The sequence below is a fragment of the Tyto alba genome, unplaced genomic scaffold (assembly GCF_018691265.1).
Source record: "Tyto alba isolate M040663 unplaced genomic scaffold, T.alba_DEE_v4.0 Super-Scaffold_22, whole genome shotgun sequence".
NCBI classification, from domain to species: domain Eukaryota; kingdom Metazoa; phylum Chordata; class Aves; order Strigiformes; family Tytonidae; genus Tyto; species Tyto alba.
This window is the reverse complement of record NW_024881296.1, coordinates 4560096-4689582: the sequence shown is the minus strand read 5'-3', so window position 1 is coordinate 4689582 and position 129487 is coordinate 4560096. Positions and strand designations below refer to the sequence as shown.

The 129487-nt window shown below is 41.3% G+C and overlaps 2 protein-coding genes and 1 long non-coding RNA gene across 3 annotated transcripts; 1 reads left to right on the top strand and 2 right to left on the bottom strand.

The window, feature by feature from the left end:
- Positions 1–56989: 56989 nt before the first annotated feature.
- Positions 56990–110521, bottom strand: FAM120B (family with sequence similarity 120B). The gene is given in 13 exon segments (XM_032985190.2): positions 56990–58949; positions 61113–61191; positions 65273–65386; positions 66644–66752; positions 70696–70902; positions 86818–86910; positions 90741–90913; positions 97220–97297; positions 97300–97314; positions 103545–103725; positions 106209–107254; positions 107728–107903; positions 109008–110521. Coding segments are annotated over 10 exon segments (2052 nt in total). The 5' UTR covers positions 107229–107254; positions 107728–107903; positions 109008–110521; the 3' UTR covers positions 56990–58949; positions 61113–61129.
- A 7306-nt stretch (positions 110522–117827) lies between these two features.
- LOC122153707 lies at positions 117828–119603 on the bottom strand. Its single transcript, XR_006165575.1, has 2 exons — positions 119513–119603; positions 117828–118019 (listed from the first exon to the last, which is right to left on the bottom strand). It is a non-coding gene; the product is annotated as an uncharacterized LOC122153707 (long non-coding RNA).
- DLL1 (delta like canonical Notch ligand 1) lies at positions 118012–126357 on the top strand. The gene is made up of 11 exons (XM_042795811.1): positions 118012–118285; positions 118492–118803; positions 119082–119142; positions 119415–119672; positions 122139–122199; positions 122748–122878; positions 123022–123191; positions 123329–123545; positions 124261–125053; positions 125171–125288; positions 125677–126357. Exons 1-11 carry the CDS (start codon positions 118226–118228, stop codon positions 125680–125682), a joined length of 2187 nt encoding a protein of 728 aa, XP_042651745.1. The 5' UTR covers positions 118012–118225; the 3' UTR covers positions 125683–126357.
- The last annotated feature ends 3130 nt before the right edge of the window (positions 126358–129487 follow it).

Here is a 129487-nt window from a genome sequence, read left to right as displayed (position 1 = left end):
GCTGTCCTGTTGGAGCACTTGTGCAGATGAGATGGCTGTTTTGTGTCCTTTTCAGTTTTCCATTTCCCTGAAGAGTACATCTGGCTGAAGAACCAGCAGGGGATGGAAGCTTTTTCACAGGCCCATGGGACTGAAAATACCAAATTTCTTCTTTTACAAAAGAAGGTGGTACTGCATTCACTCCCTCAGTGGATGGAATTGGAACCCGTGATGTGGGAAGGTTTGTCTCCTGATTTGGTTTTAACTTCCTTGTTGTGCCTTGTCCTGATGTCATCACCACTTGTGCTCGGAGTTGGGAGTTGCAGAAGTGACAGAAGCGAGTACAAAAACGTTCACGGGCCACTCAGCTAGAATTTACTTGCTAGCTCATTAGTATTAAAACACATTCAAAAAATTACAGATGTCAGATGTATTTTACAGATAACAGGCACTAAGAGGGTTCTTGTCTTTAATCCACTAAATCAGTTAGCTTTGTTTGCAAAGATTGTCATCACTTAGGCCTGGAAGGTAGGAGTGCCCTGACTGTCTGCAGCTCTCTGTACTTCTCTGCCCATACTTCTTATGTATAAATCAGGTCAGTTGTCATCTTGTGCCACGTCTACAATGTAAATTAACAGTTTATGAAGCACTTTGAGCACTATTCGGTTACAGAATTGTCGAGGCAGGTAGGTTATAGAGGTACAGCTAGGCAAAACAAATGCAACACCACCACTTAGGGTTGCTGGAAGCAGAGGTCTGGGTTTGGCAGATCTACTTGGCCAGGGATTAGATGCCTTTAATTCAATTTTATGTAAGAGAAAGGAGGAAGAGGGAGAATGTTTATCTTCCAGTGCCTTTTCTTAATATTAAACACATTACGTGTGTCTTTCAAAAGCTGTGCTGCAGGGTTTGGCTGATCTTGGAGTGAGCACTTCTAACCCCCTTGTCCGAGAGCTCGCAGGTGACAGGCTGTGTAACCAGAGCAGTGCACAGTACCATCAACAGCTAGCTCAGCTCCATCTGCAGCAGTACTAAGGACCACCTTAAGATGGCAATAGTTAGTTGCTATCGCAGGCTTCAACACAGTCACACACGGTGTGGGTAAAAATAGTCATACATACTTTACCAGTTTCCCACTACAATGTGCTTTGTGGTGCTGTTTATTGAGGAGATGGGAGGCCTTATTTTGATCTCAGCCAAATGGCAGCATACTGTTGCTTATATAAGGGACTGTACAAGGTCAGAATCAGTCTTAAAAACTAGGTTTGTAATAAAGTAGACCTTGCTTTATTTTTGGACGTGTTTTCAGCAACATTGTTTATACATCAAACCCATCTTGTGTACAGGGGAAGGGGCTTGTTACTATGCAAAATCAAAGTGCTTGACAGGACTTAAATATTGCATATATACTTCTAAAAATTTGGTTCACTATATCAGTCAAGGATAAGTTTAATTTTCCTTTAACTAAAACCAAGTCTTCCCTAAGGCTTAATAACAAAATGTTGTTTCATAAATCAAATACTGAGCTTTCTCACTCTAGGACGACATTTTTCCTTTTACAGTGAGATATGCCTCTAACACTACATATGCCTCAGTGTGATGGGAACCAGGAGCAGGCTGCTTCTGTTTTATTGCCGTTTCTTAGAGAAAAAAACATATAAATGGGAATTTTAAAACACTATTTGAGGTATAACAGTTTAACGTGGCCTCCTTTATGCTGTTTATTTACTTACAGGACAAAGCTGTAATTTCCTGCACTTGAAAAACTTCATTTTGGTATCCCAGAACCCTCCATCCTGGAAAGCAAGAGAAAGCTGCCTTAGTGAGTGATCTTAATTTAGTGATTCAGGATTTTACAAACCTAAGCTTGGGGAGAAGTGGCAGGAGCAAGTGGGGAATGTTTAAAGCAGCATTTGTGTGAATCTGAGCAAAATAAAGTAGCCCTGTTTCTCTCCAGTCTAGTAAAAAATAGTTTTAGGACCATAAAGTAATTGCTGCCTTGTTCATGGTTCCTGAGCTGGAGTCAGGAATCAACTTTTGAGTAGAAGGGATTTGGAAATGACAGCTTTCAAATTATTCTTTCTCTTTCTTTCAGCGATTGCTTTTGTTTAGTATGAATGTCCTTTGCTTTTACACCATTTGGGGCAGTCATAAACCAGACAATATGGCACATAGGCCTGAGGTTAACTAAGATTTGTTTCCAGATCTGTCTTCTCAAGCCAAATTCCTTTTGAGAAGGGGTTTTGTCTGTGTGAGTGCAACAGAGTGAGACGAGCCTTATATTCTTTCAACTCTAATATGTAGTTAGTTTGATTGTATGGACTGTTTTATGTGGACTTCCTTTTCTAAGCAATTTCAACAAAGTATTCATAATTACAAAAACATGGTTTAGTAGAAAAACAAACAAAAAATATTCAGTATCTTTCCTGTTAGGCTGTTCTTGGCCCCTTTCCTAACAGTTGCTGGCAAAGTTCAACTTCACTGTTCCTTTCAGAGGCTCAAGTGGGGGAAGGGATGGACTTCACTGTAGCCTACAATAATTAATATTTTTAATTAATTAATTACACATTAAAGGGCTACTGGAAAGAGAGTAGTCATGGCACCAAAAATTCAACCAGTCCTTTGTACTTTAGATCAAAAAACAGTAAAAGGAAAGTTAAAAAACAGGATTTCCATTTTTGCTGAGGAAGAGGAACAAGATGTACTGCAGTATTATAGATACTTCACAGTTGGGATAAAGTGCTTTTGGCTTACCTGAGACCGGACTTCTCTAAAATTTAGATATTGCTCCTGCTCAGCTTTCTCCAACCACGCAAGACTGGTGATCTCCTTTTGGTGGTTCTACACGAAGTCACTGATGTGCTGATTCCCCTAGGTGCCCACCCAGGTGTGGGTATGTGACACCTGCAGTGCCTGGCCCACCAAGGTCACTCAGCTGAACAGGGTTACAACCCCTCCAGCCCAATGCTCTGTTTAACCAGGCTTTGTGAAAACCATCTGTAATCAGCTTGGCAGCCAGGCCTGGTGGATGATCAAGCTGTTTATTGGTCTTTCAACACTATGTTCTCATAGGGGAGACCCTGGGTGGCTCAGCTGAGTGCCTGTTCTTTTCTTCTCCACAACCAACCTGGGCTGCTGAGGGGTCTGTACCCAGCTGGGGGTAGCTGGGGGGTGAGAGGTGTTGTAGAGTACCTGTCCCCTACCAGGAGCCCATCCTCAAACGTCCCAGGAGAAAACATCTGTTTGTAGCTTGCTTATGCAGCCTTTGCAAAGAACCTTATGCACTGAGATACCAGAAAGTTAAGAGGCCGGTGGGCGGGGGGGAAGGGGAGGAAAAAGATAAGTGGGAGGTTTTTCTCAGGTTTTATATAAGCAACCATTTTGGAGAAAGCTGCATTCCAGTGTCATTGCCTTGTGCTTGATCTGAACTTTTCTTGACATGTACCCTTGAATACAAAACAGTTAACACAATCTCCATTAAGTCCCATGGCAAACAAACATTTTGGTGCGGCTGGTATTTGTTTGCTAGTTGCAGACAAGTCAATCTCATTAGAACTGCATTTACAACTTTTGCCAAGCATTTTGAAACTGGTTGACGCGCGCAACAGCTGCCTGAGCTGGAATGGCATTCCATTCCCCGCCTTCATCTTATTAGTGCAGAGGATGGCTTGATTAATGACAATTAGATGGGATTTTTAAAAACGAAAGATAATTTGTCTTTAGAAGAGCAGTGCAGTGTGTTTTCATTTTCTGATTTAAAATAAGCCACAAAGTCTGGGGTTTTATGGCTTTTCACAAAAGCCAAGAGAAGTGCTCACCCTGAGCTAACCCACAAAATTTGAAGTAAAAACATTTTAAAGGGTGATGCAAAGTGTTTTCAGCTGGTACTTAGCAGGGCTTTTACATTAAACTGCTCTTTAAAAAATGCAACCAAACAAGAAGATTTCAATGGCGATACTTAGATTTTTCTTATACAACTCCAACATGGAGATTGCTGTGCAAGGTAGGGGAAGGAAGACATTGCTGTCCACACCCTATGGCATGTTAAGTGACGCTGAACAGAATTCATACAAGCTCACGTGAAGACCGGTGTGATCTGTGGCTCAGCTTGGGCTACACTTTTGTTAGACAGTTGTATAACAGAGTTTATCTGCTCTCCTTAACTCTCTGAAAACGTCATCTGGGCAGGCAGTGTCTCCTGGCCAGCTGTCCTCTTTCAGCCAGAGCATGTACTTGGTCACAGCTGAAAGCATTTCTGCAGGAACACAAGGGCCTGGTTTCCCCCTCATTTCTCCAGGCCCTCAGTGCAGAGCTGTTGAGTTTACAGCCTTGAATAGACAGGCTCTTGATTCAGTGTAGGCTGGTGCATCTAAACCACCCAATGTATTTTGTTTGGCTCTACAGTCTTTGAAGTCAGGGGCTGTGGTGCCCTTCATCTCTGTTATGATGCTTCTATCAAAGGGACATTCTCCATCAAACTCAGTGAAGCACCCAACAGCCAAGAGGCTCTTCTCTGAGCAGCTGGGGAATCACAGTGGCCAAAGCAGCATCTATATGGAGGCATTAACATGCTTAATTTAACCCATAAATATCCTGCACAAACATTTAAGAGAAGTTACTGGCAGTTTAGTTGAAACCCTGTGTTAATTTAAGTCCTGTGCTGGCAGAAAAACTGCACTCGTTTTTCACCCTCTGCAGAAACCTGGAGCTTTGAGCTCCAAGTCATGCTCCCAGATAAATTTAACTGTGGTGCTAGAAGTCATCAATACAGTTAAATAAAAAAAAAAAGACAATGAACCAGACTCCCGAACTACTTGTCTCTGATTAAAACAAAATTAAAACTAGAGTTCTCGTAAGAGAATGCACTTGCAGTGGTTTAACTAATCTTTTGATCTGTACAGGTAGAGGGTTTTTTTTTCATAAACCGTTTCCATTCAAAGCCAAAATTTGGGAGCTACTCCAAGAGTTTAGTTTCTGTTAGAGACTACACAAATCTGACCTTTTCTTGCACCATTTCCTTCTCACATTCATGCTAACAGAAAGAACATCAAGGCCACGCTATCCAACAGAGACTAGTGGATGGTCCTTGAATGTCCAAGTTTGAGATCCCAGAAGTGGTCTTGATGCTGAACTGGAGACTAAAAGCCACCTATTTTTTGATTTTAATAGAATTGCTCCAGTTAGTTTCACTACGGAGAAGGTAAAGTCGGAGGTGGTCTGATACATTTAAGCTTCATCTTAGCAGCTGTGGAATGAGTTCACAAGAGACGCAGTTTCCCATCGACCGCTTCATCCACGTCCCAACCCACGTGCAGGCGCTTGGTCAGCCAGTGTGGCTCTAGCTACAGTGTTGGACTACAGGATTGCTGCCTTGTAAGCGCTGATTGTAAGTTTTAATGAGACAACCCAATTAGATGGCTTGACAGACCATCACAACAGTGACGCAACCGTGCTCAAACCCCATTACAGAAGCAGCAGAATTTCAAAGAACTGCTTTAAAAGAAAAGTCACAGAATAGCTCGCACACAGCCTTGCAAACAACAACATCACCCACGGGCTGTGTGGAGCAAGGGGAAGGGCTGTGAGAGTAAAGGCAGAAACAAGACAAGTCAAAGGAATTAATCTAAATACTGATTTTTCCCTTTCTAACACTCAGCATGGGCACAGCTTGGGTTTCAGGTACCATCTATGGAATATAACTGCTTTACAGAACTCCCACCATATTGGTCTAACAGTGCCTTGAGAGTTATAACATGGCCTTTGCAAAAACACTTGTGTACAAAATCACTTGTGCCAGGCAGTGCATTATGTCGTCCTACTGATACTGACTGATGCACAGGGCTGTATTCACTGATCCTCTCACACCCACAAGACATTTCCTACCTGAAAGCCAGAGGAAGTTTTTATCATCCCAGCCCCTGACTTCAGAGCATCAATGGATCTGAATTCTGGAGTCTTGTCTCCCCCTTCATCCTTCAGTTTGGAATCATTTATATATCACCTGCTGTCCCTCCTGGTTTGAACTAGGGGGCTGGCTATCCCAACAGCTTGATACAGGCTGTGTGCTTGTGAATGCTTATCCCCAAACCACTTGTTTTTAGCAGGTTAAGCCCAACACCTTAAATGTCACCAAGCCACAAGCCAGCTAATGGAGTGTTTGGGTGACACTCCCAGGACAAAATTCCCTTTGCAGAGTGTGCCCTGAGGGATTCTCAGCAGTTATAGTCTTTCCCTGTTGCCTAAAAGAGAGGCCAAATACAAGGCCCAGTAGGCCTGGCAAGGCCCCACTTGTCAACCCCGAGAGCATTTTACAAAGCTCTTCTCCTTTCCAAATGAGACCCTTTTCCTCGCTTTTACATATGTGTCAAGGAGGATCCAAGACTAACAGAGTAATGAAAGTTGCTGTCTACTGATACTATTGTGGCTTGTCAATGTTATTTTCCCTAAATTAGAAACCCATACACACACACCCTGCTTGCATTGTGTGACACGCATCAGAGGAGGAAATCTCAAGACCTGAGCTGGTGCTGAGAAGAGCATTTGATCATCTCACCCACGAGAGTGGAGGAGACCCCTACGGTGCTGCCGCTGTGCACTGAGAGGTGCAGGCAGCGGGGGCTCACGCGGCTGTGTGGAACATCTGCTCTGCCCTGCAGATGCTGTCCAAGTCTCTCTTCCCAGCTTACTGCTAGTCATTATTTAAAGAAATATTACACAGATGCACCTCCTTTGCCATCAGCTCTGACTGAGCCCTGTCCCAGTAAGCTGCTGGTAGGAAGCCTCCACTGAGGACTGGGAGGCATCTTACTGTGGTTTTGGTCTCAGATCCAGTAACCGTAACACAGCTGGAGCTGCAATGCAGGCCACCACAGGCTGCAAACTCCCTGCCTGTTTTTCATGTTAGTATAAATCACTTGACACCATGTGAATTATCACTGCCAGCTCTGACAGCCTCTCAGGAAGATCCAACAGACTATGACATGTCAGTGGGAGTTTTGCCTTAAGAAGTTCAAACCGACCTACACCAACCCTTGCAAGCAAAGAGCAACACTTCAGGAGGAGACCAGATGAACTCTGTAGCACTACAAACCTGTCTGTATTTGTTTCTGCGTGGTAAAATACCCTGGCAAGCAGCAGGTCATTAACACATAGCTAGCTAGTTTTCAATAAACTGCTGCCCAACTACTGCAGTATTAAATGACAACCTAGTGCCTAGTAGCATCAGTGAAATCAAAGGACGTCCCACTCCTAGCCACTGCACAGTCATAGCTCTAGAGGCTCTGACATGCACAGCAATACGTGATATGCTTTAGGGAGAGGAGAGATAAGGCAGGGCAATGTGGTACAGAGCAGAAAAGCTGGTCTGCAGGCAGCACGCTCGCTGTAGGTGCCAGGCTTGTAATGGGCTGGCAGGGTGGGAGATACGCACCCTGGGGCTGCCCTTATAGCCTTTATCCCGGCCCCAGAGAAAGGGAAGCACCTCGAGAGTGTGTCTGTTCCACACGTGCATTACACATCGCAGGGACATGGTGGGCAGCGCACGCAATGGCTGCTTCCCAGGGCACGGGCTGATGGCGGGGACATAGCTGAGCACGGCGAAACAACCACTGTGTTTTCCACACTCCATGCAGAGCACTCGAGCCAGAGGCGGGTCAGACCTCTGCAGACATATGTCAGGGGTTAAACAAAAGCCAAACAGCTGCTGTCAGCAGCAAAGTGAGCCTACAACTGTATGCCAAAATGTGGATGCAGGTCTGCAGTGTGCCTCCCTTGCAGGGCACCGACACCTTTCTGTTGACAGAGTCTTTGAGCCACTACTCAGGAGGCAGAAAATCAAGCCAAATTAAAAAAAAAAAAAAAAAAAAAAAGGCAAGAGGGAAGAAAAAACATTACAAATGGCTTACAAGTCTGTTAACTGCAAGATGAAAGTCTTGGATGCAGTGGCTGCATGGTTAGGCCAGTCAGTGAAACTCAGAGCAGCTGAGAGCACTGCCATAGAGGAGGAGCAGGGCAAAAGCAAGTACTGTGGTTTACAAGGCCTTCCCTGGTGACAGCTTTGATCCCTACGTCCATCAGTCAAGTGACTGAAATATGAACTTGAGATAACACACAGGCACAATGCAGGGCTCCCAGGCCTTTTTTGCCCGTAGCCTCTTCCTTCCCATTTACTCAGGCACCTGTGTGACAGCGTGTCACGACACGTCAAAACGCAGCATCATGGCTCGGTGCTTGATGCTCCCCTCCCCTCTGCCCCCCAAAACCTGCCTGAATTGGTCACAACAGCTCAAGAGGGAGCGAGGCCGTCTCTCCTCCGCCAGCCCCCTCACAATAGAGGATCACCCTATTTGTGTGCAAAGGAGAGGGGCTGCCGCCCGGGCCGCAGCCCTCGCATCTGTAAGGGCTGGAGACAAGCCGCACAGATAGGCAGAAATCAATAAGCTGGCGGATCAGAGGGCCTGGCTGAGGAGCCGCTCCGTGCACACGCACAGGGGCCGAACATCTGTCAGGCAAACAAAAAGCAACCCAAGCGGAACAAAAGAGAGGATTATTTTCACTCAAGTTCTTCTTCAGTCTCAGCAGGCAACGTTCAAGCCGTCCTCGTATTCAGACTCTGAGGCCTTATGGAGTACGAGCTGTCCGGGAAATGCCAAACACTGTTACCAGAAGACAAAAGATGGGGGGAAAAGAAAAAAAAAAAAAAAAAAAAAAAAAAAAGTAGATATGGAAAATTCAGACTGTCTTGTTGAGTGTGATCAAGCAGGGGGAAGGTGGAGGGGGCACCAATAAGGGGGTGGAGGGCAGCCTGACGACGCGACGAAGAAGTTGATGACAAATCTCCACAGCAGTACTTGGAAACAAAGCTGATCGTACCAGGCGTGCCACAAGCATGAAATACTGGCGCAGAGCTGTGGACTCACAAGCACTGAGGCTGTGCCCCCCAGCTCCCCCCTCACGTGGAAGGGCAGAGTTGCTACAGACCTTTCGCTCGCGCAGGCGAATGCTGGGGAGTCGGCGGAGCTGGCCCTGCACCCCGACACACTCCTCACCTGGAGGAAGCCCAGCTTTGCCCACCAGCCCCCGACACTTCTGGGGGAGCAAAGGATTTAGAATAAGCTCAGAAACAAGCTGCCATGCCTCTCCCTTCTGCTCAGTGTTAGACAGCGGACACGGTTACTTTACAGCTTGGTTTCTCCATCACAGCTGTCTCTTCTAATTCGCATGTCATATGTACGCTAGAAATAGGTGCAAAAAAGTGAATTCACGATGAAACAAACTAAGTAAAATCACATTTGGGCTTAAAATGTCAGAAACCCTCATCCTTTCTGAAAAAGAAGATTTTTGTCCTCTGAATCATTTCACAGTTGAGAACTCTTTCTATTGCATTCATGTGCTGCTGCGCTACGTCCTTATGCTGCTGTTGGCTTCATGCATTTTCAAACTTAAGTTTTATTAGGGAAAAAAACCCTCTAGGTTTGGGGTTTTCTTCCACAGTATGTAAGCTGCTTTCACTGCTGAAAGCAGGAGCTGTTCTAGGTAAAAGTGAACGTGTTTAGTTGAAGATTTGCACTCTGACTTTGCAGCTCTGTGCCTATGGATGTACCCACCCATCAAATACTAGCCCATAGCATCCCACAAAATCGGTATATGTCTCAGCCTTGAAAGTGGCTTGCCATAGAAGACATGGGGTCTTAATGGCATTTTAGGGAGTATCACACAAGTATTCTGAGACAGCTTCATTTTATTACATTGTGTTTGGGAGGGGGCATTGTGACCTGGAAGAGGTTTTGACTTGGGGAAAACGGGCACCTGTGTTAAAAAATTCCCAAAGTATCGACTGGAAAAGAACCCCAAAACACATACTTAGCTGCTGTCTTATCTTAGGAGCAACTAAATTTCCTTTGTCTAATTTACAGTGCCAGATACAACTGGGATGGCATTCTGTTGAGTTCAGCGAGAGCTCTGGAATGGCCCTTAAAAAGAGTAAGCCCTGTTTTTTTTTTTTTTTGCTTGAGAGAGTGAAGGAGAGGGAAGGACTGCCTTCCCCACCCCTGGGAAGGTTCTGGACTGTCAGTCTCAGCTGGCCATAGGCGGCTTCCTAGATCTCTTGAACTCAACCTCTACACATCAGGTAGGAGTGAGTAAGGCTTTGAGAGACTTATGCCCCCTGTGTATGTTGCTCATATCTACCACCCACCTGGGAGGAACCAGAGGCAGCAGATGGGGGACTCTCTGGTGCCAGCAGTGTGTTCCTCTGTCAATGGCAAACGAGGGCATCTGCCATAGACACAGCACCTCTTTTTTTTTCCCAGGAGCTTTGTTCAGGTGGGCCATGAGCATTTCATAGCTCATAGGCAGGACAGTAACCTCCTCCAGCCACTGCAGATGCTGCAGACCCAGGTTCCTTCACCACACATACCCCTGGAGACTCCCCAGCATTTGTGGAGAAGACAAACAGAGGTTTAAGCAGCAACAGACACAGCTTGCACACTACACCCCAGGTCTGTACATGGAGAGCATATCCAGCCCCCTGCACACGTCCTACACAGATCACGCACATGTGCCCAGACTGTCTCTCTGAATACTGAAAGGGCTTACGAAATCAGAAAGATTAATCTCTCTTCCTAAAACAAAGTAACTCATATGCCAGACTTTGGTGTCTCCTTATCCAAGCCTCACCAGCCCTGAGTTGTCACCCCTTCTGCAGGCCTACGGGGAGTCTAGCCCAGCTTCCCCTTGGGAAGAGACCCACACCCAGGAGCAAACTCTGCTTCCCACTGCTGCTCTTGGCCTACCTGGGTTGTTGTTGACTTTCCTTGGTCAGCAGATACTCAACTTACCTGCAGCCTTTTCCTGATGCCTCCACTCTGCCTGGGCTGTAGTATTTTGTAAGAAGTATTTCTAACCAACTGCTTGGTCATGTCTCAGGTATTTCACAGATTCTCTATTTATCTTTGGTGAGCAGTTCTCATATGGACCATCAATAGCAAATCAATACCTTCTTATCTCACAGTTAGGATATTACTAATATTTGTCCATAGTAAATGTTTTCCCTTAAAGCCAAAGCACTCTAGTTTCTTTTGCTCTTTTTGGTTATTTTTTACAAGCCTTGATCCACATGCAAGTACTATCCTAAGCCATACAAGCAAATAACTCTATAAAGCTGGGCTTTAGGGAGGGGGTATGCAAACAAGGGGTTTGATGTTATGTTGGTAAATAATAAAAAAAAAAAAATACAAAGCTGATCCTTTACACGAGAGAAAACTGTTGCATGTGAGGAACAGTATACTCATAAAAAGTTTTATAGTAAGGGAACAGTATAGTGCACTGTGAAATAAAACAGGGAAGATTTTGTCCTTTAATTCCTACCACAGAAATCTGTTCTTGATTCTCCCTGCACAATGGCTCCTCCAAAAGCTGGATAAGGACCAAGGGAAAAGACAAGAAAGGAAGGTAGTAAAAGTAATGGATATATGTATATCTTTTGTGCGACATTTTGCAACTTTGTCTTTGGAACACAAAGCATATTTGATGTGTTTAATGTTGTCCTTGTCTACTAGCAGTGAAACAGAAGCCATCTCATCAGTGGGATCTTTTTTGAAGGTGATTGGTTTTGAGTCAAACTGGCTGTGAGAGGCTCTTGGATTAGGAGTCTTTGGAGGGGTCTTTTTTGTACATAAACTCTGACATGGTTGGTTCCTTAGAAAAACAGGTTTGGAGGTTGTTTTGATACCTGTGAGGTTGCTCCACAGGCAAAGCATGGGTCTGAAAGATGCAGAGCAGGGACAGGGAGCCTGGCCAGCAAAAGGCACTGATCACAAACCTAACCTGTCAGTCTGATGGTCCTCATTTCCTCTGGAGCCACTGAGCACCCTGGTGTTTTCTGCAGCCTATCTCACTCCTCAAAGTGCTTTTAACTGAAACATTAGAGAAACAGTGCCTATGTGCGATGTTAGTAGGCTTTGCGGACTACTTGATATGGTCCATTAGACTGTGGCTTGGGAACTCCTGCTCCAGGTGCCTAAATTGCCAGGACCAACCAGCAATTCTCAGACAAGGAGCTGTGATGTGTGCAATCACAGTGAATTAATGGTGGCCAAAGTTTTGACAGCTTAAGTCAAAACAGAACTGAACAATCAGAGCAAGTTTTTGTCTTGTGGTTGCAATGAATTCCCTCGTGGCTGCATGCGGCCACTATTATTGTCTTTAAGAGTCACTGCCCTAAAAGATGAGTTCTTTAACAAGTGAACAAATAACTCAATTAGAAATTAAAACAGTACGTTCCTGAGAGGAGCTCAGCAGCCTCTTCTCCCATTAGCAAGACTGGGAGCTGCCATGCTCTGCACCTCACCAAGCAACAGCTATTCACCCCAGCCAATGACTCTGCTGTAACCGATTGCTTCCCAATGTCATTCCAGTTTGCCTCTTTTGGGTACCATTTGCTGATATGTGGGAATGTGCTGATTTTTGGTCAAGTTTCAGCCTAGAACAAAAAAAAAATCCATTTACAAAACAAAATAGAAAGGGCAGGGGAGAGGAAGATCAAATTTATGAGCTGATGAGTGAACGTTTTGTTGAAAAGTAATTGTTGAGTACTCATTTTGTGGATGAGCTTGCTCTGTCAAGGAGAGAGGAAGATCAGTCATCCTAGGACCTAAAAATGGTCAAGAAATCAAACTCAGGCAATTTGAGGATGACAGATTGGTCATTCTGAATTATGTGAGGAGTACAGATATAATAACTTTCCTCCAAGGTAGGAAAGAGAGAGAAAAGTATTTTTATTAAATGTATTAAATGGACATGGGAAGCCTCCTGCAAGGAAGAAAATGTCCTTTGAATCTATGTGGTGGTAGGGTGGTACTGAAAAACAGGGGTGAAGGAATTGTGAACAGCTGGTGAGTGGTAGCCCTATGCCAAAAGGATGAAGTGTGAAGGAGGGGAGAAAGCAATACAAAAAACCCCAACAACAAAAAGCTAAAATCCTAACTTCAACAGTAAAATAAAAACGGAAACAGAAAAACAAAACAGCAGTGTTGGGAGTACACTGTCAAACACCAGCTTCCAATGGACTGTAAGAGCAACGGAAACCATTGTCCTCTGTTGGGGATGGGAACCATAAAAAATAATAAGCTGGGCTGGGAACATAACTGCTCTGTGCTCTCACTCGCATCTCTCAACTAAGCTCAGCACAACTCTCTCTCTCTCACATGAAGGATGCTCCACAGAGGATGAGTGCACCCCTGCCTAGCTGGGAATATGACCTGTGAGCATTCACCTGCCTTAAAAGAAATCCCAACAGTTAGAACGTAATCAGTTCATTAAAGCTCTTGGGCGAGGGATAAATCACGGCTCCACAGCAGGGTGGTGGGCATGTGGGACAGGGACCTGCAGCCAAACGCAGAGTGCGGCCTCCTGGCTGCGGGCGGCTCCAGGGGAGAGGTTTGGGCTGGGGCGGCAGCACGCCCTGCTCCCAGGCACACGGGGGGCACAGAGCTCTGCCCGGGGGCGCCTCTCCCCTCACGCCTGTGCTCTGGCCGGGAGGAAGAGGGAGGTTTATAGTCAGCATCTGGCGAGGCACGCTGACTTTCCTGGCAAGCTGGTCCCACGGCACACCACTACGGAAAGTTTGCCCCTGCCCGCCTTCACCCGGCATGGCAGTACATCAGAGGTTTGGGCTCTTCTGCCGGAGGGGCTGGGGGGAGCTGTCTGTGCCCCCCCAGGTGCTAGGGACCTGCTGGCGGCTGAGGCGAGCTCAGCACGTGCTGGGGGATGACGGCGCAGCACAGCGCTTGCTCTGTGCTTGCTCCCCTGGCTGCGCTGGAAGTTGGGTGAAATACTGGGCAAAGATGTTTAAAAGCAGGAGATGATTTCTGGGGAAGGAGAGATTAAGCAGATGAAGACTCTAATTGAGCAACAACAGTGATATGTAACATTGTAAAGGATATGGAAAGGCAACAAGGGAACAGTTATTCATCATCTCTCACAATAGAGATCTTAACGGGCTTCACCTGAAATGATGTGATGGCAAGGTCAAAACAAACTGAGGAAGTACCTCTTCCTATAAAGTGTCAGTTATGAAACTTTTGGTTGATTAACAACAGCAAAAAAAAAAAAAAAAAAAAGATCAATTTAGATAAGAATAGTCCATAAATACAATTCAACAAAAAGACATGGGTACAACCTCAACTCAAAAGTCCTTAAATCACAGACTGACAGATAGCAGGAGGATACACAAAAAGAATTGTCTCTCTTTGCTAGTCCTATTCTTACACAGCGCTATAGATATATAGCACTGTTGGAGGCTGGAAAAAACTTTACTGAACCCAAGAATATAGTCTTATTTTCTTCTATTTTTCACTTGTCCTTTGAAACTTGGCATACTCAGTGATTAAAAATGAGCCTGTTTTTGAAACAAATACACCCAAATCACAGGTATCTACAGTGCTATGTTAACCTGACCACCGCATGTTTCGACATTCAGAATATTTAAACTTTTTAACAGGATTCTGCTGATGGATGGGCTCACCTTTTTCACAGCATGATTGACAGGGGTCTATTTCAAAATACCTCCCATTAAGAAAAAAAAGAAAAAGTAAACTACCTTAATAGCGAAGCAGGGAATGACAGCAGCAGACAAAAGGTCGTTGCTTCTTTGTTCTTCAAATCTGAAGAAAATACACAGAACTCCATTGTATGGCTTTTTCATGCACAGCATTGTCTCCCTTGACCCCATGCACATCTGCAGCCTGAAGTCCTCTGTTATCTCTGGATAACAGCTGTTCCATCACTGATTATTCATCAGCTCCACTTTAGTCTGCCTAAGGTGCTGTGAAAAGCCCCCAGGTTGCTGAGTTTGCTAACATGAGTTCAAGATAAAGCCTGAACTTGCTGAAAAAAAACAGATAAATAATGGATAACTCTTACTAGACATTTTGTTTGGTTATCAGTAGCACATAGGCCTATACTTTAACATATTAGAATTGCAAGATCTTTTAAAAATCTTATAGAATCCCCTAGTTCTCTCATTTAACTCCTTTATAATTTTTATTTGTCTTTGGACAGCAAAATGCAAGGGCAAGGAACACATGCAGTCAACACTGGAGAAACAAGCAAGCCCTTCAGATGCATGATGTGCCAGAGCAGAATTTGCAGAACAATTAGTTAGTGAGGATTTCCAGTTAAAAGAAAGTGACTGAAGAGATGAGATATGTGCAAAACCCAACTCCTTTGAATGCAAATACTCCTTGATCTTTATTTGGGGCAGAGGAAGTAATTTCTCTTCCATCTTCTCACACTTGCTATGGAGACCACAATTCAGTATGCACCTCCTCCCCAGGTAATTCATCTCCTTGGCTCTTCTATCCCTCCCCCACCCCACCCAATCATTTTCCACCCCTACCACTCCCCAATTACCAATGCTCATATTCCCACATGGGTGCTAAATCCCATCAGTCTCTCTGTCTGAAGGATAAGGATGGAAGAGGATTTCTTTGATCTCCAAGGTTCTTTCATGGGTCATTTGAGAGGTGAGGATGGAAGAAGGTGAAGATTTCCAGTTTATCAGTAAGGTGTTGATGGCCACCAGGTTTCTGGGAACATAATAGAGGACATTCCTGAAAAAAAAAAAAAAAAAAAAAAGTTGCTTTGCAGCCCAGCACTAAGCTGTTAATGAGCTCCTGGTGTAAATTCATAGGGTGCAGGGGCTGTACCTAAGCAGGTGGCTCTGTAGTGACAATCAGCCCCCCAAGCAAGGAAGTTGTACAACTCCTGCATGCTCAGTATGTGACTTTAATTAGTGGTACAGAGTCCATAATGTGCTAGGTATATCTCCAGAAATATGAACCCACCTTACAGACTGTAAACCAGAGAAAACAGTTTCTGCAGGAGCCCCAGGGGAGACAGGCTATTTTGTGGAGTAGCCCTGAGTCCTGGTACCGGTGGCTCATCTGCCTTGTGGCTATCTGTAAAATGGGCTGCTCAGAAGTCACCACTCTTTGATCTCTCCAAATGTGAAGGTGCTACACATGCACAAATGTTGCACGTAGCTGCAGTTTGCCTGTTGTAGTTATGACTGCTATAGCTCAGGTACAGGATGCCAACGTGTAAATCTACTGAAAGGATACAAAGGGTCACAGTTAAAGTTACATATTCAACTTGTGTTCTAAATTTCCCAATTTGATTACAAAACTGACCATTTTTCATGGTCCCAACTTACTTATTGTCTCTTCTAGTCCATCTACATCACATCCCCTGCACTTATATCACACCCCCTTTGTACATATGCCAAGAATTTGCTGAGGACTTGCAAAATCCTCATTCCCAATTGTTTACCTGTTTTGTATAGCATTTCTGCGTTTCTTCAGAAAGCAATTCTGCTACAGCTTCCTTCTGTTAGACAAAATTATGCAAATTGCATAGATTAAATTGCTGTATAATGGTTGATCAGCTTTTCCTTATTGTTTGCCATTTGTTACACAGGATTTGTGTGCATTTAAGAGTTTTATGTGTTTAATAGTTATTTAAGAGGCTTAGCATAGCTAATACCTTCAAGCAGTTCCGTCCCTGCAGACTACAGAGAAGTAAAGGCTTCCTCTGTCATCAGTGGTTTTGACTCCAGGAGTTTTTAAAATTGCTTTAAAAGCCTGAGTGGCAAAGGAACTGGGGAGAAGATGCAGTGACTGCTGATGTTGTTTGGAGAGTGTGCTGCTGTTTACCAAGATGATCCCTGTTCCGCTTCTGATAAAAGGAGTTACAAAGCAGACCCAGCAGCCACTGTTAGGGCCCAGTAGGATGCGGGTCTCCAAATTCCATGTTGTTCTATCACAGCCTGTTTCCGCTCACGTACATGCAAAAGCTTGGATTCATTTTGGTGCGAGCGTAGGCTCCTATTCCAGCTTGAGGCTGGTTGCAAGAGAATACATAGGCATTTCCTCTCAATTGCCAGATCCTGTTCTCATTAACATGTTGCCAAAGCATTAATCATATCTCAAATCCCACGTGCCTCTGAGCAGACTTTCCCTCTCAGCTGCCTCATCCCCATTCCTTGATAGACAGACTTTCATCTCTCTCCCACTCCTTACACATCCTTGATCTTTCCCAAGAGCTGCAGCCCCACCAGCGCAAGCAGGCCGGGAACAATGAGCGGTTTGCTGCCATCGAGCTGGCTTTTCTGCTTCCTCACTGGTCACGTAGCAGAGGCCACTCCAGTGCACTCAGCAAAGCACACAGAATCCATGCAATACCTACAGCTTTTCTGTAAGCAATTAACTGAAGAAGTCAGGTTTGGTTTTCTTAAACAAATTAGCCTTTTAGTATTGAGTTATACACACCGTTGAGAAAACAGAGAGTAAAGTAAATACGTTCTTGAAAAGCAACCCTTCTCCCATGCAGCCCCAGAGAGTAGTACTCACACATTCGCCCACTGCAAACAGATGGGCCATTTTCTTGTGTCTCTATTAGGTAATAGGCTCAAGCTGTGAACAAATAAAGCAGAAAACACCCAATATGCCAATGTGTTAATTTTGTCTTCCTGTAGGTGTCCCTGTCGATTGCAAAAACGAGTCAGGCTCAACTTCTTCATTTCTTATTTTTTGCTAACAGAGGAAAAGACAAGTTATATCTTTTTTCCTGGGCAAAATAAACTCTGACCATTTTTCACAGTAACAGATATATAAAAGGTGTAAGCAGCATGTGAGAAAAAACCAAAACTAGCCCTAACAGCCTGATAGTCTGTATATATATCATCTTTTTAGATAGCTGGATTCTCCTTTAAAGTGTACATCTCTATACATGTTCCTTACCAACCCTAAATTGTAATGATAGGCCCAAACCCACTCTCCCTAATGTGTATATGAATACACATAGTATATATAATTATTTGTCATTTGCATGGCCTTTGTTGGTACTTCACTGGGGTATATCTCAGGACAGAATCTGGCTCAGGCTGCAACAATATAAACTAGCAACATGTGTGAATGGCTCATCACTGCTTTTATACACAAAACTCTTTCCATGATTGCTTTGGAACTGCCAGGAGGCTTCCACTGGGAACAAAATGGAAGATAACAACCTCTAAAGAGGCCTAGATATTGACTAAAATCAACAAAGATTCAATATTATTTTTCCAAGGTGCTTGGTCCAAATCCGCAGTTTTACTTACTTTGCCTAGAATGTCTTCGTCCTTGCAGGGCTGAATTCATCAACCCAAGGAGGAGCAAGTGCTGAGTGCCACAGGGATTTGTGCACTTCCCAGCACAAATCCAACAGTTGTTAATGCACTCAGGCCTATACCCATGAGATATAAAGGTGCTTCTCTTTCTTTAAAGTCTAACTTGATTAGAGTCACTCCTATGACTCTTAATTTACCACTATCAAACTACCTCTCCTATTGTTATAACCTTTCTTTCTTTCATGAAGGCTCTTTGGAAGCTTTTCACATACTTGTTAAATGCTCTTGGTCACAAAGCCTGCTCAAAATTCCCTTGATCATGTCATTGCTATGGTGTAAAATTGAATTACTTTTACAATGCGTGCTGTACCCTGGCAAAGTGAAGCTTTTTCCCACAGTTCACACAAGTGGAAGGCCTCAAAAATAAATGAATAAAGAAGGACAAAAAAAAGTGAATTTTTGTTAAAAGGAGGAAAAAACCTTTTTCTTGAAATGCGGGGAAAGCAAACTCAAACAGCTCTCTAGTAAGTGTCAGCCAGGCACTCTATCTCACCATTTCAAAAGAGAAATGGATTGACTTGCTGGGGCGGGGGGTTAATAATAGTGAAAAATAAAGCATTTGCAGTCTGCTTGATTTTTTTTTGTTGGTGCTTATAGACAATGTCTTGTCTCCCACAAAGAATCAAGAACATGAACAGATTTTTTATTGCTGAAAATGGCTGTGGGATATTGTAGTGTTGCAGATCACAAAGTCCTCATCCTTATTTGTGTCTTTTTTATTGGATTTGACATCAAATGAACAAGGTTATCCAAACCAGAAATAAATATTAAAAATAGACAAGCATATATCAGAGCATGCTTCCCTCACCCCCTAAAGGAACCCTCTCGCACATCCCTTCCTGGAAAATAAGCCAGGCTTTGTTACTCCTACCATATTATCTAAATAACAGACTTCGATTAGCCCTGCTTATTGCAGAATCTTGTTACCTGTTTGTAAGATAGTATAATAACAAGGCTGCACTGGCAAGCCATTGCTTCATGTTGGAGATAGCAGAGTGCCCCTTGGAAGCCCAAGCCTCTCCTCTGGAGACCTTGGCGGTACTACACTGTCTATAAGATATGACACGTGTGCAACAAAGCACATGGACATGCCTAACATCTTTCTTGAGCTCAGCACAGTTCTCCAGTGACCCTGTTGATCAACTACTTTACCTGGTGTCAAAAACTCTGGCTATTTTTCTTTTTCCCTCAGTTTCTGGTGCATGACCTGTTCATTGCTATTACACTTGTCTGTGAAGCTCCCGTGCTCTCCTGTCACAGCTACAGTGGCTTTCTTCATCTTCATGTCTCTATGTACTTGCCAGCACATTCAGTCCTCAAGCCAGTGGGCTGGGACCAGCAGGAGCTCATGGCCAGGGTTGCAGCAGTCATCCCCAAGGTCCTAGGTGAAGAGGGTCTAGATGCACCCGTTCTTGTCTTCCGTAACTCAGACCCAGTCTCAGGTGCCCATAAAGTCCTAGTTTGGTTCAAGACATTCCCAAGCGGTTTCAGTCCTGCCTATTCTGTAAAAGGGGCTGTGCTGCCATGTCACCGGGTAATCATCTTCCACTGGCAGTTGTGCTTTCAGGTATATATTCTGCTAAAACCACTCTTTCATGGTGAGACCTTGTGTCCTGCCTATCAGGGTGATTTCATTGTACTGTTTCCATGAAAGGTGTTTTTTTGGGGAGCTGCTTCCACATGGGCAGCACTGCTGTGCCCTAGGATGAGGGCAGAGCGCATCTGGGGAGATGTGACCTCTCTTGCTCAAAGGAATTCCCAGTTAACCAAGCAGCAAGAAGAACAATGGAAGCAGCACCCTTTTGACTTGCATGGTTTTCATCTTTCTTTTGCTTCCCTTGGATTTTCTAAGGCAGGCTGTGAATACTGAAGTGTCACCACTTGCACTGAAAGACTTTGCAGGTGATAGTGCAATGCTTGTTCACACCAATATGAGAGGAACCCCACAGCAGGAAGTCAGGTCTTTCAGACCTCTTTAGAAATGTGTGATAATCTTATAGTGCATCAACACTTTCTCTCTCCCCTCTCTTCCAGCCTCTAATTTCTCTTAAACAAGACTATGTTAGTCTCTACGTTTTGATGCTGCTGCTGACATAGCTCTCTTTTCTCTAAATTTGCCCTGTTTCACACCTCGCTATCCCATACCATTGCACTATTCGGTGCTTTGGGAACAGGTTTATGTATTCAGTCTGCACCTAGCCTGCTGTGTTGTACTCTTAGTGATGCTTTTTTCCACATGCTTTGGAAAAGATGCATTTGGTGATAGATATGCAGGCCTTTTTATATTCTCTCTTTCCTTCTCCACTCCACCCTCGTGCCTTGCCTTCTCTATAAAGATTAGTCCATATTTAAATTTTGCACTTATGCATCACATTCCTCCTGTTCTTACTATGTTCAGAGTCAGTTAGATTCCTTTTTTTTTTTTTTTTTTTTTTTTTTTTAATGCAAACAGCTTTTTTTAACCAAGTACCCCAATTCTGAACAGTTTTCCAGGAAAGGAAAGACCCAGGTTCAAGTGCCTCTTATGAAATGAGTTAATGGCAATTTGAATGTGAATCCACATCCAATAGGAGCATGCTTACCACCAAAATTATGTTTGTTCTATATATGTATTTGTTTCAATTACTGATCCACTAAGCAACCTTTGAAAGATTGTTTTATCTTGATGTACAATAAAGTTGAAGGATTTGAGAAGAGTTTCCTGTCCAGCTCTATTTATATCACTGTAGTATCTGAGTATCTCTCAGAGGTTGATTAATTTGGTCATACAGTCCTGCAAACAAGACAGTAACGTATCAACTTGGGTTTACAGTTGGGCAATAAAGACACAGAGGACAGGTTAAGCAATTTTCCCAAGATCAGATGTGAAATAGGAATGTGCTCTCCCACAAAACTCCCTCTCATGCCAAACTAATACTTTCTCTCAGAACTCATCATTTTTAGTTAAGTACCTTGCAATATTTATGCCATCACCTGATATCAGAGCACTGAGACTTGCTGAACCTTTCATTAAAGCTGTGTACAAACACCAGATTGTGCAACTCACAGCACTTGTCTGGAGTAGCGATCACGATTCTGTCTCCTTTGAAGTTTGTGACAGTGGAGGACGTATGGAAAAGATGACATAACAAAAACTGTGCTGAGAATCAGCAGGGAAAGTCTTGTCAATGTTCCCATCCCCCCACATGCACATCCTGGGTTCTCTGTGGAACACATCAGGTTCCCAGTCTGCTTTTCACTTGGTTTAAACATTGGATGCCAATAGTTTTGTGTACCTTATTAATGCCGGTGAAGATCAGCATTTCCCTCTTTAGTGCAACTGAGGTGTGTTAAAACCCACTGGGATTTACACGCCACATGTGGGCCTTTCTTAAGAAGCTCAGCTGTAAAAATAATTCTCATCACACATTACAAAGTTGACTGTGGTGTTAAACACAGCAGACATTTGGCAAAGTGTACTCCTGGACAGGACCAAGTAGTTGTTAAGCATGCTAAGAAATGGTTCTCATTCAAACAGAGGCCACCAAAATGGTTTTTGAATAAGAACTCACTGGGTTTTCTTCACACTTTCATCTTGTCAGGAAATCTCTGTGAACTTCCCTCCTCTCCATTTGCTTTCCTTCCCCTTTCTCTGCTGTCATTTACCAGCCGGGCTATTTTCTTCAAAGTACCCTCTAAATGTCACAACCCCCAAACAACCACAGCAAATAATGGAAATGCCCTAGTAACCCTTCCCAGAGCACTTATATACCAACGCTGAATAATGTGACCTGCTCTCATTCTTGGGAGCATACTTCATGGTAGTGGCAGAGGAAAGAGAACAGTTTTAAGATTTTGTTCCCTTTTCTCTTAGTTCTCTTTTGATGTAAGGCAACTCTACAAACATGAACTAGAAAAACCCTACAGCCCAAACCAGATGCCCCTCTGAAGGAGTGTGCCAGCTGATACAGAATGAAGAACATGCCCATTTTGAGTGCTGTTGCACATGCTTCATCGTGTCCCCCTGATTATAAGAAAATTACTTAAAAGTCCTCAGGGACCTCTAAAACAAATAAACTGAAACAATGAAGGACTTGGGTATAGTGAAGACATGCACATATTTGAACACAGTGTTTCACCTGGGAAAGACAGTCTGTAATACAGGTTTCCAGACAAAAATCCAACTCCTACTTCAGTTTTTAAAAAACAGGACCTTTTCAAAGAGCCGTGAGAACCGTTCTCTTGCTGTTTCTTTCTTATGTATTGAAAGACACTTTCTCAAAAGGTCCATGCTAATAGGCATTTAACCGTGTTAAAATACATTAAGATACCCTACTTGATTTATCTCAGGATTCCTGTATAATTTCATTCAGTGATGGTTAAAGTTCTCATCTCCCAAATCACTTATTTCTATGTTTCTTTGATCACTGATAAATATGAATTTCATGGCATTTTCTATTCAAGATGTGCCTGAAGCAATATACTCAAACCAGCTCCTACCAAAGATCAGAAAACAAATATTTAAGACAGCATTTAAGCTTTGAAGATGATCTTATTGCTGTCACAACAAGACCTCTGGATCTAATCTCAATCAGGGCTTTGGTTGCTGCCCCCTTTCTCTTTTACAGGGACAGAACAATACTGAATGTATTGTCTTTCTCACAATAGTTTTCCCTCCTTCCCTTCAGGCCTTTCACTGTACCTAATTTGCCTTACCCTAAACAAGCAACACTGACCTTATCTTCTGTCACTAGAGACGCTTCAAACCTAACCTTAGTTACTCACTCTGGCTTACAGGTTGGGGAGTGAACACAGGTGTTCATGAAGTTCAGCTCTCAGAGGTATGGGTTTAGTGACACACTTCTCTGTTCACACATAAGCTCCTTCTGAACTGCTTTGCATCTGCAGAGAAGGAAACAGAAGCACTGACAGTACAACCAAACTAAAGTCTAGGTGCTTCCCTGAACATGGTTGGAGTACACAAGTGAAGGAAATTCAAAAGAAAAATCCCTTCCCCAAATTAAACTACCTATGCAATTAGGTAATGAAGTGAAAAATTATTTCTGGATCCCAGCTGTGAAACTTGAGGACTAACATAAACCTCCTGCCTGCAGACCCATTTCTAGGCGTGCACTGGCAACTCCTCTCAGATCAACAACGACAACCAGGAGTTGGAGGATGTTCCTTCTCTTACCACTGTGATTTTGCCAGGAAAAGTGCCTGTTTAGGTACAACTAAATGAGCAGAAGAATTAATCACTCATTCTGCTCAGAAAACAAGTAGGATCGATACTGGACGGAGGATGTGATGGTCAGTAGCTGGAGGACTTGCCAACTTGGTTTAGGCAATAATTACACCAAGATCCCCTCTGAAGCACAGACAGAGCCCTGTTTTCCTTCCTGTGCAGTCACAGGAGCTATCTGCCTCTCTGACGCCATGTGACAGTATATTCCTCTGGTTAATCAGAAGCAGCATAAGCAGGAGATGTTTGTACACCCAGTCAGCACCCTCTGTGTCTTACACAACTACGAAGGAGACAAATTGGTCTTGTGGTTGATGGCACTGTCCTGTCTTGGCAGAAGCGTGGTGCTGCAATACCCATGCTACTCACGTGCTGTAGCCCTTCGTCTCTTGTCTGTCAAGTTTGTGGCAAGGATGACCTGGGCATGTGTGGTGGCCAGTATGGCATGGATCCCCTATCAGCTGTTGTTTCTGAATCCTTACACAAACAGTTGCTAATGATAAGAGATCCTTTGTCCTCAGTGTATAAAAAAAAGCAAACAGTTAAAAGTTTTAAATGCTCAGCTCCAGCTTTTGCTGAAACAATGGCAAAACAGTCAGTGGAGTTTGAAGGAAGGAGGCCCAAGCCCTTCAGTAGTGGCCTCACTGACCTACCAGCCTTGACTTCTCCATTTTCATTATAGCCTCTTTGGCTGCACGGAGCTCTTCACTCAAGCATTAATATACTGAAGGTCATAATTTCCTAGCCGTGCCTGTTGGCTTGCCCGTGGGATTTACAGGCTCACTGCTTCTGGTGATCTGATTTCCATGTGTATGAGATGAGGTGAGAGCATGGCCATTTCAAAGCCTCGGAAATGGAGCTCCAGCACTGGGATGTTGAAGGAGGGCAGGGGAATCAGCATGAGAATGTTATCCTAACACTTTGGCAAGATTGGGAGCCCTCACACAAATGTTTATTCAGAGGCAGAGGGATGGCCTAGCTGGGCAGCATTTTATTTTTCACTCCTAGGAGTGTGAAAGGAGGACACATAAAGAAATTTACAACTTGTAATTCCACTCCTGAGACCTAAAAGATGCTACAAAGTTGTGGAAAAAACAAAAGGCTTTTAAGGTGAGGGAGGGAATTTGCTGCCCACAGTGAGCTTAAATGTGAAGCTTGTTCTTCTGACTGTCTTTGGACAAAATTCAGACAAAAAGTTGATGTCAGTATAAGATGGATCAGAAAAGAGCACTGGGATTTTACCCAGGCTGCGACTTTCAAAATCAAACAGAATCCTTCTTATTTGTGGCTGGGAATGCTCAGTAGCTTGATATGATACGGCCACAGAGCTGTGCAAGGGGTGGGATATCTAACAGGAGATCAGCGAATCTGGTCAAGTAATGAAAGTTACCATCTGCCTAGCAAAAACTGTGAGTACTTTTCTGGTGCTCTTGAAAGAGCACATGGCATATTAATTAGTGTCAGACACTAATGAAAGTCTAGCCCAGTGATTACTGCTGAACCAAAGCAGTGGCTGTTCCTGCTGCTGCTCAGTGCCCGGTGCTGGAGAATGCAGAGAAGCGTCTTGTGTTTGGGTCCAGCCTGAGCTGGTGTCAGGGGTTCCCCGGGAGCTGCCTTCAGCTTTCAACGGCCCCTCTCTCTCATGTCTTACCCTCCACAACAAGAGCAGGGCACATGACTTTTCACATTAACATACCACAACTTTCTCTTAGATGAGTACACACGTGGGAGATTTCTAAACATTTTGTCCAACTTTAGGAGAATTTTGCAAAAAAACAAGGCTGTTCTGCCCCTACAACATTCCTTAGGAGACCGTCCTGTAAGTATATTTGACATATGTAAAACAATAACCAGACATAATTGGAACAAACCGTATCTAGACAGGCATATTTCAAACCCAGAAAGCCCATTAGATTTTTCTGACCTGAACACTTGTGTGTCCTATGTGACCTCAGCTATGGAACCCCAGCCCATTCCTCTGTGCTGAGCAGGGCTTTCACTTTGGAAAGATGATAAATTGCTGTGCCCTGGTGGAGATTAAAAGTGGGTAAACAGACAGCATAGCCTTGACCCATTTCTCATACATTTCACACAGGTGAGTTCACCCACTTTCTAAAGTTTGCCTACCTGTCAATGATAAGCAGTTTACATTAGTTTCCTGTTTTAACCACCAGCCTCTGGCTACCTTGTGTTATGGGGTTGTACTTCTACTCCAGATCAGTGAGTCCATCCCATGAGCGTGCTTCTGACCAAAGCCAGACCAGCCGAGGAGGAACTGAAGTAACAGGCCTAGCACAGCAGCTTCATCTTACTGGCCAACCTTTTAGGACAGCTGAATGAGATAAACGCATTCATCTGTACATCAGAGGACAGTGGCACATATGTCTAATTTGTGTTAACGTGACTAGGACTAACATGAACAAGGCCACTTTTATGGAGCAATGTGATGGCAAGTGACAATTTATTATTATTCTATTTAATTTTCAAAATAAAAGCAGCCCACTTTGTTAAGTCTACAGGCATGAGTGTCCACATTCAGATGTCACAGCAGAGACTTTTCTAATTGATATAGTGTATATTTTCATTTCATGAAGAAAACCAGCTTGGTAAGTCAAAAGCTTTGAGTAAGGCATTTGTCTCCTATAGATGGTAACACTTACAGACTTCCTTATTCGGAAGAGCAACAGGTCCCAGAGAGAGATTTCCAGTGAAATGGCAGAGCTCTGGGGACCTGCAATAAGTCCTCTCTCCTTCTCCTCCAGAATAAGACTGCAGGAAGACAATCTGGTTTCATCCTAACACTATCTCTCTGAGCTGCCTATTTCTAATAGTCAAAGGAAAAACATCACTTCCCAAGGGTAGATTCAGGTCTCAAGTGAACTGAATAATCCTCTGGAAGAGACTGTCCTCTCTCTTGAGCAGAAGTGAAGGGAACGAGGATAATGGGTAACACTCACCTCTGGTAAGCAAGCCACCAAAAATCAGGCTTTTAGCTTGTGTCAGCACTTTAGGCTCCCTTTACAGTTGGAGGAAAAACAGGCACCTGTGGGAGACAATTTTCCCACTTATTTTAGGAGGGGTTGAACTGCCTGCTGAAAATACCTTTTGTGTGCTGACTGGCAAGCAAAGGAAGACAGACCATCAGTTTGGATCTGCAGCAGCCCAGCTTTCAGACAGCTAATCCTGGGTGAGCACCCTTAGGCATCACAGGTTAGATGCCTCCAGTTACATGACAGGAATCTGGGCCAAATACTTCTGTCAGCTTCAGAGAGGAATTTCACATTTTCAGTATTGAAATAATGCTAAAAAGAATCAGAAAAAAAGTAGCAGAAGAGATTAAATCATATTGCAGGCTATTCATTGGACATTTATATTTTAGAATTGAATCATCTACAGCTACGTGACAGCAAAATAAGAGCAATCAGTAACAGCTGCAATGATTTTAGTCAAAGGACTAAACCTTCCAGCCTGGGCTAAGATCTTACATACATGCTGGTCACGCTGGCTAGCGCTATACTCACCAGCATCTTGGAAGATCAGATGATAAGCTTGCACATCCACATGGAATTTTCCGCAACGGCCACAGGCAAAACTTATTTCAGTGATCCAACCTCAAACTTCCTATCAAGACATTTCAATTCCCATATTACTGAAGACAGAGTACAGCTGTCTACTGCTTTTGTGAGCAGTAAAACTGCATGGAAAATTCAGGTTGTAGACTTAAAATGCTCAAATAAATACAATTAGAAGCCCCAAGACCCTCTGAGTTCCATGCCTGACTGGCAAGAATCACATGCAAACAACTGATTGTGAACTTAAACAGCATTATACATTATTTGCAATGTTATAAAGAAGCACTCCTGATTTCTTTATGAATTATCAAGCTCAGCCCATATCTGAAGATAGTGTCAGGCAACCTGAACTGATAGTCTGATCTGGTGCAACAAATCCCACTTTGTTTTGATTTCAGCCTCTTTTTTTACACCACCAATAGCTAATGTTTGATATGCAGGGCACTGGGATAATTATCACTGCATCTGTTTCCCTATTACAGACTGCGTCTTTAGCCATATAATCACTTACAGTTGGATGGAGGATTCTCAGAGTGTGTTTACCAAAGAAGTGTATTGAGAGGCATCTGTTTCATTTAGTCTGGAATGAAAAAAAAAAAAAAAATCAAAATTGAATTTTTACCCTGGAGCAGTGCTGAAATTATCCTACATACTGAAATCCAGGCTACTGCTCTATTAAATCAGTTTTTAATGCCACCTTGTTAAATCTACTAACCTTTCCTGCATCAGACATGACCAGATTTCATAAGCATCCTTGACAATACTAGGAAGCAACTGATGCTAACCAAGAATAGAATGGAGCAAAATTTAATTCCCAGAGTAAAACCAGCTTGTATTTTGCACTGTTACAATAAGCAAACTTTAATTAAGTGTACTAAGCAAAGTCCTGGCTTGCAGAAGTTCTGCACAGACTGAAAAGACTCTGAGGGGCAGGAGATGCTTTATTTGACAGCTTCTGCTAAAGAAAATAAAAATAAATACTTATACGGAACATTCACATAACCCCTTGCTCATTTCAGAGTCTGTGGTTTGCAGATCACTGCAGACGAACTAAAATTGCAATACTTGGCTAAGTGAATTCCCACATATCTGTCTCAAAGTCTTGTTGTTCTTTGAAGACAGAGGAAGTTTCAAGTATTAAAACCATCTTTTAAATCTTTATGAGGCGGTGTGACAAGGTATTTGTGCTTGTAGGAAGATGGAAAACCAAAGATCTGTAATTTTTTCCAGCTTTTCTTATGCTACTAGTAAAACACCCTTGTGTATGGCGATACTGTCCTCTTTCCAATCTGTTCTCCTCTCACCTCTCATCTCCCTCCCAGTTCCTGGCAGAGTAGCTAGTAGAGAAGGATCTTGAGCTGCAGAGCAGAGACAGCCATTATCTGAGAGGTGACACTTCACAGGTCTTGGGCATGTCTCACCTGTGCCCCATGCCCTGTTTAGCCTGCTTGTAGAGGTCCCCAGATCCAAAAAACTGAGGGATCAGGTGGACTAAGTTAAAAACCTCTCTTCCACCAGGGATACACAGCCCTTAAATACCTGTATATGTCTTACTGCACTTTTGTGCAGATAATGTGATAAACTACTTCTTTCCATAGCTGCCTTCCAGAAGCAAACTACCAAACAAGTTTCTGAATGCCAGCATTTAATTATCCAATCCAGAGGTTACTTCGCTTGGGTTTGCATTAAAACTATGGGATGTACGGTGACTTCCAACAGGATCTGGATGGATCTATCTATCTATCTATCTATCTATCTATCTATCTATCTATCTATCTATCTATCTATCTATCTATCTATCTATCTATCTATCTATCTATCCATCCACCCATCCAGAGCTACCAGTGTTCACTGGTGTTAATAAAACACTGATTAATATTTCATTATTTAGAAAACCCAACCACATGATGTCAGATTTAAATAAAAGTACACGTTTCAAAGTCATAAAAATGACCAGCAAAGATTGACTTCTCGTTACTCTCTCAGCTGGCTGCTGTCAGTGCAAAGAACTAGGCAACTCCATTTTTTAATGCCATGTAAATTATACTGCTGTGTTGTGATACATCAATTAAGTTCTTTGAATAAATTAATCAGAAAATCCTGTAAGGATGCTTCTTTGCTTTCTAAAGAGAAAATACAATAAACGCAAACGCAGGCTTTGTGTTTATCTGGTTGTTTGTTTTTCCTCTGGAGTTAATTCATGGGTTGAAATCTCCACGCATATATATTCACACATGTAAATAAGGAATGAAAAGATTCAACATTCTGTGTGAAAGGCCTCAGAACATGTCTCATAATTTAACTTAATAGATGTTAGCAACATGCCAACTAAATAAAGTGCCTTACACACATTTAGATGAAGCATCAGTTTTGCAGCTGACTGACTACTGATCCATTATTTCTACTAATTACATATTTATCTGCCTTAAGGAGAATTTTTACTATTGATTCAACTAGAAACAGCTTGCACAAAGACAAAAATAAAGCAGCGTTATGAAGTCAGACTTTACATGCAAATACAGGAATCAGTATATGTATACAGGATATAAAACATCAGAGTCATGCAACTTCACTGAGAGCTGCACCACCTTATCACACAACCCAACTTATTTAATCTCAGGTTTTAACATGAAAGCAGACAAGTTAGTTAAAATCAGATGAACTTATGAATCACATGGTACATGTGAATGTCCTCTGGTTAGTGCAAACACATCAGTGCTACAGAAAAGAATGATAGTCAGATTCACAAATGATGAGTATTATCAAAGCTCTCATCATAGCACGAAGAGCTTTGGTCCTTTGTAATGGAGTGATTCTGTGTTCTGAATAGAACTTAATTTCTCCAAAACTGATAGACTCTTCTCTCTGCTTTAATACACACAGAATGAGCTGAGATAAAATCCTAGTTATGCTTGAGTTTTGCTGTAGCATGACCTATATTAAAACATTGTGAGCATCAACATCCTTCCTTCATAATCCTTGCTTGCTGCATCAAATTTAATACCTCATTTTTACTTTAAATCCTGAATTTCAATTATTTAAATCAAATCATGATTTTTCACGCTTACAGCTTCTCAGGAGTGGCTCTGGCTATCTGGCACAATGAGTGCAATATTTATCTGTTTCACAGAACTCTCAGATGCTGGTTTTGCTCAGCCATCTCCAGGTATAATGTGCTTTCATTAACTAGTAAAGGGTGCATCCTATCCCTTCTCTCCCCCAAACAACCTTACAAAACAACAAAAAAAAAATCAAAAGAAGGAAGCATCATCAAATGTCATGGATCCAAATCTTACCTGGCACGGGCCAAAACACTGATGCTGAGAGTCTATAGAGTTGCACTGATTTATGCAAACAAAGAGCCTAGATGCTGAACGGCTGCAGTGGCATGCCCATACTCAGAATTGGTCCCTGTAATGTTCTCCAAAACTCAAAGCCCACAAGGGAACATCACAGCCAGGTCAAGCAGCAAAAGTCGAGGTCTTGCTGGTGACAAGACAGTGGGAAGCTATCTTACACTGTGTGTTTGTTTGTTTCTTTTCTTTCTTTTCTTTATTTTTTTTTCTCTCTCTCTTTCTTTCTTTCTTTTATAATTTATGTGTTAGGGATTTTGACATCTAGCATATGAAAGGTATGTATGTTATTACTGTATGCAAAAGGACAAAAGGTATGTATCTTGTATATAAGTGATGAAAGTGTATGCATGCATTTGTGAGTAAGTGTCCAAACATGCTATATATTTTCAAGGGAACACAGGAGTGTTTCTTTCAGAAAAATGAACAGAGCACTAATTGATGGGGGAGCGGAAAAGTCTCCCAAACCCCTTGCAAAACCAAGCATCGTCTGTACTGCATTCTGGCAAATAATAAGCATTAATGCCCTTAAACAATGGGTGCTTGAAGAAAAAGGATGGATGGATTGAGGGAGGGGAGGTTTGTAAATATTGCCCACAAATCATTCAGTACTTCTTTCACAGTGCAGTATTAAAGCCAGACTAAATTAGCAGTCCACTTCCCCCGCTCTCCTTCCCACTCAAGTCATGTCTGTTTACCCTCAGTAATGACAAAACGTAGACAACTGTCTGCTAGGACTGTGGTGACATTGGCACACACATACCAGACAAGCAGAATGTTGTGGGAAACAGAGATTGAAGCATCTTGATATACGAGAAACAATTATCATGGGAATTGTTGTTTCTCAATGCAACAGCTATAATAAATAGTTGCCATATGCTAAGCACAGATGCCTCCTTGAAAAGCAGCCCTGTGATGGCACAGCCCATGTTCTCCGGAGTCTGGGGCTTTGATGAAATGGTTGGCTTTTTGGAAGCAGAACTGTTACCCCAAGGAAAGGTATCTCAGGCCACTGAAGAGCTCAGGGGAAAAAAAAAGGGCTCAGTAACAGCTTTGTATTTTGCTGGTGGGTTTTGCAGGAGAATCTGGAGCTGATCCTCTCAAACAGGTGAGAGAAACTGGGATGCCTCTTGGTAACATGCATTTCACCTTTGCTTGCTTCTCAGAAAACAGATAAATGGAGAAGCACAGAAAACCTTTTTGGGGAAGAAGTACTAGTTGCCTGCTTTACGTACATATCAGAACTGCAAGAGGATTTGGTGCACTGCAGGGGTCTCAGGCTTTGTTTGATTTCAGGACTCATGGGTGGAATGCTCCATATACATATATGCACACACAGACACACATATGCACATATGCATGTATCTTCACCCATATATCACAAGACTGTTCTGTCAATCTAGACAGGAAAAAGTTATTTTTGTAGCAGAGGAAGATAAAGAAGCAAACAGAAGACCATGAGTTTCTCCCACCTATTTCACTAACACATCACAAGAGGCTTGTGCTGTTCAACACAGAAAGCAAAACAAAACAAAAAGCTAACAGGTCAAAATAAATCAGGCAGACTGACATATACAGTATCCTGCTGAGGCTGGTAGGACTGATGCTATTTTATCACCACTCCTGGTTTAGCATCTGTCTAGATCCCAAGTTCTTTAAAACCTTATCTTCCTTCCTTACATTCACAAAACCCTACAGGCACATTTCCAGCTTTTCCCCCTGCACAATGCAAAGGTTAGATTGTCAAAGTTTAGTGCTTAAAAAGGCAGAGAGAGCCCAGGCCTCAGGCCATTAAATGTCTGAAGCTACCTAACTACCAGATTTCAGTGAGAGCTAGAAGGGTAGATTCTTCTTGGCTAAAAAAGAAGTAAAAAAAAAATAATCTTATCTGTATCAGTAGGCATCAAAAACTTTAACACCCTTCCAATACCCCCCTTCCCCCCCCCGGTATTCTTCAAGGTTCTACAACACTCAGCAGTCTCAACCCTTGCACTATGCTACAAGTAACTATTAATAATCTCTACTTCTTCACTTGTACTAAAAAGGGATTACAGTCTCAGTGTGGGCATCTAGGTGTTTTTGTAACAGAAACATCTGTTTGACACGCCTTCACTGCCAGCACACATGAGAACTGACACTCCAGCAGGCCCCGCTAAGTGAACAAATTGAATGAAAATCTAAACCTGCCAGTGACTTCTGTGTGTGTGTGTGTGACTTTAAGAACATGGCAGGGCATATATTTGGAAAGTCAGCTGTAAACCCCTTAGATAGGCTTTGGAAAAAGCCAATCCATCATGCACAGCAGATGCTGGCTTCATAAATGTCACAGAAGGCAATGATGTAACCTGCTGTACTGTTTGGCTGACATAATTTATGCGGGCTATCATACAGAATGCTAATAGTTTTTAAAATACATTTTTTTTAAGTGTTAACCAAATGAACAAAACATGTTACAAAAATCTTGGCTAGTTTTAATTTCCCGTATGATTTACATATGACAGTGATTAAGAACTATGAGAAATTTCCAATAACTGTTCAAATTTTTCATTCATACAGTCTCTTTTAATCAGAAACTTTCTTTTATCTGAATTCAGTTGTATGCTTTGTTAAGAACTGTAACATCAACAATACCAGGAACTTCCTTATTATTATCCTATTTATGCCAAGGATTCTGATTGCTACCCCCCGCTCCCATCCCAAATTTAAAGGAAAATGGAAAACTGTTAAGGAAAATTAAACCCTGCCGAGTGGTTGCTATGCATTTTGAATAGGCCTTTTGTGCATGTATTATACATACATACATACTACATGAACATTTTATTGGCTAAATTTGTATCTAGTGTATGTTTATTAAACGGCCAAAAAAAAAGCCACTGTTAAAAGGCTGACTGTTTTCAGCTCTTACTGAATTTGCAGCAACACTTACGAGATAGCTGAATAGCGGACAAATGCTCAAGTGTTAAAGATTCTTTTTTTAGCATATGAAGACTTTACGGCTTCACACTTGGAGTTCTCAGAAGTTCTCCTATTTCCAGGATCTTTTGGGGCTCTTACTGAAACCTTTGAAATTATTTTTTTTTAAAGCTGACCTACTGGTCAAAAAAAAAAAAAAAAAAAGAGGATTTTTCTCACCAGCCTTGCTATTAGCCTATTAAAGATAGTGTACAATGATGACAATATCAATATACAAGCTATTTTAACTCTGAAAATTCCACAACACCATTTTATCTAAGGAACGTATAGACTCAAACCCCACTGCTGCACCTGGCTGCTGACAGTGAAGCCTTTTCAGTCTCTCAGAGCTGACGAGAAGGAATGAAATTCAATACTGGCACCAGAGTCTACTTTAATTTAGACCTAGGATTGGAGGCATTTTTCAGTTCTTACTTAAACCTTCTCCTCACAACATTTGTACTGAAACCAAGGGAAGCACCAGCTGGAGTAAGGACCCTTCTGGATTCAGGCTGTAGGTAACACCGTGCAAAACAAGCTTGTTGCTAAAATAAGGCTGCCCTTGGTGAGTGTGGCACAAGGAAGCAGTTTAGCCTAACAAGTGCTACCCAACAGTTTAGGTCAATACAGGGAGGAGAGAACTGAAACCATGTGAGGAAGACAGAGAAGTGAAGTCCAGTTACTCCAAACTGGAATTTAACTGCAATGAGCTAGGTGGCACTTGACAGCTGTGAAAAGTACCAGGAGACATTCAATAAGAAGAAAGAGTCAGGACCCTGGCTTTACAATTTATTTGAAGGAGAAGTTCAGGCACATCAAACAGTATCTATGATGGACCTGAACTGTGTTTGCAGAGGGCAGGAAGCTTTTCTTTTCTTTTAGTCCATGCTCATTAAGGAGGGCAATTTCCTCCTGCTTCCTCTGGATGAGAAGGCTTGTCCTGGAGATATTTGCAAGTGAAAAATCTGACACTTGGATGAAGGGAAGGGTTAGAAAACCAGTAGCTGATGGAGTTAATGACAAGAGGTATATGCTCCTGAATGTTAAATCATGGTGTGTCTAAGAGGAGTGACACAAAGCACTCTACAGAATAGATCAAATTGAACAGCATTGATCTCTCGAGTTACGCATTTTGCCAAACCCTTCTACCAGAAGCCCTGCCCTAGTCTCCCCGTATAGGTCCTCTCAGCTGAACACGCTGCTGAACTACCAATACATCAGAGTACACCTCAGGAGGTGAGCTAAGAGTTAAAGCTTTTAGAAAATATGCAGCTCCAAATGATTTCCTCACTACTTCTTACAAGCTAATGCTGAAGCGCTTTTACAAGCCCTGTTACGACACACTGCCTGCAAGAAGCTCTCCAGGAATCCCCTGAGCTTGGACTCGAAACGTAAGACAGTGTCTCCACCATTCCTCAACACCAGCAGTGACAGACTTGTTTGGAGCGCACTCTTCTTCACGTGTCCTCCGAGCTGCAGCAGCAGTGAGGCGAGAGCCATCACACTCATTTCTCACTGGCCTTTGGCTGCTGTGAAAGGGACAAGTACTTGTGGCACCAGCATGTCCCACTACAGTCTGAATGCCACCACAGTGGAAATATTGAGGGACCGAAGGGCTAAAAAAAAGACAAGTGCAAAGTTGTTAGGGATGTTACTCTTCGCTGTCGCCATAGTGCTTCTCTACAGCCAAACACTTTTGACATTTATTCCATCATCTGTAAACACCTCAGATGATTTATTTCAGGTGTAACATCTATATTTTCTTGTGGCAGATAAGATCTTAAATATTGTTGCACACCTTATTGGCAGCAGTTATCTTACAGCACTTCTCTGAACAGGGGATATCACAGCTGTCCACAAGTAACACCTCTCGCTCACGTTGCTCACTTGGCTTGCAGGGCCTGAGAGGAGGATGGTGCTTGTTCCTGAGTCTCCCTTTCTTTCTCCTCTTCTGCCTCAGTGACTAATTTCTGATGGACAGTGCAGCCTCTGGGGAGCATGGCTCAGCCTGCTGGGCCAGCAGCTATTGTTAGCTCTGCTTTCTGACACATCTAATTCAGGACAGTCTCTTAAGCTTGCATCTGGAGTGTCAAGAGTTCCTGTAGAGGGATCTTCATCTAATCTCCTCTGGGATAGTCTTAAGTGTCTTGTTTTCCCTTTTTCCCTTGCTCAGGCTTTGTCCCTTCTGGCTTGCATGCCAGCTAAATTCTCAAGTTGACAGCAGTTACTGAGAATCTGGAGGTAACTTTAAGTATCTCTTTCACAAGGAGAAATTCCTCTTATTTTCCTCAGCTCTATTTTGCATAGACTGAGTAGTTGCCTTGGATAATTATCTTAATTGTTCTGCTCAAAGACAGATATGGTATCTGTGTTTGACTCTCAAGTTTTCCAAGGCATTAAAAACAAACAAACAAACAAACAAAAAAACCAGGCAAGAATAATCAATGGTTTCAAGCATGCAGTGCATGTTCTAAATAGGACAAAACCTCACATTTGAAGAGATATGCTCATGTTCTTTGTCCCTCACTACATTTTCAAAAGATATAAGCCACTAGAAAAAGTGACCTTCACACTATATTCCTAGATGCACACATCAGCAGATAAGAAAGTGTCCAAAGCATCAAGGATTCACAACTGCACTGAAGTCACTAGGAGCTGATGGAATATTGCTGCACAGAGATAGGAGCCTGATGTTCAACAACCATTCTCAGCCAAGTTTACTGAAAAGGGCTTGTTCAACAATTTTCTACATGTTTGACTGTCTGTATGTATGCTCAAGTTTCTTAATGTCCTTTGAGTTAACTAGCCAGTTTCCACCAGGTTTGATGGAGGTTAAAATTACACTCCAAGACATTAAATTCCTGCAAGTGTCATGAAAATGGACACCTGGGTTGAGGAAGGTGGTTTGTTTGTGCCCTTATTAGAGACAAGTCTTTAGCAGAAGCTAAACCTTACCAGGTGCAAGGAATCTGTATGGGAGACATTATGAATGTCTCAGTCATGGGGAAAACCCTCAACTAGAGCCAGCACTTTATTAAACACCAGAGTATACAAACACAAAGCAGAAATCCCATGGCAACCATGATCCTCCAGTTCCTCTACTCTTGCCATGGAACTTCTTATCTTAAATTTTTAACAAATTTTCTTAGGTGGATGATTCTCAGGTTTCTCTGTTGTGGTTATTATGGGCCATTTACAACACCCAAATCGAAGAAATACAAAGTATTGTGCAGGCAGTCAATCTACCGTATTAATCAGATTATTCAGTCTGTTATCATTTGTATGTTTGCTTGCTCTTTCCATTTACCATCTAAATGCAGGTAATCAAAGAAAGGTGAGTGGAAGAACTGTGTTAACAGTGTTCTGCACAGGCAAATGTTTTCTGAGGGGAATATTTATTTCATTTATGGCACTACCAAATACTGCTGGCTAGGGCTGATGGGGGCATTTGCAAGAACATGAAATTTAGTGAAATATGTTGTTTTACTAAGGATGAAATGCTTCCAAGGGACATAGACATTTCATAAATTTTCTGGTCCAGATTCATCTAGTCACTTATTATAGAGAGTGGAGAATGAACTGAAAGGTTCGAGTTTTCAAGGCTATATATGTGAAAATCCAGTAACAAGGGAGTTATCCATCTGGTTCTGAAGGGGAGCCAAAAAAAAATAGTAACAGAAATTTATGTGAGCTGAATAACACAAAGGTTGAATGAAAGTAATTTGTTCTGATAGGAACCCATCTTTGCATTATTTTGCTGCTGTATCTAACTGAGTTGTTGAATTTTTGTTAAAATTTCACACCCTCTGTTTGGTTAAGGAAAGTCACGAATAGTGTAAAGAATATCCATATTCCTCCTCCTATTACTGGTTGAATGCTCACTGAGGTGAAAATACAGCACTTTTCCTCTTAATCAATGGCTCTGGGTAGTTAAGTGGTATCATTTGAAGGGCCAAATTTTCAGTTAGGCTGGATTTATCTGTATGAATCAACAGACTATTCATTAGCTCTGTGATTTGCCTGTTACAGAACTTATCTATGTGGTTTAGCAGTTTGATGACAAATTACTCCTGTCAATCTGGTTAGTTTTTCCAAGATGGTCACCAAATAAATGAAAACTGAATGCCACAATATCCTTTTTCATTGCACATACGCTCATTCTGTTTATGTTTACATGATGATGAACTTTGAAGCTGCCTCCAGTACATTCATCTCTTATTGCAGATTTGAAATATTAGTATCACATCAATGAAAGTAAGCAGTGAAAAGAGGAGCAAACATACTTGAAACAACACAGAAAATGCACACACTTCATACAATTTCACAAGACCAAGCTCTAACCTAAAGCTACATCTGAGCATGCATTTGCAAATACTCTTTTGAAAGCTGCCTAAATCTGCAACCAGATTCTGTTTCAGGGTATTGCCAAAGGCTTGAACAAAAATGAAGCATCACAGACTCATGATTATAAGAAGTATGAATAACCATGGCCAAACATAGTTTTTTTGGGATGTCATTGAGTCAAAGGAATAAGGCGACGATGGCTGAGAAAGGAGAAACTTCTAGGAAAACAAAGAAACAGTATCCAAGGAGGATGAATGTGCCTTCCACCAGAAGAAAGTGGACACCCCCAACCCCCCCCCCCAGATACCTGAAAGGACAAAGGACTAGTAATCACCTGTAAAATGTAATACACCATGTGCTGATGTGCAAGTAAGAAATATTTCAATGAACCAGGATTCTTGCCATTTTCAATAGAGAAACTGTGGCTGCATGAGTTCATTAATTACTGGCAGTGTTGCTATCTGTACTTGAAAGCAAAGGCAGCCAAAATAACAGTGCTGAAGAATACCAGACAGATAATCCAAATTCTGATTATTCTGCAGGAAGAATCCCTTTGTATGCCAAGTGATCTTTGCGTTTATCATAAAATATCTGTTAATCCAGATATGATAGCAACTTTTATCTCAAAGCAAAAGTGGTTCTATCAAAAAAGGAAAATTATAAACCAATAAGTAATATTTCAACTAAGAAACAAAACCTTTGGAGCCTGAAAGACCAGGTTTGAAGGAAACACTAGGTACATATCAGCCAGAGTGACAAAGGGAAAACAGATCATGTATCCAGACAACTTGTTGATGGATATGCTTGCCAAAGATAATTTAGTGCTGAACACAGAGCTGAAAGCAACCAAGTAAAAAATCAATAGGCATCCAAGTGGTGCTGTGTAGAGCAGTTTTACAGAGGACAGCAGACATCAAAGTACACAGTGAGAGTGAGCTGTGGCCTTTTCAGTCCTCAGAACTGAATTAAGTCAAACGCACATGGCTTCTTCATACAATGCTAACAGGATAGAAGGAAGACTTAAGCCCATCAGCAAGAACAGAGCAACGGATAAACCTCTTTGACTAAGACTTAGTTTATTTAGTCAGATGGGGAAAAAAAAATGATCCACCAAAGCCCCCCTGAAACCATCACTATCCCATCTGTCTGTGTTATTAACAAAGGCTTGTCCACAGGCTGAGTGGTGTTAACAAGACATCTCTGCTCATTTGAACTATACGAAAGTGCAGAAAGTCATAAAGTTAATACATTGTTAAACATTTACCAGACAATAACAACAAAAGATGGTGAGAAATCCAAGAGAATCCACTACCAACATTTATTTCAAGGACACAACTGAAGGCCATGAAATACAAATAAGAGACAAATTTTTCTCTTATCCCATCTGCAAGTGAAACCTCATCAAATTCTTGCTTAAAAGATGATGTGTGTGTGTTTGTAAATCACAAAGGTAAAGTACATCACATCCCTATTCAACTGTGATCCTCTTCTTCCTAACCAGAAACCGCTACAAGAAAATGGGACTTCTCAAAGTACCATTAAAGAAGGAAGATGTGTGTTATACTGCACGCTCAAACAATGGGTAAAATCCAGCAGTAATATAGATCTTGGCTAATGCGTGAGAAAGCCAGAAAACAGACACAAAACATCACTCACTGACAGCAATATAATAGCATGCTCCCCTGGGACTAACACATGCAGAGTACCGATTGGCCTGCATGTCTTTTGGGGATGCAGTGCTGTTAGTGTTTTTTCAGACAAAGGAAAACTGGGAGCCCTAGAACTCATGCAAAGAAAATGCCATTATCAATATAACTTTTCACTGTTTGGACAACCCTGGGAGCTTTCATCAGGCTTCTTTCAGAAATTACAAGAATTCACATGCCATCTGTTTGTCCCTAAATGTGCAACAACTGATGCCATTATCAACCTTTCTCTGCCAAAAGGGATGAAATCGACTCCAGCCAGCTTCCCCCATGCAAAGATTGCTTATTCCAGCATGAACTGCATGTAAACTATTAAGAAGGAATTTGGAGATGATTCCTGCAATGTGAACCCACTCTGCTGGATCCAACAAGTTATGGCTGGACAACTGATGCCAAAGGGAATTTGGACATTCAGTGGATGCCTGAATCATCATCACCCAAATCTGTCTTGAAGCTTATGAATTACAGATGTGTAATGTCCATTCCTGCCAAATTGATGAACGCTTATGCATTAGTAATGGATTCAAACGCACAAAGATATGCAAGTTCCAAGCCATACTAAAGGACTGATGGTGGAAAGGAACAGCTTGCAAGATCACTTCAGTAAAGATTCAGCAGAGAAAGATGAAAAAGAGAATAACCATGTTATACAAGACCTATGAAGTAAACATCTGGCATGCTTCCACAAGGGGAAAATATGTTCTTTATTGATGGCATATTTAAACTTACCAGTTCTCTACTTGTGTTCAGTCTTTTTTACCCACAAACTATGTACTCAGATAAAGTGAAGAACATGCTTAGCAGCACTGAGCTACTCCACTGAGAAAGTTAACACATTCAGACAAAGTCTAGAGGTAGCAACACCTGCAACGCACTTCATAAGAATTTTGACCATGGGAAGCATCGGCAAGAGGAATGCCTGACTCACCGGCTGTTGGCTGGACAAGACATTCACTTGTACTTTGCAAGATCTCCTCAAGTGGCTTCTTTTGGCATGCGATCCAGTTGCTAACAGTGGGCAAACTGTCTTTATTAAATGGGAAAATAGATGTCAGTGGAGACAATAAGCTAGTGGTAACAGAAAAAAGTGGTCCTGCTCTCTCCCTGCCCTGGATGCTCAATTCTATCCTTGGTGGTACTGTGTCCTGCCTACTAACACAAGGGTTTGCACAGTCATGCAATGAACTAGACTGGGGAAAATGGATCCAGCTGCACCCCACCTACAACTACACCCTCCTCCCAACTCCAGCTGAACCTGCTCCAGTTCACCATTAAGCTAGGAGAATAAAAGTGTGGTGAAAGGAAGAGAATAGTACAAGGGTGACAACAAGCAGACAGAAGCAGAGAAGTATGGAACTACTGCTTTTATCAACACTGAAAACTGATGCCTGCTTAAACTAGTTGTCTGACTACAACCCTTGGATCTTTCAAATATCATCTCATTTCAGTTTATATGTTACCACTCCATAATCCTGTCATCACTGCCTGAAGCTGGTCAAAACACTGCAAGGGAAGGGGTTTTAGGAAAAGAGAGTTTCTTTTTCAAAAACTGAAGTCAAGCCTTTCTTCAGGTGTGAAAAGGACTGAATACCTGAAGACTACTCCTGCACATTCAGATCCAGTGTGATCCTCACCCCAAAATATGTCTTGCCTCATTGCCCTTGACAAACACTACTTCCTGATTACCAAGCATCAAAAGTCTAAATCAGAGAACATCCTACTGGGAAGATGACTGAAGAAACTGAGGAGGAAAACTCAGAATAAACTTGGGAAAGCCAAAAACTAATAAATTGATCACACTTACTCAGAAAGTAACCTAGCTGACTTAACCTAGTTTCAGCACTCCTCTCCCAAGTTATGAAAGCGCCAGCCATTTCCCATTCCCCTCTTTTCTTGCGTGCCACACACAGTTTGCTGTCCAGGTCTGATAGTGTGCAAAACCTGTGCAGGTCTCTCACCTCTGGTGGGAGAAACAGTCTTCATACAGCTCTGGATCACTCATTTCTGCTCACCAGCGGCGTCAGCAACAAATGCCAGCTTGAAAGCTTTAAGCCAGAATTCTAAAATAAACATTTTTCTGTCCATCTGCTCCCATCCCCAGGATGCTTTGACTTTTGCACTGATATGAAAAACCCCTTCATTTATCTTATCCTTTTAATTTTGCTCATTTTGGCTCAACTTCTTAGCTTCAATTCACTTGTTGTTAAAGTGAATTGACTTTCCTAATTAGAACATTTTGAACACATTATACTAAATATTTTATTTGTAAAACTTACCATAATCTGCTCTATTTATGATTTTATATGCCTTTTAATATAGCATTTTTGTGTATTTTAACATAAAAGTCATAAAGAAACTGACATGACTGAACTAAGAATCTCAAACTTACTGAAATAAAAATACTCAATCAATCAGAAGGAATATGAGAGGCATATCTCGTCTATGACCAGTAGAAACACTTTTACCTTCTACATTGATGCTGAAAATAAGCATCCATAACATTAATTTCTCATGTACCTCCCACCCCTAAAGACACTGACTGTGGAGTGGCCATGGCAGGTACCCCAGACGGGTGTTTGCTGACTCAGGGGTACAGCTGCTGCTCCTTTGGACAAAGCACGCAGCTTGCAGTGCTTTCCCTGGGTGGTAGCTCACCAGTAGCAATTTCACTTGTACTTTTTTGTGAAACTGATTGTTGGGCCAAAACTTTTACATTTGGCCCTGGCACCTGCATAGTCATTTACTTCACCTGAATCCAAAGTTTCGTTGAGATCAGGGTTTTTTTACATGTGAAACAAACTCATGCCAATTCAGATGATGATGATGATGATGTTAACTTGCTCTGTGTTCAGGTCGCATTGCAATTTAATGACTCAAGCCCTACTTTGCTGTAAAAGCCTCCTATCCCAGGCAGCCTATAAGATTGTCTGAAAAACTCGTGGAGTTTTGAGAGTCATTCTCTTTCCCTCATACCCCTCTCCAGGCACTTGCATCAGTGCTGAAAATACCAGAAACAACAAGAAATTCCTATGTGAGGGAGGGACTGCACATCCGGGAGGGAGGCAGGTAATGCAGCTCCCTCCTTCTCCCCAGCAGATCCTCCCCTCGACGGGAGCACACACGAAAGGTTTTATGGAAGTGACATATGTCTAATTGGCTGAAAGGTAATATTCAAAGGCCCGCCGCTCCTCTCTGAGCTCAGGGACTGCAGCTGGCAGAGTGTTAAATCAGTTAACAGTTGGGCCCATTACTGCGCTGCACCACTGCTGCTGCTGCTGCTGTTACCGGGGCTGCTGCCCAGTTTGGCTCATTGAGCTCCACAGTCAATGGAGAAGGCATCTCTATTGTGCACCTCAAAGCATGCTCACAGCCCCTGAAAGAGAAACAGGCCCCAAACTACTGGGGCAGATCGTATGACAGGATTACTTGCTTGTTGTTCCTCTTTCTTTCTTTTTTTCTTCTTTAAAGGACTTCTATTGGACTACAGGAAGGAATTACGTGAGGGGGAGACCGTATTACATAGTGACAGCTGGAAAACTGGGGATTGCAGACTAGTAACAGAGCTGGGTTCCTTCTGTGCCGGCTGGACACCTACCTAAGGCATCTTTTAATTAATTTGTGCGAAGAGTGATCTCCAGAACCCGGGCAGCACAGAGCAAATCCTCGCGCAACTGATGTTAGTGGCAGCCTGCCCCCTGCACTGCGGGGAGGACAGGATTTTTTCACAAAAGCACACACAGCAGCCCCACTTTGCAAACCTTAGAGCACACCAGTGCAAGCAAGTATTTATTGTTCTTACAGGATCCTACCATCCAGATTCAGGAAATGTGTTAAATCTGTGATTAAGCAGAGCTCTGAACACCTGACACTCCAGCCACATCAGAGCTCAAGTTTTTGCCTGGTAAAAGTCAGTATCTCTCTAATGATGTCAGTAGACATTGACCAGCCGAGGAACTTCCCTAGCAGCCCAACAGTGCTTCTGTAACTAGTTCCGATACTCCTGTCTAAGCAACATCAATCATGCAATCTATATTCACCCCTCTGATTTTTGCAAGCCAAGGCCATGTGTACACATCTCAGAAGCCTGTATGCAACAGAACATCTACAGTTTGCCTTCCTGTGCTGTAGACAGGCACAGCACCAGGGACCTCCACCACCACTTAAGATGAGGACAGTAACTATTACATACCTACCCATGAAGGCAGCAAGGGCATCGCTATCTGGGATATCAACATGACCCTTAGTTGCTACACTCTCCTAGAAATGCACAGACATTACAAGTTTCTGGTAAAGTACGTGCATATCCCTCATCTCACCTTGTTAGCAGCATCTCAAAGCTCTGAAACTTTAATTTACCACTCTCACTGTTCAAATACCAGTCAGTAAAGCCACACTGTAATCTATTTTCTCAGCCACATGGAGAAATCAGTGCAACCATTTAATCTGAGTCTAAAAACTGCACAAAACATGAGCTCCTGTCCTGCGTAAAAATAGCACTTTCAATTGGGAACTGCAAATCCTGCTGGAGGCTGGGCAGATGGTCGCTCACGCTACCAGTTTCCCTTCACATTTTTTGATTGAGGGAAAATCAAGTTGTCAAATCTGAAAGCAAAGTGTTACATTCTGCATTGTTTTGATTCAAAATGTATAGCAGTCCGGGCTTGTAGAGCCAGCAAAACCCCCAAGCTCTATGACATTCTTGGAGGGGAGAAAAGATTGGCCCGATTTTCATCTACATACTGGCACATTTGCACCGTTCTGGCAACAAACAAGGACACCAAAGTGGATTTAAAAGCAGACTGGCACCAAACGAGTTGCCACAAGAGAAGGTATAAATTTAGAGTGCTCAGGCTCCATTGTGGTAATTGTGATAAACTGCAGATAAATTCTTTTATCATAACCACAATAAAGGCAAGGTAAGAGATCTGGCTTGCCACTCGGCAGGAGCACAGTGCACTACCTCACACGTGCCATGGAATAAGACCCAACACTCAGGCACTCACCACAAAGCAGATGAGGCAATGTAAATCCCCACCCTTGCTGGCCTTGCTGTAATTTGTTCATATACTCGTCCCCAGGGTGAATAAAACCAGCCTGTTGTGCCAGAACATCCTGAAATAGCAACATATGCTGAAGTTGTACATTATTATTAACACCTAGGATTATGTCAGTATGTATCATATCTTATCCAGCTCTTCCACAGACGTCATGTAGTCTGTGAGCTCACAGCATTATTGTACTATTCAGTCATTTAATTAAAACAATAAACGATGTATAGGGTGAAAAATAAATAGTCTTTTTTCTGAAGAATTTACAACTTAGCCTTATGAAAAGATGGTATAGATATCTTACAGGATGCATTAAAAAATGGGAAGAGGATTTTTTTGTGCTAGGAATGGAAGAAAAGAGAATTTTAGAAAGATGAGAAGCAAGGGGAGCTGGCAGAAAGGCCAGCAGAAAGGCCAGAAGAATATGACTGACTGGGCAGGCTGCAGGTACGATTGACAGAGGACTGTGGTAGGAGGCAGAAAGTATAGGCTGGAGGAGAGAAAGGCTAAAAAGTTCACTTTTGCTACATAGAGACTGCAAAGGGACAACATATCTGAGAAAAGATTTTGATAAAACCAGAAAGAGGCAAGGCTGGACAGAAGGGAAGGGAGAGAAATGGAAGGACGATGGGAGAGTCTTTGGCCCTGAGGGTGGGGCTGACAGAGCATGTAAGTGACTGCTGTCATCCAGAGACCAAAACCCCAGGGTCAGAAGAGAAATCACCAAGGAATACCAACACAGAAAACGAGAGACTGAGACGTTTCACAGCTTCAGAGCATTTAACACTACCGAGCATCTCAACTTTCCGCATCCTAAGGGCTGTTGCTTTTTACCCTAGCTGTCGTGGTCATCTTCATGAACAAAGTTCATTTATCAGACGCTGTTTTATTCCCTTCACATAGAAGATGGAAAGAGCTACAGGACACAGTCTACTTGGCCTTCACGTCTGGTACGCAGCTCCTGTTGGCACCAGGGCTGAGACGGGGCTCTCGGTGGGTAACGAAGGGCAATATGGTCTAGTGATCTCAGCAGGAGAGGGCTGGGAGGTGGGCATGCCATGCTTCTCATGCCAGCTCTCACACTTTGCTTCTCCCCTTTAAAATGGGAATACCACCTGCCAGCCCCACAGGCTTGTCATGAGGATTGATTAACGTTTGTAGACATTTTTAAGAGAGAGGGAAAGCTCACCAGACAGAGCTGCAAAAAGGCTGCGGGTGGGCAAATGGTTTTATTATCACTGCTACAGCTTAACAACGCTTTTGCTCCGCCAACTGAGGCCTACCCCCGTAAAGGAATGGTTACTTTTGGATTCAGTTATGTCTGAAAGGTTTGTGGCTGTCAGGCACTGTAACACACAGCGATTACAGAACAAGTGACTCTTAACCAAGAGAAAAGTTGCCCATCTCTTGCCTTTTGCTTGGCTCCAAAAGGCAGGGATGGGGTAACCCGTGCCACAGCGGGGCTGCCATTCCAGAGCACAGATAAAAGTGAAACCTGAGCGGAAAATGTTTGCGGTGCCACTGGCAATCAAGGGCTGGGTTGTCCCAGCAACGGGAACACTTCATCAGCTCAGCTAACAGATGGTCAGTGAGCAACAGGCAGCATATGTTCCAATAAGCACTGACATCAGCACAGATGGAGGGTGGGCAGGAGGCTGGCCCTGAAACATAACCTGACATTTCCTTCTCATTTGGTGCTGCATTGTTATAACTCACACAGGAAGATTAGCAGGGAAAAGTGAATAGCATTAGGGAATCTGCTCAGGAACCGATTACTAACACTTCACTGCAGTTTTAGATTTTTACTTAACCAGAGTGCAACATTGTTAACAACATTCAGGGGCAGAAAAGGAAAATGCAGTGGGTTTTAACGATCGGGATTTATTTTCATTACAGGAAGGTTTTCCCAAGAACACTAATTAACAGATTGCCACCTTCTAGGACTCTAGATCTCAAGTTCCACTGATCTCTACAGCTTTTTCTTTTACTTCTTCCATCCCTCCCCCAACAGAATGCACCCAAATACCCCACAGGATTAAAGCAAGCCTCACAACACATTGTCACAAAGGGTATAACTTTCCTCAGCCCACAAATAAACTTTAATGTTTGCTACAAAAGACAGAAAAACAGCCACAGAAAGAAAAAAAAAAAAATCAGGCATATATCCCTGCTGATGAGCATTCAGTAACAACTAGGAATTGAAGGAGACTATAGCCCTTGAAAATCAACAACAGATTGATCTGGGACACAGGGAATCAGTATGCAAACAGGTTACACACAAATTGTATATTTATAGACTTGTATTGAGGATAATGGGAAAGCATGCCGGACAGCTCCAAAATGCCTCTTTGTGACAGACAGCAAGATGTCCAAATGATGTAAGCATACAGCTGTATCACAGGCAAATATTAAAGAAATGCAACATGTGCAGCAACAACCTTCTGTTACCTTGTGAGATACCTTTAGAAGACTTTTCCTTCGCTAATGCATGGGAAAGTTTAGCAGGCACCTCCCTTCAATGCTAATGGGACTTGTATGTACATCCATCTCTTGTGTCAGCAGCAGAACAGACCCTCCAGTGAAGCCAGTCTACAGTTCTGGGGGACTGCCAAGCTGTTTTGGGGATGGCAAATCCTTCCATCTCTGTTCCTTTTGCCTTTCTTTGGAGAGCATGAATTTGATCAGAGATTTGCAGTCTGGATAACCCCCTCTATTTATTCACACAGTTTCTTCTCTGAAACTTTACCCAGATACTATGCAGTCCTATAGCCCATTCACATATGGATCCCCCTTCCAGCTGTATCTCTCTGAGAGATGAGTATCATCAACCCTCTTTTAGCAAAGAGCAGCACAGGGAGTCAATTGTTGATATTTTCAAGTGGCTTCTAGTTTTGCACACTTCAGTATCTGGCCTTAGCATTAGAGTTATTAGGGGTAATATTCCACATGTGTAGTGGCTACCCACTACAGCAATCAGTGCCCAATGGATCTAAGCTTCATAGAGACTTCTAAAGATGGCAGGCTGTGCTCCAGCAGATAACAATGAGTGTCACAATATATTGGTATGTCTTGACCAAGGTCACAGAGCTAGTAAATCATAGGTCTAGGAAGATGCAGGGGAATTCATCAGGTTTCCTAACTCTGTCCCATATCCTACTGATTAGACAGAATTCTCTTACAGCAGACCAAATTAGATACTTATCAACTCTGAAAATGTTTGTTCCATGAAAACTGCCTAAAGAATGATGTATGTCAATGGGGGGATAGACAACCACATACAAATTGCAGATTTCTGCATAAATAGCAAAGCATCCCAAGGATGTGCTCTTGTTGCTAACTTCCAGAGGCAAGCGCTGTTACTCTAGTAAAGTCATTTAAGAACACTTCTAACCTGAAAAGATCAAGTAGCTGAACCATTTTTGAACCATTTCAAGTACAAGGATGCCAGATTTCTGAGATATGCCCATTTTATGCTCTGGGCTGCTTTATACTATCAATGACTTTTAGTGTATCAGAAAGGCAATCTGCAAGTCTGGGATTGTGCTGTTGGAAGCCCACCTCTTTCAGTTCTGTTTGAGGGATGTTCTTCCAGTCATAGGGGATGTTTCGTTTCTTTCCTCCACCACATGCAAGTAAAGCTTGTACATACTTACTGGTTTGGTGCAGCCTCACTGTCCTGATTACACCAAAGATTTTGTATTTCAAACATCACCATTTAGTTCTTCGGCAAATCTTCACCGAGGTTAAAGCAGCACAGATCCTTTATGATGAACGGTCTTCTTACATGGAAGCTGAAGGTGGTTGAATATACACAAAGTCAAAATGAAAAATTCAAAGCATGTATTTTAATTGTGGCAGTAACGCTGACTATTTAGAAAACAACTGCAGGGTGAGCACATACATCCAGTATCTGCCAGTTAAGGACATTTGGAATGACATTTAACAAATGAAGCCTTTCAGGATCCAGGAGGATTGGTATGGTTTTGTATAATGTTCTCTTTATCAGGAAAAGTATCTTCTGTATCTCTATTTGCACTACATATGTTCCAAAACATGAGTCAAGTAGGGCATTGGGATTAGTTACCCAGCAAGACAGGCACTGAGCATGCCATTTCTCCCCTTATATCTATCTGTACAAGACAGAGTCTGGACAGAGGTAATTTCTCCAGTAAGCCCAGCAGCCCAAGGCTGTTAACATTGCTTAGATCTTCAGAAGATTCCTGCCTCCATGTACATCCAGTAAAGAATCAGCCTGGCAAAGGTACTATAGCACTCCCTGCCAGTGATTCCCTCAGTTCTCTGGAGCAGTACGATAAGGGCTTGGACAGTGGCTAATCTGAGCAAGGAACAGAAAGAGAGGAGATTGGTTCACCTCTCCCTTACTCTCCAGCTTCTTAATCCTCAGAAAGATCAGGATGTTCATGTTTATTGAAATAAAGGTCATCTCTCTCTCCTGTTCACTGCCTTCGTTCTGGCTCACTGCAGCCATTATGCATAAAGTAAGGCACCCACTTGTCAAAGGTTAATCTATATTGCTGATGACACTAAACTGGGTGGTGAGATGCACATGTCAGAAAGGAGAGACATTTTACAGAAAGACCTAGACAGGCTGGAAGAGTGGGCTAGCAAGAACAGTATGAAGTTAAACAAAGATAAGAGCCGAGTGCTGCAGCTGGGACAACATACCCAAAGTGCCCAGTACAGGCCAGGATCCGTGTGGCTGGGGAGCAGCGTTGCTGAAAGGGACCTGGGGGTCGTGGTGGACAATCAGCTGAGTGGGAGTCAGTAGTACGCTGCTGCAGCGACACATGCAAATTGGATCCTGGGCTGCATTCGCAGATGCATTAGCTGGCAGAGATAGAGACATGATCATCCTACTCAGCACTTGTCAGGCCACACCTGGAGTACTGTGTTCAGTTCTGGTCCCCATAATTCAGGAAAGACACTGATGGACTGGAGAGGGTCCAAAGGAGTCCATAAAGAAAGCAATTCCTTACAGTGAGAACAATCGTTTGCTGGAACCAGCTCCCCAAGGACATGGTAGGGTCCCCAGAATTTTTCAAGATGTGGTGGGTCAGGATGCTAGACAATGTCATCCAGGCTTCCTTTCCCATGTAAGGTTGGACCATATGATCTTTTGAGGCCCCTTCCAACCTGGTTTGTTCTATGATTCTGTATTTCCCACTGCCTAAAAAAAAAAATAAAGTTTTCCAAAATGCTTTGGTGAAGAGAGGCTGGGTTCACCTTAATGTGAAGCAAGTCCTTTCAATAAAAGGGAGGTCCTGTGTTCCCTCACCTCCTCCCAGCTACCAGTTTCTGCCCCTCCTTTGTGCTGGCACTAGTCTTTGTGTTGCCATGGCAGATGGATCAAGTAACTGATCAAAACCTAGTATTTATTTGTAGTTTCTTGAGCAGGTTAACTTTCAGTCAAGCCAACTCCCTGACTTTGTAAACAAGCCATAAGCAAAGCAAGTCTGCAGACACTAGTTTTCAATTTGCTATAAAGTAGCCCACCAGGGATTTTCAGGACAGACAACAGTATCAGTTGACTTCAACTTCTGTGGACATGTAGCCACAAAGATGTCCAAGGATTAAGTGGCAGACACTGGGCAACATGGGTCTGAATTTTAACTATTGAAGCTGCAAAGTACTAGCACAGGCAGGATTTACAGCAGATGCATTATATGTACAAGCAAAATCTCTGACAGGGCAGAGAAAGTAAACCAGGGCATTAAAAGTCAGTTCACTGAACATTTGGCTTTGGGACACAGAGAGCAGGGGCCATAAAATACAGAAGAATCCGTACTGAGAGCAGATCCTGGAGGCTGTGAAAGAGCACGGCAAATGGTGTTGTTGCTTTACCTAATGTCCCCATCAATATGAGGGCTTCAGTGATATGTTAAAGTTTTGCAAATAGAGAGACCCCAGCAAAATTTGCTCTGAGGAAGCATAAACAGAGCAGTTCTATCAAGGCTTATGCAATGCTAGGAGCATATCTGTGCAGGGACGGGCAGTGTTTTACAAGCAATTGCAGGTGCCTGATCTTAATGCTAGCAACCGCTTCTTTTTGTCTGTACTGTAGCCAGGACTTGTGAGCATGAGAGAGATTGAATGCTTTGTAATGAAGGTATATTGTAACATTTCTCTCCAGGTGGCACTTTGTTAACAACAATTAGATCCTGATTGATCTTTGAAGGGCTAATTCTTATGTGGTTTGCAAGGGTCCTACAAGGAGCAAGTGTTGAGTGGGGGCACTTTAAAAGTATTAGTGAGAAAAAAAAGAAGAATAGTGCCATAAGAAATTTGCAATACAATGCCCAAGCCTCCTTTGCACCCCATAGTAATTTGTTCTTATTCCTGTTATTATCCCCTCGGGCACTAATGGTCACTTTATTAATTAGTTGAAAATTGCATTCTAGGTCAAATGGCAGCTTTTTTCCCTCCCATTGTTGCAAATTGCTAATGGTATGGCCCAGTAAATGGCAGTGTTACTGCAAAATGGGAAAGATCCTTTGCTTTTCAAGATAAAGCCCATGGACCAGCTGCACTTTCCATGACATTTCTAAGCAGAGCATTTCCTCAGGCCTGCTTTTAAGCAGTTAGAAATTAAACAGAACTCTGTCATTGTTAAGATTTCTAATCATAGGCTGTTACTGTATTTGCTCTCACTCTCCTCACCCTCCCCCCCCATTTTAATTCTAGCCGAGACTCTTTTCTAAGGTGCATCTCTGCAGTGCTTAGCCTCATTTTTCAGGAAAGCAGGCAGTGTGTTTAGGTGCCTTCGTTTCTGGTGCTCTAATGGAAATACTTTAGAGACATCTGCTTTATCAGAAGAGGACAGACACTTAGCAATTTCTGAGAAATAAGGTCCTGTCTGTGGCATCTGAAGTTAGAGACTCGAAAATTACAAATCGCTCTTGAAAATATTTGCTGGCTACTGAATGTAAAAATAGAGCAAACCACAGTCTCAGAAAACAAAATGGGAAATTACAGATTTTGTGAAAGTTTTTTGTAAAGAAAGCTCCTGCTGAGGACAATAGATGTTTAGTCTTTAAACCAGACGATCTGCCCACCAGAAGTGAACATCAAAGCAGTCTATTTTTCATTAACTACTTTCTGCAGCTTCTGTGCTGGATGCAATCTGTCATTTGAGTTTGTAGTCCAGCCGTCAGGAAAGCTACCAGAAGTCAGAAGGCCTGAGCTAATTTCCCAGCACTGTCAGCCTAACACATCTAAAAGGGTGCAGTTAATCTGTAATCAGTTGCACAAGCCATCTAAAACAAAACATAGCCCTTAATTTCTATTTTTCAAGCAATTCTGGCCTCATATCCTCTAGACCTTTTTCTGTAAAGTTACCTTTAAACTGATTTACATCCTTTTCTGGTGGGCCCAATTTAAAACCAAAAGAAATCGGGGTGGGGGGAGGGGGGGAACCTCCCTCTGGCCCTTCAGAGATTTAACTGAAGTCATAAAAAGAATGAAGAAACTTTTTGTATGAAAGAAAAATGCTAGTCTCCACAGAAATTTCACACATGCTACTCTCACATATCTAGGAGTACAACTGGTTTGGGGTTCAAACTATTCCCTCTCAAAGGATAGATCATATCCAGCACATGGAAAGGCAAATGCATCTTATCCTCCAGCAGGCTGGACGCTCATCCTCTCAAAATCTAAATACTGTGGCTGGCACCAGCTGTAGCCCCTAGTGAGCATTACATGGGGCAGTTAACACTCCCTCTAAATCACTGCACTCCTGGAGCACAAGCAACAGAAGCTTTCCCCCCACCCCCATCCCAATTTCTAAAACCAGCAGCTATCAGCTTTGCTAGGTTGGGCTCTCTCTACAGACAGATGGGGGTGTTTATTAGGGAGAGGGATGGTGAATTGATTATGCAATAACACGTTAGTGTAAACAAATGCACAATGACAAATTTGGGATTTCTTTTCTACTCCCAACAAGTAAGTGTTAGGACACACAACACTGGCTTCTATTAGCACTTAATGTTTTTTTCTTTGATGCTGTTTTTTAACTTGCTTGGAGCAAAAATTTCTTACAGCACAATTTGTTGCCAAGAATTAATATAGTAATCAGTAATGAAAAGAAGTAAAAGAATTTCCTCCTCAAAATAAAAGGAGGATGAATTTGCAGGTTATTAATTACTTCTTTTGTTTGACCACCTCAGGAAATCACTCAAAATGTAACTTTTATGTAAAGCATAAACCACAATCTGTCTAGACTTGCCAATGCATCACACAGTTGTAAAATGAGCCTGCGTATGCAGACAGTCAATTAAAAAATATAACTGCATTAAGTGTATTGCAACTATGATAGAAGTACAGTGTGCCCTAGGTTTCTGAATTGTTTTTAAAACCTAGAACTTTTGGTCTAGACGCACTAGCCACCTTCTTAATGCTCTGTGCTGCTGTGCATCAACTGTGTAGCTGCCCTCCCTCTTTTGTTTGGAAATACAATTGTTGGTAGTGGATTTTTTTTAACCTCTCCTATCTGTTCCTTTGTGGAGTCTCCCCTCTTCATAGGGAAGGTAGAGTAGAAATTAAATCACACCTACAAAATGAAGGCTTTGTTAAAGAGAGAAGTATTGCAATTTGCCCAAAGATGGTTAAGATTCTAAGTCAGCCTTATCACCATATTTAAATGTGGTGATCTTTCATATGCGTATTACATAACAAGAGGTCTAGCTTTATCACCAGCATGCCTCAAACCTTTACTTTACTCAAACTGAAAACCCTCCAGCAGAATGCAGATCAGAAGGACTAAAGGATCTGATGGATAATTAAACCAGAGGGTGAAGATGATTATCAAAAGGCAGCACATTATACAATTACATCCTTTTAGATGAGCTGCATCATCATCACAAATGAAAATTAAAGTATTCTCAGAAAGTAAATACAGACCTTGCTGGGTCTCTGCTATTAAAAGACAAGCAAAACCTTGACTAAAATAAAGCTGGATCTGATAAAGTTAACTCCTGAATGCTTACCTTGACTTAAATTTTCCAAATACCACAAGCAACATACAAGTTTCTCATGTAAGTTTTCTAAAAATTATGATGGCTTTCACTGAACAATGACTTTTTGAGCTACCTACAGCATATTTAGAAATCACATCTGAGATCAGAACAGATCTTACAGTACAGTTTTGCTCTTTTATTAATGGGTCCAAAGGCTAGCTGCATACTTGGCTACCTAATTTTTTGAGATGGGGGCACCATTGTCTATTAAAAACCCTTCAGTTATCAAGCATCTTCAGAGGGTTTATATGCAGGACTGGTTTCTGTGCCTAGTATTTCTTCTGTCTTCTAGCATGAGAGATTAACACACTTGAAATATCAACGTATTTAATATCAAAATTCATGCCTAGATTATTAACACTGAATGTATCCCTTTTTATCTATGTGACCATTACTAATAGGTCATTCAACAAGTGATCTAATGACTAACTGTGGGAGAATAAAAAGGATCAACACAAAGATAAAAGCCTAAAAATATCAAATGTTGTATGCGTCCCTCATATTCTATGTCACTTCCTTGCTTCCCTACACTGTAATTTTCAGGTTTGTGACTGTATCAGATTAGCAAATCAAATCCTTCATCTCTGAAGGTCTGGTGAGCAGCAGTTGCAAATATAATCAATGAGGAGAGTCTTTGGGTGATGTTTATTGATGAAACACAATTTTGATATAAAATATGAACACCCAATGCAGAATGCAACACTCTGTGGCTGAAATTCTGCAGTCAGAGCAGTTCTCTGGTCCCAATTAAGTGTCTACCTCCCTATTTGTAGTATATAGAGACATGGGAGACAGAACTTGAAATTATTACAGCTGAAGTCCTGCCTGCACTGTGATTTCAAGCTTGTTAGAGAGTTTCCAGTTGTGCATTACCATAACTCCTACTCGTGCAATGAGCAGCACTTAACACAAGATCAGTGTCAGTAGCAGGTTTTGATTCCTTACCTGAACTAACAAATATTCAAGACTGTAAGGCTGGGGGTTTTTAATACAATAAAAATACATTTTCCCAGTTGGCACAAGCAAAACCAAATATTACTCTTTAATTTTGTAGTAAGAATAAATAACACATTTAATTTGTTGAGTATTCAGCCTAATATCCTGCCAGCTGCCTCTTTGTCTTTTACAGAAAACTCTTCAACTCATCATGTGTTGTCTGAACTACAGAGCCCTAAGAGAACTACATACTTCCAGGTAAAAAATCCTAGCCAAGACACTACAGGTGAAACTTAACACCTAATGTCCTACCTGGGACTTCAAAAGCAGTACAAGCCAGCAGAGGTCTAGCAGTATCAGTTGCAAGAAGATAATCTTTAACAAACGTGCTTCATGCTCTGAACCAGCTTCACATTTGTAGTGTGTAACATTGAAACACGGTGTACTCAGTAGCTTGATTACGGGTGAGAAAGGTCTGGATGTCAGCTGCAAGATCTAGGAAAGCAGTGAAAGCAAGGTCCTAATTCTCTAGATGCACAAAGACACTGCTGGTTGTAGCCATTTTCAGTTTTTCAAGCTGTTTTCAGCAGCAAGTAACCTCACTGGCTGTATCTATTGTTTTGACACCATCCAATTACTAGGGTAGTTACAGCCAAATTTTCTGACCCCCTGTGCTGTCAGGGCCTTAAAGCCCACTGCCAAGGAGCAGCAAGGGTGGGCTGCTCCACCAGGGAAGGCAAACCAGCCCCTGAGCGGCAATGCAGGCAGGGCAGTGGCCTCACTGGCGAGGGTGCAAACTCACAATACCTGAACAAGAGCAGAGCAGGCATGATGATGGTAACCAGGTTTGCACAAGAGCTCTGTCACCACCGGACAGGTCTGTGGTGATGAGGGATGTCCCAGCTCAAACCAGGAAGTCAAATCCACAGGCAAGGGCAGAACCAGCAAGGTGCCAGGCTGGACACAGGCATACCTGCAAAGTAGGTTAGGCAAGGACTAAGGGCAAGGACATGGGCTTAAATTCAGCTCTTGAGCCAAGGGGCAGAGCCGTCCAACGAGTCCTTTCACAGCTCTCTCACACAGGTCTTTCTTACACACCAGATGGATCTAAGGTAGTAGGCAGCCAAACCCCTGGGGTCCAGGAGAGCCTGGTAGAGCATCCAGGGTGCCGCCAGCCATGCAGCCATCAGGCATCTGCACCTGGGACACTGCGAAACACTGGAGCTTGTGTACTCACCATCACTGAGCCCTGTTCTCAGCAACCTCAGCAAGTCTGAATGACCTACAGTCAGGAGCAACCTTACTAGGTCATCAACGTGTATCTAAGAGGACAGACTTACAAAACGTCATGGCATCCCTACACTCTCAAGCATGATATGCCTGTGTGGCATAAACAAGCCAAGGCTTCTGCTTATTTACTGGACTGGCCATGCTTCTATATCGCCAAAAGATATTCTTGCAGAAGGAGGCTCTGCATCACAGAAGAATCTCCCATCAACCTTCCGAGGGAAGGAGCTTATACACACCTCCCTCCCAGCTTAGCTGACAAGAGGGAGTCAATGTTTAAACACGAACACGTAAACTTTTATCTCCTTCCCCAACATTTAATTAAAGACCACCTTTGTAAAATAGTACCATGTGTTTGATTATCCTTGTAACAGCTCAGACAGCATGGCACAAAAAGATTTGTAGAGCTCTAGTACTGCTGTTCCCCTTTGCCTCAGTGCAGTGCTTGCTAAGGTAGCAAAGCAATTAAATCTGTAGTTTCCCATTTTAGAAAACAGGCATAATCTATATGTTTTGATACTTACAGTGCCACAGCATCATAAGATTAATTCAGTGTTTCAGTGTTTTCTGCAGTCCAGATTCAGATTCCCAGTGTGATGGTGTCACAAATGAGCAAAATAATGTAGAATGAAGGATACATAGTAAATAAACAGAGGAAAGTTGACAAATATCTTCCTGTTGGTCACTCTTTCTCTCACAATGACCATGTCACAATTTCTGTTGACTCACAGTTGACTAAGTTATTGATGTTAATAAACATTCTCTGAATCCCCCTCCAGAAGGGGAATAAAGCTAATAAATAAATGTACAATTTCAGTGAACATTTGATGAAAAGCAGTTATCCTGTGCACAGGCTAGAGGAGACAGTAAGCAATATAACTAAACAAGAAATAAGAATGCTTTTCTTCACAAACATAGGTTTCTTCATTTCAAATCCACGTGTCTGTTTCTCCTCTGTCCTGTACCCATTCAAAGTAACTCCATAGTCCACATATTAAAGAAACCATTTTAGACTACAATCCTTAAGGTCATGTTCTTGTATATCATTTCCTTCTACAGTCCATAAGCTTTATGGTACTCTGACCAACTTAAAGTTCAGTGAGACAGGGAAGTAGCACCTCTGTTTCAACTTCATGCTTCTGCTTTCACTCTATGATTCCTGGTGGGAAAAAAAATCTTTCAGCTTGGAAATAATAATAAGCAGCTTCTGTTTATGGTCTAGCATTAGGAGGAAAAAAAACCTCACAGAGAAGCTAACAATTCTTCAGTAGTCAGGGTAATTATTACCAACAATTCATAACATACCACAACTAGCACAGCAAAACTCCCACTCTAACTGTATTTAACTTTGTTTATTGAGGCCAACAGAAATCTTTTCTCATATCAAAGCCTGAAGGGGGAATTACCAACAAATTCTGGCAAAGAGTTACATTCTTTTCAAATACACTATTATACATCATGAGATTCCTGAAACTAGAGAACTTTCCATAAAACTCAGACCACATTATTCTAAAAGGTTTTTTGGGAATAAAAAAAAAAAAAAAAAAAAAAGTAAGAAGTGGTAGTACAATTATAATCAGTGAAAAATCAATAGAAAAAGAAAGCAGGAATGCTCCTATCATGACAGGATCCCTGGAAAGCAAATGTGTTGTGTAAAAATTGTGTCTGTTCAAACTTTTAACAGAACTAGAAATCCTGTATTGCTGCCAATTTATTTGTTTAGCTGGACTGTTGATATATGCAGAGTATGAATGAATATATTTATTGGGTTACAAACAGAAAAATACATGCAAGGAAATTATAATATTGTTATGTAAGTCTGACAATATTATTCACTTTGACATAACATATATACTAAATAGGAACTAAGTTCCACTGACAATTGACTCAAAGGAGTTAACTGCACAAGGCCTAAGAAACAATACTAACTGAACAATAATGGCTAAAACCAGCAGAGTTTTAATCGGTAATCATTGTACCATAAAGATAGGTGCAAGTTGTACAATAGCTATAGTACTTCTGAAAATAGATTTCAAAACTAGAGCTAAATTTTCTCTTTGGAATATAAAAATAATGCTTTTTCCTCATGTTAAACACTTCTAAATAAATTTAATTTCAAGTGTGCTTATGTACTATTCTAAAAATACACATATCTCCAAAGTAGCAATAAAGTCTGTGTGATGAAAAACAGACAAGTGAAAATTAACACAGGAGATACCAAATTGCCCTACCTGTACTCTGCCCATTTACATGGATCTATTGGGACTACCTTATCGGTATGAATTGAATTCATGGTGCCACTAATATCTGCAAAAGATGCATCAATGATGTCAACAGGGCAAAAATTTTACCCTGTGTGCTTCAAACAACTGCCGTTTAGGAAAAAAAAAAAAAAAAAAAAAAAGAAGAATGCATTCAAAATGTCTGTTAGTTTCCCCTTGACTTAGAATTTCCTCCAAAATTATACTGGCCAAAAGCTCACACTGACACTTTCACTTTAAGGCTAAAGACAGATGTAAGGTCTGGCATAAATCTTAAACATTTCATAAATGACTCACTACATACAGAAGAGAATTCTATGTATTCCAGAAGAGGACCATGCATTTGATTCAGCTTTGAAAGGCCCCAAAACAGTAAGACATTAAAGTTGTAGTAGTTTTGTACACATACACTAATTTTATAACTTTCTGGAATGTTTTAGATACCCTTTTCTCATTCCTTAAGACTGAGGAACTATGAAAGTGAGCTGCATGACACCAAAGTAACATTTTTAAACTGTGATATGATTGTAAACACTTTAGAAGTACCCTTTTTTTTCCAAGACTGGGCACTTTCAGCCTCATATAGGATAAAGGTTTAACAGAAAAGACATAATAGTTTTCACAACAGAATCAGATGTATTCATTAATTTTTTGTAGCCTTCTTCAACACCTAGGACTGTCCTCTACTCTTTACACAAAATTTTTTAATGATCATTTTTTATAACTGTGTCAACAAGGTTTTTGTAAAGTGCTCCAAACAATATTATCTGGAACCTAAGATATATAATTATTGTTTCACAACATTCCATAATTTACTTCACTAAGCTACAGGCTAGAAAAAAAATGTATACAAAATAAAATGGTACTGAAAATGAGGCATGATATATTTCTGATTAGAGACTTCCCACCACCATTTTTTAAATACTGATGAAGTTTTTATGATCTTCAGCATACAGCATTTCATAAAAATATATCTTGTTCTCTCATCCATTCTCATCTACTTCCAGTAATGAGTAGGGTCACCTGGGTGATCTAAAAGACAAACAGTTGTGAGGAGCCAAATAAGACATATGAACATCAACACTGAAGCAATTTTAGAAGCTATGGCCTATTTCAGGGTAGGATTTTGTGATCTATGTTATGGATGTGATTAAACTACTATAATATGCATTCTGGGTTTAGTGATCTGTGCATTAATTAACCAGACCAGCATTTATGTTTTGAACCTTAAATTCTGCATGTCTCAATGCAAGCATTAAGTTTTATAGTGCCTGCTACTTTCTGTTAGTATGGGTCATGAGACAATTTTCAGATATAAATTTAATTTTCAAATGCTTATAAAAGCAAATAATCTTGGCAGTAATACAATAAAAAGCCTAATATCGGTAAAATCTAGAATGATGATTATGAGAACTATACTAACAAGATATTAATCAATATTATTCAAAAGAAAAAAGAAAAATAATTCAAAAGAGTGGATTTTCCAACATGATAAACATTAAGGGCACAGTTCTCTGTATAAATACAAAGTTTTGTCCATGTGCAACACCACTGACTTCACTGTTCGAACAGTCATCATCCTCAATAACTAAACATGCTCTTACAAAAATCTGCAAACTCTAGTGGATTTCAAAACTAGCTTTTAACAATTTGCCTCTATCTTTGCCCATTCTCTTTTTCTGCTGCTCAGTCTTTTTCGAGAGCAGGAACAGGACATCAGGCCTTCATTTTTCTTTCATTATATACCTCCCGTATGAGAAGGAGAGAGGCTATTATATAACTTCATATACTGAAAATGCTGAATTACAAAACTAAATATACTGTGATTCCAAAGCACATAAATAGACAAAACCCTATCAGTCCCACAAACATCCACTTGAGCCAACTCCATTCAAGGACTGTTAGAAACCTAAGAAAAGCATGAAATTGTTGAAGATTACACAGATGGAGGCAATTTTCAATTAGGTTTAGATGCAGATCAGTAGAGAGATAATCACAGTTCTAAGTGTGTCATCCACTTTCTATGGGACATAAGCGTTGTTGACACAAATGCTGTTGTACAATTTTTACACTTCATGATTTAAAATGGGATTTCTACATAACTGCCTGATTTTTTTTTGCCTGAAGACAGTAATTAAGTAAAGTATCTCTGATTATTTTTAACTGAATGGGTGTGCAAATGGAAGACATAAGAAAGTTACTTTAATATCTGAAACAATTTCTTAAAAAACAGAATTAATGACTTGGAAAGGGGATTTTGTGGTACCAGTTTACCAACATACGATCCTGTGGTGCTGTTAAAAATTGCAAGTGCTCCGTTATTTTACATTTCTTTAGTATTATTCATATTAACTCTATTTAAAATGAATTAATTTTACAATTAAATACATACATCACTGAAATGGAATCATAAAGTGAAATATATAAATTTTTAAGAAATAATTCTGAAGATACGTGTTTAAATTAGAATTCTGGACAGGAAAATATACTTAGTTCTCATAAGTATCATTTATTACAGAAGTAAAGCATGACAGATTCTTTTTCTCCTCAGCAGTGATGTGGTTCACTCCACACAGTCAATGGAGATAGAGAAAAAAAGTTGCTTAAGTAGGAGTGCCAAAAGTAACAGCAAATTTTGGCTGTTGTAAGAAAGTGGTGCATTTTACAGGGCGGTAATTTTGTTTCACTGACAGATGATGTTTGCATCAGTGATGACATGTTTCAATCTTTTCAACAGGTTTCAGTAACAATGGTATAACCCTTAACATAAAGATACAATCCACAATTCAGCATGGATATGCCACATCATACATAGTGAGCAAATTATTGTAATACATACAACTATAACAAAAATACGCAAAACTTACAGTTTAAGTCTTAAAACTTATAGTCAGGAATATCTAGTGATGTTGTAAAAACACTTCAGACTTTCCAGTGTTAAACAGACAAAAGAATGCAGCTATACTGGGATGCTCCTGTGCTTCAGCTGGTACCCTCACCCTAAGTTTTAGTGATTCCAGTCTTATAGCAAGCTTAGACCTAACATGACAAGTGATTAACCAGCTAAATAGCCTCAGCTTTGAGTGATTTCCTCTGCAGTCACATGGTTCAGTTACTCTGTGAAGTTCATACAAAGAGGTTCTCATAGATAAAAATTATCTCAATGATAACTATCCCATGATCTCAGTTTGCTACCTGTAGACATGTATTCTTTACTGACGAGGAAAGTGGAATCTTCTCCTCTGATCTGGGTGTCCCAATCCATATTGTCTACCTGGAAGGAGTAGGAAATGAATGAAATATTTTTAATTAACATTAAAACAGGAAAACAAGAGCTCATTCAGGTAGTCTGCAAGAAGAATTGCATTTATATATATTTTGAAAAAAGAACACGTCCCTCTCCAGTGGGTGTATAATTATGGCTAGTATTTTGAGGTCTTGGATGATAAAGTCTATGGTGGCACTGCCCTTCTTAAAGCACTTGGGCTATTTTAACTTTTAAATCTAGTCCAAATAATGGGTTGGGATAGTGAATCATACAGGTCATACACTGTGGCTGGTATATCTGACTGTGTGAATTCAGGAAAGGAAAATACACTGTTTAGAACCAGACATAAGCTGTATTAACAAACATTTTCAAACTGGTTTAAGTGTGCCTGTGTACGATACTGCTTTAGTTATAGATTCCTATAAGCAAAGTAGTACTCAAACTGTAAATGAAATCTTTTTCAGCACCAAAGTTCTACTAAGTCCCACCTACATCACAGTTCTATGAAAATCTTATTAATCAGAAACATGACTGAATACAGAGTATGCGATACGAGTGTGGAAGCCTTGATTAAATACCTAGCAAATAAAAATTTGCTACAAACTCAGATCCTTCAGTATAGTTGTATTATGTTCAGCTACAAAGTTTACAGTGTGCCAAAACTGAAGTGAATGTGCCCTTCTGATGCAATTACATTCCATGAAGAAATGGGACTCTGGATAACTCCCTTTTGTCTTGGACAAAAGAGTTTCTCTTCAGTGAGACAAACCTCCAACAATTCTATTTTTTCTGTATCTTTCCTGGATACTCAAGTTTCCTTTCCCCTGAAAAACTGCTTCAATTTTCCATAAAAGCTTTTCCCCAAGACCTTGCTTTTAAAGGAAAAAAAATCACTTTTTCAAAAGTGGTAATATTTAAGTTGAATTCTTTAAAAAACAAAAGCTGCCCATTTCCCTTCTTCTTTTTTTTTTTTTTTTTTTTTTTTTTCCCCAATAGAGAGATGGAAGAAAAACAAGTCAAAGATGGATGGATACAAAGAAAGAAAAACTATTTTTTTGGAGAGAACATAGTTTTCTTAGGCAGAATATAGTTGACCCCTGAATCCAACAACTTCTAAATGCAAGTATGAAACTGTCAAAATGCTTCACTGTTTCCCCATCTTACTGTTTTTGATTCTGGTGGTAGATGACTGGTAGCTGAAATTATCATCCATCACTTCTAGGTCTCTGACAGCTCTTACTCATGTCCTCATCCCTTCTATGGGTCCATCACACAGAGAATTCTGATATTTATCTTATCACTGTGAGAAATTCTATATCCCTGCCAACACCTTTCACTATTTCTAATGTATTAGAGTATCCTTGATTTCAACCATTCATGTAGCTGTTACAACCAGTCCCACAGACACTCTCTCCCCTATCTCCTTTACTTATCTTCAGCTCACTTTTCAGACAGGTTTTCAAATACTAGTATGAGAATCATTGTCCAAATCACTGAAATTTAAAAATACAGCTATAAAGGTATATAAAAGATAACACATAGATAAGGTTAGACTTACTGTTTTATTTTTTTCTATCTTTTATATGTTGATTTAGATCTAGGTGGTAATTTGTACGCTGACAAACAATCTCAGTGTTTATCAGTTGTACTGCTGGAGAGAGTGACAAAGACACATGATACTCAAGTGATTTTCATAGTTCTAGTGCCCAGTTTATTTTTATCTATTTGTAGAATGATGTAACAATGTGATTCAAAACAACATATTAGTGTTCTTAACTGCTAATAATGCAGTTTTGTCTACCAATAGACTATATGGCATGTGGTGTTTCAGCCACAAACTCAGAATCTGCAAAGTCATGCTTTATTACAGACATCTATGCTATGTCAGGCAAGATTTTAACTCAGAGCACACAGACTACAAAGCGTGGCAATGCAAAGTTTTGTATCTCAGTGTCAAAGCCTAACCCTAGATTTAAATTAGATACCTATGATCTGTCTAACAAGCATCAGAGTGCTAAATGGGAAGTCTAAGCTAACAAACAAGAAACACTAAGGGAAAATCTGCCTCCCTGTGATGCTTAGATGTCCTGCTCTGATTTACATGGATGTACCCTCCATTTGTGACACAGCCAAGAAATTTATGAAGAGAACTTTAAATAAATTAAAAAAAATCAAAATAACACAAAAAAATCCCAAACCCTGCAAAACCCCCCAAATCCCACAGCTAAATTAATTTCTCTCAAAATACAGCTAGAGGATCAGATGTTAATTACAACAGATCAGTGGTTAGTATTCACCATAAAATGAGGGATGTCTAAGCTCAATTCTTGTTCTGTCTGAGGGGATTCAAACCATCATCTCAGAGAAATACCAGTGCTTCTTAGGTTTATGCTTTCTGGGTGGAGGCACTCTTTACTCCACTGTTGAAGTTGAGACACTGTCATGGAATTCTTAAACATTAACTGGTAAAAAAGAGCAAAGGCTGCCTAATCATTAGGTACACTCTTGACTGAAGATATGGGTTCCATGGCATGGCTACCATTCCATTACTTTTTAATGCATTTAATCCAATGATTTTTATATAATATGCAACAGCAGGAACCACAATAGTATACTACAGGAAGGTATATAAAGGATGGGATGGACAGGTATCAGTAATATTACTAGGAAGTTTTATCACATAAGATATCATGGAAAACAAAATCTCTACTTTTTTATCTTTTTTCCCTCTCTTTGGTGAGACACACACATATGGCAGAGACAACAGCTACATAATGAAGCAACACAAATACCTGTCTTAATATTATCAAACTTAGGAAAAAGAAACTTTGCCAAAAAGAACCATCTTGGCAGATCAGTTGAAAAGCAGCTCTAAAACATTGCAAGGCTCTTTTGTAAGGACGGATATATTTTTCCAATAAATCTATTTTATTTATAACAGGCTACTTAACTATACTTATGGGATCATGTTTTAAGAGCATCCTGAGGGTATTAAATAGGGCTGGTGTGGAAGAAACCAAGATGTTTTAATAATGCTACTGAAACACATTTATAACACCGTTCAGCATAGTTACTTTAAGAACATACTTTGTGTAATAAGTTGCAAGCCCTCTGGTGCTGGTCAGAGATGACCTTATCCCTGAACAGCAGGCTTCTTCAGATGGTCACAGTAACAATGAGCAGTTTTGGTTCTGCTCATGGTCAGCACACACATTCTATATTTTACCTTTACATTTTACATACGTGATCAAACAATCTTATCTGTGAATCAAATGATAGTATCTCACTCTCAAGCATACAACAGTGGCAGCTGAAACATACTGAAGACTTTACTGTATTTAGTTATTATCCTTCCTAATCACATCTTCAGTATTGTTTGAGAACCTTGTCTGGAAACACAGAAGAAATTTAGGCTCTGCAGACTTAATAAAACAATTGCTCTTTCTTAGACACTTCTCTTCCTTTTGCTTATTTTCTTTAATTTATGTGTATATGCTTTAACTCATAATAATGGGGAAGTAAAAATGAATTATGTAATGTCAACAGTTTTATCCACAGTGATGCTTCACTGAAATATCTGTTCTGTTCAAGAAGTGAGATTGGTAAATGTTTTAAGATTAATGCCATGATAAGATAGAACTTGCATTTGTATTACCTTAGGTAATGATCTGGAAGCTGAAACCCTGATCTAGAAAACCACTTAAGAATGTGTTTAACTTTATTCATATGCTTAAGTGTTTTGTTGAAGTATGAACTAAGATCTGCAGCTAAAGACTGCTGACAGACATTTCTGTGCAGCTGTGCCAATTTGTTTTAGAACTAATACAATTTTAAACACAGTTCAGCTGAGACCAAACAGGAGAATGCTTAACTACCACATGAAAGCTTTTTTCCCCAGAACACTGTGAATAAAAAATGACTCCAGATTATAATGCTACACTTTACCTCACCTTGTGTATAAACACAACTGTAACTGATACAAGTTTTGTTACTGACTGCTGTGGCCACTGAGTAACTGCATATAGACACAGAGCTGTTATATTGTGATAGACAATTCCAAATAAACACTCTCACACAGATTTTTTACCTTGTGGTTGAGAATTTCTCCATAGGAAGCCCCTCATCTGGTTATGATATGGAGGAACAAAAGAACTTCTGTGTGTTTGTCGGAACCTGGGATTAAATTCTCTTTGCTGTGTTCCTGAAAAACAGTATTTACTAAGCAACTCTGACTGTATATAAGATTAAAAGAAGAAAAAGAGAGACAGTATATTCTTTTTCGAGAAACAACATTTCTTAGTTTTATGCCAAAATACTTATGCATAATTACAAATTTTCCAAACTAAAGTCAGCCTAATAAGCATGGTTCTTGTCCTCATTTCCATCTATGCACATCATGATTACAAGCTGTTAACAAGTGTATTTAGAAACCAGATCAAAATTTTATGACACAGATTTGGAGACTGCAGTCATTAAAACAAAACAGAAATCTCTGTCCAAATTGGAATCACAAATCATAATTAAAATGGTTAAGTACAGCTCTCAAGCAATAGCAGATGCTAACAAGGTCTGGTATCATAAATCACCAACAGATACTCTAAGTTTTGAATGTCCAGCCCCAGTATGGTGTAGTACCACCTCAGAAATATTGCCGTCACATAACACAAAGTACTGAACAAGCAGAAAGTCATTCTGTCAGTTTTAATTTGCTCAAGGAATTTTGAAGGAGTAATTTTTATCCTCACAGACATTATAACCAATCAGGTCTTAAGCAGGTAATAAACATAATACCAGCATAAACACTGAAATTCAGTGTGAATTATTTTCAAGCCTCACAAGCCTCAACATTCAGGCTGATCTGTGAATGATGCTAAAAACCTTTTAGATGTTTTTTTCCCTGAAAGTCAGGCAAGTCAGGTGGGGAAAACAAATGCCTTTAGTAAACTGAGTCATAAAGTTGAGGAAAAAAAAAAGCACAAGGTCTTAGGCAAAAAACCCCTAATTTCTCCAGGTTGCCCAAAAGCTTTCTTGTATTTTGAACTATATCGGTCATCCAATAAGGAGTATTCTCTCTTCAGTGCCTCACTCAGACCTTCAACTATCAATGCTAAAATGGCTTCTCTGAGGGAAAGTAAGAAAATCTTATTCCTTCTATAGAAATAAGTTTAGTCACTGAGTAAATAGCAGTGATGTTTCTGTCAGTGAATATTTTTTTTTCTGCATATATCTCACTATGTAGTTAGATGGAAATATTATTTTATCCCAACTTGAGTAATCAAATTCACCTGAATTCCTAAAAGCAAGAAGTATTTTCTTAGATCTCTCCTGTGGTTTCTTGGAGAAATACCTTACAATTTACCTAGCTTGATGGGCTGCCTATGCAAATGCAGCTGCTGTTGAAGGATAGTTGAGCTCATCAATATATTTACTTTATTGATGAAATTAACAAAATGCCAACCTGTGATAAATCCATTTCCTCTTGGTCTGCTCTGTATTGTTCTTTTCTTCGCCATGCAAACCTTGCAAATTAAAGACTTCAGATTCTGGAAGGGTGTATACAAAGACTCCTGCAGACAACAGGGTTAAAAATCAATGACTGTTCTGCTTTTCTCTCTTCAGGTGTAGCACTAATCAATTATATGTACAGCAAGTAAAAGAATTTTCTTGGCCCACACTCATACATATATAAAGGTTGTAGATCTGGTCCACATTTTTTTCAGGAAACAAAGTTCAAACATTTCATATTAAAAGTGGATCGTTGGAGGGATGAGTAGGGGTGCGGAAGGAATGTTTTCCCCTTTTTCGGTTAAGTTGTTTTTTCTTCTCTGCTTACATCTGTAAATCACTTGCTTTCCTATTCTATTACCTTGCACCTGTAGATATACTTAACTAGACTTCTAATAGCAATACCTCAGGTAGAGATGGTTAAAGCCTCCAGATGATGACTGATGAACACACAGAAAAAACACCAGTGAAACTCAAAGTATCTTTAACGTATACATTAGAAACAAAACTTAACACAGTAGTAATACATCAGCCCCGATTCTTGACTGATAAAACATAGCCAAGCCTAAAGAGAAATGTGGGAATTAAATGAAAATGTTTACTTTGTGGTGTGATGAAAAGTTCTACTGTCAAAAGGACAAGTTGAGGCTATTTAAAGACACAATACTAAGAGATGTGAAATATCATTAACTTTCACTGTTTTCAGTGAGATTTGAAGTGTCTTCTTTTTTATTGATTTGTACTGGGCATGTGGGCAGTAGTACACATTGAAAATAATTATAAAAATACATATTTTAGAGCAATAGTAGAATTTGTGATTTTTGTAAAACTGAACTGATTTTTACAGGATGACAATTCTTTTGTGTAACCACCAGGGAGGAGGGTGAGCAGGAAGGAAGGGAAAGGATCACAGGAGAAGGTAAAAATCCAATAGGTGACAAGACTGCAGCAACTAGAGAGGTTTCTTAAATTAGAGGTAGAGCCTGAATCCTTGAACCCCCCTGAAGATTTTCTTAGCACATTTTTTGACTCAACAAATCTCTTTATAGAGCCCTAAGCAAAACTCACAGATCTTTCTTTTTCCACACAAACTGAGTACAGTCTGTGAAGAACACTCACCAACAGGAAAAACCTTTCATTGTATTCTTGGGAGTATAAATTCAGAATGTGTTTATGAAAGCTGGATGGAAGGCATGATCAGAAAAGGACAAAACATATCACTTATGCTGACCCCATTAGGTAATTTGGTTTTAATTTAAAAAATTGATCATGAACATACTCATTAGTGAGAAGCATAATAAAAAGGCTAATAAAGTGATAATGTCATTGCCTCACTGCTTTATGAGACTATTATATTCAATTTTCTGTACGGAAAACCAAACTAGTATGCTTACTGTTATGAAAAACAGAGAACTAGCATAATATGAACTAAGTGTATCTTTTTAAAAAAGTAAGATGGCTCTACTTTTGATTCTTATCAGACGGTTTCCATTTTTTATCTTTAACAGCTGCTAGGCTACATATTGCTGAGCTACACAAAAACCTGCCCACAAATTATCAACTGCATTCAATTTATATATTTTTTTCTTTTGGTACAAGAATCTGTGGGAAGCAAACCCTAAAATGTTCAAAATTTCTGTTATACATGTAAATATTTAACCAAGACTGTACTTCTACTGTAATTTTCATAAAGCTATTAACTGTATTTAAGTCCATCATGATCAAAACAACACTGATTCTGATATCTGAACTTCCTGAAGTAATGTAACTGTCCATATCATAGAGAAGGGACCTTAAGATTCAGGAGACAAGCACTAAACACCAAAAGGAGTAACTTTTTCCTATTACTTATCTTTTCTATAACAAAACATCCCATGTAGAATAACTTTTTTTTCTGAATATAATGCTGTTGCTATCATCAGATTAGATTTATGGTGCTCAGGGGTAGATTGTTAACAAACAAGTGCTGAAAGATCTTGGCTTTCAGTGGTACATTAAGCTCTGCCAGGAACTAAGTATCAGTTTTATTTACTAAAGCTGAACTTACGATAATAGAAAAAAACAATCACACATGCTTGTTGCCTTGCCAGTGTCCCTAGCTAAACTGGTATCTCTTGGCAATTCTCCCAAAAACAGATTCGGGCCTCAAACTGATAAGCTGGAAAGCTATTTTATTAGTCTGGGAGTTATCTCTGCCATATATGTACCATAAAATTGTACCTAAAAAAGAAAAAGATATTTAAACTACTCTAAAAATTCACAGAGCTAGACTATTTTTCCTCACAACAGAACAGTTGACAGTTTTTTTGGGTTTTTTTTTGCTTTTTTTAAAAAAAAAACCTAGAGTATCAGGCTTTTAAAAACCCTAACCTAGATATTTTAGTTGATCAAGCAAATTTCCAACTCTGTTCTAGAAATCTAAGCATCTTCCTTCATCTCCCTTCTAAGACAGGTTAAATATAACTTTAACCTGACCACATCAAGATTTTCAAATGTTAGCTAAAACATACTACCTAACACATTTAAAAATACTGCTCAGCCAATATAAATTTTGTACAGATTTAGATACATATTGCAAAAATTATACACTGACCTGAATTCTACCCCAATGGAAAAGTATTAATTTCACATAGATCTGTATAGTTTTACATTTTCACATTTATTCTTTAGACCTTCTATTGTTCTGCAAAAGTCCTACATCAAAAACAGGATGCACCACTGGCCCAATCCAAAATCTATTGAAATCAACAGACTAATTAATGGGAACCACAGGATTTGGATAGAGGCTATAGTCCTAATCATATGATTGATTCCATATGGAAAGGATTATCTTCCTCCTCCATGCTGGAAACACATACATTCCACCCACCCACACACGTTCCACTCAGTACTCCAGATCAGGATGGTATGTAATTGGACACAAAATCAGAAAAGAAAACTAATTATACAACAACTAATTATACAACTGCTACTAAATGCATGAGATTAAAATCATTTAAAACTGAAAACATTTCTCTCTGTAATCACTTTTATTTATTTTAACCTCAAGTGATATACATAACAGCAGGCAAAAACATTTCAAAGGTAAAATTTTCAAAAGCAATTAAACAATACAGGATTTTTAGTTCCACACTGAAAAGAGACACATTAATTGAAGGTCTTAAGAGCTACCTACCCAGATGAGTACAGATCTACCCAAGCATCTCTTCACATATACTGTGCTGGTGGGGCATGAGCCAGGTCTGGTCCGAGGCTTCACTAGTGATTTAACACAGCCTTGCACCCAGCCTAGCAAACCCCACCTCTGAGCCTGGACATGATGCCACCCCAACGCACCAGATATGGCCCATACCCAGCAAGACTCTGCTGATATCTCCCTGCTCTTGCCTGGGCAGATGTGTTTTAAGTCATATTGTTTTTCTAGTAACATATCATTCAAATTGTACAAAACCCCAGCTTCTGACTAAATAACTACTTAGAGGTACTTGGTGACATTCTGAAAAAATACCTAGACACACACCCTCCTCTGATTTCCAGTTCCTCTTTAAATTCACCAGACCTTCATCTCAGACTTTAGGTTCCTTAATACCCTTAAAAATATCACACTAAAACACTTTAAAAATTATACCCCAGTATACTTATTTGAAGACATTCTTACTATGCTGCCTAAAATCTTACAGGAAAAAAATCTCATCATTAATATCTTAGTACTAGAAAACCATTACAGGCATTTTCATTTTTTGAAATTGACAACCATCTTGACACTTTCTTATATTATCTTCTGAGTAATGAAAACAAAAATAAAGGTAAAATTATAGCTTCCTTCATAGTCTCAGTATTTCTATCTTAGTTTTTTTTTGGAAGAGAGGATGAGAAAGGAATAAGGAAGAGAGGAAAAATACAAAGCAAGGGGACCAGTGTAAACATGGATATTAAAATAACAAAAAAACACGGACAGGTACATTCTTCAAATATAGAACTGTCTAAGAGGATGTGATTACTCACATTGCCTTCCAAAAGCTCTTCCAAAGAGCAACCTCTGTGCGACTGCTGGTATTTTTCTTGAAAAAGTTTTCCATCAAACACTTCCCAAGGCATCAAATCATCCATTCGGAATGGAAAGCCACAGGCACTATTGGCCATGAGCAAAGTTGTAAGGCCACGAACAAAGACAGCACCAAGATGTACAGCTCTGGAGTCCACTTGCAGAAGCTGTTAACACACATGCACACACACACACAAAAAAAAAAAAAAAAAAAAAAAAAGTAGGCCTCACAAATCAGGAAATATGAGCAATCTTAACATCACTTATAACCATGCAAACAGCAAAGTAAATGACAAACAGTCCCAAAGCTGTGGCAATAATGGTCCTTTATTGCACAGTAGAACTCATCAAAGGATTCTGTATCTAGTTTTATTCAATAAAGTGAAAGAAGTGAAGTTTATTTTAACAAAGAGAGCATCTCACTCAAGTTTTTAATAGATACATTCAAAATGAAAACGGAAAGACAAAATAAATGGCTTTTCTCCATAGTATTTCTCAAGCATTAGCAGCTCCCCAGCAAGAATTCTGTTACTGGAATGCAAAACATGAACTGGGAGTATAAAATGATGTGTACAGTGATCCATTGACCTTCCACAGTTTGATCATCCAGGAAATATTACAGTACTTAGAGATCATTTGAGTTATAACATTTGACAGAACAAAGTTTATTGTGCCCAGGCTTTTATTTGAAACACTAAAATTTCCTCTGACTGTAGTCTGAAAGTCAAATTATCTCACTTCAGCATGAATGTCTCCAGAAGAAATACCGGAATGGTATGACAATATCCAGAAAATGCAAAATGAGAAACTCAACAAGACAATTAAAACTCACGGCCAAAATAAACTTGATGGGTGAATTTAGCATCCTGCTGTGGCAGAGCACAACAAACTATAAAAGCCTTGAATCCAATATGGGGAAAACTGTGATTTTAAGTATTGTGTAAGCAGTACAAAGCTCCTCAGTGGGGAATGACTCTTCCACAGCCTGTACCAAAGCAGTCTGTCAAGACCAAGACAGTGTAGTCATCAATACTGTAATCTGTGGCAGCTGTTGTACCCTTACAGTACAGCTTTCCTTACAGTATGTTATATCAGGAATGGAACAGCATCTAAAATAGCCCAGAATAGAAAGGACAAAATTGTGGCTCAAATTTGCCTTAGCCCCAGCTCCTAAAGAGCTGTGAATGGTTTGTTTGAAATGCAATGGAAAGGGTTGGACCATTATTACTAACGATATCTTACATCTTGAAAGATCCTCAGAAGACTTAAAGGTATGCACATACACCATCAGTGCCCTATTTAAAAAAATGACAAGTAATAGCAGACAACGTGAGATTTTGCAGTAATGGATCAGTACTTCTTCTTCCCTAAGGTCCACATAACAAACTCAGGAAACCTATTCTAGCTACAAAGCTTCTTCCAAAAGAGACAAACACAATAAATCATTTGGAGAATATAGCTAGAACCTGGTCAAGGACTTAGGTTTCCTGTGTTATTATGCAGTGAGCTGAAGTCTGTTGCATAATTTGACTATGTGAAACTGGCCTCTGTGATAGGGTTCCCCCTAACCCCAGACAAGGGGCAGCAGGGCTCTGTTAAACCAACTTGAAGATAAGAGGTGTAACTCCACTAGCTGTTTTCCCTACAGTGCAAAAGCAAAAGGTACTAGGCAGGGTGGTCTGGAGCCCTTTGGGAAGAACTTCTGCCTCTAGTGATTCCTGGAAAGGAATCAGGCTGGCCACCCGAGCACTGACCCAGCATGACACTCAGTACTTGAAATTCACCCAATGCAGACAACACAAGCTGATTTGAGCAGTCATTTATAAAATGAAAGGCCCAGCCTTTTCTGACTGTGACACTTCATACTTGAGCAAGGGAGACCTTCCTCTCCACTGCCTTTAGAATAAAAGTATTTTCAGTATGGGATCAAACTACTGAGTTTCAGGAAGTTATTGCCTCCAGATGGAAGCTATCATTTTGCCAGCTGAGACTAGTAACTACATGCACACTCATAACTCTCTTGCTCTGGCAAGCAAAACAGGTTTTTGCGAACCATTTAACAATGCTGAAAGATACTTGAAAGAGGAATGTGGTTTAAGTCAACCAGTATATTTGTGCAAGAGTGCACACAGCCAGTTATCATGTCACAGCGGAGAGATTCTTACACTGCACTAACCAGATTGGTTTTGATCACCTAATCAGATCTTAAGACCTGCTAAGGAAATGAGTCCACATCATTACAAGCTTTAAAATGGAATCTGCTTGGTTTGTGATCACAAAGTAAGACTTTATGAGCAAAAAGTACAAAGAGTAAGACCTGCTGGGAATCCTCAGAACTCCTTTTTTTCGTAAACTAATCCAACTAGGGAATTCTTTCAGAATTTATGCACCCTGGTCTTGTTTTCAATGAAATAATAAACTGAACTTTAAATAATTTTGATAAAATACTTTAGAGCACTTTGACAAGGGGTAAAGTTTTGCTCTTAAGCTATAAGAAAAACGGACATATCAGGCTACAATTAGCAGTAGAGACCAAGAGTGATAATGGCACACCAACCAGCTGAATCAAATTTGGCCAAATTTATATCAGTATGATTTATACCACCAATACTGTCTTTATTATAGATCAGTACAAAACCAGACTGAAATTCCATCATACAAATCAGCATCTTGTGTCACTGAAATATCAGTAAGTACTGACAACATCAAAAGATTTAATTGTTGGAAACAAACTTCCATGAATAATAATGAAAACAAGTATTTAAGCTGCTGGAAAGAAAAATAGTAAAAGCTGTAATCTTCAGCAAGCAATTTCCCATCTTCTAATTTAATGGCTGTGTATTATATGACTATTAATTCATATCTTTTTGTCATTTATTGACAAACATGCTTTTACTGTGCCTTTTAATCCCACTGGTACCAAGGATGTAAAACAGTTATATAATACTACACGTGAATGCTGGATGCCGTCTGGGCCATAAAGCTTAAAATAAAGCTTTTATATCTTTATTTTATTCTGAAAACTCTAAGCATAGACCCAACACAAATATGTGATTAACTCAACTTTCTTCAGTGACATTTTTCAGGTTAGTGCAAAACAAATGCATACATATTTGCAGAACAAGTGTATAAATGCGAATCTGAAAAATTTTGCTTTTGATGGTGATGCACAAAATAATAAAATATAGAAGAGAACGTTGAGTACTGTCTCTAGCAGGAGATCTTTTTTGCCATTGATGCTAATTGTTACTTCTGTCTAAGAGAGTATGAAGTCTAAGCCACCAATACAATCCTAGATGTGCCCTTTTCAACTGCACTTGAGACATACTGGTTAAAAAGATAAAATAATGTTGCTAGTGACAGGTTTTACAGGTAGAAGACTTCACTGTCTAGGGATATCAATCCAGAATTTTCCTAAAGCACTAAAGTATTGGGGGTAGGGGTGGTGAATCTCAGGTAAGGTTTGGTTTTTTAATGGAAATCAATATTGGCAAGACCAAGGCAAGAACCATCAACAGTGATTTCTTTAATAAAGTAAGACAGGAAACACATTCACTAAAGGGTAGTTTCTATTTTCCATGTCTGGAAATGAAAAACAAAGGAAATGAAAGCACAGTGAGTCTATAACAATGAGCCTGTGCACATGGCAAACCACAGAATTGCTTTGCCATGGGAATGCTCACAACTGCTTGGTGTCTGCAATGCAAAGACGTCATGATGAGGAGAAGTGGAAAATTCCAAAAGAAAAGAAGGCTTGCCTTCCAGGGCATTACACCCTAGAGATTACTTCTTATTGGAAATTGTGTCTGTTCTTTTTACTATTTTTATAAACTCAGGACCCCAGTGAACCATGTGCGATACACCCCTGTGATCCCGCTGCTGCTACTCCTACCACCAGCTGATGACATCTGTGTGAGAGAGCCAGGGAGTGCGTGAGAACTGCTCCTCCTGCATCAGCTGCCTCCGCCCTAACCCTGCTGCTGCTCCTACCAACAGCAGCTCCCCACCTTCTCAACTTTTTGGGAAAAAAGATTACTTTCCCTATTTGACAACATTAACTAAAGACTGAGAAGAGAACTCAAAGTTCACAGCCCTTTAGTATCATTGAAGCAGAGGTTACTGATACCGTGCTTAGAAGGCCTGAGCTGAACTGGGTAAACCTACTTGAAAAGAGCAAGAGAAGTGCTACCACACCTACATCACTAATGTATAATGTTGTTTTTTTTTTTTTTTCTAATAATTTGAGAAATGCCTTTGCTAGAAGAGCCATCATCATAGACCCATGTCATATCTTGCCTTTTTCTGCACTAAAACCACAGGGCTTTAGCCTGTGGACCACAAGTTCAGGCTGATTTCTGTGCTCATGTGCATCCTCACTGATGACCACAAAAAGAGGCTTTGCAAGAAGGAAAGCGTTTGCTCACAGGAGCAGTTTTACAAATGTAGATCCAGAGACTGTATATCCTGCTGAAGAAATTTTACTTACAGGAAGAAAAATACATGAATCTTGTATATGAAATGCAAATTTCCAGTTCAAATTACATCTAATTAAATAATAATTTAAAAATGTATGTAAAATACCTTTAAGTTTTAAGGAAATACTACTAGTCCTCTGAGTCTCCTTTGTGGATTCAGAAATGATTTTTTGATAAAGTTGTAAACTTTATCCTGTACACTTTGAAAGCTGCACAACCTAGTTTCAGGAACATACTAAAAAACCCCACAACTCCTTCACCACTTTACTCTATGGAGTTCACATTCTGTAAAAGGATGAATAGGTTCTACCGCACTAGAAATGTGAGGGCAAATATCTGAACATGCCAGATGTCAGCAGACACAAATGAAGGCCGTAACTGTACCCGCCGGCAAAACCACCTCACTATCTTCATTTCCAGAAAGGTAAAAATATGATAATAATTTTACAATTCTTTACTTGCGCTAATATACATATCATCTGTGCGCAGCATCTCAATACAGTAGATACTAAATTTCTTTTAAGAAAACTTCCTTTAGTAGGATTTTCAACAACAATCTGGGGACACATTTTTTCAATTAAAAAAATTTTTATTAACAATCGTTACTTAGATTAAAGATATTCTTATGCATTTAATTTTTTTCCTAATCTGTTGTCTTCTTCCTGTGGTTGAGCAGAATACAGAAGATATGTCTATGGCTAACATTTTGAAATATACATTTATAAAGAAATAACTTAAAAATTACATAAGGCATTTTTCCCTCCTTCCCCACCCCATCCACCTTCAAAAGAACATACCTGTTTCTGTGCTAAAAAGGAAAACACAACACTCAAGGATAGGTTGATACTTGCTAATTTATAGTTAAAATTAATCAATCGAAGAACAATAATTAAAAATCAATTAAATTTGGACCAAGCAATTAAGTACTGGAATTCAAATGATGGTGATCAAAATCTGAGTACTTTCCTAGTTTAACTGGTTCTTTTTAGATCCGTTTGAATTCAGTCAGTATATTATCAGTAAACTACTACTTATATTACCTCCCACAAACCCACCTGTATCTTAAATGATCAAATATTTAACTATAGGCAATTTATGCTTGAGCAATAAAGGCAGCAGTTAGATCCTATCTCAGGAGCTTGTCATTAAAACAGTAAGGCTGAGCTTTGCCTGGGAGGGGTGAGCCATATTGTGTTCCAAATATAAAGAGATGAACTGCCAACTGATGACAACTTCACTCAAAGCCCTGTGCACTGGAACTACATGCCCTGTTCTGGAGCAAAGATAACCTGAACTAGTGCAGAGGTGGTAAAGAGTGTTATCCTGCAGAGATGGGTTTACTTGGCATCAGTCAGCTTTAAGCAATAGGCTGCTGGGAGTGTAGTACATCACCTGCTTCCTCGGCCTGTCAAATTGAGGGGGGAGAGGAGCACCTGTAAGTGTTTATTCTGATCAAAGATTATGTCTTAAATTAAGGTCTTCCTGCTTAAACAAGGTGTGTGCAAAGGCAAATGGGGATTGAAAAGAGATCCTATGAAGGCATCTACTGCAACAGAAACTAGAAAAACCAGTTTTTAAACACTTCTAAGGCTTCACAGTAAATATTTAGCAGTAAACAACCTGATTGTTTAGTGTTTATATGTTGAGGAAAGTTTATTTACTGGATTTTATCAGGAGTTTGATGTAAAATGATACCTCTCTGTGGAACAACACTGTTATTTACACTAAGCCAAAAACTCCAATGAAGTCAACCTAAAATAAGCTTCAGAATTGCTTTTACCTTTAAGCACCTTAAATAATAACAACACAAAAGTACTACTGCTAACCAATCTGCAACCAGATAAAAATCTCCTTCAGTTCCAAAAGGATCGCTTCTAATTTCTTAATTTTCAAAAATATCAGCCTTTATCAGAGCTCTTAATCATATCTACAACAAAACCCAGCATAAATGACATTTCTGTGATGATGAATATCACCAGATAAAAAGTTTAGCCCCTTCAGCTTATTTGTACACTAGCACCTGCAAAAAAGATTAGAATAACATTACTTTTCTTATTTTAGCCACAACTGCTTGACTCTGATCTAAATAATTACTGGGCTAATAACAGTCCATACATATGACATTTACAGAATATGTACATAGATTTTGAGTTATAGTCATCAGGCTATCCATCTGACTGTAGCTCAACCAACAGCCACATCCTTTCTATAAAAGTTAATGGATTCATTAGGATTTTAATTTTTACTGTCTTAAATATGTGCTCATGTTTTTGGTGACATATTTATCTCTGAACCTCCTCACCACTCCTTCATACAGATAATATTGGATTTATTTGGTAGCAAAATATATTTTATTTGCTTGGGACTTTGAAAACTCTTATGATCACATTTTCTTTCCTTCCCCCCCCATACACTAGTTAAATGTTGTGGAATTATGAAAAGGGGAAGTATAGGTAGCTCCATCTGCCTTGCAACAAATAATGTTTGTCCCTGATGGGGAACAAACTGCCAACAGACTCCTGGTACATCTGCACCTGTACATGCTGTGTCACTAGCATCTGAAATGGTTCAGTAATGATTTGAATTTTTTTCCCATGCCTGTAGCAATGTCTCCCTTTTACATGGATACCCTAATAATGTGATGTCACAGCAAATCTTCTTCCTGTTGGGCAATTTAGAGTGCCTTCCCCTTCTCCCAGCTGTCTATTTAAAACAACAGGCAATACCTTATTTCTCTCAGACACTCCTACATCTCTGTCAAACGTGGCTGCAATTAGCCAACATATTTAAAATTTATTAGGGGACATAGAGAAAAATTTTAAAAACATACAGAAGGTCACTGCCCTCCCTTATTTCCAGTAACTTTCCATTGTAAGTCTTTAAAGATCAAACTTCTTCTACTCCCTTGCTTTCTGACACTCACTATATATTTCTGTATTCTACTCTACACTGACTAGCTCCTTTACCAAAATATTTTAAATGTGGGGCTTCATTTGACACTACCTGCACCTTGACCACACTACTGATCTAAAGTCCCTGTCCACACTTACCCCAGCCCTCTCCCTTTGTTTTAACCATAGGACTGGTCCTTGGAACAAAGTATTGGGAGGAAAAATTCTGCCACCAACACAACTACTCAGCATCGTGTGCTTGGCCACCTTTACTAATGCAGCATATCCTTTCATGGGCACAGACTATACTGGCAGATGATGGCTGGTTAGGCATGCAACTGCTCAGTGTGCTGCTGTTTGGTGGCTTATCCTGTGGACATATTTCACAGAGTACTGTGAAACCATTCCTGTGGATTAAGACATTAAGACATCATTATCACTACAAAGAAAATTTGATAGGTGGGAGTTCACTGTTAAAACTGTCCAAGGCTTAATTAACCAAGCTTAAAACTTAGTTTTTTGTTTTGTTGTTTTTTTTTTTCCCCTCATCAGAGTAGATGCTCAAGATCTATTTAATTGTCCTAGTGTATGACCATTCCCTCTCTTAAACTGTTTTGAACATCTGCTTTTTAAAGACCTCATCTACTTCCCACTGAAACCAAGAGAAATCCCAGTGAGCTTCAGCAGAATTAGATTAAGCAAAATTTAGTATGTCTGAAGCTCTGCAGCTTCCAGAAACACTATGAAAACTGTTCCTACTGTCATGTCTGGTATATAAGCTCTTCAAATAAAACTGTCATTGAACAGTTAGTACAGAGAATTCCAGGAGAACAAATATTGTTTGCCAATGCAATACAGGTTTTGTTGTTTTGTTTTGTTTTGTTTTTTTTTCACCTAGTGTTTCTTTGTATTGCAAAGCAGCTGCACAGTAAGACTGCTGATACTGTGGTTCACATTTTGAAGTGATACAGTCCAATGTAAACAGTTCTAGCTAAGGAATTTTCCAGGTGTTAAGTCTGCAGGTTGAGGAAGAAAAGAACTGGTCTGCTTCTATTTCACAACAATCCTGAGGTCCAAGAAAAATCAAACCATGAATCAGTGCAGCTGTATCTCAGATGACCTATGAAAGGAACTGCCAATCTGCAACCTGTGATCAGGTATGTTCAAGATACTAGGAATTAATTTGTAATTAAGTTGCAAAGGAGTATCCACTTCCCGAACACCTATTACTTTAGGAATGGAAAACTGCCATACATGGCTTGAAAGTTGCTACCTTTTGGCACAAGAACATCAACCCCATGCTTGTAGTTTAGATGAACACATACAGTGAAATTAGAGAATCTTTGTTTCGTGCACACAGCTGTTGCATAAAGATGGTCTTCTGAGCTATTCAAAAACTGATTACAAATAGAAGTTTCAAAGAAAATAACATTACTTACATGTAATATTCTACATTTTCTTGTATCAGGACTATGTCAGAGCAAACTGAATATAAATAGGGAAACAGTTTATGTGAGAGTAACTTGGCTGTTTTTAAAGATGTACTTAACATGAAGAATGCTGTTTAAAAGAAAATGCATTTCTTTATAAAAAGCTCCTTTAACCACATCTCAGCTATTGTTCAGTGAACATCAAATGAAATAATTCCAAAATAAAGGTGAAGGGGAAGAGAGCATACATGTGACGTCAATATTATTGTTACGAATTTATTAAAATTTCACATTTATACAGCACTTTTGGCTAAAGAACTTCTACTATTGAGACAACTGGTGCTTGAGTGTTACAAGTAAGAACTAAAATATGAGAAAGAACTGAACAATTTGACCAAAGTCATAGAAGAAGTAACAGATAGGAACTGGACACCGTCTTGACTTTTAACCCCTGCACAATGATAGTGTCAATCAAGAATACACTTGAAAAGAAGGGGAACAAATCAGTTCTTGGTTAGCCTGGCTGTTTCTGATATCTTCAAGATGAACACTTCTACTATAGCAATTTGAAAAATTCCAGTACATCCTACAAAGGACTGTAACCATATGCCTAAAGGCTCGCTTTATCTTCTTTCTCCATCCACCTACAAATGGCTCATTAGGTCATTTCAGAGCACATTTTTGCTCCTCCGAAGTTACAGAGAGCCATCTGCCTCCCCGGGGAAAGCCCAGACAGATGTGCAGCTTGCATTCCTGCTCAGGCGTGACGGGGGTGCGCAGGCAGGTGCAGGCAGCCCTGAGCAGACGACAGGCAGGTACCCACGTGCCACCGCTTCCCAGCGGCAGCCCCTGCACGGCACCGGCCCTGCGGGGACACGGGTCAGCCCTTAAAGGCAGTGGAGAGCAACCCACCCACGGCATGCACACACCACCTCCAACCCTCACGTACTGCTTGTTCCTTCTAGCATACAATATGCAAGGAAGTGAAAACTATTTATCTCCTGAGTAAATGTACACTTTGACCAACACAAACTTGGCAGGAAAATGTCAGTTGATATCAGAAATTATTATTTTCCCTCTCTGTAATAACTTATCTCTGACTTTTTCAAACCTGTCAGCTTACTTAATTTTTGGGGAAAGCTTTATTACCATCACTAGCAATAACTATGTTTCACTTTCTACAATACGGATTAAAAATTAACAGTAATTTTGTCATCTGAAACTTCAGAGTGCCTTTTACCTTAAACATCCTGAAAAATTGCTTATGCTATATAAAGTCTAAAAGCAATTTATAATTGAAACATTGCTGCTATTTCCTTGCTAATAATAAGCTACAGGGCAGTAAATGGGAAAGCTCACAGAAAAGCAGAGCAAACTTACACAATTAGGGAGAAAAATGCAAGATCGTCTTCCACAAAGGAATACAAATTCTCTCTTTTAAGGCCCTTGCTCAAAATCTTGCTCAAGATTTTCTCCATAAGCAAAGTGAATCCAACTAAATGAATGCATTTTTTCTCAGAAGGTAGAAGAGCTGATCTAGTCATGCTGGGGTTTGTGTTTGTGCCAGTGACACATAACAGAATTCACACAGTTATGTGAATTCTGATACTAGAGCTTATGTCAAATGTAAAAAATGTTCAGGGAAATAGACTCTAATAATACTAATAAATATACCAAATTTGGTAAAGACAAAAATGGGGGAGAGCAGGGCAGAACAGCAAGCTTTTCCCGAAGTTGAATATGTTAGCCTAAGAAATTTTTTTAATATGTTTATGAACCAACAGCAGCAAATAAGGGTAGAGCCGTTAAGAGAGAAGCAGAGTATAGATGCCTGTAAACTTTCAGCCTTAATATACAGATTTAATATAAGCAGGCTCACTTAATGCAATTTTTTTTTGATTAATCATGTAATATTTTTTGTTTTGAATGTTTAAAACCAAAACTAATTTAACTACTTGAAGGTTTGAACTGTTTCTATTTGGACAAGTTTGTGTAAGACTATCTTGAAGACATGATAAGAAAGCTGTATTTCTGAGGTTGAGCAGGGACTGAACCAATCTCAGCTTGCAATCACATCCCATACATCCCATACTGCTGCACTTTTGTTCCAGATTAGCCCAGAACACTGAGAAAACCTAAAGACTGCAGATGAGAGAATGGGCTGGGAAGAAATGCCAAAATCAGTAAACCACCTGAATCCCTCCCATTCCCCACCCCCTGCCAGTTACAATCTCACCTATCATTTTAAAACCACTTTTGACAGATGCAAATTCTGTGGGAATATAAACCCTGATTCAGTAAAGCATTTGGGAATGCACTCAAATTCCACTTTAGTTAAGACTAATGTACATCACAGAAGCAGGTCCTAAGTATGTAAGAGAGGTTTATCCATGAGATATTTAGAATATTCTTACTTGTATTTTATGTTTTATTAGATCCAATTAGATTTCAAGCAAATATTTATTAGGATACAGTCACACAAGCACAATAAACATACACTCCCTGGGAGAGAAAGGATTTTTTTAAAACAATCATACTTTGAAAAATAGAGATAGCTCACAAAGGCTATTTGGAGTCTGTCTGAAAAGTATCACATCTAATGGTGTTGACAAACGTAGCTTGGCTTGCCAAATAGGTCAGGAGACTGAAATTCTGGAATGTTCAGAATCTGGGTATTATTTATGCTTTTTTGCCCACATGGCAATGGAGAAAGAATACTGAGTTTAAAAATATAGAATAGATTTACCAACACCCTTATGAAATTTGAGGGACACTCGTCAAGATACCTACACACTACTCTTAAAGCACAATGCTGTTTTGCATGAATGTGGCTAAGTATCCCTCAGGAAAATATTCAGAGAAAAATATCTTGTGTAATATTGGCATAATACTATTACCAAGATAATTTTGCTTCCATGACACTGTACAATGGAAAATAGTCTAAGGTTTCATGCAACTATAATTCTTGCTAAAGCTATTTCTGCCTGTCAAACTAGTTAACTAGTTTGCTGAGTATTTTTTTTGTATTATTATTCCAAAATCTAATTCAGTAATACTTAATATGTATTCTGTGAAAGCTCATTTGCAAACAAATTGCAAAGACTTTCTCGAGCTTATAATTTGAGATATAAAATGACTGTGCTCATTTCATATTAGTAGTACTTTTTAAATAACTGAAAGCACTTGAAAAATTGAAGGAATATACTTCAGCGCTTGACTTCCTTATACCTCATATACAGCCAAACTGTTCTTTTTACAAGTGGCACAAAAGATGTAATTATTCCAAAGCAGATATTCTGGCATAACTGGACATTTTATGGCAAAGCTATAAAGAACTTGCAAATGCCATAAATTCCAGCAGTGATGTATATGTCCATCCACGCATCTGCTACTAAGTCTGAGTTCATATTTTCTGACACATATTTCACTTTTAAAAGCACTTAACAGGACTCAAAATTCACCTACAAATTCCAAATGTATTTCTTTTTTAACCAAACTTTCCCATCTTATCTTTGCCCACAACTTTCAAAAAGATGTGATTCACAACTTTACACCTCCAATACAATTTCTTCATATATCCACATATTTAGAGAAATGTCAGCAAAAAGGGTATTTGTGTATACAAAGTCATTATGGCCTCTCCTGTTTGGGCAGTATTTTACAGGTGAAAGATGATCTATAAATGCATTTGTAAACAACCAGGGCCAGCACAATATAAGAAACAAGACTGCAAGCAAGACTGCTGGTGCCTCTTTTTCTCTACAATGGCCTCAAAGTTAGACTGATGGCTCTCTGGGCTTTTTGCCAAAACCGCACACCAGATGAAAATAGAAAGAAGGGAAATAAGCAACCTGGGGTCCAAAATTTAATTCTGACCTTATGTATAAGCTCTATGGGAGGCTTGGGCAAAGCAGAATGTTAATCTACCATATAAGGGGGGCACAAGGAAACTAGGAAAAAAACTTATGAGAAAAAGAATGTATAAAATCTCTCCTCTATCATGTGCACATTTTAGTATTTTGAAACCATCGATCTTGAAAAGTAATCAAAACTCCATGTATTAACATTATGTTATTCTCAGAAAGTAATATTTAATGTGCATTTTAGTTATATGTCCACAACCCACTTTCCTTCAGCATGAGATAAACTATATTTTTATGGCTTTAACCCACTTTATTCAAACCACGGAGATTTCTGTTTCATAAATTTGTGGGTTTATGGATCCCATTAACTATGAAATACGGATAGCATATCAGAAAGCAGATTTGAAAGTGAAGGTTGAACAGTTCTCTTCATCCTGTCACAAGAACAGGCTCTATTTGCATTTTCTCTTATACTTCACAGTGGAAGTTAAGTTTTCTTCTACTAAAACGTATTTGCCAATGGAGTCCTTTGCAGAAACAGAGCAATTTATTTTTATCAGATCAGTAATCTTTACAGAATTGTTTACAAGAAGGAAACATTTTTTTTCTACACTGAAAGTAATAATATAGTGTCAAGTCCAAAACTGCAAATGAGCAAACATTTTCATAAAATTTTGCAGATGCTGACTGCGTTTAACATAACTTCCTTGAAAGCTCTGTTATTAAGTTGTTTCTAGACATCTTGACTAACTTCTCAGTGGAGAATAAAAGGTATGGTAAACAGATTAAACTCTATTCCTCTGGTTTCCTACTGTAAAACACATATATTAATTAGATATGTACTAGTGTAATTCATTGCACTTGGATACTTCAATTATAAACACAAATACCTAGAAAATTAAGCTGTTAAATATCTACTGATGTCTTATTTACTAACTGTTAAAATAATTTAACAGTATAACTAAATTTTGTAAAACTACTAAATAAACATAGTAAGGAGTAAAAACAGTTTAAGCTATTCTGAGACAGAATCTTGAAAATTAGATGCTTGAATTACAATGCTCAGAAAGCTTGCTTTATCGATCATTATTTTTAGAATACTTATATAAGATATTCTATTAGTCTCCTGCCCTTTCATGAGAAAATTCACAGGACATTATTAAGTTCATCCACACACCACATTTCAGAAGCACAGAAATGAGAAACAGACCATTTTTTACTCTTCCTGTGAAGTGAGATTGACCTCACATGAATCTTCAAACTGATCCCGGTGCTACCACAAAACTACAGATGGCTTATACGTGAGGAAAAACAGAAAAAAAAAAATACTTATGGCAATCAATACAACATAACATCTTCTACTAATATAGCCTGACAAGCCAGAGATACACAACAAACCGAGAAACAGTAACTATTTTCCACTGGGAGATCCAGGTCATCAAAACACAGGAAGGGAGGTTAATTTGAAGGCAACTGAGGAAAGTTTTGAAACTGTATTCATCTATTCACAATCTCAGAAAGTACAGAGGCCAAAATCTTTCCTCACTAGTCTCTTCAGAGGGAGTTATTCTGGCTCAAACTACTACCAAAGGCACTACTGTGAATTTCAATAGAGTAAGACAAGGAAGCGCTCTATGAAATAGCCCAATACAAAAATGTCAACTGTATTATATGAGTCTTTTGTTGGTTTTTAGCACAGCAGAAGTCATCATACATCAGTGCATGAAGCACTTACATAAGCAGCAGTGTCAAGTAACTTTGGAAAGTACCTGCCAATAGCACACAAGTCAATTCCAACAACATACTGTCTACTTCAGAGAGGGATGCATGAGACAGTGTAAGACCAGCTTCATGTTTCATGTACTTTTATGTCAACAGTGGAAGACCAGAAAGTATCTGATCTGCCATAAGCTTTGTGGGGAAGTTACAAAATTCTTTGAGTAACTTTGAATATAGTAGAATGACTGCTGATAAGTAGTATACATTGATTAATATTACAAGTTTGGATGCAACACTCAGATTTGTAATTTCATAGAACCACAACACAAATGAATCACACAGAGACATCTAACTCAAGCAGAATAAACTTCCAAGCACTTTCAAAACATATATAAAAGTACCTGTAAGTACATCTATATACAAATTGTTTCAACACTTTCTGCTTACGCTTGGCTTCCCTTATGCTTTTACTGAATGACTGCCACAACAGACTTGATAAAATAATGATATTCTCAGTGCAACATCATGTGCAATAATGTCTTTGACAGAAATAAATACTACATTTTTGCTGTTTTCCATATTGCCTTCATCTCATTGATACCTTCTTGTTTCACAGATCTAATACTTGATCCGCTGCAGAACAAATTTCTGATGAATTCATAAAAAACTGATAGGATGCTGGACTTTATCTGTTTTAATTAATCAAAAAATTAAACTGAAACCACACTGGTTTTGTTATTTTGGTCCCTGTGCACTAGAAATGAATGGATAGTAACAGGAGTGGCTGGTTTACCTTGCTATCAGCAAAAAGTACTTTTAAAACTCTAACATGGACTGTTCAATTAACAGAATTTATTGGAAATATAAGCAAGATTTTCAGAGTGAAGATACGTTAAGGTTTCAACCATTTCTAACCCTTTCCCCCTGTCTTTTAAGTAACCCCTCCAACTAAAAGAGCCATTGACATGTTCAGTCTGTGCTTTACACTGCTAACACTTTGAACACTATCTTAAGCTATGAGACTGAAAACACTCTTGTATAGTTAGATATGTAAGAACAACTATTTAAATGGTTCTACTGCTATAATCATTTAGGAACCTGCTTCACCACATGTGGATTCAAGAAGACATGAAAGGAAGAATTACAGCTCTGCAAAGTGTATAAAAATATTAAAAATAACTCCTAAATAATTACAGCGTGGTGTGATCCAAAAGGTCTTCACTATAGTGGGCCACATCAGATAACAAGACATGTTTTCTGGTTAGGTTTATGTTATGTTCATGTTCTCCCACATGTAGTAACACTTAACTTTATTTAGTATAGTGATTTTCATGCAACTTATGTTCCAAAACACTATCCTCCTCAGGAAAAAAAAAAAATGAAGCAGTGTTGCAAGACAGGATTCACCATTACAAATTTTATATCAGCTGGAAATCTGGAATCCAAGTTGGGAAGAAACCTGAGACTAATTCACCCACCCTAGCACTGCAACCACTAGAAAATATCCTTTCTATTTTTTTTTTTTAATGTGATTAACAAATGTAAGTAATTCACATGAACTGTAGCACATTAAAATCCTGTACATTTACCATGATCCTCAGTTCTCATATCTGAAAAAATTTAATGTAGAAGAATTTTCCCCCAAAATATGTATTCCAAAGTTACCACGAACATTTCACGTTACACAATTATTCCAGTCCATACCTGCAAGCATGTTAGCTGAGCAACTGACTTCCCTTTGAGGCAGAGAATGAGTGCCACAAATGCATTTAAGTCCTCCAGAGAGAGGCTACTGACCTAAAACAGTTGAAAAAATAACACATTATCTGAAGGTTCTGAAGTATAACCTTCTGAAAATTGACTCCTCTTGCTCAAGCACATCAAATTCAGATCAATGGTCTCATGAAGTTATGACCACCATGAATGCATCATCTAGGAAAAGACACTTGAAGGGAACAAAATACTTACTTTCACACTTTGAATGAAGTACATACCCTGATATCCATGCATAGTGTATATACATGGATTTCCACACACCAAACAAAATGCCCACCCTTCATGTATTTCCTTCTCCTCTTCCCTTCAAGTTTCTTAATAACAAGAAATTTAATCTCCATATCACTAAGCATAGTAACAAAATGAGATTTAAAGAAAATATAAATTGCTATATAATCAAGACCCAAGACGAAAACCACCTGAATGAGCCACAGATATGATGACCATTAGGATTTCTTTCAAATGCTTACATGGTTATCTGTTGCAAACTTTAAAAATAGCCTAAAATATTTCCATTATCTATTTTAAGCTAGATTTCGGGATTTAACAAAACATATTTAGATTCTTTTACGTTTTTAGGCTATATATTGGAGTGGGATGAACTCAAAACTGTAAGAAAGCTAAACCTAAAATGTTCAAATGGAAACCATAAAGAAAACTTCTAAATTCGTGTAACAGTTCGCTCCAATACTTCTATCAGAAAAGGGAGAATGGGGGCATTTACTCTTGTGAAAAAGTATTCTGAGATTCTATAGAGGCATATGGTCACCTCAGAAGAAAGACAGCACCTCTAGACCACCTGGGCTGATTCCCTGACAGTACCAGTTCAGTTCTGATCACTTGCTTCCTCTAAGAACACTACAAATTATACATGTGCACCAAGAGCAAGTATCTGTTACAAATCTTCAGGCTTAAAGAGGGCTATAAGTGAGATCCATAAAGCATTACAATTCTTTATCAATTGGAACTTGTGGGAAGGTTTCTCTTGCAAAGTGTGGAAATGTGCATTGTGGTCTTACAGTACAAGCTGCCTAAAACTCTGCATTGCTTTTCTTTTAACAGCTTGATTTTCGGGGAATGTTGTGTACAACCCATTTCAATCCATTAAGAGTTTCTATTAAGGCTGTTAAAAATCAAAAAGTGACAGAAAAAATGAAGGCGAGAAAAATTAACAAAAAAGTATTGATGTAAATCAATATAAAAAGTAAAAAACCCACTAAAAAGCTGTCTATAATTACTTTATTCATTTCTTTACTTAGGAGGAGTAAGCTATTCTTTCCTCTTAAAAATAAAAATTATTCAACCACTGAGATTTTTTTTTTTTTTTAATCAGGCCTTGCTGCTTGTCACACTGTAACATACCTTCCCCTCTATGATGCTGTTAAAACTTGCATAAAGCACAAGAATGTGAGGGCTAACAGAAGTTTTAAGCTTTCAAAATGCTCCTTGGTATTCATTAACTCCACATGGCTGCTAAGATCTGATAATGGCCCTACTTTACCCTGTATTTCAAGTCAGGTGTCACTTTTGTATAGATAGCAACGAGAGGTTTACTAAATTCGCACATTTTATACATTTTACAGTAACAGAAAAAGTGACTTTCACCTACAAAACAATTCTTAATACTTGCACAAATTTGTCCTAAGAAAACTAAGTCAAAGATTGCTTGCAAAAAGATTGCTTGTAAAAGCTTGAAAGAAAAATTGCCCCTTTCTTCGGAGGCTCCATAGTTTGATATTTGAACTCATTCGCTCCTTTATTCAACTTTAAAGACAGACCTATTATTTTGTATTTTTTTTCACTGTTTTTGTCTGAATTTGGAGGATATTTGAAAAGTACTCTCACTGAAAAGATTACTCTTCAAATTGACACTTTCTTTACATAGTTAATATTTGCTTATTGGTCATTTTTTCTCACTTTAAAAAAATGCATTTGAAGCTAAGTTTTAGATTAGATTAAATGATAAGTAATGAAATTCTGAAGAAGTTTATTTCTCCCTCATATGAGCTGAAGAAAATTACGTTAGCCTGCTTCAAGGCAACCTACAATTGATCAACTTAAATCCCCTTTAGGGTAACAATCCACCTTCCCTCTCTAACACAAATGTAAGACTACAGTGTAAAGACAAGACAAGATTTAGACCACAGTTACACAAGCACTGTTTTCTCAGCTATAAAACAAATGGAAGCAGTATGGCCAGCTCAAAGCATGGCTGCTGACACTCTTGTTCTCAAACACCCCAAGAAAACAAATGGACGATATCAGAGAATTACCCCAAGTTTAAAATAACTCAGCGATAAAAACCACTTTTGTCCAAATCAGTTCCCTAGTCTGGTTCACAGGGTAGATTGTATCAGTGCAACTCAGAGGGCAGAAGAGAATCAGGAAAATGGGACAGGTATTGAGAAACTTGCACTGTCATGAAAAACATTCCATCAGACTAAGTGCTATGTATGATGTCTCTGCTATTATTCTTGTTGAAAACATGAGCTGCAAAACTATTTTCATCTCTGGTTTTAACATTAGCCATTGGATCATAAGTTCTGAAAACCATATCCCTAACAAGCATTTTTTTCCCATTAAAATGCTGTGATCAAATCAGTGTTTTCTCCTGTTACTCCTCCTCTTATTCCCACTAAAGAAACACTTCTCAAATAATTTAGTAATCATGCTATGAAGGGGTGTACAGGATAGCACAATAAATAAATGAAACAATGAAAATAGATAAATAACTGAAACTGTGATTTCATATCCAAATATGAAAAACACTCAAAGTGTGTTAAGTGCTAAGTACGTAACATGTATCTTGCTGAATTTAAACTGCAAGACATGCAATGATGTTTAATGAGTTTCATCTTCTAAAAACTTTCCATTTATACTCTGCTATACAAACATTAAAGGACAAAAGAGCTGTATGGATCATTTGTATAATTCTCACATGTAACTTCCTCAATGCATCATCTAATCTTGAGCAAACACACACGAAGGAAAAAGAAAGGAAATTCAGGGAGAACTTGTTTTCATATACCACACACCAGTATAAATCTGTTATTGAGGAAAGCAAACTCTGCAAAAGCAAAACAAAAGACAAAATGCAGTTCAGTGTAAGTAAGAATGCAGAGTTTATCATATTAGATAAAGGCATTATCATTTTCTCATGCTCAGAGAGGAAAATCTGCTTGTGAGATCAGCATATGAAAGAAAGGTGGCAAGTACAGACAATATATTAAATACATAAGAGAAAAGTAAATAATGAAGCAATATTGTATTTAATTTTGCATTCCTTTTTATTACAATTAAGGTAGTCTGCAGGCTGCCAAATGTTTGGAATTATAACAGAACTGCTACCTAATAATCCTCTATCACTCAGAATTTAATGAGAAGAACCATATTCTCAATTCTGGCTTGAAACTGAGTAGATTGACAAAACTGTGTGAAAAAGTAGAGCTGACTAAATATGTATATTGTCTGTTTGCACATCCTAGTCACCAGAGGGAATGTCTTCTTTTGACAACACAAACCAAGCACAAAACGAGAAGCTTTAATTTGCAAACAGATTCCCAAAAGTGGGGGAAATCCCTCAGTTTATACTCCCTCTGTTAAAATGCCCAAGGGGCTTTGTCATGGGCATGTGTGAATTATGATTAACTACTAAAAATCTCAAGTGTTTCTTGAACACGATGATGCATGTTAAATGGTGTAATTAAAAATACTGTAATGCAGTACTATTATATTTGATCAACTATGTCTACAGTGAGGATTAAGAGAAAAATCCAGCACAGGCTAGCAAGAAACATTTTATTAGTCAATCACAGGTGACAGCTATAAGAAAAAGCAACAGTCCCAGTTACCTGCATCATAAGATAGGCCAGCAAGCAGCAGAATGCTGCAACAGGTGCTTCTAGAGCTTGGAGCTCTTCCATCCTGTCCTGAAGGTGAAAGCATGCCAGAAATGTACTATACCGTTGCTTTTCCACATCAGGTCCTTTGGCAAACCACAGTGTTTTCAAATTAGGTGTTCCACCTACAAAAGAAATCCATTCATTTCTCTTGGCAGCAACAAGATAAAACATGCCTACCTCATTACAATCTGAAAGGAAACAACTGATCTGCTCTTGGCACTTGCAAGGACCACAGAGCTGAAAATAAAATGTATTAGACTAAACTGGGAATTTAAAAAAAAAAAAAAAAAAAAAAAAAAGGACAGTATTTAAACAAATTCTATTGAATACAGGCATATTTAAGCAGAGTGAACTGAATTCAATTGTTACAACAATATAGACAACTTTGAGACATCAAAGGCTTTTACACTTTGCAAGAATAGTTTGCCTACAAGTGTGCCCTTTCCCTTGGGGATCCACAGCATTAAATGAGGTTAGTTTTGTCATAAAATAGTGATTCAGCAGAAAACAACCATATCTGTTTCTTCTTTCTCTCTCTTAGAGCTAGCGTATCACAGGTCCTTGAAGAATCTTCACATTGCCTCCCTTATATCATCTGTTTTAACAAACAAACTGATCACCTATGCCATTTGCTGGCAAACACCCATTCTCCACAAAAACCTGTGCTAGTATGACTCCTTTGCGGTAGGTTCACGTTTGGGAACAAAACCCAAGGCTATCTAGTATTTTGCACTCCCAAGGCTATTGTATGTAACATTGTTGCAAAGACACACAAAAAAATGCAATCAGTTATGTACAGTGTATCTTTCCAGACTTTCTACAGTATCATTCACCCTGGGCTCTAAAACCTTACTATTCACCCCATGTTGCCATCTCCCAACTTGTGGCATGCGTGAACCAATGTAAAATTTGCTTCCCATTTAAATTACATTTAATCCATTATCAAAATAAACATTAACGTACGTGAAATAACAGAACAGCTAACCGGTTATGCCTAAGAATCCCAATTACAGACAGAACCCTCCCATAAAGTACTGCTGCTTCTGTAGTTAAATCAAACGAGGTGTGAATTTTAAATGTGGACTAATTAAGCTACATTTGGTAACACGTTTTCCTTTTTTTTTTTTTTTTTTTTTTTTTGTGTGTGACATGCAGCAGCTGTAGTCCAGTTAGGATCACTTGGGGATAATAAATGGTTAAAGTGACAAGGTGCTGAAATCCACATAGACGATGTTTATTTAGCCAAGAAAGCCCATTAACCAAATGGTACTAATTCTTTGGAGAGGGGGAAACTAGAAGTATTTTCTTTCTTCATCTCCCTGGATGAAAGTTTCTTACTATTTTTAAGACTAACTCTCCCATCAAAAGTTTTAGCCGTGTAAAGAACTATCATCATACACTTTGTAAGTTTCTAAACAATTTTGTGGAGAAATATATATATATATTAAGAAAAAATACCAGTTGCTTGATTGGAGTTGGAAATGCAGGTTTGTGATAACACAAATACTGGCACTGAGCAGACCAGTACAGACAGCACAATAAGACTCAGATTATTGGTTTTGATACTGGTAATTGCTGCCTTAAGGAAAAAAGAGAAAAGAAAAAAGAAGACTGACTTCCAAGAAGAAAAGCAAATATAACATGCATAAAAACAAAATAAAGCCAACTTTTCCTACCAAAGCTAAGCAACTTTAATGTGTGAGACAATTTTTACATGGGTAAGCTCATATAGTTTTGATGGTTTCTGCTTTCCAGAAGGTTCCCAGTCAGCTGCATATGAAGAGATAACACCAAGAATCAGTTAAAGGAAAGTACTCTTTCCATCTGTACAGTTTGGTTTTTTTTTTTTTAAATGAATTGCATCCAGGGGTATACCTAATAATAGAAATCCTTCTTTCTTCAGAGTAAAACTAGGAACTACATCAATAATCAAGATTTCATATCTATATTGAGAGAGCTCAGCAAAAAATTCAAGACATCTCTTCCATAAACAGCTTCTTACACTTTCAGAAACAACATCTACTTGTGCCTGGGAAAAAGAGGTACTGATGAATTATGAGTTATTTACTCTGGGAAAGAAAACTCGACACTATCTCCTTTTGGAACATACCAACCAAAAGCCTTATTTTTCCGAAAGGATCTCTTCTACATATGATTAAATTCCATGTAATACACAAGAGAGCGCCATTATATTAACCCTTAAATGAAACATAGGTAAAACAAAGAAACAAATACACTAAAATCTCTCCCATCGTACATATAATCAGCAACAGACCTAAGATTCATATACAGTAGAACTCCAAAACTGTTCTCTGCTTTAGTTGCATCCTCACTACATACACTCAGAAAACATTCCTGAAAGAGAGAAATTTAGTTGGACAGGGAGCAGGAATATTTTACTTTCTGAACACATCTAAATATTTACTAAATTAAGCTAAAAAAACCCACCTAAAACTGAGTAACAAAAGGGAAACAGAACAAAACATACTTATATATATATATATTGATACATCTTTACTGTAAATATTAGTCATGAGAAAATTATCTATTCTACTGGGGTTGTAGGGACCACAAGTTCCTATGAATTACAGAGAGATACTCAAACACTGCATATGCTTATGGTTATTCTCAACATGCTCAAAACTGTGTGAAAACTGTATTCAGTACTATGTAAACTGTAGGCCCCGGGAACTCCAAGAGCATCATGAAGACCTCCACGGAGGTCAAGAGATACTATTTTACTAAACACAAAAGCAGACAATCAACAATTGGAGTGAAAAAATCAATGACTGAATTATTTTTTTCCTGTTTCCTTTCCACTCACACATTTAAAGACATTGTCACATAGAAAGCATCATGATAAACAAGAGTATCTCAAGGGAATACATAAATATTTACTTCATTTGTTTGAACTTCAAGAACTGATTTATGAATATGCAGTGCATGGAAAAGTTGTAGAATGCATTAATACTATGAAACCATTGAACTCAAGGCTTGTACAAAGGAGATCCTTGCATCCATACCAACTTAAAACATGTCATCATTGTGTATATAGGTATAAATGTATGATATTAACTGTTCATGTATATTTGAAGTAATGACTATTGAAATTTCATTTTATAAGACCAGTAATACAACTTCAACACTTCACCATTTAATATGCTAATGTAAATACTGAGCAATAAAAATAACCTTATAAAAATGTACCAATATTAACTTGTCAAGAACTGGACAATTTTAAAGATGCCATAAACCCAAATGCCACTTAAATCTGACCATTAAAGAAACATTTCAGAGACAGCATTTTGAATATAAGTGTATCCGTAACATACTTCTGTAAGATGCAATGATTAGAATACTGAAAGTACATCCAAACTCCCATGGTATGAAGCTACAATATCCTACACATTTTCAGAACTAAAATGAGAAGCAGAATCCATACATTTCCAGTAAAGACTTTAAAACTTCCACTGTTCCATATAAACTGCACACATATCAAACAGATCTGCTATGTTCACAAGATATGGATGTTAAACAGTACTTTCTTGGATCACAGATCTTCTAGCAAAATTAATTTCTCAGAAACATTTTTATCAATTTAAGTGGTGCTCTGTCGATGTGTGGGAAAAATCATGATCACAGTAATTCAACTGAAAAGAAATATTCCAGAAGGGAGAAAGAGACAGAGAATGCAAGCAAGTACAGATGCTAATTCAGAAGACTGTCTCTCTCAAGAAAAAAACATACATATAATGCACACTATATTTTAAATATATTTTAAACTATCATCTTACAGCCTCTAGGATTTGGTGGTTTTTTGTTGTGTTTGTTGGTTTTGTTTGTTTGTTTGTTTGTTTTTGGTTTGGTTTGGTTTTTTTTTTTTTTTTTTTTTTAAATAAGGCTAACATTCAATCTATGACCTGCAAGCTTTTCAGATGCAAGACAGTTCTGGTTTATACACATGCAAAAAATCAGTGGGAATTCTACTTTTTTTTTTTTAAAGATTAATGAAAAATTTTAAATATTTATGGTTATGTGCATTACAGTTCCAAGTTCAGATCAAATATTCTTTCTCCAGACTTTTTAATCTAAATCAAACTTAAAAGAGTCAGGATTTCCCATATATTCTCAGTACCACTGTAAAGTAGTTGTGATGATGAGGTTATATTTTTTTCCAAAAGAGATAAAACAAATAACCTTCCCAGATTCATTGCACCAGTGATTTTTCAAATAGTTTCTGGCAAGGTTTTTTCTCTTTTTGAGTAACCTGATCTTGATTGACAGCTTTGAACTCTAACTTCCTATAACAACTTCTTTAAATTTAGCTCTAAATATGACCCTTGTCTGAAAAATGTGATGCACTGTTGAGAACCTTATTTGGTGAATTAGAAAGTCATGCTGTGGAAAATAAAAGATGCATGAGCGAATGTAAGGCATACAAATATGGACTGTAAAAATTTTAGAAAAATATTTGTTCACTGAAGGAACGACAACAGAGCACTAAAAATAAACACTACAAGTCCTCCTCCCTTTTTTTAATAGTTTGCTTGAACAGCCTTTCATTACAGAGTTAGTAAAGATTATGGCGAAGATGCTGTTTTAATAAACTCCTCTTATGTAGTTGCTATAAACAAACACACACAGTGATTTTAAATCCTGTTTATTGTCAACATGAAGGTGGGTTCTATGTGTAGCATGTTTGCAGAGCAGTAGAACCAGAGTATGTGAGATTCAGTGGATTCCTCTCCAGAAAGGGAGGAAGGTACTATACTATCTGGGAAGGAAAATTTCAAATATAGAGTATATTTGCCATGCAAACTGAAACGTAACTACGTAGGTATGTTATACTTCACTGAGTTTTGTTTGCTTGTTTTACAAATACACACTCCCAGATCATTGTATGCTGAAATAAAACAGTTGTGCAGGACAGACTGATCAATTTTTACCCTACATATTCATATCCTTTGGAAAATTTCACAGCAATTTCATGCTATCATCAAGTTAATTAGATAATCACTCTCTTAATATTGTCCAGTACCCCTGATACAATGAAACTACTGTATGTAAAATTAAATCTTATTTGTATTTTGTCCATATAACTAATTTCTTTCCAAACAGTTCCCTTCGAAAGGATTTTGAAAAGGCTGATATCTAAAGAGCAACTGGTTTTCCTTCATCGTTGAGTTTAAAGACTCTCATTAAAGATACAATTTTTAAATATGAAGATAAACATATAATCTTAGGATACCTTAAAAGAAAATTTACTGTAACCCTAGAAAAATAAAAACAAGGAAGTTCTAAAGCAATCCCTAAGCAAAAAAGGAAACAAACAAACAAACAAACCCCAAACAACAACAAACAAACCCCACAAAAAAAAAAACAAAAAAAACCAAAAAAAAAACCAGTGGATGCATTTCAACTTCTTCAGAATCTGGATTTAGACCATATCAGAATAAGCACTGCTACAGAAAGCCGTGGGTACTGAGGGAACAAGCGCTAGTAATTAATCTCAAAAAGTCAAGTAGATAATAATTTTTCTTAACAAGATACCAGTGATACTGTATATCAGTGGAATTATTTGATTTCATATGAAAGACTAAAAAAAACTCTGAGCTCCTGATCGACATGATAGCAGATGACTAGACAAAGAGAGAGCTGTGTGTGTAAAGATAGAGGGGTTATACTTCAGTAGCATGGACAAATGAAAAAATAGAACAATTTTCTATCTGAAATAACAAAATTAATACAGTGCTGTTTACTTCCTATCCTAAACTTGTATTGCATGATACAATTTAGTGATAAAGAGATGAGCATATACAGTGCTCAATCTTTTCACTAAAGTGTACGATACTTCCTCTTAAATGTACCTCATTGCTCATAACACTAATTTCACTAAGAGTATTCATGAATGCGTCCTTTACCAAAGGAAAGAAGATAAAACCACACAAAATACTTGATGCTTAAGACAGTAGAAACAGATAGCCTAACTATTTTTTTACTGAAAGCCAGATTCTCTTTTTGGGTTGTCACAGGTGATTTTAAAACTACCCTTTTTCATATTCTTTGCCAGTCTTGTTAACACATTCTCTCAAACAGCTTAACTGAAGAATTTTAACATGGCCCTATACACCACATGTGATGGCCTCAGAACAGTAGAACCTCTAAGAAATTGTTTGCATTTTAGAACTGATGTTTGCATTACCACGGGGTTTAACAAGACATGGTAATAACATGTAGCTCAAAGCTGAATCCTGTTATAATTACACAGGGTAATTCAAAGCAATTACAGGCATGCAGCATTTCTACTTTAGCTCCTTGTTCTCCACAGTCATTTTGGATTCCATATCAAACATGTGATGATGGATTGTCTAACCTGTTTTTAGTGATGTCATTATTTCAGTTCAGATTTAAATAAATTTTTATTCTACCTGGAATAGAAGGTTGTACAGGTTGTATCAGCTCTGGCTGCTGCAGAGGATTTCCAAAATAGACAAACCACTCTTTACCAAAGGATTTTCTCCACCTAAAAAAGACAGAACAGGATCAGTAAGTCAAAGGCAAGTATTGACACTAGTGTAAAAGTTGGAAGCAGTAGTGATCAGGATTCTAAAGTAATAGAAGGCACTTCATAATGACTTGTTTGCTCAGCTTCTTTAAAAACAAACCAAGAAAAATTAGTTTTAGTATCTTTATGACAAATCATCAGAACAAATTAAGAGAGTTTGAATAATGTATTATAAACATCAGTTTGGAGTTGGGAACTGCAGCCAAAAATCTAAGTACAAGAGTCTGTGGAAAACATTCTAAACTGGCTTTCAGCCAATTTTAGGCCTGCCCATTCCAAGGCAGTTCAGGAAGCTGTGGAGGCATCTGGCATAGCTTAGGGACCTACATGAGCTACCTCAGTCTCTCAGGGCTGTCACACTGCCACATATGCAGGCAGTCTTTAATATGATTCTCCTCCCAACTTGCCCGGACGTTTCCTGTGTTAGGGTTTGAGACAAAATCTTTATAAGGAGGCCTTGATGGCTATTTGAAAGCTGACAGCAATGGAGTCATCTCACCATCAGAGTTTTTACAGCCCATTGTTCCAGATCTTTAATCTAGTATAAAGGAATTATTTATGCATAATAGCTCAAGTAGCTTCCTACCCCCTAACCTCAACTCTGCCCCACCTCTCAGTAAAGAATAGAGTTTCTCTTTAATTAAAAATTTCACTACTTGAGTTGTGCATCTAACTACTTGATGCTTTTAAAAAAAAAAAATAAATAAACAAGAAACAAATGAAAATAGCCTCAAAAAAAGTTCAAGCATTTAAGAATTTTTTAAATTCAGTCTATCCAATTTTCCAATAGTCAGTTCATAATCATTCTAAAGCAAGTCTTAATAAAAAAAAAAAAAACAAAACAAAAAAAAAAAAACAAAAAAAAAAAAAAAAAAAAAACAAAAAACAACTAGAATCATTATCATTGTTATAAATAGTGCTTCTGTATTCTGTCCAGATTTTGCTTATGGTAACCGTGTCAGTGCTCTAAATTCCCACTCTCTGTAGTCTGATAAACAATATGGAGTAAACAGATTTATCTAGTCCTGGGCACTTGGAATCGTGTTTTCAAATCTCTTCCAGGCAAATCTCAATGCTTTTCCCCCCCACCCCATTCCCTTGTCCATTTCCAGATTCACAGAATTGCAACTCTAATTCCTTCCAGCTTTCACCCAGTGCTGAAGCCACTGTTCTTAAAAATTCCTGCCTTTTATCAACAATTCCAATCAATTCCATCACTTTACTGCACAAGTATTTCTGATGCCACATTACGAATCCTAATCAAAAACTTGACCTAGCTTAAAACAAACCAAACAAATATTTCCAACACTACCCCCTTCCCTCCACCACCCCAAAAACTTTGATCACATTACTTTCTTGATCTCATTCATGGCTCAATGCTGCAAATGACTGTTGGCACGAATGAATGAGTAGTGTGCTATAGTGCAAGGGCAAAAATTTCTCAGATGGAATTCTAGTGTCAAGGATAAGAGAGGGGGAAAAGAATGCTACAAAATCTGTTTTACAGCCTTTCTTTATTTCCTTCCTTATGCATGGACCTGAAGCACAAACTCACAATAAAGGTAAGGGATTGAAGAACAAAAAGCTTGACTATGAGGGACTACACCTGGCTTGCCATGCTTCACTGTTTAAAAACTGACAACATTAGCAATAAAATGAAAAATGTCTATGCTGGGAAAGAAAAAAAAAAAAAAAAAGCCTTAAACTGCACATTCCAGTAGCTGAATAGTCTAACATCTTGATTATAAATTATTGCTTATGAAAATGCTATTTCATGAACAAAACCCTCCAATTTAATATCCTAAAGTCACTTTCAGAAACATTCTGATATTTTAGCATTCTGGTTTAAGATTTATTATGTAAATTAATCATCTTTATTCAATCTCTTCAGCTCAACTCAGCCTCCCGAATTTTAGGCTGGCTTCTTAAGGAAGCAAGCCTAATACAATTAGGATGTCTGTCTTGTAATTAATTCATGGATGCACTGTTCTATTTCAACTAAATTGGATAGAGAAGAGATTTCAAATGTATTAAATTCCTATACAATTTGTGAAAACGGTAACTCAGCTGACAGAGAGATCCTATTAGAGCACCAACTGAAAGAAAGGCAGGAAAGTCAAGTGACCTGTTGTATCTGAACACACTGCATGGCAAATCAATACACAAGTAGCTATGGAAGAGCTAAAGATGCATTAAAAGGTAGATGGGATTTGGGGAGAGCAGGAGGCAATAGGGACCATACTTGAGAACACCATGTATCGCAGGAGGGAGTTGCCAAGGACATGGGGATAAGTTAAGATGCTAGGAAGGAGCATGGAAATATATTTGCTGAGGGGAAGCTGGTGGGGATAGTCAGTCTTTATGTGTTCCACAACTCATAAAACAACTTACCAAAATGCTTCTTGATTCCAAATGCCAGTGAAATACTATTCTTACATCACCCATTATGCTCAAGCACAGTAAAAACAGAAGTCAACAGGAAACCTCTAGTTTTGTTCTTTTAATGCATGTGAATGTTGGTACAGGATGTAGCACCACATCAGCTGAGTGCTTTTCACTATTACAGTCCATTAGTAACAAAAGTATATTACTGTTCACACAAGTAGCCAAATAAATATAGCTGAAAGCAAGGTCCTGCAAACTGACAGCACATTAACATACCAAGAACAAAATGGAGACATGATTACTAAATGCCAACCCTCCCTGCCTGGAAATATCTCTGGAAAAAAATCAGTAATTTCTCAAATTTTCTTCCCCACAATGCACATACCAAATATCACCAATGAAATTCAAAAAATAGCAGTTCCTTTGTTAAAATAGATTCTAAACAACCTGTGGAAGCACTGCTTAGGCAGTATAAGGAAAATTTCAACTATGTGCAAAACACAAAACATGAGACAGTTGGAAACGCTGTTATGTGTGGTTCCTCTACACCTGCACCAATGCCAGCCCTCCTGAGTGGTCACTGGTGATAACCAGCAAAAATTCTGCTAATGGACTCTTTTTGACAGTGTCAAAGTGAGGGTCAGTCTGGCCTGCTAATGTTAGAACTGGGAGTGATGCCAGGATTTCCAGGAGCTGGCCACGGGCTTAGGCTACATTACACAACCTCCTAATTGGCAGCAGTCACTCAGGTGCAGGTATTTCCATGGACTGCACCAGTGCTAAAGCCTGCTGGCTTTGTTCTGAACTCTTTGCACACAAAAGAGCAAGCTTGGCTGGTCTATCAAGGTGCATTATTTACTGTTATTTTCCCCTCCTTCTTGAATTTTTCCAACTGCACTGTTTTTCTAGGAAAGATGCTAAAAGTTGACCATTTATATATCACTTTATGCAATATTCCACATAATGATCAGAAATAGCTCATTAATTATAAAAATAGTTTTAAAACACACAGGCAACAGATGCCATGTTATCAGGATCACTATCAATCCCCTATTTATTTTTGTAGGGTCAAAATAAGGCTGTGATTCTAGCAACATTTCCCTGAGTAAAGGTACACACATGCTTACCATATACCAAACCATATCAAGGTCATAGCTACATGAGCAATCCTTTCAGCAGCACTGCTAACCTTTACAGGCAACCAATGATTTGCTCATTCCCACTGCCTGCCATTCCCTTGGGCTGTTTCACCACAGCTGTTTGTGGCTACACAGAGAGTCAGATGGGGAAACAGAACCAGGCTAGTTACCTGACTGCAAGAAAGGGAGGGAAGAGAGAGAGAGGGGCTATTTTCAGTTTCTTAAACTAGGCCACCACACAGCTGCACAAACAGCTGCACCAGCACAACTGAGAGGTTGCACAGGGACTGAAATGAGTGGCTGTGCAATAGAAATACTTAAATTGGCACCAACAGCAAAAGAAACACTCATCACACTATGGCTTCAGGCAGTGGCATGATCTAGGTGAGTGACTTCAAAGGATATGACAACATCCAGCTCCTAAGGATTCTCGGGTCTCTTAATCACCCTTGGAAATCTCAATCTAGACATTCAAAACTAACAGTTTCTTGTTTCAGGGTAGAGGAAACAGTTTACATTATTTTGAACCTGTTCTTACTAAAACTGTAAATGCTGCTTTTACTAAATGTTGGCTGTTTGCTCTCCCTATTCAACAGTAAATAAGCAGATTTGAAAACTGCAAAGAGGTCAGTTTCCAACACAGGAATCTTGTAATTGAGGGATCTTAAGGAATAAAAAAGAGGATCACAAACACATACATCTTCACTGCAAACTGGAACATTGTGTAGAGTTAGCCAAGTTAGCTTCAAATGAGCTACATCAGCAACTGCATCACAATGGTAGCAGACTCCACATGGACTAATTTAATTGGTTGACTCCTTCCAATAAACTCTTTTTTAATGCTAATCCAAAGTAATTCTACATTATAACACAACCTACATACAGCACATGTTACTTTTTCTCATCTACCCCTCATCAAATTATAAAAAACAGTCAACTTGACCTCATCTGAGGGAAACTGGCAAAGGATTCTACGTACTCTGTAAAGAACAAAACTTCCTTGTAGGTCTAGCAGCAAATTAATAAAAAAATAATGCTTACATTTACTTAGGAATCCCCATATAGACTCTGATTAATGATCTAGATTCTTGACTTAGAAGCAGCTATACACTGGAATAAAAAAACAACCCATGAACTACTAGGAAGTGACATAGTTAAAGCTTGGGTTAGGGGCAAATATATGCACTAAAAATGCAGATTTACTAGGGGTGCCCATGCAGACACACTCTACCTACCTTTGTGGAAGGGTTAAGGATTGAGGGTGCACTATTATTTACTTTAGAAAATTATCTCTGGAATTTGAAGCAGAAACTGAGAACAAATAATACATGCTATCTGCGGTTTTATTCCAAAATCACTTTCCTAAAAGACCTCTCACATTCAAATTTCAGTTTCAGTAAGATTCTAAATTAATGTTTCTGTATTTCAACTCTAATCTTCTTCATCTGAGTACTACAAACATTGTAACACAAATGCAAATCTGCCTACTACCCTCCCATCTCGCAGCAACAATTGTTAATTAGAAGTTTTGTCTGGATGTTTCTGAAAACATCAATGAATATCCTGCTGCTTAGAGGAATAAACAAAACCCAACCAAATTATAATCGTCTACAAAATTTAAAGGCAGTAGGCCGAAAAATTAAAAATGACAGATATGCATGATTACCGCTGAGATTTTTGTTACTCTCTCCAGATGACTATGTTAACTCTGATTCAGTTTTTCCTATTTTTTTTTCCTATTATGGCACAACTTCAACCTCTAGTTGCTGAAGGAAGTCAGGCATTTAATTACCTTTCTGTGCCTTTCTAAGCACATAGTTTGAATATTAGGTCTGATGGCGGTGCACTTTCATCAACAAAATGTAAAGTGATTACCAAGGAAAAAATCAACATATTAAAAAGTATAAAAGTTCAGAACATTTTTAATTTTCAACTCACTGCCTAAAAGACGTTGTAAAGATAACATTTAACTAATGGAAGTCTTAAGAACATAAAATTTGTCCAAGGATGTGAATAAAGAATTCTCTGTCTTAAAGCAGAAGAATGTAAGCACAGATATAGATATTGATATACACACACACCTGCTACAGATTCTGTTTATACCACTGGATAAAGAAATCATACTTCTTGTACTTTGATGAAAGAACTAATAATCATGGGCATGACTATCTGCATTTGTATTACTACAATAACTACACTATCCACTGTTCCTAAAACTGCAGACTTAAAATCAACAGAAGCTAAAACTGTAACAGTGCATTCCTGTTTTGCATAAGAGTATTACAACTCACTAATTCATCAGGAGCTACACTAATCAAAGAAACATAAGGTTTCATATCCTCTCAAGTTTTCAAAGTCTTCTAAATTTCTTTGGTTTACTCAATCTTTTGATCATTAACAACTTTCACAACTTCCCGTTTAACAAGGAAAAAACCTCCAATTTTTAAAAATCTCTTTAAAAATCTCTGAAATTCAACAGCATATAGAAAAACTGCAATTTCATTGTCACATTTTCTCTTGATTCCTTAAGAAGTACACTTCAGCTGCCCACAGTTTTTATCCTAAATGTCATGTTGACATAGCCACTGAAACAATGAATTCAAGATTTCATATTTCAAAACTGAAAGTATGCTTGAATAATGGTGTAAGTAGTTTAATTCTTACCTTTTCCAGATTCCAACAAGACAGAATAAATATGCTGACGAGCCGGGCGGTAGATAAGTGCCTGTCCAGGAATCTCTGTATCACATTCATCTTCCAAAGAGTTGCTGCAGGCAATCTCTCCATTACTCAGGATATTAAAGATTGTATAATTTTCAGATTGGATGTGCTGTTCTTTAGCTAACTGTTTGTTCAAAGAAGGAAGAAGACATTATCTCCAAAATTAAAAAGGATCAAAAAGTAAAAAAATGTATTCACTCTTTGAGGAAATAGTACTTCCTCTATCAGTAGAAATTGAGGGATTGGCCAGGAAGGGAACAAGTGCTTTTTGCTCTGCATTCTCTACATGTGTCACGCTAACTGTGTTATTTGAGTTGTGCCATCCATGCAGCTATCTCAGCCCAGACCACCGGTAAGAGTAAAATTCAGCATTTCTGCAGAATTCCCCTATCTGCAAACCTGGGAACTCAGCAGGTCAAAGCTGCAGTTAATCAGTGGGTCATGACTGATCAAAACTAGTTCTACTGAAATGTTATACTTTCAGAAGAAATTCTCACATGCGCATAAAATCAATTATAGGCTTCTGTGTACAATGCCAATCAACAGAGCATTTTCTTATAGCAATAAATTAATGGTTGCACTGGAAGAAATACTTCAGTATTCCTAATATGCGTAAACAATGTAATCCCACAAATCTACTTCTGTATAAAACGAAAGCAAAGAGTTAAGTATTTCTAAGCATGATTTGAATGGAGCATTGCACTATTTCATACAAGCCACTGTCAGATATGAGATCATTTGAAAACACCAGCTTCTTGCAATTTGCCAATAATCTACATATCCTAATGTACTGAAAAAAAAATACAAGCTGATTTCAATAGTAATGCTGTATTCAGTGCTTCATCTTGGAAAATATTTCTGATTTACAACTACAGTCAGCTAGAAAGTTATGTTCTTTTCCGAGAGAAGGATCAACATGAGGCTATGTCCTCAAGGTTGGAACTGAGCTGTGTATGTCATTTATGTGCAGTCCAGATTAGGTGCAAGGTAAGCAGAACTACATGTGGGTTTCAAAATATGAAGCAAAGCACACACATTGCATATACAAATATTTAAGCTCCTGTAACAAAACCAAAAGGCAAGTTAACATGTCTGCAATTTTGACTGTAATTTCCTTGGCCCAGGGACTGGCTTAACATAGGATTTACGTAGCAACAGTGAGGCATTCTTCAATGCAGTTTCTAAACATTATTATTTTATTACAGCAGTAGCTCAGCATGATGCTACAGAACTGCAATCCTTCAAATGAAAGATCAAGCCAAGGAATAATGACCACTTGTCATAAAGATCGCATGGTACATTCTCTTAAGGAGTAAGGATATTAGTCCTTATTGTCCTGGCCATAATCCAACCTAGGTAACTGCATTCTGGCTCATTTTTCCTTGCACTTCAAGCATCAACAGCATTTTTCAACACTTTATTAGGATGCAGAGTTGTTTGGTTTTTGGTTTTTTTTTTTTAAATAATGCATTCTATTTAACTACTACAGTCAAAAGTGACAAGTATTTTATCTATGTGTGGTTAGTAAAAAACCACAAAGATATCTGCAGTTTAGCTTAAATGAGCATTGCATAGGTTACAATATCGTTTTGAAATGTTTTAGAGTGTTTATAGAAAATGAAAATGTAAATTATAGGATTACTTTAGAGTAATATAAGGAAACAGAAAAAGTTTTAAAGAAAATGCTCAAGATAAGTAAAAGATAGAGATAAAAAAAAAAAGCTTTCTATTTGAAATCTATAGGTACCTAACAAAATAGGGACTAACATATGGCTAATATAGGGTCTAAACTACACTACCACATATAGATTTTTCTTTTTATTAAATCTCAATCTGTTATCTTAATTGCCATGAATTTTCATAATTGTACTCTAGAGTTACTACTATTGCATAAACTCTGATGCAAGGTAGCTCCATTTCTATCAGCCGGATAGGCTACCCTAATATATCCAATCTCCCAGGGTGACCCAATCTGACATACCATTTCTCACCCTAACACCAGCACATCTCTGCCCATGTGGGAAGCCTTAAGTGAAACATACAAGTGCAGTCCTGCCCTTTAAAGATTAACAAACCACTCAAAGTGCTTCTGGTTCATTCAGGGACAATGAATCTGAAGGATAATTAACTTGAACCAAAAATCACAAAATACAGTTTTATATGAAGTTGCCTCATCTCCTCCACAAGAGCAATTTCAACTCCTGTGTTCATAGCACAGTTCCCTTTGGTACCTTGACTGCATCTGCCAGGGACAGCCAAGCAGACTACTAACCAACTGTAGCTGACCTGTGGGTTCTCAAAGCAAAAAGAAAGTCATTACATTGTGCAATACATGGAAGTATTGGGAAGTACATCTCTTTACCCAGCTATAGGCCTATACAGGAGCTGCAACCCATGATTTGACCTGCTTGATGCTTCAAGAAGAGAGGAACCACTTTTCATTAAATGTGCTGCATCTGCCCTCATTATCATGCATGTAAGAGTCCTAGACAGACAGAAGATTTTGCTCAAGCAAATTTAAATCAATTGGTATGGTGTATTCATTATGAACTTCCACTAAGTAGTCATGGCAATAAAGTGACCATTAAGCTTTAAAAACCAAGGTACCTGAAAGATTTCTTTATCTTGACACAAGGCTGTCTGTTGTTGAAGGGAGAACATTGGGCAATTTGTTAAGTTGGGGGGAATCCATGGAGACTGCTGCCCTGGCAAAAGATAGGACTCCACTCCTCTGTGAAGTAATGACTTGTCTGATCCCAAAGGTAGCATCTCTTCCAAGTGTTTGAGGCTGCTGTATGAGCATGGAACTTTTGAGATGTAATTTGCTACAGCTAGAAGTATGTTTGTTCTCCTGTTGTAGCTGTTATTCTTGTGGGGACTGGTGACTAAACATTTATGCCAAAAGCCTTCCAACAAGCTTTCTGGAACAACATCATTGCCAAGCAAGCAAGCAAAGAGAGGGAGGTGTGTCAAACTAAGACCCAACGCACGGCAAAGATCTTCTCGAGAGTACATAACAGTGACTAGTCTGTCCAAAGAGAGCTTCTCGATGGAAAAGTAGGGGCACGTATTATAGATGAGGTAGTCACTATCTTGCCCGAGAATTCCTATGCAGTTACGTTGCAAGCCATATGCAGCCACTTCAAAGTCTGCCTCTTGCAATGTACATACTGTTTCCTGGCCAAGTGACTTCAGGGCAAAACGTGTAAAAGTAGGCAAAGCCGAAGGAACAAAGAACATTCCTTGCCCTGGTTGTTTCCTGTGAGTCTTGATAAACTGAAATATTCTGGCTATTTCCTTGTTATTCTGCAACCTCCGTTTGATCCACTCATCTCTCTTTTTCTCTTCTACCACTCCATCAAAGTAAAACACCAACTTGATACCAGCTGCCATAAAAACTTTAATAAAATCCTCTAAATTGGCAAGGTACTCCCGCCACTGGCCACCACACACCCAGGATTCCGGTGTATACCAGTATTTAACACAACTCATGGCATCCACTACAATAACAGGTGGGAAATCAGGGTAATCAACGCGATGTTTTTCTGCCATCTCTCTCAGATCTACTGTTCTGCATGCATCAGGGCAAACTCTGGCCACAAATCCTTGTAAACCTTTAATGCCCATGGCTGATCGCTGAAACTCACAGCAGTCTGAAAGAAGAAAAATAAAAACAACATTCTAAAATGCAATACTGAGAAATGTAATAAAATTCTAAAATCAAAGAAAAGCAGATTGGATACAGAACAGTTAGTTTTCTGCTTTTGCTGATAGCTTGTTGTGTTATCCTGGCCTTTAAACAGTTTGAACTAGTTTTGTTCCCATCAACAAACAGGAAAAAGTGCCCATTCTCTTTGCTTTCAGTTTCTGCTTGTTTACACCAGTGAAAACTGCAAATACCAAAAGGTTTTCATAAACAAGACTTTAAAAATTTCAGATTAATAGTGTAAAATATATAAAAGTATGCATTGCTAGAAAAACAACTATTGATGTAATTAAAAGCCTTGTAACAGCTAACAGTTTACAACACAGAAATGGCTTGATTTTCACACTAAAAGTATACGAACATGTTTAACAGAAACCAGCAGAAAAAAATACTGAATAATTCTGGAAATCAGTCTCATACCTTGATTGTGTAAATGGCTCAGTTACCATCTGGCTTCATAGACAGGAGTCCACTGATATGGCACCAGCTGCAAACACCTCTACTTTTGCAACAGCTTTGGTAGTATCAGTTCTGCTTTGAATCAGAAATTCAATCCATTTTACCACCCTGTCATTTGAAGACATAGTTTTCAAGACCTGTTTAAAGAATTAGAGGTTTACCTATATTTTGTGAATCTATAAATCTGACTATCATTAGTAGCGAAGTTAATATATTAAATGGGATTTCTAACATGCACAGCAATTTTAAACCAATCTATTTTAAAAGACATGTGCAAACTTCAGCTAGAAATTAAATAATTAAAAATGCAATGAACCTATTTTCCATTTAGGCAATACGAAAAGATTGAAGAAGAGAGTCTCCAACTTCTGTGGCAGAACTTAAGAGCATGCCAGATGAACCAATTTACACAGTCCATAGAGAGAATTGTGGGACAAAAACTAAAACCATTGATGACTTCCATTGTTATTTCTAGAAGGAAGTCTCAAGGCAAAGAAGTTTGGCACAGCTTCTAAGTTAGATGTGCTCTTTCTTCTACTACAGCATCAATTTCCTCTAACGCAGCACCATTTTATTTTAAAGGTCCCTGCAATGAAAAATGGAGGTAAGAAGCTCCATCAAGCTTTGTTTTCTTCTTCATTCTCAGCAAATGTTTTGTTTTTATTTTGATTTTACTCAAAAGTCAAATCCCTTCCCAGTTAAACAGTGAGGAAATTAATTAAACAGGCACATTTTTTTCCTGTTTTTCACACTGCTGATTTCTGACATTCCAATTACAGACTGTCTCAGGATTGTTACAATATGCATGCTTATAGCGTACAAAAAGAAAAAAAGGTTGAATTCACAAAAGTACTGTGAATTTACAGCTTTTAAAGATATTCCTGAGTCCCTGGACTTTAAGTATCTAATACTCTCCAGATACAGTTTTTACATATCACTCTCTTTAATCATAGAATGGTTTGGGTCGGAAGGGACCTTTAAAGGTCATCTAGTCCAAACCCCCTGCCATGGGCAGGGACATTTTCAACTAGATTAGGCTGCTCAGAGCCCCGTCCAGCCTGACCTTGAACATTTCCAGGAATGGGGTCATCTACCACCTCTCTGGGCAACCTGTTCCAGTGTTTTATCACCCTCATTGTAAAAAATTTCTGCCTTATATAATGCATTATTAAATACATACGAAATAAAGCTAAGAGCATACAGTAGACCTCACTGATATAAAATCAGAAATAAATGCATACAAATCTGCTTCAGTGCTGCACATGGATACAAGGTAGGGCACTGTTCCCTCTACGATGTTACTTCCAAGATTACGTGGGTGCCCTTGAGACTCCAGCCATTTGCTTTTCCAGGAAAGCTGCACCTCTGCTTCCAAACGGTTTGAACGCTAGTAGGTTATTGGGTTTTATTACTTTCCATGGAGGATTAGCAATGGGTGTGAAGGTCTTCATCTTTCAATCACTAACATATGCTGTCAGACTAAATGATCCGAGGTCACTATACAGATGCAGTATGCCATGGCAGGTCTTCTGCAAAAATGCACTGCATCCATGCAAGTTTTAGTTATGATTCAGTACAGATTCTGTCCATAGTAGCTATACACCTAGAGCAAGAAGTGTGGTGAGCAACTTACTAGCTATACTGTGCTGTAATAAATGGGAAGGAACATTTTCCCACCTCCTCACACTTGTATTTGAAGCACTCCTCTTGCCTCACAATTTAAGCAAGCCTGTGATAATATGAAAAATTTCCAACACCCGTACTAGTTTAGCTTAATCAGTAGCAAGTTCACATCCAAACACACAAGCAAGCACTTTGGCCACTATCAGCATTTTAATACTACTATTAAACACATTCACTGAAAGCATAACAAAAAATAAAGCGGTTGTATTCTGTCAACCATCTTGTTTCACTACAGAACAGTAACAGCTGCGTTAAGGAAATAACTCTGTAACAAATCACAGTAACAGAAAAGAGAAAAAGAAAAATCTACTGACTCGAGAAGTACTTTCATCTCAAGCACCTCAATAAAGCTGGCAGAATAAGGACAAAAAAAGTATTATCTTGTCATGCTAAGTTTCCCAATAGTGGAAAACATGCACATTCTGTGCCACAGATAAACAGTTTAAGGCTGGATACCTATTTCTGTCACTTGTGTGAAATGGAGATCTCGGGTTACCATAGGATCCCAACTGCACTACTGTCAAGTGCATGACTCTGCAGGGGGTGGGGGGGGAGGGAAACAACTTTTTGCCACAAACTGATGTTAACAAAAAACGTTTCTCCTCCCCCCCATTTTATGCAGACATAAAAGCTCAGAGAGCTGACACCACTAAGCTTCATATTGTCAGCAAGCAACTACCACAATACAAATTTTATTATGCCCGTAGTAACGCGCAGCGCTGCGAAGGGTTGCTAGCAGAAATGTTCACCACAACCGCTCCAACCCTCGCAAGAGCCCTGTGGCCGAGGCCCGCAGCACAAGGGACGAGAAACGAAGCCCCTCCACTTCCGACGAGCTGCAGCCCCCCGCCGCCTAGAGGGGCCGGAGCCTGTCCCCGAGGCACGCCAGCGGGAGGCGGGCGGCCACGGCAAGGGCCGGCGGCACCCGCCCCCCGCCGCGCGGGGGGCCGAGGCCTGCACCGGGCGAGGTGCGAGGGCCGCCGCGCCCGGCCCCGGATAGGGCCGAGCTTCCCCCTCGGCGGGCCGCGTTGCGAGCAAGAACCGAGGCTCCCATCCCTCTCATCCGCGACAAACACCCACCTTCCCCCCCCCCCCCAACACCCCTCGCAGCGCGTCCGTTAAACGGCCCCCACCCCCTCCTAACGCCCCCCCGGCACTGACCCCAGCCGGCGCTTCCGCTTCCCGCGAGGGCGGGGCCGCGCATGCGCCCGGCGGCGAGGCCCGGCCTGAGGGGAGGGGGCAAGGGCCGCAGTCCGCGTCCCCGTCCCCGTTCCCGTCCCTGCCGGGGACAGCCGGCCACAGCGGGCCCCTTCGCACGGCAGCGACGGGGGGCCGGGCTGGTTTGAGCCGCGGCTGTCCCCGCCCGCGGCCTGGTGTCCCTCGGCTTTGTACGGCCACAATGGGGCCGGAGGGGCCTTTGTGCCCCCGAACAAACCCCGCCGGGGCGGAGATGGGGGAGGGAGGCGGGGGGGAGATGAAAGCGTCGTGCACCGAAATGGCTTGAAACCCATCACCCCCCCCAAACCCCCCCTCCCCCCGGAGCCTGTACGTCGGAGATTTATGTCGGCCCTGGGCTGCGCGGCCGGCTGAGCCGTGGGTAAACAAAGCGGGCCGGGGCGGCCCGGCGGGCGGCTGCACCGGGCCCCGGCCCCGCGGGGAGGGGGGGGAGGAGGACGGGTCGCCCCGGGTCGGCTCGGCGCTTCCCCGCGGAGGGCGGCCCCCGTTTCCCCGGGACGGCGGCCGGGCTGCGGGCGCGGCGGGAGCGCGACCCGCTTCCACCCCGCCGGCAACAGGTGGGGGGACCTGAATAACTTCACATCTTCTCGGGGGGGGGGGGGGGGAGAGAGAGAGAGAGACGTGGGGGAGCCGGTGGGAGGATTAGCTCGGATGTTATTGCCGGTGAAAAATTAAACAGAGCGGTGCTCTGGGGAGCACAGATTAATATATTTGGTGACTCCGCGTGCACAAAGCCTCGCCATTGTAGCCGTGGCTGAATGCCTGTGAATAGGACGGAGCATATGTGGCCTGTCACCGCAGGTGCCCACATCTGTTCGTCTCCGGGCAGATGCTCTCAGAAAATGGGAGAGCATTTCCAAAAGCTCGGGCCCGCCCCGTCCATACCCATCCTCTTTCTCATAATCACCTTCTGCAGAGGAGTTTCTGCCCCCTCCTTCTCCCTCCCCCCTTGCCTTCCCCCCCTGCGCATGGAGAGAGGTGGAAAGAAATAAAACCGACGCAAATTGGAAGTGGCTTGGAAAGCCCTGGAAACGTACAATCAAGCCAGCTCCACCCTACCACCCCCCCCACCCCCCCCAAAAAAAGGTCTATTAGCAGCAGGTTTTGCGCTGCAGCCAGAGCACAATATGCAAGATGTGCGCACTGCTTGGGGGGGGCTGCGGGCCACGGGGGAACAGAAAACCCCTTCACGCATGAAATGCAGTACAGTACAGCGGCACGCTGTGCTGGATGTCACGGGGGGAGAGTGGTTTGCGCAGCTACTGTCTGGAGTGATGGTTTGTAGCTACTGTTTAGAGCTCTGGCTTATGATGATTAATAAAACCGGGGGAAAGAGAAGAAGGAGTTTCCCTACGAGGACGGGGGAACGCAGCGAATTTTGCTACCGAAGTTGGTAGCAGAAGGGAATCTTTCCAGCCATCCAGCGAAATCACAGCCGGAATGCAAAACATTTTTCCGAGCAGTGCCGTCACGTTTTTCATCCCGTGTACACGATATGAGCCCGGTTGCTCGCCCTCCGCGCCCTGCGACACCCCCGCCAAGACAAGCCAGGCCTCAGCGCTGCCCGGGGTGACAGCGGGGTTGCCTGGCGGGGCGGGTGGGGTGCTGGGGCGAGGGATGAATCTCGGGAGCACGGGATATTTCGGGTCGGAAGGGTCCTCGGACGGTCATCAAGTACAAAGGCGATCCGTGGTTTCTAGCGTGTCGAAGATCGTGAGTGTCCTTGGAGTTGAAGGGGGGGCAAAGAGGCCAGTTCTCCAAATGCGAGGCTGAGCTGCTCCCCAGAGGGACGCGGGCGGTGAGAACGTTTAAATCGCCATGTCCCGGAGCAGAGACGGGGGAGGCGGCAGGAGCCGCCCGGCCCGGGGCACCCGCGGGAAGTTTCGGGGGAAGGCGCCTTTCCCCCGGCCCCCAATGTCCCCTCACCCCCGGGAGGCCCCGCGGCTCTGCCTCCCGGGCCGGCGGTGGGCGCCCTCGCAGGGGTACGCAGCCCTTCGCCCTTCTCTCTTTGGGAGCGACGGCTTCATGGTCGCGAGTGTCCAATTTTATTCCTCGTACTTTCCCACAAGCAAAATCCCATCGGAAGCAAGCCAGGGAGCAAACACAAACAAACAAGTAGCGCAGCGGAGCGGGGTGGTGGTGGTTTGGGGGGGGTGGGGGGATGGGGTGTTGGTGTAGGGGGGGGCCTCGCTTTCTCCTCGTGTGCAATCAGTAAAACACATATAGGGGCCACTTCGGGATTTGCCCAGGGAAGGGTTGGAGAGCAGCTGGCTGCGGTAATCTCCTCGGGAGACAAAGGAATGCCCGGTCCCAGGATCACAGGTAAACACACAACCATTGTAATGAAAATGAGGGGCTAGGATAGGGCCGGAGCAGATGATTTGCGATTTGAAAAAGGGGGCTGGGGGGGAGGGAAGGCCCAGAGCTGCTTATCTATCATCTGGCCTCGCTGTGTGCCAGCTGAGCCACGCGACTGCCCTTTCTTATTCTAATCAGCACATGCCTTTGCAACTTTGGGCTAACCTACACGCTAAACTTCTTAATCCCCCTCCCCGCACACGGCAAGGGTGGCGGAGCGCCCCTCCGCCACCGCGGCACCTCCGCGCCCGCCGCCCACCCGCCTCGGATCGGGGTGCCCGGCGGCGGGGTCCCGGGCAGCGCCAGCACCCTGGTCCCGCCGCCGAGCCCGGGGCCGGCGGGGGAGCCGGACCCCCGGCCCGGGGCACCCCGCTCACCCTCCCGGCCCCTCCAGGCTCGGCCCTGGGGGCAGGTGAAGGGGGCATGCGGGGAGGGCTGCAGCGGAGGGGCAGTCGCGCACACATACCTCCGTAGGGACTATAGACCTAATTAAAATATTATGCACACTCGGCTACACATAGCTCCACACGTACTCGTCCCTCCGCCGACGCACCGTTCGCCATATGCCCAGAGCCCACCGTCCCGGGAAAAATCAGGGTTGCGCGCCAGCGATGGCAGCGCGTCGCCCTAATTAACAGCCCCTCTACTCGCCCCCCCCCCCCCCCCCCCTCGCTTTGAAGTGACTTTTCCCATAATCTGCCTCGTCTAGAAATAAAAGCCGAGGCTGATGGGGAGCTCTCGGCCGCGCTGCTGCGCGGCGGGACCGTAAATCCTCCGCAGGGTAGGAGCGGGGGGGCCGGCGTTGCGGGAAGGGTGTCAGTTAGGGGCAGGGAGGGAGAGCACAATACCCCACCAGCCCCAGCGAGCCGCTGGCGGGCGGGGCCGGGCCCGCCGCGTCCCGGCCGTGCGGGGTCACCGCGCCCCGGCGGGGCCCAGGGCACCGCGCCCGCCCCCCCGGGGCGGAGGGTTTGGGGGTGGGGGTGTGTGTGTGGGTGTGTGTGTGTGTCCCGTCGCCGGCTCACCCCGGCGGGGCGGGCGCGGCCGGGCAGGGAGAGCGTCGGGAGGGACCGTCCGTCCGTCCGTCCCCGGCAGCCGGGGTCGGTGGCGGTGCGCGGGCGCGGTTAACACCGCGGGGGCGGCGCGGGGGGCGGCGGGGGGCGGCGGGCGAGCGCGGTGCGGAGACACGCGGTTGGGAGCGAAAAAGCGCCATTTGGTTGGGAGCAGATGGCTGGCTGGGGGGCTGATCGCGTCTAAAGGCGTGTCATCCCCCTTCAGCGAGAATCCCTAAGGGCTCCCCTTGTCTTCGAAATCAATGAAAATTAAAGTGCAGAGAATGGATGAATAGTTAGACCTCGAGTCCCTCCTTTGTTCGCCTCAGCTACTGGTGGGCAGGAGTTAAACTACAACAGCCTCCTATAGAAACACTTAAGTTAAACAGTCTCCCCGTTAGCCCAGCATCTGAAAGAGAGAGGGAGAGGGGGAAAAAAAGCAGAAAAAGGAGCTTTCTGCTTGATTTCCCCAATACAGAATCGCGTGGCATAAATTAAGCCGGAGAAGAATGAGCGCCGTGGGCAGGATCCTGCCGGCTCTCACGGCGCCTTTCAGTCACGCTCAGCAGCGGTAATCGAGAAATCTGTGCCACGTCAATTTAACAAATACCCGGTACCGAAGGGGGGTTGTTAAGGATTTGGGGGCAAGTTTTTTCGGGTCTTTTTTTTTTTTCTTGTTGTTGTTTTTTTCTATCGCTAGGTTAAAGCCCTCGCGCGTGTAACTTTTTATTTCCAGTTTTTTAAGCAAGGGGATGCTAATGGACCAACTTTCTATCTCTCGTAGATTAAAAGATCCGCGGTGATATATCACTTCTGGCCTCCACCGGCGGGCTACCCCCAAATTTCAAGACTGATATTGTCCCCCACCTCCGCCCCTCTCGCTTAGTAAACCTGATGCGGAGTGATTTCCACTCCCCCCCCTCCCCGCCCCGTTCTCGGGGATAACGCCGCAGCAAAGTTTGCGAAGCAGTGGCAAGCCACTTGAAAAGATGTTGACGCTAGGTGGCAAAAGTAATGTACGGTTAAAGCCGGCGCTGGTGCTGGGCGCGCCCCCCCCGCCGCTCCCCGCTCCCTAGGCTGGGCCCGTCCTGCGGGGACCCGCCGCCCGCTCCGCACCGCTCCGCCCTCGCAGGGTGCCGGCGGGATCGCTGCTCCACTCTCTGCCCACATATCACTCTGGGGTGGAAAAAAAAAAAATAAAAAAAAATAGAAAACAAACCCCCAAAACCCCAAACACAAACATTCCTCTACATTTAAGCTTTCGCTTAAGCGTCGATGGGCGGGAAGAGGGGCAAAGAATAGTACCGGGGTGTAGGTGGCTTGTTCGACCAAAATTAGACGTAAAGGACACACGCGTTGAGTGGCGAAACGTTGTGAAAGTCTGGGTGCTTGTTTAAGTAGCGAGGGTACCTGACTGGGTTTGGGGTAGGTGCCCCAAGCCCCCAGTAAATGAACGTGGGCAGCTACAGTCCTGGAACAGTCAAGAAGAGCTGGGCTGAATGAACTCATTAGTGATTTTCTTTTAATTGGTATTACCCAATGCTTTTACTTTTAGAAGTCTTTAAGATTTTTTTTTTTCCTAGCGCATTGTAAGATAATTTGTGATCAAGACATCTGCTTCAATGAAAGTCACATTTTGCCATGCAAATGCACGTTTCAACCCAATAAAGTCGCCATAATAAGGCTTTTAGCACGGCATACCTACAGTGAGGTTATTGTAGCCAAATCCTCTCCTTTTGCACACAAGCTTAATCTGTGCTGAAATGATCTGTTACAATTAAAATGACATTTACAGAGACAGTTACACCTTGCATCCTAATGAATCCGCCTGCCCCTACCGAAGGTGTTTAAACAGAGGGCCCGAACAAAGTGGAAAACCCCACTTCGAGTGTCATGCCAGAGTCGCCCTCCAACTTTTATGCCCCGCTTCCATCCATCATTAAGAAACTGCTCAAATGGTAATCATCTCGATCTCTCCTTCACCGCACCAGTAAACTCCTTTCCATGATTTTAAGATCAAAACAAATGTTCTAGTGTCTGATGGATATGTTAAAAAAAAAAATAAGGTGACGGTTGGTGTAAAGTTGGGTTGTGGGGGTTTTTTGGTGTGTGGTTTGGTGTTTTTTTTTTTGTTTGTTTTTTTTTTTTTGTTTTTTGTTTTTAATACGGAGGGGGGAAGTGCTGGAAGGGATTTCTTTAAAAAATGTGCGGACATTGTTGTAGAGGCAGTAGCGTGCGCCGAGGGGAGCTCTTTCTCTCCCTCGCATTGTGCAGGGAGCAGGTGCTGTCTACATTACCATACAGCTGAGAGCACAAAGAGCTAACTGATTCAGCCCTCACACAATAACAAACGGCCTTAATGACAGCCACGCGAACGACACACACCAAACTCACTTTTTACTAAGCTGAAGGAGGAAAAAAGAGAGAGAGAGAGAGAGAGAGAGGGAGAGGTTGCTAGTGATGATGATAATAATCATAGAGGGGTGCGGGACCCGGGAGGAGCGGGTGGCTCTCTCCGGCAGCGGTGGCGGCGGGGACGGGACCCACGGAGCCCCGCGGACGGGTCCCCTCCACGGGTCCCCTCCGCCACCCCGCCCGCGCCCTCCCTCGCCGCCGGGACCCCCGGGGACCCCCCTCCCCTCCGCCGGCGGGATGCGCGCTGGGAGCGGAGCCGAGGGAAGAGCGAGCCCCGGATGGGTTCGCTCAGATCCATCCCCCCCCCCCCAAATACCCCGGCGATGCCAGGGGAGTTGCGGTGTGAATTTCAAGGGATCCGATTCCCCTTGTTGCGGCTCGCCGGCTCCCACCTCCCGCGTCCCTTTAAAGCCGAAGATGCCCCGTGGAAGTGGTCGTGATCACCGAGTTACTTTTTGGGGGCACGGCGGTTGCTTTGCACGTTTCGAGAGGTAATTACAGCCCGCCCGTCCCCGGGGTTATTTTATTGCTGGAGCGTGTGGCGCTGCCTCTCCCCGGTGCAGCGGGGGTGTTACCCTCTCCCCGGAGCAGAAGGGGGATTCTTGCGGTTACCAAATTTGCAGGAATGTAAATGAGCACGTTTTGTGAGCGCGGAGGGGAGGGGGAGGAGGGTTGCACATTTTACAGCTCACTGACCATTTGGCGATCCATTGAGAGGAGGGTTTGGAAAAGTGGCTCCTTTGTGACAGCTCTAGCCAGATTGGGGGGCTGCTCATTTGCATCTCATTAGGCATGCAGGCGGCCGGCGGGATATAAGGGAGGCAGGCGCCCAAGGAGAGGCAGATCCTTAGCGCTTCACCCTCGGAGAGAGCCGCCGAGCCGCGGAGCGGAGCAGAGCAGGCACCCCCCTCCCCCGTGGGAGCACACCCGGACACGCTCAGTGCGCCGCTATTGAGACACGAGCTTATTTTTGTTGGCTGGGATTCCTCTAAAAACAAAAGTAAGCCCACAACAAGGAAAGAGAGCTTTGCTTCTTTTTGCAAAAAAAAAAAAAAAAAAAAAAAAAAAAAAAAGGAGGGGGGGGATCAAGGCTCCGACGTGACCTGCTGCCCGCCGCCGCTGCCGTTTGACACCCACCAGCCCCGACGTGCGCAGGGCGAGCGCAGCCGCGCAGAGCCGCTCCCGCATCTCACCGCACCGGGAATTATCGCCGCTGCCGCCGCGTCCGCCGCTGCCTCTGCAGGGATTTCCAGATCGCCGATTTTTAATCTTCCTTGGGAAGCTTTTTCTTTGCCTCTGTTGGGAATTAAGTTGCTTTTATTTTTTTTTTTTTTTTTTAATTTTTATTTTTTCTTCCTGGAGAAAAGGAGGAGCACCGTGGATTGGGAAAGAAAGAGTTTAGCAGATTAATTTTAGCCTTTTTTTTTCCTTTTCTTTTCTTTTTTTTTTTTTTTTTTTCCTTTCTTTTTCTTTTGCCATCCGAACGAGCTGTCAGTCTCCGACAGGCTACACCTAGAGGTATCGACAGAGGGGAAAAAAAGTCAGAGACACTCCTGAAAGAAGGAGACCGTGACACTAACTCTTCCAGCTCTGCTGGGGCGAGCGGCTTTGGCCGCTGTATTTTTTTTTCCCCTTCCCCCGAGAGATACTTTCCCCTTTCCCCTCTGACGAGAAGACAAGGAGGAAGAAAGCGAGGGCACCAGAGCTGCCCCTCCAAAATGGGAGATCGGTTCCTGCTGACGCTCGCCCTCCTTTCGGTGCTGCTGAGCCGCTGCCAGGTAAGTGCCCACGGGGTGGGGGGCAGAAATACCTGCGGTGCCCCCTACACCGGGGGTCCCGCGGGGGTGCGGGGGACCGCTGCTGCCTGTTGCAGCCGGGAGCAGCGGGGAGGGGGGTGTCGGTCCCTCTGACGCCCGGCGGGGCTGGGGTCGCGCCGGGGGAGCGGGCTGCCCGGCGGGCTGACGGCCGCTGTCCCCGCCCGCAGGTCGGCTGCTCCGGGGTCTTCGAGCTGAAGCTGCAGGAGTTTGTCAATAAGAAGGGGCTGCTCAGCAACCGCAACTGCTGCCGCGGGGGCGGCCCCGGCGGCGGCGGGCTGCAGCAGTGCGACTGCAAGACCTTCTTCCGCGTCTGCCTCAAGCACTACCAGGCCAGCGTCTCCCCCGAGCCGCCCTGCACCTACGGCAGCGCCATCACCCCCGTCCTGGGCGCCAACTCCTTCAGCGTCCCCGACGGCGCGGGCGGCGCCGACCCCGCCTTCAGCAACCCCATCCGCTTCCCCTTCGGCTTCACCTGGCCCGTAAGTGGGGGGGGGGGGGGGGGGGGGGGGGGCGGCGCCGGTGTGGGCGGCCCACGTCCCGTCCCATCCCATATCATCTCATCCCACCCCATCCCACACCCGCCGGCCACCCCGAACGCCCATCCGAGGGGGCCGCCGATTCCCCGAGGGTGTCTTGGAGGGGGGTGGGGGGGCGGGTGAGAAACTGCTGGGGGGCTTGGGGGAGCTGCCTCCCGGTCCTGCCCTCTCTCACGCTCTCCCTCCTGCCGGCGGGCTGTCTCTGCTCCTTCTTTCCTCAGGGCACCTTCTCCCTCATCATTGAGGCTCTGCATACCGACTCGCCTGATGACCTCACCACAGGTAACTGTCCTGAAACAGACCCCTCTCTGGAATAATCCCAGCCTTGCGGCCCCACTTGGCCCCTCCATCTGTGGTATGCAGCGTGTTCCTCCTATCCCATGTCTGCTCCTCTTTGGGAGACCATGGGAAGAGAGGCCAACCTGTTGGCACACAGCCCTATCACCCTGCCTCTTCGGTTCCCCTCCCACCAGCGACCCCCTGCTGAGCATCTTCCTACACCCCTGCCAGCTTCGGGCTCCCTAATCACACTTCTCCTCTCCACTTTTGCACAGAAAACCCCGAGCGCCTCATCAGCCGCCTGGCCACCCAGAGGCACTTGGCGGTGGGTGAAGAGTGGTCCCAGGACCTGCACAGCAGCGGCCGCACTGACCTCAAGTATTCCTATCGCTTTGTGTGCGACGAGCACTACTACGGAGAGGGCTGTTCCGTCTTCTGCCGCCCCCGGGACGATGCCTTTGGTCACTTCACTTGCGGAGAGCGTGGCGAGAAAGTCTGCAATCCAGGCTGGAAAGGCCAATACTGCACTGAGCGTGAGTGGCTACCTTCTTGTCTCCCTGGGCTCTGGTTGCAGCAGTGTCCCCTGAGCTCCTGGGGGGTGCTTCTCTGCCACCAGGCACCACGGTAGGCGGGGAACCAAGCTACAGTGGGTGGAGGTCTGGTGCTTGTGTACAGGCTTTACTGGTGCAGGGGGTGGGAGGTCCTCAGCATTGCCACAGACAGCCCCTTCTCAAGCTAATAAAATGCCAGTGCCAACATTACACTCTTGCTCATCTGCTATAGACATCAAATCTGATAGCAAAATGTTGAGCAGTTGCTTGAGTTGATATATTTTTATTAAAATATATCGGGATTATTTTTTATACCTACTCACCCCTTCAACCATGGTACACTGACAGCATCATCTACAGGGTACATGGCTTCAAGAAAGGGAGCTAGGCTTTGGCAAGATCCCTACAGCAGACTTCTTGGCAGGCTTGTTATGGCCTGATGTTTTGCCACCGTGTACTGAGAAAAGTATTGGGAGGCCCAAGATATTCTCTGTGGCCTCTAGAATGTACATTTCTCCTTTGGGGTATTCATAAACGGCCACTAACAGAGATTGTTGCACCTGGGGCCACAAGAACATTCAGTTTCTTCCACATGTCTCCTCTGTGCCATTACCTTGATCATTACTACTAATAAAGTAGTGAGAGACATGAATTTTAAAGTATGCCTGAGTTGTTGAGGAATGCGGTGTGTGGATACAGCAGGAAAAGCTGGGACGGTAAGCAGATCACAGAGAGGATAGTCAGGGACGTCAGCTACCTGCAGCTTTCTACAGGATTACTGCCCTTTGTAGATTAGATACAAGGTGGTGTACACCCAAACATGCACACAGAGCTCCTGCTGCAGCATGTGATGGCATTCTCTGTTTGTGTGTATACACGGGTCTGAAGTACACTGGCAGATGACGTACTGGGTGAGTGCTCCTCTCCAATCATCAAAGGGCCAGGCAGGCAGGGAGAAAACAGTTACAGGCTGTAAAGCATCCTCTCGGTTTTCTTCTTGTTGTGTTTTTGTTTTTCTTAAAGCCCACCTACACTGTGGTCTCAGCTGAGCTGCTATCAAACGAACCCAGATTGATTATTCACACTGTTAGTGACTGCTGGGATGCTTTTAGCAGTTTGTGGTACCACATTGCAGAGTAAACAGCAGGCAGAAGGGGCTCCCATTTCCTTTGATAGTGTTTTAAATAGGAATTATACCATTTCCCATGATTAAAAGTGCCTAGCCCAGTAGTGTCAAGGGGTGGGGAAAAGGGAAGCATTTTGATAATGAGCTCTTTTGGGGCTGTCAGCACTTTTGGATGCATGTGCATCGCTGCTCTTCCCATAGCGAAGTAGAAGGCTGTCTGTCTTTCTTGACTCGTTACGTATGCTCTTCGCTCTGCTTTCCCTCTTAGAAAAAAACAGCTTACAACAGCAACACAAAACTACTAGGCAGGGGAGATGTGTTTATGTGTGCATGCAAAAAGAATGTTTTGCCGTTAGCGACTGGAGTTGCCAGTTGCAGATTGCTTCCCGTTGCCTTGCCCCAGCTCCATTCTTTCCAACTTGGAGGTGATCTGATTATCAGCACTGATTCTTTCTTTTTTTTTTTTTTTTTCTTCCCCCCCCAACCCCCCCTTTCCCCTCGCATGCCATTGTCTCCGGCTGGCTTTGTGGAATTAAAACTTTGCTGTGCCTGCTTAATGAGTTCCATAACCAGGCAAAGTAATGAGCAGAAGTCCCTTTTTTCCTTTCCCTCATCCTCCCTCCCGCTGGCCCGTTTACCTCTTTTACCAGGGCTGCACCCACCCGCCCACCCCTTTTCGGAGCGGGGTGGAGGGTGGGAGGGGGGGGGAAAGGAGGGAGGAAGAACTTTAGACTTATTTATTTGAATAAGAAAAAAAAAAAAGTTTTTTTGCAGCGAAATCACGCGCGTGCCATAGATTAGCTGTGGGCAGGGATAGGCTGCCCGGCCGCCGGCCGCCGGCCCCATTGGCTCCGGGGCCGGCGTATTGTTGCAGTGGGGCAGCTGCTGGGAGAGAATAGACAATAGAGCAGCTGTCTTGCACTGGCACCCTGCACACCAGCTGTCCACTCTTATCTGCACACACACTTTTGGGGGATATTAAGAGGTGGAGCTGTGTGCATAGAATTGGAAAAAAGGACTTCTGACCCTCACTGGGAAGGGGGGTGAGGGGCTGTGGGGAAGGGAGCAATTGTGAGCACTCTTTTGTCTGTGTGCAACTGTATTAAGAAGAATGCTCATCCCCGGCGATAAGTAAAGTGCCCAGTTACGGGGCGAGATCAATACTCCTGCAGACTCCAGAGATTAACTCAGCTGCGCTTAACTGCCCCGACCTAGTAAAAGGGGCTCGCTCCCTACCCACAAGGTGCTCTCGAGATTGGACTTGTAAAAGGGAGGCGTTTGGCCCCGGTGCTGATGTCTCTCCCTGGTTGGTTTGTTTACAGCGATTTGTTTGCCTGGATGCGATGAGCAACACGGCTTTTGCGACAAACCTGGGGAATGCAAGTAAGTTTTCCACTCCCCTCCTGCTCCCTTCTTTGTCTTTAACATTGATGCTCTGGTGTTAAGTAAGCCATTGGTCATTTGAAGGGTCGGTTTAAATGCCTTTCTTCATATTAAATGGTAATTTGAGAAACCCAGGTGATGCCAGATCAAAGTATTAATCTACAAGTCAAACATCAGTGCCATTAATATTAACCTAATGAGTTTACAGTGCTGTGTGTAAGGTTTAGCTGTTTGTTATTAGAGTAAACAAATTAACTACCTGGAACCATGGAACTATCTAAGGAAATCTAAGGAAGTGGAAGAAATAGCTGGGACCGATGAAAGCTGATGCTACAGTTGGACTCGGTGACTTTCCCACGTGAAGGATCACTGAGGGCTTTTAGGAAACTTGATCCCTGGCATCAGTGTGTTTGCAGAGTTTGTGATAGGGTTTCCAACTGTGAGAAGTCTAAATCTGATGAGACTTTGTTGTTGTGGTTTTTTTTTTTTGGTTTTGTTTTGTTTTTTGTTTTATTTTTTGTTTTTTGTTTTTTTTTTTTTTTTTTCAGATGCAGAGTGGGTTGGCAGGGGCGATACTGTGATGAGTGCATCCGATACCCAGGCTGCCTTCATGGTACCTGTCAGCAGCCGTGGCAGTGCAACTGCCAGGAGGGCTGGGGTGGCCTTTTCTGCAACCAGGGTGAGTTCTCAGTCCTTGCCTGAGCATCTGTTTTAAAATGCAGAAAGCAAGTGTCTATTTCCCGCTCACCCACCCTTTGCTAGCCTTGTAAAGTAGCAAGTGTCTTGACTGCCCTCTTCTTTAAAAAAAAAAATCTTTTACAGACCTGAACTACTGCACCCACCACAAGCCCTGCAAGAATGGTGCCACATGCACCAACACGGGCCAGGGGAGCTACACTTGTTCTTGCCGACCTGGGTACACAGGCTCCAACTGTGAGATCGAAATCAATGAATGTGACGCCAACCCTTGCAAGAACGGTGGAAGCTGCACTGTAAGTTTGAGTTGCTCATGCTGTCTGACACCCCGAGGGAGGAGTTAATGTCAGTTTTACTGATTTTCAAAATCCCTTTTTGGATTTCAAAGCAACTTCAGATAAATATTTTGACATTTCTCATTTTTCCCTGCCAGGATCTGGAGAACAGCTATTCCTGTACCTGCCCCCCTGGCTTCTATGGTAAAAACTGTGAGCTGAGCGCAATGACTTGTGCTGATGGACCATGCTTCAATGGTGGGCGATGCACCGATAACCCTGATGGGGGATACAGTTGCCGCTGCCCACTGGGTTATTCTGGGTTCAACTGTGAAAAGAAAATCGATTACTGCAGTTCCAGCCCTTGTGCTAACGGTAAGGCCAAACATGCTACAGTGGCCTTCGAAAAGGAGACCATCTAGTTACTTTGGCTTCTGTTCTGGAGTTCATAACAACACCCACTGATCAATCATGTTCTGTGACATGTCAATAGTTGACTTGGTGAAGGAATTGTACTTAAAAAGTAATGGTGTAATTTGGGCCACTGCTGCAGATTGCACTTTCTCAAGGGGTAGCTGTGGCCAGGTATCTTGGCCTGAAGACTCATGCACAAAAATGTGGAGGATTATACCTGCAAATGTTTTGCAAAGACTCTTAGAGTCTTGTGGATGAAAAATTCCACACAAGTGCTGACTATTATTACTTGTAATCTGGTAAAAGTAACCTTCCTGTTTTGATTAAACTGGTGAAGACTTTCTTTACTGCAGTCCTCATTCATTGCCACTCAAACTCTGTAACGTGAGATTGTGGTGTTAACCTGATCCGTACTAGCTTTGTTGTCCAAGCTGAGTGAAATGTTAAGAAGGGAATTGGATGTAGAATGAAAAATATACCTGATTAACAAATATCTTCCCTAAAGAATCTCTGTACTTTTTATGGTGGATCAGACTTGTCAAAGGTTGAGATAACTTCTCAAAAAGAGAGCTTTTCTCAGCTGCTGGTTGTGACGGTTGCTCTGGGAGCAGCAGGTGGGAGGCTGTCGGGTCCTGCTGCCCACCACTCAGTGCTCGTCCCCCTTGATGTCTTGCAGGAGCCCAGTGCGTCGATCTGGGGAACTCCTACATATGCCAGTGCCAGGCTGGTTTCACTGGGAGACACTGTGATGACAATGTGGACGACTGCGCCTCCTTTCCCTGTGTCAACGGAGGGACCTGCCAGGATGGTGTCAATGACTATTCCTGCACCTGCCCCCCAGGATACAACGGGAAGAACTGCAGCACCCCGGTGAGCAGATGTGAACACAACCCCTGTCACAACGGGGCCACTTGCCACGAAAGAAACAACCGCTACGTCTGTGAGTGTGCCCGGGGGTACGGTGGGCTCAACTGCCAATTTTTGCTCCCTGAGCCGCCTCAGGGACCCGTTATTGTCGACTTCACTGAGAAGTACACGGAAGGCCAGAATGCCCAGTTCCCCTGGATCGCCGTCTGCGCTGGGATTATTTTGGTCCTCATGCTGCTGCTGGGCTGTGCCGCTGTGGTTGTCTGCATCAGGCTCAGAGTGCAGAAGAGGCACCACCAGCCTGATGCCTGCAGGAGTGAGACTGAGACCATGAACAACCTGGCGAACTGCCAGCGTGAGAAAGACATCTCCATCAGTGTCATTGGTGCCACTCAGATTAAAAACACGAATAAGAAAGTAGACTTTCACAGCGATAACTCCGATAAAAATGGCTACAAAGTCAGATACCCATCAGTGGATTACAATTTGGTGCATGAACTCAAGAATGAGGACTCTGTTAAAGAGGAGCACAGCAAATGTGAAGCCAAGTGTGAAACGTATGATTCAGAGGCAGAGGAGAAAAGTGCAGTACAACTAAAGAGGTATCTCTCATATCTGAGTGTGGGGGGCAGCTTAACTCTGAAGGATGTGTGTGTGTGTCCCGTGGGTAGTGCTAGGCAACAGCCTTCTGACCTGTATTGTCTCTTTTTTGTCTTCAGTAGTGATATTTCTGAAAGAAAACGACCAGATTCAGTATATTCCACTTCAAAGGACACAAAGTACCAGTCGGTGTATGTCATATCAGAAGAGAAAGATGAGTGCATCATAGCAACTGAGGTTAGTATACTGCCTGGCTGTTGGAAAAATGGAGAAAAGTCTTGGAGCAGAACCCTCGTGTAGCACACTTCTGGGCAGCTAAACTCTTCCATGGTGCCACAGCAATTTATACCTGTTGAAATCCAGCCAGCTCGAGTTTGTCGTGCTGTGGACGTTGGAAAGACAAGCTCAGTGCCTTGCTGCTGTGGATGTTATGGGTATGATGACTTTTGCAGACAAGGGTACAATGATAGTGTGGTTGTGGTTTGCTGACCTGCCCCTTAGAGTGCTTCATGCAGAAACTGTTCTTGCCCGGCGTAAAGACAGTCCCAACCCTCTGCAGCCTTACAGCTCTCGTCTCACTTTCCGTTAACCTCTCCTGATCTCTGCTTGTGTTTCCTCTCACCAGGTGTAAACCAGAGGCGATATGGCAAGGTGGTTGTTCAGAACAATTTCAGAGGAGACGTGCCCCAATGAATGCTGCTGAAAGAGGAATGGGAGATAGATTCCTTCACTGACTGCTGCTGAGAAACTAAATTCAGGCTTGAGCTGGTTCTCTACTGAAGTTAGCAAAGTGACTGCAAAATAAAGGAACAAGATGGACACCAGGCAAGGGTCTGTGTTCAAGGATTACTGTTGCACTGCCTTTTATGAATTTTATCATTGCACTATGGTCAGTTGCTTTTCTATATATATTTAAATGAATGGACTTAATTACTACATAAGAAGCATGCACTGCCTGAAGTGTATATTTTGGATTCTTATGAGCCAGTCTTTTCTTGAATTAGAGACACAAACACTGCCTTTATTGTCTTTTTTGATACTAAAATGTGTTTTTACTAGGTGAGAAAAAGTGTGTTATTTTTTTGAATCTGTAAAAATATTTTCATGATAATTGTAAAGCTTGGGTATTTTGTGATGTTCATTTTTTTATAATTTAAATTTTTTTGGTAAATATGTACAAAGGCACTTCGGGTCTATGTGACTATATTTTTTTGTATATAAATGTATTTATGGAATATTGTGCAAATGTTATTTGAGGTTTTTTTTACTGTTTTGTTAATGAAGAAATTCATTTTTAAAATATTTTTCCAAAATAAATATTATTGATGATAACCAGAGTGCTATGTTTAGTCTATAACCGATGATGAACTCACTGAACCTTGCAGCCGGGCATCTGACAGGCTTCTGTGGATGGATGGGGTAAGACTTAGACCTCAAAGACTGGGGAACAGCTTGTTCTGTGTTGACCCTCTTCTGAACTGTTGACCCCACAAGTGTGCTCACTCCTACCCCAAAGGCAAATGTCTGTGAAAATCTTGAGCAATGTTTTCTCAGTCATGTTGAGCTGTGTGTGTATATATAAATATATATATATGTAAACACATATGGCACCGCCTCCCAAGGAAGCACAACGTGAGTGCGCCCCGTCACAATCCAGACGTGGGGCTCACCATGACTCAGCTCTTCATTTGTCACAGCCTCAAACACTTGCCTGGAGTCCAGGGGAGTTTGGGACACCCAGTGCACACTGGTGGGGGCCCCCAGCTCAGGTCCTTGATGCGCACCCATGGGATGTGAGTTCCCCCAGTCCCACCTGATGCGGGGTGGCACTTTCCCCTCCAGGAAGGGGTGACACTGAATTGACTGGTGGCCACAACTCTCCTGGCTATGATAGCTGTCTGAAGTATTAGTTGCATCTTTGGTTTCCACTCTGCCCCTGGTGCCTCCTGCCTTCATTTTGGGGCAGGGTGCAATCCTATGGCTTGGCCCTGAATGCTTAGGCTATTTCCCCAAATTAGTTTGCCTTGACTAGCTCTCCTTCAGATTGTGCTGTGTGTTAATTAACAGAGGCCCTTCAGAAACAGGCAAAGTGTTCCTCCACTTCTGGAAAAAAAAGGAAATTCTAGCAAATAATTTCCTTTTTGCTCTGTTAAAGCTGAACCCCAATCATTGTGGACCACCTCCTGAAGGTTTGGGGACCTGAGGAAGATCCTCTGCTCCCATTCACTTCAGGGGAGGGGGATGCTGTCCTAAACACAAAGAGTGGGACAGCAGATATAATCAAGCAGTTATTTCAGCTGTTGATCTATAACTGTAAAGTATATATGTGCTCCCCTTGTTTTAGTGTACATAAAACCATGAACCACTGGAACTGTACTTTTCTGTGAGGTCAATGGAAAACTCACACTGGCTACAGGGACTTGTCTGTCTATAAGGCCTTCTTGCTAAGACAAACCTTATACAAGATCTACCAACCCACTTCTCATGAAGTGACCTGACAAGGACATCCTCTCCATTTATCCCAAAGTGTTTTTTTAGGGAAAGTCTTCATGAGGAGAGTGATGTGAGGTATTAAAAATCAACTTGTCAGCAATGGTTTGAACAGCATTTTCAATCTGAGCAGTAACATAACAACCTGCCGATAACCAGTCAATGCATCATATATTAAATGAAGCACAAAAGTGTGCATGGCAGCAGGTGTTCAGAGCAACATAATCTCACAGACTGGACAAACAAGAGAGCCTTGGTAAGTTTTATTGCCATCTCTGTTGATGATTTGCTTTTCAACCTTGGACAAATCTCTTTATTCTCTCTATTTCCTCTTCTTCCCAAGCTTTTTGGAGCAGGCTTGTTTCTTATGATGTACTGCACTTTGTACTGTCAGTGCCATGGTCTCATCTGGGCCCTCTTAATGCTGCTTCTGTAGAAATAGCAGTAATTAAAGTAAGGTAATTGATGGATGAATGCCTGTATAATGTCAGGTCTTTAGGGCTACAGCAAATACTACTTTAATATGGTATCAGGTAAAGGTCTGGAAAAGCACACAGCTCCTTGCTCTTGTAAAGAGGTATAGCATCAGCATATACCTATCTTTGCTTAAAAATAAAACAGCTTTGGAAAGCTCAGTTTGTCCAAGTGTCCTAATTACCAGAAGTGCTGAGCTTGGCGAGCGAAGGAAAACGTACTGTGGGCAAAGAGAAGCACACGGTCTTGTCCTTCTGAAGCACCTTCTGAATTGATGGCTATGCAGATGATCCCAGTGGCTTCTTCTGTTTCTGTTTTGAGCAGGATTGGGGCTACTGCCACATGCAGGATTTATTTATTGTACAGGATTACTAAATCCTCCAAAGATGGGTGAGTGCGTATACAGGGGGTCTTGGTGACCAGTGCAGTCTGGGGCATTCAGCATGGAGCACTGGATCCACGCTCCTCACCTTCAGTACCTGCGACTTTCTGAGGAAAAAAATGGGTGATCTAGGCCAGGGGCTGGAAGTCGTGCGTGTGTTTGCATGAGGGTGAGTGCGTGCAGGCGGTGTGCACCGCGGGCGAGGGGCGTCGAAGGGGCCCGCCGGCCTCCGCCACACCACGGCATCGCTCGCCCGAGCACGGGAGCTCTGCTGCCAAAAAAGCGGCAGGAACTGCCCTGTCAGCCCCGTCTCCCAAAGCCCTCCTCGTTCTAAAACGAGAGGAGAGCCTGCCTGGGGAGGCCGTTTATCCGGGACAGCTGAGAATTCAGGGCCTGATCCAAAGCCCATTAAAATTAGTGGAAAGGCTCCAACGAGCTGCAGGGACACATGGCACAGTGCCCCTCCTGACACAGCACATCTCTGGCTCTCCCCAGAGAAGCTGCATGTACTGATGTAGTGCGTGTCCCCACGGGTGGGGGATGCAAAACCCCATGGCTGGTCTAGCCAGGCCTGCCCCCCCGGGGCAGCTTGTCCCCACAGTGGGGTCCCTCCTCAGGCCCTTGCTGCAGCACTGTCCCTTCATGCTCCCACTGCAACCTGCAACATCTCCTCCCCTCCGCCCTGCAGCAGCCAGGAAGGGCTTGGCCTCTTTTGGTGCCAGATCTCAACAGGGTTTCTGGAGAGGGCACCCCTCAGCCCACGCCTCTGCCTGAAAACCTGCTTCTCTGGGGCAGGCAGCATTTGCAGGGTTGGCACGGACAGGACACATCAGGAACTTAGAGGCACTGAGAGATCAGGAGGGGTTAGCTGCAGGGAGGTGTTAGTTGCTCTGTTTGTGGAAGGGGAGTTTTTAAGCGAGGTGTGTCACACTTTGGAAACGTAGCAAGCTTTGGGTTCAGACAGCATGTCTTAGGTTTATTTGCAAGACATGAGTTTATAAATTGCTTTAAATTGATATTTGTACTTACTTTGTTCACAGTGCAGGAGGGCAGCTTGAGTGTCAGGAAACTTGGGTACTATTCCTGGCTC

What these genes read in the sequence shown, in the direction of transcription:
- DLL1 (XM_042795811.1), top strand. Translation starts at nt 118,226, where the DNA reads ATGGGAGATCGGTTCCTGCTGACGCTCGCCCTCCTTTCGGTGCTGCTG. An exon ending in CCTTCGGCTTCACCTGGCCC is followed by an intron (nt 118,804 to 119,081) that starts GTAAGTGGGGGG and finishes TTCTTTCCTCAG; the next exon opens with GGCACCTTCTCCCTCATCAT. An exon ending in AGAACGGTGGAAGCTGCACT is followed by an intron (nt 123,192 to 123,328) that starts GTAAGTTTGAGT and finishes TTTCCCTGCCAG; the next exon opens with GATCTGGAGAACAGCTATTC.